The sequence below is a fragment of the Pan paniscus genome, chromosome 5 (assembly GCF_029289425.2).
Source record: "Pan paniscus chromosome 5, NHGRI_mPanPan1-v2.0_pri, whole genome shotgun sequence".
Taxonomy (NCBI): Eukaryota; Metazoa; Chordata; class Mammalia; order Primates; family Hominidae; genus Pan; species Pan paniscus.
This window is the reverse complement of record NC_073254.2, coordinates 124010018-124154196: the sequence shown is the minus strand read 5'-3', so window position 1 is coordinate 124154196 and position 144179 is coordinate 124010018. Positions and strand designations below refer to the sequence as shown.

The 144179-nt window shown below is 35.4% G+C and overlaps 1 pseudogene; it reads left to right on the top strand.

Moving 5' to 3' along the window:
- The first annotated feature begins 48079 nt into the window (after window positions 1-48079).
- Window positions 48080-104188, top strand: LOC100968748 (R3H domain-containing protein 2-like; annotated as a pseudogene).
- The last annotated feature ends 39991 nt before the right edge of the window (window positions 104189-144179 follow it).

The following is a 144179-nucleotide window of genomic DNA, read 5'->3' as shown; positions in this document are numbered from 1 at the left end:
TAGTCCATTCTCACATTGCTATAAAGAACTAACTGAGACTGGGTAATTTATGAAGAAAAGAGGTTCAGTTGACTCAGTTTTGCAGGCTTAACAGGAAACATGAGTGGGAGGCCTCAGGAAACTTACAACTATGGTGGAAGGCAAGGGAGAAGCAAGCGTATCTTACTATGGCAGAGGAGTGGGGAGAGAGAGAGAGAGATAGAAGAGGGAAGTGCCACACACATTTAAGCCATCAGATCTCATGAGAACTCTCTCACTATCACAAGAACAGCAAGAGGGAACTTCGCCCCCATGATTCAGTCACCTCCCACTAGGCTCCCCTTTCAACATGTGGGGATTACAGTTTAAGATGAGATTTGGGTGGGGACACAGAGCCAAACCACGTCACTAGCAAATCAAATTCAATGACACATTGAAAAAATCATAATCACCAAGTGGGATTTATCCAGGCATGCAAGTATGGTTCAACATATGCAAATCAATAAATTTGATATATCAACCGAATGAAAGACAAAAACTGTAAAATCATTTCAATTGGTGCTGAAAAAGCGTTTGATAAAATTAAGATCCCTTCATGTTAAAAATCCTCAAAGAACTAGGTATAGAAAGAACATACATCAGCACAATATAAGCCATATATGACAGACCCAGAGTTAGTATCATTCTGAATAGGGAAAATCTAAAATCCTTCCCCCTAAGATCTGGAATGAGACAAGGATACCCACGTTCACCACTGTTATTTAACATAGTACTGGAAATTCTAGCTAGAGAAACAAGATGAAGAAATCAAGGACATCCAAATTGGAAAAGAAGAAGTTAAATTATCCTTATTTGCAGATGATATAATCTTATATTTGGAAAAAGCTAAAGACTCCACCAAAAAGCTATTAGTAGTGGTAGACAAATTCAGTATGGCTGCAGGATACAAAATCAACATACAAAAATCAGTAGCATTTCTATATGCTAATAGTGAAGAATCTAAAAAGTTGAGAAAGTAATTCCATTTATGATAGCCACAAATAAGAACTAAACCAAAGATGTGAAAGATCTCTGTACTGAAAACTATAAAACACTGATGCAATAAATTGAAGAGGGCACAAAAAATGAAAAGATACTTTATTGTTCATGGGTTGGAAGAATCAATATTGTTAAAGTGTCCATACTACCCAAAGCAATCTGCAGATTGAATGCAATCCCTATGAAAGTACCAGTGACATTCTCCACAGAGATAGAAAAAATAATCCTAAAATGTATATGAAACTACAAAAGACCTAGAATTGTGAAAGCTATCCTGAATAAAAAGAACCAAACTAGAGGTATCACGTTACCTGACTTCAAATTATACTACAGAGCAATAGTAACCAAAGCAGTACTGTATTGGCATAAACATAGACACATAGATCAATGGAATAGAACGGAGAACCCAAAAACAAATCCATACATCTATAGTGAACTATTTTTTGAGAAAGGTGCCAAGAACATCCATGGGAGAAAGGATTGTCTCTCAATAAATGGTTCTGGGAAAACTGGATATCCATATGCAAAAGAATGAAAGTAAACCCCTATCTCTCACCATATGCAAAAATAAAATCAAAATGAATTAAAGAATTAAATCTAGGACCTCAAACTATGAAACTATTAAACAAATACTTTGGGGAAACTCTCCATAACTTTGGATTGGGCAAAGATTTCTTGAGTAATACCCCACAAGCCCTGGCAACCAAACAAAAGTGGATAAATTATATCACATCAAGTTAAAAAGCTTTTGCACAGCAATCAACAATGTGAAGAGACAACCCATGGAATGGGAGGAGCTATTTCCAAATTATCCATCTGACAAGGGATTAATAACCAGAATATATAAAGAGCTCAAACATCTGTATAGGAAAAAAATCTGGTAATTCCATTTAAAATGGGCAAAAAATCGGAGTAGGCATTTCTTAAAAGAGGACATACAAATGGAAAATGAGTATATTAAAAGGTGCTCAACATCACTGATCATCAGAGAAATGGAAATTTAAACTACAATGAGATGTCATCTCCTGTTAAAATGGTGTTTATCCAAAAGTCAGGCGATAACAAATGCTGGCAAGGATGTGGAGAAAAGGGAAACCTACTTGTTTGCTGCTGGTGGGAATGTAAGTTTAACCACTATGGAGAATAGTTTAACGTTTTCTGAAAAAACTAAAAATAGAACTACCATATGTTTTGCAATCCCACTGCTAGGTAAATACCTAAAAGAAAGGAAATTGGTGTATCAAAGAAATATCTGCACACCCATGTTTGTTTCAGCACTGTTCACAATAGCCAAGATTTGAAAGCAACTCAAATGTCCACCAACAGACAAATTAAGAAAATGTGGCACATATACACAATGGAATACTATTCAGCCATAAAAAAAATTAGATCTTGTCACTTGTAACAACAAGGATGGGACTGGAGGTCATTATGTTAAATGAAATAAGCCAGTCACAGAAAGACAAAATTTGCGTGTTCTCATTTATTTGGGGAACTAAATTTTAAAAAATTGAACTCATTGAGATAGTAGAATGATGGTTACCAGAGGCTGGAAGGGTATTGGGGATGTGTGTGTGTGGAGGGGGAATGTGTGTATGGTTAATGAATGTGAAATTATAATTAGAATGAACAAGTAATTCTATTTCATAGTAGAACAGGATGACTACAGTTGACAATGATTTATTGTACATTTCAAAATAACTAAGTATATTTGGATTGTTTGTAATACAAAGAAAGGATAAATACTTGAGATGATAGATACTCCATTTATCCTGATGTGATTATTATGCATTGTATGCCTGTATCAAAATATCTCATGTACTTCATCAATATGTATACTTACTATGTACCACCAAAAATTAAAAACTAAAATGACTGCTTCTGGAAATTGTACATACCATTTATAGTTATAACTCATTGGTCAAAAATTTAGTCACATGGTCACACCCAACTACAAGAGGCAGGGATACACATTTTTATGCTTGATAAGAATATACTGAACTAAAATCTGAAGATTCTGTTTTTTTATTAAGGAAAGAAAATGTACAGATATTGGAAACAATCTACAGTTATTGCCACAAAGAAACATACCTGCAATATATGTACACAGAAATGTTGATAGTACAAGAATGAATGTGACTAAAAAATTGAAGTAACTAGAAGTAGCTATAGTAATACAAAACAAAAAGAAATAAAACTTTTGAGAATTAAGGTGACACTATAGAATTATATATGGTTTATCATATCAGGAAATATAAATTTTTTTCAACTCATTTGTATTTAGCAATATAGCCTAAAATATATATATATAAAAACCTATCAAAAATATAAAATTAGTCTAATCATTAGGAACAATTATATAAATCAAAATTAAGGATTGTCTTGCAAACATATAGCAATGGCTCTTCAAAATATCAGTGTCATGAAAGACAAAATTTTCTGGGAACTCTTCCAGATTAAAGAAGACTAAAGAGACAGTGGCAACTAAGTGTCATTCATGACCCTTTATTGTTTTCTGAATGAAAAAAAAAACTATAAAATTTTAAAAACTATAAAGCCCATTACCAGTTTAATTGTGGAAATTCTAATGTGGACTGTATACTAAATAAATGATTTGTATTTAAATGTTAAATTTCCTAATAACTGTATTATGGTTATGTGGGCTAATTTGCTTGTTTTTAGAACTCAAGCACAGTAGTATTTAGTGATAAAGCCTCATGACATCTGCCTATCTCTATCACTATCTCTTTCTACACACATACATGCACACACACACATACACACACAATCTATGACATATTAAGCAAAGCAGTACATATGATCACTTTACTCATGTAACTAATGGGCAATTAGCATTCTTTAGTTTTTAACCTCTTTTCCACTGCCAGATTATGGGTGATTTTGCTGAAGCAATTAACTTTCCTGTGTTCTCTTCTTTCTTAAGTATGCTAGTGATTTCTTAAAGGTTTTCCAACAAATATGTCAATGAAAAAGATCATCCTAGAAAGAGAAAGTCAGGTTTTCTGCCTTAGAAATTGCTATAATCTTCTGGCATTTCTTTTGATTCTGTCTTCTGTAATATATAATGGTAAGCTCCTAATTTGGTCGTTTTTAAATGAGAATTTTCAGTGCTTACTAATTTACTTAGCAAGTGTACCAAATTATAGGAAAACACAGAGGTTAAATTCAGACACTATGTTCTTCTTATAGACATAGTTGTCAAAATACTCAAATACTTTTGCTGTGATTCGTAATAGCTGCTGACTCAAGTTCCTGCAGTCCCAGGCCTCCTCTCATGCCACTAAAACGCTTCCTGTGTGATCCATCAACTAAAGGATTGGGTGTAGGTATAACAGGGTCCTGCTCAGCCTAAAGTCAGCATCCATGCTGATTGGCCAGTGCTCATGCAGTACCGAGTTTTAGATACTTTGAAGAATGCCTGAAGAAACAATCTGATGAGGGGTTGCATTGAATGATGAGGGGTTGAGAGGGGTGTGGATGATGATAAATTACTTAATGGGAACAATGTATGTTATTGAAATGATGAATACTCTAAAAGCCCTGACTTCACCACTCTGCAATGTGATCATATGATGATTTTCTTATTTACATTACATAATTAGTTACATAATTAGTAACAGTAATTTAGTGAATCACAGGTTTCTAACATTTTCCAGATTTAATTACCTAAATTAATGATATGCTAAGTTCCCATTTTTTAATGCATACACTTATTTCTCAGTATCCACTTTTTGTTTACTTGATAGTAGTTTCTATATATGTGCTAAGTCTGTTTTGAATATGTGCCATGTAACAAAATTACACCTGCACCCCATACATTTATTTTTTTAAAGACCTGTATAGTTTCCTGGAGTAAGCATTTTTAGCAAGCTCCACAGGTGACACTTATATAAGTTGTTCATGTTACAGATCTTGAGGAACACTAGCAAATAACAGCCACTTAGGTGTGTGTAGCCTATGTGCTGTTAAATATGTGATGATTAAAGAGATGTCACAATAGGGGACAGGAAGCATTATTGCACTCTTACTTCTTCCAGATGGGACATCAGTTTTCAGTTCAAGGCCATCAGAAAATTATTCACCTCAAGAAAAGAAAATGAGTATAATCCACCCAACGTTTGCTGAAAAAATAAAATGGGGAACAACAATAGTTAATCATAAAAAGTGGAGACCAAAAGTAGGATAAACAGACATCTAACACTTTAAAATTATTTTTAAATTTTTATTTTAATGTTATTTAATTGATGTACATAATAATTACATATATTTATGGGGTTCATTGTGATATTTTCTTACGTATACACATAGTGGAATAATCAAATCAGGCTCGTTACTATGTTCATTATCTCAAATATTTATCATTTCTTTGTGGTGAGAACATTTAAAATGCTTTTTTAGCTTTTGGAAATATACAATACATTGATGTTGACTGTAGTCATCAGGCTGTGCAACAGAACTTATTCTTTCTAACTGAAACTTTGTACCCTTTGACAAAAGCCACCCCTTTTCCCATCTACTACTCCCTCCCCCAGCCTCTGGTGACCACCATTCTACTCGCTGCTTCTGTAATTTCAACTTTTTTAGGTTCCACGTATAAGCTCATACAGTATCTATTTCTTTGTACCTTGAATATTTCATACAACGTAAAGTCCTGTAGGTTCATATATGTTGTCACAAATGACAAAATTTATTTTTTTAAAGCTGAGGAGTATTCTGTTGTGGATATGTACCACATTTTAAACATCTATTTGTTGATGGGCACTTCGAATGTTTCCATATCTTGGGCATTGTTGGACATTGTGAATAATGCTGCAATGAACATGAGAATGCAAACATCTTTAATTCATCTCAAGTTAATTTTTCTATATGGTGAAAGGATAGGATCCACTTTCATTCTCTGCATATGGCTAGCCAGCTATCCCAGTACCACTTATTAAATAGGGAATCCTTTTCCCATAGCTCATTTTTGTCAACTTTGTCAATAACCAGATGGCTGTAGATGTGTGGCTTTATTTCTGGGTTCCCTAACCTGTTCCATTGGTCTATGTGTCTATTTTTTTTTACTAGTACCATACTCTTCTGGTTACTGTAGCTTTATAGTGTGGTTTGAAATTGGGTAATGTGATGCCTTCAGCTTTGTTCTTTTTGCTTAAGATGGCTTTGCTTTGCAAAGTTTTAATAGGGTTATTTTATTTTTTGTTACTGAGAAGTTTGAGTTCCTTGTACATTTTGAATATTCACCATTTTTCCTTTGCAAATATTCTCTCCCAATCTGTGAATTGTCTCTTCACACTGTTACATGTTCCCTTTGCTGTGCAGACACTTTTTAGTTTGATGCAATCCCATTCGTCTATTTTTTGCTTTAATTCCCTGTGGTTTTTGGGGTCTTATGCAAGAAGTTACTGCCCAAACCAAAGTCTTGGGGCTTTTCCCTTATGTTTTCTTCTCATAGTTTTACAGCTTCAGGTCTTACACTTAAGCCTTTAATCTATTTTGAGTTGATTGTCATTTAAGGGATAAGATAAGGGTCCATTTTCCTTCTTTGGCATGTGGATATTCAGTTTTCCTCAACACCATTTATTGGAGAACCTGTCCTTTCACATTGTGTGTTCTTGTCACCTTTGTTAAAACCAATTGACTGTGAATATGTCAGTATTTCTAGGCTGTCTTATCTCTATCCCATTCCATTGGTCAGACATCCAGCATATCTGTAAATGTTCAGGGGAAAACTAACCTCCATGAAAATCATTTGATCCAAACCATACTTAAAGGCTGAGTAAAGTCAGAGGCGAATACTGACAATAATTAAACCATAATTTGGTTAAAACTGTCTGGGACGAGAACAGCTGTGCACCAAGATCATCAATATCCCAGAACAGAAAAGCAAAATGAAACAAAAGGAACAAAAAGAACAGCTTGGCCAAATAAGAGATATCTTATCTTGGCTAATGATTTGAGCATTTTTATAAGGAGTATGTGAAAATGTATATAAATGTGCCAGCCTATTATTTCTTATTTTATGTAAATATACCTAAATTGGTCATATGAGAAAAGAGACATGATTCTCTATGCTGAGGGTTCAGTCATTATCTCTTAAATCTCTTGTTATATATACTTCATCTGTTGAGTCTTAAACTTGGGACATCTCATCTTGCCCTAAATAGAGAGTATTTAAAATTTCCTGGTTGAGACCAGGGATTTGCTCAGTACCAAATCTCTTTAACATTGATATTGATGCTATGTCCTTGTCTTCAACTTTTAAAATCTCCTTGATCCTGACCACTTAACTTAAAGATCACTACCTTGGTGATCCTGAGAACAGGATTGTGCCAGATTTTTTTCTCTATTGCTAACTTTGAGCCTGCTTTTTACAGCATAGATATGTTCTACTAGTTTTACAGCTATGTTTCCAAAAGCCTCAGCTTCTCATTTACCAGTAGCCAATTGAATAAAGCTCTGATATTATATTCCTCTTAAATAATTTACAGTGTTGAAAGATGTGTGAACAGATGACAAATATCGCATCATGAACAATTTGATGCAGACTCATTAGAACCCAGAAATGACTTCCAGGAATAATGATTAACCCAGCTATATCTTTTAAAACTATTTTGTTCTCAAGGCATAAAAATCATGTTCTTGTCCTAAACACTAGAAGTATCTTCAATCACTGTGCATTTTGGTCAAGATGAGTGATCAGAAAGAAAGACATAATTTCTTTTAGCCTAGCTCACCTTTTTCTCTATTTCATAACTTGGTATCTGAATCCACCAAGAGAATCTTTTGAAACCACAAAATATCTAGCTTCCACTATATGTTTTTGCAGCAAATATGTAAAACTAGGCAGTCTCCTCAATGGGAAAATCAGTCATGTAGAAGGGATTTATATTTTAATGTACACTATATCTCAAAAATACTTTAACTCTTGGGAAGTTGGTTACCTTATTTATTAGTTTAATGATACCAAGGTATCTCATAGGATTATTCTGAGTATAAAATAAGATATAGTATATTTGCCAGACTCTCATATGCCAAAGGCTGTGTGTGCCTTTATATTGCCCACAGTTCAATGCTCCTTCATATGTTTATGTTTATAAACTGTATTTTGATGTAGTCTTCAAATTGGGCAGCAAGTGACACTTCCCAATAATGAAAACTGATATGCATATTGCATTCACTCACACATCACAGGCATTGGATCCTGAAATAGCAGCTCTGCCCACTTTTACAGAGCATACTGTACAGGTGGGTCCCCATTGTTCCCTACAGAAAATCCTCACGGTTGTAGCTGACTACACACATAATTTTTGACCCAATAATTGCTTAGCAGTTTTTACAGAATATAGTGCATTTTGAACAGAAAAGAATAGCATGCCTTGACAGAAAAAGGAAGAGTAATCTTAATTAAAATGCTATTTCTGCATTAAAAAAAGTCTTATTCTGGTGAAGTGATTTCCAATTCTATTCTTTAGGGCATTCAGTTAAAACAGTTGGAAATTGTTTATGTGTTATAAACATTTCTGAAACAACTAACAGTTTTGAATATACTGTGCTCAAAGCCAGTATAAAAATATAGGATATTGAACAAAATTCCATGCTTATGATTTAATTATATACGTGGGACTAGAAAGTGAGTATATAAATGATTGGCATTTGCCAATGATATCTGAGTTCATCATGGCTGAGTCATGTAGTGATGAAGTCTATTACTTAGCTATTCTTTACTTTCTGTAGAGACTCTATAACATGTTCGGTTTGAAATAAGAACTCTGAATCCATACAGTATGCTATATAGTGATAATTTCGTAAATGTGAGAATATGTATATCAAGTGACCAAATGAGTATGTCTCTGTGTAAGACATGCTACACTGATAGAAACATACCAAAAATGAAAAAAATCAATTAATGTTCCTTTGCTATCATATAATAAAAATGGAAACGTTGTATCATGAGTTCTATCTACCTCAGAAAGGCAATTTTAAATGAAATAAAGGAAAGGGAGCCTATCTTCCCCAATTATTCTAGCTGCTTTGACTCTTTAAAAATCACTAGATAACAATTACTTTTAACATCATTTAGGGAAAGGTTTAGTGTTGAATCAGTTAAATAAAGAAAATTCTTGAACAGATCAGCAAGAAAATAGAAAATACATTGGCTTAGTTCACTGGTAGTTACCTTTTATTTAATTCCCTTTATTGAACATTATCATTTAAGCATAATTTGTTTTTATAGATTTTAGTTGACAACAGACTTAAGTAAAATGAATGTAACAGTTACTTATCAAATAAATTTCTCAATCAAAAATTTGGTCTTCTGGTAAATGAGGAGTTTATCTTCTATGAATGGAGAATATTATCAGAATAAACTTTGGGAAGTAGTCCAAAAATTTACAAGTATAGTATTTTTGGTTAAAATACTGAAACATATAGGTAAACTCATTAAGTAATTTGTTTATTTAATCAACTATCCTTTGAAGATCTAAAAATGTAAAATGACGTCCAATAACAATAAAGTCAAGCTACAAAACACATTTTCTACACACAGGCTTGTGGGGTCAAGCAAGGTTTATTTTGTTGTCTGAGTTCTCCTCAGCTCATAACAGACTAGTACGATATATGAGCACATAGACTATAAATTTGACTTGTTAGTGTATCCTTTGAGTCTTTCAACCTTGGTTTAAAAAATCTTCAAATATTGAATAAGACATACACCTTGTCACTCCTAAAATATTTTTAGTATGTTTTACATTACCCATTTTATGACAATTGTCACAAAGCCAGAATTCATATTTAAAAATTACTAACATCCATTTATGTAAGCAGAGCTCATTTCATATAGGATACCATGATAGCAGTTGCAAATAAAAAAGAATGGAATGCCCCAGGAGTGAGTTGCTTGTTTGACATCAGTATACATTTTGTTAGTAACTGTATTTGGAATGTGATCATAACAGATAGAGTGGAGGCTAAAGCTCCTATCTCCTTTAAATTGATTTTGGCAATTACATCCCTGGTATATACTGTTTATCTCTCCTCTATCCAACATAAAAATCACATCTGTCAGGAAATATGGACTTTTTATGCAATCATTTATTGATTCATGACCGTAGGAAAGCCATAGAAATAAAAAATCAGAGAATAAAACATGGTTACATAGTAAAGTGTGAGCACCATGCAGAGATAAAGAGAAAATTTATATTAGCATTGAAATACAGAGGAAATATCTTTGTACTTCACATTAAAGTTATTAAGGATTTGACTAAGGATGGAATATGGTAATAATTAAAAATTTAAATATATTACAAATTTAAAAGTCTGTATGTGTATAATATGCATGTTCAGTTGAAAATACATTAGTAAAAATTAATGATTTCAGGTTTTTAAAAAAATTTAATCATATTTGAAAAGTTATCTCCTGTTTATCTAATTATGTGTTTTTCCAGAGTTGTTATTTATGTCCCTGGAGGTATTTTAGTTGAAGTTTATGAGGTGGGAATATATGGACTGTGTGTTTCCTATTTATCTTTATAGACCTATTTATCGTCTAATTTTATCCTGGCACATGGCAAGGATTTCATTTTAAATTTTCAGAAAAATTCAATTATTTTGTATTAGTAAATGAATGAGAGAAAATACTCAATTTTGAGAAAAGATTTTTAAAATGTCAGTTGTCATAAATAAGCTGAATATGCCATTTGCAGTTGCTCTTAGTAAGTAGACTAAATTACTAGCTTAAACTTCAGGCTCCCTCTGTTTGGCCCTTTGACTAATTTCATGAACAAATTCAGTTTTTTTTTTAGTTTAATTTTATTTATTTAAAAAATCTTAAAACACGTCTTAAATGTTCAGTCTTAATGTCAGGGGAACCTTCAGACAGATCTAAAAGAAAGAAGAGGCTTTTCCAAACAACGCTCAAACACCCGCCTGAAGAGAAATATTAACCAGCTTTCACCAAAATTCTATCTGAAGCCATGAACTTTTATCAAAGCATCTTTTTGCTTAAGAGGTAGTATATAGTCAAACGTAGTATATACTTCCTCACACTGTATCATAAAATTCCTTTCCATTCTATCACTTAAACTCCCAATCCTATTTTCATCTGGCATAGAAAATGTGTAACCTCTCCACAATTGACAAAACATAATATATCATTGTATCTGATATCAGTTACACAAATCCTAAAACATAGGTTGAAGACATTTTTGTATTTCAATTTATAGAAACTAAAAACTAAGGTATTTATTTTCCATGAATTAATCATGATCATTTCAAATAATGCCTTTCAATCTTGATTTCTTTGCTGTGATTTTTGGGTGAGGGTAATATTAAGATATAACTCCTTATTTATGCCTCCTTTTCACTCATCTTCCCCAAAGGTTTCATTTGAAGTCTCAAGGACAGTTAATTTCAAGTTTACCATTCAACGCTGGTCTTCATCCCAAATGATGGTCTTTTGTTACCCAGCCTTTCTCAGATTCTTATTCCTTGACCATCCTATTTATGCATTTATGCTCTCAAGGCTCATTCTTTCTTAGATCTACTCCCTCCATAATGTTTTCATGGTGCTCCAGGAATCTTTCTATTGCAACAAGCTCCCAAGCATCATTACCTAAACTTCCATACCCTACGGAAGAACAGTACATCCTAGTTTCATTCCTTTCCCTGTAGATTGCTCAGGTGGAGGCTGATCAAAGATCTGGGAGATGACACTGACATTCCCTTGGGTCTCCAAGGCTACTTTCAAGTGATTACTCTTCTTCTCTAGCACAAAGTCCCTTATTTCTGTGAGGTTTATGCCATATGGATACTTTTTCATCCTTTTTGTCTTTCTTTACCAAGCTCTAGGCAAATTCTTCATTTTGCTGAGGACTATGACAACTAGTTCAAATTTTAATTATGACTCAGACTCAAATCATTCAAAATTTTAACCCTCTAGTTTTTAAATTTTATTTTTATTACTTTTACATACAACCTCAATTTGCAAGCTATAATCAGATATTTTCATGATTGCTTTCAATTTTGCTACTTTTTGTTACACTCCTATATTCAATGCTTTGATATTTTTACTGTCCTTCCTATTATTCTTTCATGACTTTGTTCTCATGGTAATCTTTTAAAATTTATCATAGAGATGTTTGATAGTAGACTTGCCCTTATCAATGTATAAATTCATCCTCATTTTAAAAAATGGCAGATAAAATGGATGTATTTACCTTTTGACATATGCATACATTGTAGAATGACTAACTCTAGCTAATTAACATATGCATTACCTCAGATAGCTATCATTTTTGTGGTGTGAACACTATATATCTACTCTCTTGGTACTTTCAAGAATACAATAGAATTATTAACTGTAGTCACCATGTTGTATAATAGACCTCTTGAACTTATTCCTAAAAAGAATCTGCACAGCAAAGGAGACAATCAACAGTGAAGAGACAACCTACCTACAAAATGAAAAAAATACCCCTGAAAACTATACATTTGATAACGGGTTAATATCCAAAATATATAAGGAACTCAAACAACTCAATAGCAACAAAACAACTCAATTTTAAAAATGGGCAAAAGACCTTAATAGACGTTTATTAAAAGGAGACATACAAATGCCCAACATCCTCATTATTTAGAGGGAATCCTTAGAAAAAAGTAATAATTTTATAAAGGGCATAATTAAGCAAACAACCACTTAAATTTGTCTTTGATTTAATAAAAAAAAAAAGCACACGCATTCTAGCAGACACCATCAGTGCTGTGTCCAAATGCCCTCGGATTTTTTGTTTTCTTTTGAAGGAATCAATATTTATTAGGTTTATACTGTAAAGGAGACACTTGGCATAATGGTCTCCTTATTCTTCACAATAATCCTTTAAGTACTCTATCTCTATTTTTAAATTATTATACCTTAAGTTATGGGATATGTATGCAGAACGTGCAGTTTTGTTACATAGGTATACACGTTCTATGGTGGTTTGCTGCACCCATCAACCTGTCATCTACATTAGGTATTTCTCCTAATGCTATCCCTCCCCTAGCCCCCACCCCCAGTAGGCCTTGGTGTGGGATGTTTCTCTCCCTGTGTCAATATGTTCTCATTGTTCAACTCCCACTTATGAGTGAGAACATGCAGTGTTTTGTTTTCCGTTCCTCTGTTAGTTTGCTGAGAATGATGGTTTCCAGCTTCATCCATGTCCCTGCAAAGGACATGAACTCATCCTTTTTATAGCTGTATCATATTCCATGGTATATATGTGCCACATTTTCTTTATCCAGTCTATCATTGATGGGCATTTGGATTGGTTCCAAGTCTTTGCTATTGTTAACAGTGCTGCAGTAAACATACCTGTGCATGTGTCTTTATAGTAGAACGATGTATAATCCTTGGGTATATACCCAGTAATGGGATCGCTGGGTCAAATGATATTTCTGGTTCCAGATCCTTGAGGAATTGCCACACTGTCTTCCACAATGGTTGAACTAATTTACACTCCCACCAACAGTGTAAAAGCATTCGTATTTCTCCACATCCTCTCCAGCATCTGTTGTTTCCTGACTTTAATGATTGCCTTTCTAACTGATGTGAGATGGTATCTCATTGTGGTTTTGGTTTGCATTTCTTTAATGACCAGTGATGATGAACTTTTTTTCATATGTTTGTTGACTGCAGAAATGTCTTCTTTTGAGAAGTGTCTGTTCATATCCTTCACCCACTTTTTGATGGAGTTGTTTTTTTCTTGTAAATTTGCTTAAGTTCCTTGTAGATTCTGGATATTATCCTTTTGTCAGATGGATAGATTGCAAAAATTTCCTCCTGTTCTGTAGGTTGCCTGTTCACTCTGATGATAGTTTCTTTTGCTGTGCAGAAGCTCTTTGGTTTAATTAGATCTCATTGCCCAAAATCTCTTTAAGCTGATAAGCAACTTCAGCAAACTCTCAGGATACAAAATCAGTGTGCAAAAATCACAAGCATTCCTATAACCAATAACAGACAGACAGCCAAATCATGATTGAACTCCTATTCACAATTGCTACAAAGAGAATAAAATACCTACGAATACAGCTTACAAAGGATTCTATTCTTATATGTGTCAAAATATTTGGTAGAGAAAAACATATTCAGAGAAAGATCTTGTGCCCACAACCTTTGGTATGCCAGCAAATAGAACGTCTCCACATTATGACAATTACTAGCATCTTATAATTTTAGATAAATACACAACTTCAGAATTAAGTTGTACTCTAAATGTTATATGTTATGTAGCAAACATTAGTTCATAGTATTTAATACTGCAACCTATAGAAAAACAAGAATGATTTTTGCAAAAGAACCATCATTTTCAGTTTGAAAGGAACTTCAGGCCAGCTTCTATGCGCCTGTCTCTCCTGTTCAACGAGTGCACAGCAGCCTAAACTTTCCATGCTTATGAAGTTGTTGAATTATCATGAAGTGAAGAAACACAAGGAGGTGATGCTAGATTAAAATCCTTTTGTTACTTATTTAAATATGTATTTCAATAAAATATTTAAACAATTCTATCTTTACATATACATTAACAAAAGCCTTTACATTTAGTGTATATTTTTCTCTATTGAAATACAGTATACATGAGGTAAATTAAGTGTTTCATTAATACTCGGTTCAATAGATTTTTATTTACCATACACAATCAAATAACAGCACTTAGATCAAGAAACAGAACACTGGCAGCAGCCTAAGCTCTCTTCAGCCTCCTCTCACTCACTACTCTACTGGGATTGGTTTGTTTTTGTGCATAATAAATATGGAATAATAAAGTCTGAGCTCTTTTCGTGTCTGGCCTGTTTTGCTTAAAGTTATATATGTGAGACTCCTTCACACTCTTGCACACAGTTGAAGTCTATCCTCATTGCTATGGAGTATTCTATTATGTGAACATATCACTAGTGATTTATGCTACTATTGGACACTTGGGTTGTTTCCATATTTTGACTATTAAAATGATGCTATTATGGCCATGATAGTTCATGTTTTTTGGGGTCAAAGGGCAGGTGTAATTTGGCTTTAGGAGACCTGCCAAATGGTTTTCCAAAGTGGTTGAATGATACAACGTTCTTTTGCAAGTAACATTCTTGCAAAAGTTTGTTACTATTTTTCTTCTTAGTCTTTTGATATATTTCATTACAAATTAACTTTATTTTCAAGATGACTCATGAATTTGAATATTTTTACGTATTTATTGCTTATTTAAATTAAAATTTCATACATTTGAAGCAAAAATAATTTGGTATAAATACACACAATACACAGAGTTAAGATTCCTACTTTAAGACAGTAATATTTTTCTGACTATCTTATTTTTTTCTTTTAAATGCACTTTATTTTTTTTAGAGCAGTTTTAGGTTCACAGAAAGACTGAGCAGAAAGTACAGAGTTTCCACATATCGCCTACCCCCACACTCTCGCAGCCTCCTTCACTATCAACATCCTGCCCCAGAGTGGTGCATTTGTTACAGCTGATGAACCTACAATGCCACATCTTCACCCAAACTCCATAGTTTACATTAGGATTTACTTCCTGTGATTACATTAGGGTTTACTTCCTGTGATGCACATTCCATTAGTTTTGACAATTGTGTAATGACTTATACATACGATTACAGTATCATACAGAATAGTTTCGCTGCCCTAAATGCCTCTATATTTTACCTATTCATCCCTCCCTCTCCTGGCAACCACTGATATCTCCCTCTCTCTCTCTCTCTATGTATATATATCTATATCTATATCGATATAGATATATAGATATAGATTTTTAATGTATTTACCCATATTTATGTATTTATGAAATTTATATATTTACCCATTATATATATAGAGAGAGAATTTCAAATTTTTATGTTTACCCATATTTAAATTTTTATGTATTTACCCATATTTATATATTTACCAAATTTATATATTTACCCATATATATAGAGAGAAAGAGAAATATGTATTTACCCATATTTAAATTTTTATGTATTTACCCATATTTATATATTTACCAAATTTATATATTTACCCATATATATAGAGAGAGAGGGAGAGAGAGAGAATTTTGAATTTTAGCTCCATTGTTGTTGTCCACACTTTATTCATGTTTTTTTAAATTTCAGGGTACATGTGCAGGATGTGCAGGTTTGTTACATAGGTAAATATGTGCCATGGTGGTTTGCTGCACTTATCAATCCATCACCTAGATATTAAGCCTGGCATGCATTAGCTATTTTTCCTGATGCTCTACCCCACCCTCTGCCCTCCCCTGAGAGGTCCCAATGTGTGTTGTTCCCCTCCCTGTGTCCATGTGTCCTCATTGTTCAGCTCTCACTTATAAATTAGAACATGCAGTGTTTGGTTTTCCGTTCCTGTGTTAGTTTGCCAAGGATAATGACTTCTGGCTTCATCCATATTCCTGCAAAGTACATTATCTCCTTCCTTTTTACAGCTGCATAGTATCCCATGGTGCATATGTACCACATTTTCTTTATCCAGTCTATCATTGTTGGGCATTTGGGTTGATTTCATGTCTTTGCTATTTTGAATAGTGCTGCAACAAACATACATGTGCATGTACCTTTTTAATGGAATGATTTATATTCCTTTGGGTATATACACAGTAATATGATTGCTGAGTCAAATGATATTTCTGGTTCTAAATCTTTGAGGAATTGCCAAACTGTCTTCCACAATGATTGAGCTAATTTACATTCTCGTCAATAGTGTAAAAGTGTTCCTGTTTCTCCACAACCTCACCAGCATCTGTTATTTCTTGACTTTAATAATCACCATTTTGTCTGGCATGAGATGGTATCTCGCCGAGGTACCATATTTTGCATTTCTCTAATGATCAGTGATGTTGAGCTTTTTTTCATATGTTGCTTGGCTGCATGTATCTCTTCTTTTGAGAAGTGTCTGTTTATGTCCTTTGCCCACTTTTTAATGGGTTTAGTTTTCTTGTAAATTTGCTTAAGTTCCTTGTAGATTCTGGATGTTAGATCTTTGTCAGGTGGATTGATTGCAAAAATATTCTCCCATTCTGTAGGTTGTCTGTTTGCTCTGATGATAGTTTCTTTTGCTGTGCGGAAGCTTTTTAGTTTAATTAGATCCCATTTGTCAATTTTTGCTTTTGTTGCAATTGCTTTTGGCGATTTCAACATAAAATCTTTGCCCATGCCTTTGTCCTGAAGGGTATTGCCTTGATATTCTTCTAGGATTTTCCTTTTCCAGAATGTCATACAGGTGAAATCGTATACTACGTAGTCTTCAGATTGGCTTCTTTCACTTAGTAATATGCATTGAAGATTTCCCCATTTTTTATGACTTGATAGATAATTTCTTTTTAGCACTGAATAATATCCTGTTCTCTGGATATATCATACTTTATTTAACCATTCCCCTACTGACTGAAGGATGTCTTGTTTGCTTCCAAGTTTTGGTGCCTATGAATAAGGATGCTACAAACATTCATGCACAGGTTTTTGTGTGAATGTAAGTTTTCAACTCATTTGGGTAAATAGTAAGGAATGTGATTGCTGGATCATATATAAAGAATATGTTTAGTTTTCTAAGAAATTGTCAAACTGTGTTCCAAAGTTTCTGTACTATTTTACATTCCCACCAGCAATGAATAAGAATTTCTGTTGCTGTACACCCTTTCCAGCATTTGGTATTGTCGGTGTTCTGGATTTTGGTAATTCTAACAGGCATGTAGTAGATATCATTGTTTTAATTTGCATTTCACTACTGTCATAGATGTTTAGCAACTTTTCATATGCTTATTGATTATTCATTTATCTTCTTTGGTGAGGTATCTATTCAAGCCTTTTGGGCTAATTTTTAATTGGACTATTTATTTACTTATTGTTGAGCTTTAATTGTTCTTTGTATATTTTGAATAAAAGTCCTTAACCTGATGTGTCTTTTATAAATATTTTCTTCCCATCTGTGGCTTTTCTTCTTATTCCTTTGCCAATGTCTTTTACAGAATACAAGTTTTTAATTTTAATGAAGTCCAGAGTATCAATTATTTATTTCATAGATCATGCCTTTGGTCCTAAAAGTCATTGCCATGTCCCAAATTATCTCTGTTTTCTCCTGTGTTACTTTCTAGGAATTATAGTTTTGCATTTTTTTTTTTCCGAGACGGCGTCTCACTCTGTTGCCCAGGCTGGAGTGCAGTGGCGCGATCTTAGCTCACTGCAAGTTCTGCCTCCTGGGTTCAAGTGATTCTTCTGCCTCAGCATCGAGTAGCTGGGATTACAGGTGTGTGCCACCAGGCCAAACTTTTTTTTTTTTTTTTGTATTTTAGTATTTTTGTATTTTCAGCATGTTGGTCAAGCTGGTCTCAAACTCCTGACCTCAGGTGATCCACCTGCCTTGGCCTCCCAAAGTTCTGGGATTACAGGCATGAGCCACCATGTCCAGCCTAGTTTTACATTTTAAATTTAGGTCTGGATCCATTGTGAGTTAATTTTTATGAAAGGTATAAGGTCTATGTCTAGATTTATTGTTTTGCATGTGGATATCCAGTTCCAACTCTATTATTGAAAAGACTATATTTTCTCCATTAGATTGCTTTTGCTTCTTTTTCAAAGATCAGTTAACTATATTTATGTGGATCTATTTCTGGGCTTTCTGTTTTCCACTGACCAATTCCTTCTTTCACCAATACCACGCTGTAGCTTTATAGTCTTGAAGTCTGTTAGTGTCAGTCCTCTGACTTTGTTCTTTTTCAATATTGTGTTGGCTATTCTGGGTCTTTTGCTTCTTCTGTGAATTTTAAAATCAGATTATTAATATCCACAAAATAACTTGCTAGGATTTTGACTGAGATCACATTGAATTGATAGATAAAGTTAGGAAGAACTAACATCTCGAGAATATTCAGTATTTTTATTCATGAACATTTATTTATTTAGTTCTTTTATTACTTTCATTTATTTTTAACAAGACATTTGATTAAAACTACTTCAATAATTAATATTATAAAGATGAAGTGAAATAAGCATTCCTCTGAGAAATGTTAAGTATAAACATAATGAATGTGCAAATATACATTTTTATTACATCAACTGTGACAGAATTGGTTAAAGTTGTATTTGACTATGTATAACAGAGTTTGTGATACTCAGGACTTGGTTTTCTCATAACCTTAATATTTCAGAGCCACATGGAATTGTGACAAATCACAATCACTGCATTTGCCACAAGACAATTTTAGCTCCATTGTTGTTTTCCATTGTTGACCATTCCACGAAGAATGGTCAAGCCATTGGGGTACTCTGGATCAAAAAAAAAAAATCAGATTTTCTGGACGTTTCTATTGTGTTTTAAATAGTATCTTCCTAATTAATAGTGATTTAAAAAAAATTTTTCTTGCAAGCTTACAGCATACAATGATAAATCATGAATATCACATTAGAAAACACTTTCATTGTTTTGCCCAGTGTTCCTTTGTTTTATTCTTTTTAATCACATTAGAAATTATTGTATACAATAAAAAGAGATGAAACTATATAGAGATCTCTTCCATATGAGTTTAAACTTTTGTGACTCTGTTTAGAGATACAAAATTGAATTTATTCTTGACCAGAAGTAACATCTATCTATTTCTTCTTGTTTTTACATATATTTTATACATCTGATTATTATTCTCTCTTATAGATGAATAAATTGAAACTGAGAGAAGTTAAAAGCAATCTGTCTTAACACAACTGGTAAACCTTAGAGCTAGGTTTGGAGTCCAAGCCTGCTAACTCCCAAGCCTAAGCCTTTAATTCTGCACTGCTTCCTGGACCAGAAACTTGAATTCTTTTAATGAAATGGTAATGTGAGTGAATATCAGCCAGTGATGAAAGGCTACTTGCTTTGTTTATTCAATGAATATATTTAACATTAGGAAAAAACAAACAAACAAACAAAAAACAACAACCCAGATAGCAAAATTATTCCTGAAGTGATCAAAGTTTTTCTGTAACCCAGATTAAGAGCCATTTTTACATCTTTACAATATGATACGATATCGCTCATAGCCTTTATTCTCCACTAGCAACACAGGTGTGGGAGTCAACATGGGTTCAAATCAGAGCTGTGGAATATTGGATAAATTATCTAACATCTCTGAAGTGCCTTATCTAAGAAAATGTATGGAATAATAATATTTAATAGGATTGTGAAAATATAAATAAGATAAATATACAGTTTTTGGCACCCAAAAAACATTTGAATAATTTCAGTCTCCTATTCCCTGCAAAAGTAGTATGTATTATATTTTAAATACAATAAAATCAATTATTTGAGAAATTTAGATGGGCATCTGTAAACATTACATTACGATTGGGAATCATTGGCCTGCAAAAACAATATATTTGATAGATTCAGTTAAAAAAGTGTTTTGGGCCAGGCACGGTGGCTTACGCCTGTAATCCCAGCACTTTGCGAAGCCGAGGTGGGCGGATCACAAGGTGAGGAGTTCAAGACCAGCCTGGCCAATATGGTGAAACCCCATCTCTACTAAAAATGTGAAAATTAGCTGGACCTAGTGGCGTGGGCCTGTAGTCCCAGCTACTCGGCAGGCTGAGGCAGAAAAATCGCTTGAACCTGGGAGGCGGAGGTTGCAGTGAGCCGAGATCGTGCCACTGCACTCTATACTGGGTGCCAGAGTGGGACTCCATCTCAAAAAAAAAAAAAAGGTATTTTGATGTCAGTTGAATCAGGAAATTAACTAAATGGTTAGAATTTTACTTTCCATTTTTATCGTTTAGAAACAACACTTAACCAAATACATTTTAGAAAATTTCATTTTGTCACACAGGACAAAATCTTAATAGTATGCACAGGCAGATACTCTACCCAGTTATGTCACAAAACATTCTTGATACAATTTGAAAATTCTTTCTGAGTCAGCATGCTCATCAAGGTATTATATAACTTAAAAGCTCACTAGGATTATGTGATAAAAGCCTTAGACATTGACTGTTTTTGTTACTTACTTCACTTTGGTTGAGCTACACAGATAATTTATTTTCTTCTCACTCAAAACTTGACCTAAATGTCTTTACACATGTTCATTGCAATGAAGAGATGTGAAGAACTTACTATATTTAATTAAGTCTACTGCTATACTGAAATAACAATGTAAATTAAATAATATTATAGGTATTTATTGAAGTTGGACGTATTAGTTTTTCTAAGAATAATTTTTAATGCTTCCTTTGATGTGAAGTAACATATTTTTACATTTTGGTAGGAAACAGAACAGATGGTTATTCTTTCTCTGGTTGATTTTCCCTTTGGTACCTTGACTCTGTCCTTGAAAAGAGCTTGCATTTTTCCCCCTTGCCACCTCATAATAACAATTGCAAGTCCACAAAATCTGGAGAGAATATATTGATAGAAAACACGAGAAAAGGGATAAGCTGAGTAAAATACATAAGACTTTAAAAATGACATTCAGATTATTTTCTGGTCAACATGACACCTGTATTTCCCAAGGTATCTCTGATTATTTCTTTGAAATTCATATTATTAAACAAAAATTCAAAATCATATATAAAAGTTGTTCTGTTCAAAGTTAAATCAGAAATTGGATTTGCCATTTATTCCCTTTTATTAGATACCATTTTCTCCTAATAATTGAAAAATAGGCTTCTGATATACACTTATCCCTTTGCAATGTTTTCTAAATACTGAGAGAAAAATAATTTTATATATATCACTTAATATTTTCAAATGTCAGTATAAATAATTATTATATTTTCATGGGAAAAATGGGTTGACCATTTTCACCTTAATTAGCCAGCCAGGACAATTTTACTTGATTTTTAATTTTAGCTGACTTAATAAGTCAAGATAGTAAAAAAAAAAATTGATATATGTATTTATAATAAAAGTAGTATGATAACACTAACTTTTAAAACTTCGTATCAAAAAATTTAAAGGTCTTTAAAATTGCAGATTTGGGTTCTTGATTAGATTAAATTTCAAAGAGCTCTAGAACCTAACTACATTAATTTCATTGCAGCTACCACCTCACCTTTTCAATGTACGTATGTCTCTGATGAAAGACCATTGTTCCGTCAGGTACAGATCAGTGCTTCTTCTATCTCAAACTTATTTAATCTTAAAATAAAACTCAGAAATGCAGATAGTGTGGCCAAAATGCCCTTAGCTTATTGACATTCCCAGTGGAAGTCTACTGTTGAAATGATTTCTTAGCTAATTCTTGATATATTCTGCAAACCATGAAAATATGTTGAGAAGTGGTCTGTGCACAGCAGAGAAAGGGGAGATACAGCTTACTGGAATTACTTTAATGACAGGTGACTGCAGGGGCTTGGCACAGTGGAATTTTGATGTGCACAAAAATAGATCTGATGTGCACATTATTATTCCTAAATACTGCTTCTTTATGAAAAATGATATCAGATCATGTTTCTAGGAATGTATATATATAAGTGAACAGAATAATGATTCCACACAGCTACAGGGAATTCTTGCAATATATGTCAGGAAATAACTGTTACAGAGCTTTAAGCAATTAAGATATTTATTTTCTAAGGTAAGTGTTTTTCTTTTCTAGTCAGATCAGACATATTAAAAATGAGGTTGGCAGCATGTTCATTCATATGTACTTTATGTGTACTTGTTATTCATGGTCCCATAAAAATATGCATTGGGGAAAGACATTACAACCTCAATTCCTTGTAAAGACAGCAGGACTTAATGGGCCAGAAAGCAGGTGTGCAATCCAAGGAGAAATTGCTCTGTAACAGTGCAGTACCGCGGTTGGGCAGAATCGCGGTTTTGTTTTCCTTTCTGATATCATTGCAAGCCTATTTCGATGCTTTCTATAAAATTATGCCTAATGATTCACATTTTGAGCTGTGTCAGAATATGTTATTAACAATATATCAAGCCACTGCCCTAGCCAGTGAAGCTTTTTTGTAGTACTCAATGTAGGAAGGCAGGCACAATGTGTGTTTTATGGAGTAATTATAGCAGAACTAACTCTGTAGTGCTGTATGTGGTATGTTTTAAAAGGTATTATATTACTCCCAGTATATACCAATATTTAGAAATGTATTATGCGCTTGTAGAGTTTTTTTTTTTGGAAGTGCAGAAATCACCCGTCTTCTGCGTCACTCACGCTGGGAGCTGTAGACTGGAGCTGTTCCTATTCGGCCATCTTGGCTCCACCCCCGCTTGTAGAGTTTCAAGTACAATTTAAGATATGTCCATTGAAAATAATTTTTTATTACTTGGGAAAACTGTATTTTCAGAAATGCAATGCCTTTCATATTTCTAGTGGTTGAAAAATTTAATTAAGATTGTTTTAAATAAAAAATATTTTATTATCATTCTGTATCCAATGTGTGAACATAAAAACATTATAATTAAGACAAGGTTTTAATAGTTACACGATGTTTATGAAAATAGTATGGCTATAATGTTATGGGAAAAATTTCCAGAAGTAACAGGTTAAACTCAGTAGCATTACTTTATTACTATACATTTTAATTTTGCTGGCCAAACTCCAGAAAACTCTAATAATCAGAACAATGCAAGTTTAAACAATAGAATGTCCTTTTAAACAAAAATTCTGGCAGTTAAAACAATTTGTAATAAACAACGTCAATGAAGGTGTGCTGCTGAAATAAAAAATGTTAATTTTTGACATAGCTACTGGGAGAAAGATACCTCAGTATGGTTTTCTCTGGAGGGAAATTTGACAAGCAAAATTTCTATAATATTATTACTTTTTACTAAATCAATAAACTTTAAGAATTACCCTGAAAAAAATAAAAAATGCATGTGAAGATTTAATTTCAAAAATGCAAATCACCATGCTATTTATACATTTACAAATGGAAAGAACTTAAGTGCCCAATAACTGGGGCCTGGTGAAACAAATTGTGGTATATTCATCTACTGGATATTCTACAATCATCAAACTTGCATTTTACAGCACATTAATATGATACTGGAAAATAGTTATTATTGTACATGCAATAGATATATAAGCAAGTAAGAATCACTATATCACCACATTAATCTATATATGTATTAATGGATAAAAAGCGTATAGTAAATATTCAGATTAGTTACATTTAAGGATTAAAGTTAAGAATGTCATTTTATTGTGTTTATTATTTTTGAGTGTTCAAAATTCTACGGTGAATTTATATTGCTTTTACAATAAGAAAAATCTTATTTAAAAATGTAAAGACATGAAAGTAATCAATAGTAATAATAGTAGTAATTATTTTTCTAAAACTTAAACCCACATTAACTTATCAAAATTTCATGATGAAGCTCAATGACCTTTATGAACACTCAAATAAGTTTACACAAATAGCATAAGTAAATAGTAGTCTTCTATTAATACCTCCCACTCTTTTCATGAAGCCATCTTCGACCCCTTAACGCTTAATTAGTTGTCTCTTCTATGTCTTCTAACACTCTTTTATGTACTCCTACCTTGGTGTTTGACACAGTCTACTGAAATTGAACCATTTCTAGTAAGCCTTTCCAACTAAACCATTAGCTTCTAAAGGGCAGGGATCATGTAATGTATGCTGTTGGTTTTTCAAAAAAATCTCAGTGCGTAGAGCGTAGCATCTACTTAAAACCACATGCTGAGTAAATAATTATTGCAATGGCACTAAATAATTTTTGAATTAGTTTTGCTAATAGGGATTTTGAATATCTCATTTCATTGCCATTGTCTTGAAGAACACATTTGGAAGTCCTGAGAAAGAGAGAAGAAAAAAGGGCAGCAATCAAAGAGAACTACCAATGATCAAGGTTTATTTTCTTTTTTTTTGCATTTTTTATTTATTATTATTATACTTTAAGTTTTAGGGTACATGTGCACAATGTGCAGGTTAGTTACATATGTATACATGTGCCATGCTGGTGTGCTGCACCCTTTAACTCGTCATTTAGCATTAGGTATATCTCCTAATGGTGTCCCTCCCCCCTCCCCCCACCCCACAACAGTCCCCAGAGTGTGATATTCCCCTTCCTGTGTCCATGTGTTCTCATTGTTCAATTCCCATCTATGAGTGAGAACATGCAGTGTTTGGTTTTTTGTCCTTGCGATAGTTTACTAAGAATGATGATTTCCAATTTCATCCATGTCCCTACAAAGGACATGAACTCATCCTTTTTTATGGCTGCATAGTATTCCATGGTGTATATGTGCCACATTTTCTTAATCCAGTCTATCCTTGTTGGACATTTGTGTTGGTTCCAAGTCTTTGCTATTGTGAATAGTGCCACAATAAACATACGTGTGCATGTGTCTTTATAGCAGCATGATTTATAATCCTTTGGATATATACCCAGTAATGGGATGGCTGGGTCAAATGGTATTTCTAGTTCTAGATCCCTGAGGAATCGCCACACTGACTTCCACAATGGTTGAACTAGTTTACAGTCCCACCAACAGTGTAAAAGTGTTCCTATTTCTCCACATCCTCTCCAGCACCTGTTGTTTCCTGACTTTTTAATGATTGCCATTCTAACTGGTGTGAGATTGTATCTCATTGTGGTTTTGATTTGCATTTCTCTGATGGCCAGTGATGATGAGCATTTTTTCATGTGTCTTTTGGCTGCATAAATTCTTCTTTTGAGAAGTGTCTGTTCATATCCTTTGCCCAGTTTTTGATGGGGTTGTTTGTTTTTTTCTTGTAAATGTGTTTGAGTTCATTGTAGATTCTGGATATTAGCCCTTTGTCAAATGAGTAGGTTGCAAAAATTTTCTCCCATTTTGTAGGTTGCCTGTTCACTCTGATGGTAGTTTGTTTTGCTGTGCAGAAGCTCTTTAGTTTAATTAGATCCCATTTGTCAATTTTGGCTTTTGTTGCCATTGCTTTTGGTGTTTTAGACATAAAGTCCTTGCCCATACCTATGTCCTGACTGGTAATGCCTAGGTTTTCTTCTAGGGTTTTTATGGTTTTAGGTCTAACGTTTAAGTCTTTAATCCATCTTGAATTAATTTTTGTATAAGGTGCAATGAAGGGATCCAGTTTCAGCTTTCTACATATGGCTAGCCAGTTTTCCCAGCACCATTTATTAAATAGGGAATCCTTTCCCCATTTCTTGTTTTTCTCAGGTTTGTCAAAGATCAGATAGTTGTAGATATGTGGCGTTATTTCTGAGGGCTCTGTTCTGTTCCATTGATCTATATCTGTGTTTTGGTACCAGTACCATGCTGTTTTGGTTACTGTAGCCTTGTAGTATAGTTTGAAGTCAGGTAGTGTGATGCCTCCAGCTTTGTTCTTTTGCCTTAGGATTGAGTTGCCTGATCAAGATTTATTTTCTAAATCTGTACATTATGTTTCAGCCACACTGACTCTATTTTAATCCTTAATATATTATCACTTATAATCTAAATAGAAGCAGAGAAAGCATGTGAAAACAATAAACATTAATTTATCATAAAAACCTTCATCAAATTAGGAAGAGAAGAGAAATTCCCCGATTTGACATAGTATATTTACAAAAAGCCTATAATTAACCTCATACTTAACAGTGGAAGACTGAACAACATTGTCTTAAGATTAGAGACAAGGCAGGGATATCTACTATTACCAAGCCTATTTATTGTACTGAATATGTTATGTAATAAGACAAGGCAAAAAATCTAAGTATATAGAGATTGAAAAGAAAGAAATAAAACAAATTCTATTCGTAGGCATCATAATTGATCACAAAGCAAGTCCTTAAGTATTTACAAAAAAGTTCCTTAGAATAATACGTTTACAACATCTTAGAACACAAAATTAATATATAAAAATCAATTGTAAAACAGTACCATTTAGGAGTGTGACATCAGCAGATGGTAGAACAGGAAGTTATAGCCTTATTCCCCTAGAGAAAACAAATTTGACAACCATCGATGAATCACAGTATCTTCATGAGTGCTCCAGAATCCAGGTGACAGATTATAAAATACAGGTGGAGCATAGAGATAAAAGACACATTAAAGAGGCTAGGAAAGACAGTTTCACTTTACTCAATCCCTCCTTCCCAAAACCCTTGCTATGGTTTGAATATTTGTCCCTTCTTTTTTTTTTAATTTTATTATTATACTTTAAGTTTTAGGGTACATGTGCACAGCATGCGGGTTTGTTACATATGTATACATGTGCCATGTTGGTGTGCTGCACCTATTAACTTGTCATTTAGCATTAGGTATATCTCCTAATGCTATACCTCCCCCCTGCCCCCACCCCACAACAGTCCCCGGTGTGTGATGTTCCCCTTCCTGTGTCCATGTGTTCTCATTGTTCAATTCCCACCTATGAGTGAGAACATGCGGTATTTGGTTTTTTGTCCTTGCAATAGTTTGCTGAGAATGATGGTTTCCACTTTCATCCATGTCCCTACAAAGGACATGAACTCATCATTTCTTATGACTGCATAGTATTCTATGGTGTATATGTGCCACGTTTTCTTAATCCAGTCTATTGTTGTTGGACAGTTGTGTTGGTTCCAAGTCTTTGCTATTGTGAATAGTGCCACAATAAACATACGTGTGCATGTGTCTTTATAGCAGCATGACTTATAATCCTTTGGGTATATACCCAGTAATGGGATGGCTGGGTCAAATGGTATTTCTAGTTCTAGATCCCTGAGGAATCGCCACACTGTCTTCCACATGGTTGAACTAGTTTACAGTCCCACCAACAGTGTAAAAGTGTTCCTATTTCTCCACATCCTCTCCAGCACCTGTTGTTTCCTGACTTTTTAATGATTGCCATTCTAACTGGTGTGAGATTGTATCTCATTGTGGTTTTGATTTGAATTTCTCTGATGGCCAGTGATGATGAGCATTTTTTCATGTGTCTTTTGGCTGCATAAATTCTTCTTTTGAGAAGTGTCTGTTCATGTCCTTTGCCCAGTTTTTGATGGGGTTGTTTGTTTTTTTCTTGTAAATGTGTTTGAGTTCAGTGTAGATTCTGGATATTAGCCCTTTGTCAGATGAGTAGGTTGCAAAAATTTTCTCCTGTTCTGTAGGTTGCCTGTTCACTCTGATGGTAGTTTCTTTCGCTGTGCAGAAGCTCTTTAGTTTAATTAGATCTCATTTGTCAATTTTGGCTTTTGTTGCCATTGCTTTTTGGTGTTTTAGACACGAAGTCCTTGCCCATGCCTATGCCCTGATTGGTAATGCCTAGGTTTTCTTCTAGGGTTTTTATGGTTTTAGGTCTAACGTTTAAGTCTTTAATCCATCTTGAATTAATTTTTGTATAAGGTGTAAGGAAGGGATCCAGTTTCAGCTTTCTACATACAGCTAGCCAGTTTTCCCAGCACCATTTATTAAATAGGGAATCCTTTCCCCATTTCTTGTTTTTGTCAGGTTTGTCAAAGATCAGATAGTTGTAGATATGTGGCATTATTTCTGAGGGCTCTTTTCTGTTCCATTGGTCTATATCTGTGTTTTGGTACCAGTACCATGCTGTTTTGGTTACAGTAGCCTTGTAGTATAGTTTGAAGTCAGGTAGCATGATGCCTCCAGCTTTGTTCTTTTGGCTTACAATTGACTTGGTGATGTGGGCTCTTTTTTGGTTCCATGTGAACTTTAGTTTTTTCCAATTCTGTGAAGAAAGTCATTGGTAGCTTGATGGGGATGGCATTGAATCTGTAAATTACCTTGGGCAGTGTGGCCATTTTCACGATATTGATTCTTCCTACCCATGAGCATGGAATGTTCTTCCATTTGTTTGTGTCCTCTTTTATTTCATTGAGCAGTGGTTTGTATTTCTCCTTGAAGAGGTCCTTCACATCCCTTGTAAGTTGGATTCCTAGGTATTTTATTCTCTTTGAAGCAGTTGTGAATGGGAGTTCACTCATGATTTGGCTCTCTGTTTGTCTATTATTGGTGTATAAGAATGCTTGTGATTTTTGTACATTGATTTTGTATCCTGAGACATTGCTGAAGTTGCTTATCAGCTTAAGGAGATTTTGGGCTGAGACGATGGGGTTTTCTAGATATACAATCATGTCATCTGCAAACAGGGACAATTTGACTTCCTCTTTTCCTAATTGAATACCCTTTATTTCCTTCTCCTGCCTGATTTCCCTGGCCAGAACTTCCAACACTATGTTGAATAGGAGTGGTGACAGAGGGCATCCCTGTCTTGTGCCAGTTTTCAAAGGGAATGCTTCCAGTTTTCGTCCATTCAGTATGATATTGGCTGTGGGTTTGTCATAGATAGCTCTTATTATTTTGAGATACATCCCATCAATACCTAATTTATTGAGAGTTGTTAGCATGAAGGATTGTTGAATTTTGTCAAAGTCCTTTTCTGCATCTATTGAGATAATTATGTAGTTTTTGTCTTTGGTTCTGTTTATATGCTGGACTACATTTATTGATTTTTGTATGTTGAACCAGCCTTGCATCCCAGGGATGAAGCCCACTTGATCATGGTGGATAAGCTTTTTGATGTGCCGCTGGATTCGGTTTGCCAGTATTTTATTGAGGATTTTTGCATCAATGTTCATCAAGGATATTGGTCTAAAATTCTGTTTTTTTGTTGTGTCTCTGCCTGGCTTTGGTATCAGGATGATGCTGGCCTCATAAAATGAGTTAGGGAGGATTCCCTCTTTTTCTATTGATTGGAATAATTTCAGAAGGAATGGTACCAGCTCCTCCTTGTACCTCTGGTAGAATTCGGCTGTGAATCCATCTGGTCCTGGCCTTTTTTTCATTGGTAAGCTATTGGTTATTGCCTCAATTTCAGAACCTGTTATTGGTCTATTCAGAGATTCAACTTCTTCCTGGTTTAGTCTTGGGAGGATGTATGTGTTGAGGAATTTATCCATATCTTCTATGTTTTCTAGTTTATTTGCATAGAGGTGTTTCTAGTATTCTCTGATGGTAGTTTGTATTTCTGTGGTATTGGTGGTGATATCCCCTTTATCATTTTTTATTGCGTCTATTTGATTCTTCTCTCTTTTCTTCTTTATTAGTCTTGCTAGCGGTCTATCAATTTTGTTGATCTTTCAAAAAACCATCTCCCGGATTCATTAATTTTTTGAAGAGTTTTTTGTGTCTCTATTTCCTTCAGTTCTGCTCTGATCTTAGTTATTTCTTGCCTTCTGCTAGCTGTTGAATGTGTTTGCTCTTGCTTTTCTAGTTCTTTTAATTGTGATGTTAGGGTGTCAATTTTAGATCTTTCCTGCTCTCTCTTGTGGGCAGTTAGTGCTATAAATTTCCCTCTACACACTGCTTTAAATGTATCCCAGAGATTCTGGTATTTTGTGTCTTTGTTCTCATTGGTTTCAAGGAAGATCTTTATTTCTGCCTTCATTTCATTATGTACCCAGTAGTCATTCAGGAGCACGTTGTTCAGTTTCCATGTAGTTGAGCGGTTTTGAGTGAGTTTCTTAATCGTGAATTCTAGTTTGATTGCACTGTGGTCTGAGAGAGAGTTTGTTATAATTTCTGTTCTTTTACATTTGCTGAGGAGAGCTTTACTTCCAACTATGTGGTCAATTTTGGAATAGGTGTGGTGTGGTGCCCCTTCTAAAGCTCATGTTGAAATTTAATTCCCAATGTGGCAGTATTAAGTGGTGGAGCCTTAAAGATGTTATTGGGTCAGAGGACTCTGTCCCCATGAATGGATTCATTCATAGATTAATGAATTAATGGGTTGCTATGGGGATAGAACTGATGACATTAGAAGAAGAGGAAGTGAAACCTGAGATAGCATACTCAGCTCCCTAGCCATATGATTCCCTGTATCACCTTGGGACTCTGCAAAGAGTACCTGCCAGCAGGAAGGCCGTCAATAGATATGGTCCCTTGACCTTGGATTTTCCAGTCTTCATAATTTTAAGAAGTAAATGTTATTCATTTATAAATCACCCAGTTTCAGATATTCTGTCATGAGCAACAGAAAATGAACTCAGATAACTGTGCAGTATCAACAAAGATCCCTTCATCCTAGGAATTCTCCCATGGGGGAAAGAGAGTGAAGTGAGCATTTTATCTTGTCATGGACACTGGTCCCAGGCCCAGCCTAGTGAATTGAAGTGCCAGGCCCATTCCCATGTGCCAGACTTACCCCAGGGGATCCTGGCACCAGGCCCACCCCTGCAGATCCAAGCTCCAGGACCGCCTCCATGGACTCATGTTTCAGGGAACCCAAAAGGAACCAATGCCAGGCATTCACATTCATGGACCCCAGCAGCAGGCCTGCCCTTGTACCCTGCCACTCAGCCTACCCAGAATCTGTGGCTGTGCTGACTGCTGAGGGGCTTTGGCTGACAAAGCCAGTCAGTAAAGAATGGAAAAGGTGACTACTTTTTCAAATATACACACATCAAAGCTACAAAAATAATGAAGAATCAGAAACATGACACCACTCAAGGGATAAAAGAAACTTCTAGTAATGAACCCTAAAAATTAGAAATCTATGAACTTCTTGACAAAAAACTCAAAATGATAGAAGTATACAGTTTTTGTATGCCATTGAAGTTGTTACCAGCTCAAACTATGCTTTTATAACAAGAAGAAGTTTTGTGCATGTCTATAGGCAGTCACAAAAAAACTGAAAATGGCAATGAGAATATAAAAATAATCAAAATATATTACTACAAAAATCATCAAATCATAAGACAGTAAGAAAGGCAGAAATGAAAAAGGAACTACAAAACACACAGAAAGCAACAAAATGAAGCAGTAAGAACTTACCTGACAATAATTACTTTAAAAATAAATGTATTAAATGGCCGAATCAAAACATGGAGTGACTGAATGGATGAAAAATAGGGATCCAACTACATGCTGTCTACAAGAGACCCACATTAGCTTTAAGTACACACATGGCTAAAGTAAAGGGATGAAAAAGATATTCCATGCAAATGCTAAAGAGTAGAGGTGTCTATATCCATATCAGACAAAATAGACTTGAAGTCAAACACTACCATAAGAGACATAAGGTGAATACCTAATGATAAAGAATAAATTTCACACAAAGATGTAACAATAAAAGTATATATTCATCTAACATCAGAGAACCAAATATACTAAGAAAACACTGACAGATCTGAAGGGAGAAATGGACAGCAATTCAATAATAGTTAAAGACTTCAATACCCCATTTACAATAATTGACAGTCATCCAGTCAGAAAATCAATAAGAAAACAGTAAACTTGACATTGTAGACTAAACGATGGACCTAACAAACACATACAAACCATTCAATTTAATAGAAGACAAATACATATTCTTTACAAGTGCACATAGAACATTCTTTAAGATAGAACACATGGTAGGTCTGCTAGGTGTGACAAAAGTTGAATAAAATCATCCCAAGTATCTTTTCTGACAACAAAGGAATAAAACTAGAAATCAGTAACAAGAGGAAAATAGAAAAATTCTCAAATACATGGAAATTAAATTACACATTCTTGAACATCTGTTGAGTCAAAGAAGAAATCAAAAGGGAAATTATAAAAAATCTCAAGATAAATTATAAAAGCACAACATACCTAAAGTTATAGAATGCAGCAAAATAGTACTAAGAGAGTTCATAGCAATAAATGCCTGTATTTAAAAATGGACTTCAAATAAACAAGCTAATTTCACACCTCAATGAACTAGAAAAAGAAATACAACAAGTTTAGCAAGAAATAAAAGAAATAGAGAATAGAAAACTAGTGGAAGAAATGGACAAAACTAAGAGTTGGTTCTTTAAAAAGGTAAGTTGACAAACCCTTAGCTGGACTAGGAAAAAAGAGAGAAGACAAAAACATATATAATCTGAAATGAAAGACAAAACATTAAAACAGATGCTATAGAAATAAAACGGATCATAAGGGACTATTATAAAGAATTGAAGCCCAAAAACTGGACAATCTATAAGAAAGAGATACATTTCTAGAAACATACAACCTATCAAGATTAAATCAGGAAGACATAAGAAGCCTAAACAGACCAGTAAAAATACAGAGATGGAATCAATAATCAGAAATCTCTCAACAAAGAAAAGCCCAGGACCAGATGGCTATACAGGTGAGTTCTACCAATCATTTAAAGAGGAATGAATAAAAATCCTCCTCAAATTTTTCCAAAAAACGGAAGAATGACTATTTCTTAACTCCTTGTGAGGGCAGCATCACCCTGACACTAACACCAGAAAAAGACACTCTATTAGTCAGGGTTCTCTTAGAAGGACAGAACTAATAGGAGATACACACACACACACACACACACACACACACACACACACAAAGAACTTGGAGTCTGATGTTCGAGGGCAAGAAGCAACCAGCACAGGAGAAAGATGTAGACTGGAGGCTAGGCCTGTCTCTCCTTTTCCTGTTTTTCTGCCTGCTTTCTATTTGCTGGTAGCTGATTAGATTGTGTCCATGAGATTAAGGGTAGATCTGCCTTCACCAACCCACTTTCTTAAATGTTAATCTCTTTTGGCAACACCCTCACAGACACATCCAGGATCAATACTTTGTGTCCTTCAATCCAATCAAGTTGACACCGAGTATTCACCATCACAAGTCCACCCCTTGTCATCTTGAACCAATACACATATCCTGAGATCATACCATAATCTTCAAATAAAGACATCATAATTATGCCTAACATAATACAACTATCCTTTATACAACCAGAAATGCACCAATCCCCAACCCAAATACTCTTACATAAAGTTAACAATACTTAAATGCTGATATGATCTCAATAAATCTTTTATCACGTGATAAAGAAGAAAGGAAATAAAATGAAGACATTTTCTTAGTGCAAGTGTATACATTCCCAGACATGTTTTTAACAGAAGAAGGAAGAAATACTCATGACAATTACAGTCCTTGTTTCTGCAGCTGGTCATGTGGTCATAGCTGGTATTGATGACTACCTTCTACTACCCATTCTGTATTTCCTTTGGCTTCAGCAAGCACCTCAGCAGGTCATGTTTTTTTTTTTTTTCCTGGTGGACTGACCAAAACCTTCATTCCTGAAGGGTCTGGGTCATTTGTAGTCCTGCCTGGATTGGGCTGTTGTAGTTTCCCATTGACCTCAATCACAGGACATGGTAATACTAAGGGACACCCTAATGGATCTCCTGTATTCCATGCATACTCTTCCTTACCTCCGTTGTGTAATAGTAAACTGATTTTATCTTGACTGTCTGGGTCAGTCACCCCAGTCAACACTGTAACTCCCTTCTTAGCCTGTTGATTTAAGGTAGGGGAAGCCCAAAGTGTTCAGGTGGCAATCTTAACACCCAGTTTAATGGAATCGTTGTTGTGTCTCCTGGTGGCAGCATTCCTCCCCCTGGAAGTAAGACCTCTAGGCAAGCAGCACATAATGTCTTGGGAACAGGAAATAAACATTTTGCTAGTGGATCACTAGGGGTGATGGTGAGTGGTGCCACTTCCACTTCTACCCCTTGATTCCTGGACCCATGAATCCTGGCTATGGGAGAAACAGTACCATATATTGGATACTGGTTCAGAGCATGCACGGCCTTCTGGAGAACTTTGCCCCAGCCCTGCAAAGTATTGTCACATAGAAGGCATTGTACTTGTGATTTCAAAAGGCCATTCCACCATTCTATCAATCTAGCTATTTCAGGATGATGGGGAACATGGTAAGACCAGTGAATTCCATTACCATGAGCCCATTGCCACACTTCTTTAGCTGTAAAGTGAGTGTCTTGTTCAGAGGCAATGCTGTGTGGAATAACATGAGGGTAGATAAGGCATTCTGTGCATCCATCGATGGTAGTCTTGGCAGAAGGATTGTGTGCAGGATAGGTAAACCCATGAGTAAGTGTCTCTTTCAGTGAGGACAAATCTCTGCCCTTTCCCTGATGGAAAAAGTCCAATGTAATCAACCTGCCACCAGGTAGCTGGCTGATCACCCCAAGGAATGATGCCGTATTGAGGGCTCAGTGTTGGTCTCTGCTGTTGGCAAATTGGGCACTCAGCAGTGGCTATAGCCAGGTCAGCCTTCTTGAGTGGAAGTCCATGTTGCTGAGCCTGTGTGTAACCTCCATCCCTGCCACCATGGCCACATTTTCATGGGCTCATTGGGTGATGACAGGGGAGGCTGGAGAAAGAGGCTAAGTGGTGTCCAGAGAACAGGTCATTTTATCTACTTGATTATTAAAATCAAGCTAAACCACTGGCTATAGGCCATAAATCAGTATATAATCGCACATCTGGCCATTTCTTTTTCCACGCAAAGTGCACAACAAAATGCTCTGCTCAAAGTTCTTCCTACTGGGAAGATCCCCCTTTACCGCTGTTCTTTAGGGATGTCCTTGAAAGGGGCTGTAGTGCAGCTGTCCACTTTCAGTGGTGCCTGCATATCGTGAAGAACCATCTATAAATCAGGACCTAGTCTTCTCTTCCTCTGTCAACTGATCATAGGGAACTCCCAATACGGCCATTGTGCAGGCTAGGAGAGAGAAGGCAGGGTTGCAGAAGTGGAGACCATGGGCATTTGAGCCACTTTTTCATGTAACTTACTTGTGCCTTCAGGACCTGCTCAAGCCTGATCACATATATGTCACTTCCATTTGATGATAAAATACTGCTGTGCATGACCCATTTTATGGCTAGATGGGTCAAAAAGCACCCAGTTCATGACAGGCAGTTCAGGTCACATGGTGACTTGATGACCCACAGTTGAAGGTTCAGTTTCTACCAAAGCCCAGTAACAGGCCAAGAACTGTTTCTGAAAGGGAGAGTAGTTATCTGCAGAAGATGGCCAGGCCTTGCTCCAAAATCCTAGAGACCTCTGCTGCGATTCACCTTTGGGAGCCTGCCAAAGGCTCCAAATAGCATCCCTATTTGCCACTGACACCTCAAGCACCATTGGATCTGCTGGGTCATATGGCCCAAGTGACAGAGCAGCTTGCACAGTAGCCTGGACCTGTTGCAGAGCCTTCTCCTGTTCTGGACCCCACTCAAAACTGGCAGGGTCCAGGGTCAGTTGATAAATGAGCTGGAGTAACACACCCAAATGAGGAATGTGTTGCTTCCAAAATCCAAATAGGCCCACTAGTTGTTGTGCCTCCTTATTGATTGTAGGAGGGGCCAAATGCAGCAACTTATCCTTTACCTTAGAAGGAATATCTTAACAGGTCCCACACCACTGGACCCCTAGAAATTTTACTGAGGTAGAAGTTCCCTGAATTTTAGACAGATTTATTTCCCATCATCTGGCATGCAGATGTCTCACCAGTAAGTCCAGTGTGTTTGCTACTTCTTGCTCACTGGATCCAGTCAGCATAATGTCATCAATGTAATGGACCAGCATGATATCTTGTGGAAGTGAAAAACAATCAAGTTATCTCTGAATAAGATTATGACACAAAGGCAGAGAGTTGATACATCCCTGAGGTAGGACAGTAAAGGTATATTGCTGGCCTTGCCAGCTAAAGGCAAATTGCTACTGGTGGGCCTTATAGACAAAGGAGAAAAAGGCATTTCCATGTCAATGGCTGCATGCCAGGTCCCAGGAGGTGTATTAATTTTCTCAAGCAATGAAATCACATCTGTACAGCAGCTACAGTTGGAGTCTCCACTTGGTTAAGCTTATGATAATCCGTCATCATTCCCCAAGATCCATCTGTTTTTTGCACAGGTCAAGTGGAAGAATTGAACAGAGATGTGGTGGGAATCACCACCCCTGAGTCTTTCAAGTCCTTGATGGTGGCACTAATCTCTGCAATCCCTCCAGGGATGCAATATAGGTTTTGATTTACTATTTTTCTAGGTAGAGGCAACGCTAGTGGCTTCCATTTGGCCTTTCCCACCATAATAGCCTTCCCCCTACCAGTCAGGGAGCTAATATGGGGGTTATGCCAGCTGCTAAGTATGTCTATGCCAATTATGCATTCTGGCACTCAGAAATGACCACAGGATGAGTTTGAGGACCCACTGGACCCACTGTAAGTTGGACCTGATCCAAAACTCCATTAATTACCTGATCTCCATAAGCCCTTACTTTAACTGGAGGACCACAATGACGTTTTGGGTCCCCTGGAATCAATGTCAGCTCAGAGCCAGTGTCCAGTAGTCTCCAAATGTCTGATCATTTCCCTTTCCTTGTTGCACAGTTACCCTGATAAAAGTCCAGGGGTCTCCCTGGGGAAGGATTCACTGCATAAATTGTTGGTAATGTAGTGAGGTCCTTCCTCAAGGAGACCCAGCCTCCCCTTCATTCAAGGGGTTCTGAGTCTGTAAACTGGCCCAAGTCTGAAAATTGATTGAGGGGCCATGATTCTCAGTTTTTATAATTCTAATTAGTCTTTTGTCCATTTGACCTGGAAGATTTCTGTTTGTATAAATTAAGTAGGAATGCAGCAGGATTCCTATCAGTTTCACTTCTAGGAACGCCGTGATTAGTTAGCCACTGCCAAAGCTCTACATGAGTCAGACTATTCTGATTGCTGCTTTGCCTCTGCTGTCCATTACGGTAGCTATGCCCACCTTGCCTTTGATGGTCGAGTGCCAACACTTGGTCCTGTCCTGTTGGGATCCAATTATTCCAGTTGTATTTAAGTTTTGTAGTTGAGTGACTGTGGTTCCCATAATTAGATCTGACATACAGAGAAGAGCAATTACAGGACTCTTCAAAGATTCAGGTGCTGCCCTCAAAAATCTATTTCACAAGACATCGATCAATAGTATATCTTCTGGACCCTCCCAGCTGGGATGAGTAGGTCTAAAGTGACTAATCCACTCCACCATCCCAATCTCCGTAAGCCTTTTGATCCCTTCCTCTACATTAAACCAAGGGAGATCAGGCATTTCCAGCTCACTCACAGTGAGCCATCTTTTAATCCATATTTCATCTAACCAAGCAAATAAACTATTAGAACCATTTTAACTCCCTAAGCTGCAACATTAAATGCAGAGTCTCTACTTAGTGTGCCCAAATCAATAAATTCAGCCTCATCCAACTCTGTGTTTCTTCCACCATTATCCCATGCCCTTAACATTTATTCCCATGGCTGTTCTCCAGGTTGCTATTTATATAAATTAGAGAACTCAAACAATTATTTGAGTGTAGCACACTCCTCATGGGCCACACTCTCAATCTTACCTCTAGGGGCCCACCAGGACTTTAGTTACAGGTCTAGAAGCAAACAGAGGTATTGGGGGTGGCTTCTGAGGAGAATCAACATTATCTTGCCTGGCAACTGCCTCAGGGGAGGCCATCACTGTTGCCTTAGGCAGTGCAGGGTTTATCTCCTCAGAGAAAGATGGAAAGGCCGATGGCAGCATGGGTTTGGCAGGGATGGGGAAGCTGTACCTTCTGGCAAAAAAGGTTCATCAGAGTTTACAAACTCAGCGTCCCCAGCTTCATCAGGGTCCTTCCCACATGTTCCCATTCCAAGTTGCGGGGTCCCATTCTTTTCCAATCAATGCTCTCATTTTAACAGTAGACACCTGGCAAGGCTGTGCATGCACCTTTCATTGCAGGTCAGCCACTCACATGATAAGAGCTTGTGTCTGTTTTTCCACAATTTCAGCTCTTTCTCTACAGGAGATAAGACTCTCACTCAGGGCAATCTTAGCATATTTGAGGCTCAGTATCTGCTTCTGAAGCTGGGAGACAGAATCCCTGAGTTCATCATTTTCTTTCATCACTTTGTCCACTGAACTAAGGAGCAGCCAACCAGCTTCATTATGTTCCTTGGTTCTCCACATATGGTCAAAGACATTGTGTATAGAGTCACTGAACTCCTTACCTCTCACAAGCAGTGAATCGGGAGTGTCAAATGCATTTATTTTCCATGACTCTCTAAACAGTTTATGCCAAGGACTATCAGTGTTCTCCATACTATTAGAAATAGAGTCCTTAGCATTTTTGGGTCTAATCATATTAAGCAGCCACCTCCAGAAACCCCCAAACCAACAAAAGAACTCCATCCTTAATATTCTGTTCCTCTAGAACCACTCCTGGTAAGAAAATCTGTATTAGTCAGGGTTCTCTTAGAGGGACAGAACTAATAGGAGATATACTTATATATGTATATATGTATATGGGAGTTTATTAAGTATTAACTTACACAATCACAAGGTCCTACAATAGGCCATCTGCAAGCTGAGGATCAGGGAGAGCCAGTCTGAGTCCCAAAACTGAAGAATTTGGAGTCTGATGTTTGAGGGCAGGAAGCATCCAGCATGGGAGAAAGATGTAGACTGGGAGGCTAGGCCTGTCTCTCTTTTTCACGTGTTTCTGCCTGCTTTATATATGCTGGAAGCTAATTAGACTGTGCCCACAATCTAATCCGATGGATCTGGGGATCTGTCTTCCCCAGCTCACTGACTCAAATGTTAATCTCTTCTGGCAACACCCTCGCAGACACACCCAGGATCAATACTTCGTATCCTTCAATCCATTCAAGTTGACACTCAGTATTAACCATCACAGAAATTAAAAAAAAAAAGAAATAAAAAAATGTAAAAGAAAAACCTATAGACCAATACCACTGATGAACATGGATGCAAAATTTCTCAACAAAAATACTAACAAACCAAATTCAAAAGCACATTAGAAGAATCATACAACAAGAAAAGTGTTATTTATTCCTGAGACGGATGGTTCAGTATATTCAAATCAATCCACATGTTACAACAGATTAACAGAAGACTATAAATCATGTAATTATTTGAATAAAGGCAAAAGTAGCACTTGAAAAAATTCAACATTCTTTCATGATAAACACCCTTGATGAATTAGATATGAAAAGGAGTTATCTAAACACAATAAAGGCCATATGTGAAAATTCCATATGTAACATTATATGCAAAGGTTAAAAACTGAAAGCTTTCCCCCTAAAACCTAGAACAAGGCCAAAGATGCCCACTCTAGCCATTTCAATTCAACATAGTACTGGAAGTACTACCACAATTAGGCAAGATAAAGAAATAAAAGGTATCCAAATCAGAAAGCAGGAAGAAAAATGTTCTCTGCTTGCAGATAACATGATTTTATACATAGAAAACTCTAACGACTCTGCCAAAAAAAAGAACTATAAAAGAAATTCACTAAAATTACAAGATACAAAATTAACATTCCAAAATTAGTTACAAAGGCTGATGGCAATAACAAATTATCAGAACAGAAAATTAATAAAGTAATCCCATATATAATAGCACCCCCCAAAAATGAAATGCTTTCTGGGTATGGTGGCTCATGCCTGTACTCCCAGCACATAGGGAGGGTTAGGGTGGGTGAATTGCTTGAGCCCAAGAGTTTGAGACCAGTCTGGAAATATGATGAAACCCTGTCTCTAGAAAAACTACAAAAACTGGCTGGGTGTGGTGGTACACACCTGTAGTCCCAGCTACTTGAGAGGACAAGGAGGGAGGATCACCTGAGCCTGGAGATGTCGAGGCTGCAGTAAGCTGTGATTAATTGCATCACTGCACTATAGCCTGGGTGACAGAGTGAGACCCTGTGTCAAAAAAAAAAAAAAAAAAAAAAAGAAGAATGAAATAGTTAGGGATACACTAAAAACTATAAAACAGTGGTAAACAAAATTAAAGCAGACACAAATAAATAAATGAAAGATATATTTATGGATTGGAAGAATTAATATTGTAAAAATATCCATGTCATCTAAAGCAGGCTACAGGTTCAATGAAATCCAATTCAAATCATAGTGAAATAGTGTCTAAACATTGGAATGGCAATGATTCTTGGTTATGATACTAAGAGCACAGGCAACAGAAGCAAAAATAAACAATTCGCATTTTGACAAACTAAAATACTTCTGCATAGTGAAGGATACAGTCAACAAAATGAAAAGGCAACCTGCAGAATGGGAGAAAATGTTTGCAAACTATGTATCTAATTATGAGTTAATATCTAAAATACATAAGAAACTTCTATCACTAAACAGCAAGGAAAAATAGCATGACTTTAACAATGGGCAAATAATCTAAATAGACATTGCTTAAAAGAAGGCATGGCCAACAGGTATATGAAAAAGGTGCTCAACATCACTAATCATTATGGAAATGCAAATAAAAATCTTTATGATGTATCACTTCACATCTGTTGGCTATAATAACAAAAGATAAAAACTGGTTAGAATGTAAAGAAAAGGGAATCTTTGTACATGGTTAGTAGTTACGTAAATTGATGTAGTCTCTTCAGAAAATACAATAGTATGGAGGTTCCTCAAAAAACTAAAAATAAAACTATTGTTTGATACAGCAATCCTACCTCTGGGTTTATATATCCAAAGAAATTGAAAGCATAAGCTCAAAGAAATATCTGCATTCCCATGTTCATTGTAGGCTTATTCACAATAGACAAAACATGGATGCAACTTAAATGATCGTTGACAGATAAATAGATAAGAAAATGTAGTATATATGTGCAATGAGATATTATTCAGCCTTAAAAAAAGGGTATCTTGCCTTTGTAAAAACATGGATGAACCTGGAGGACACTATGCTAAATAAAATAAGCTATACACAGAAAGACAAATACTACATGATACCACTCAGATCATGGTCTAAAATAGTCAAACTTATTGAAAAAGAAAATAGAATCATGATTGCCAGGATCTAAAAGGAGGCAGAAATGGGGAGGTATTAGTCAAAGGGTATAAAGTTTCAGTTATACAAAATGGATAAGTCCTAGAGATCTACTATAAGGCATAGTGCCTGTAGATAACAGTAGTGTGTTGTATATTTTAAGATTTTTTTTTTTTTTGAGACGGAGTCTCGCTCTGTTGCCCAGGCTGGAGTGCAATGGCGTGATCTTGGCTCACTGCAAGCTCCGCCTCCTGGGTTCACACAATTCTCCTGCCTCAGCCTCCCGAGTAGCTGAGGGTAGATCTTATTGTTAAGTAGTTATAAAGAGAAAAGGTTTAACTGACTCACAATTCTGCAGGTCTGGGGAGGCCTCAGAAAACTTAACAATCATGGTAGAAGGGGAGGCAAACATGTCCTTCTTCACATGGCACTGGGAAGGAGAAGAATGAGAGCCTAGTGAAGGTGGAAGCCCCTTATAAAACCATCAGACCTTGTGAGAACGTACTCACAATCACAAAAATAGCATGGGGAAAACTACCCCCATGATTCAATTACCGGGTTCCTCCCATGACACATGGGAATTATGGGAACTACAATTCAAGGTAAGATTTGGGTGAGGACAAAGCCAAACCATATCACCCCTCCTCCCCAGCTACCCTGACAGCGTATTTCCAGCCTTGTTCTACTTTCTTTCTCCATGAGTTCAATTTAATTGTTTTAATTTTTACCTGCCAGAAATAAGTGAGAACATGTGAAGTTTGTCTTTCTGTCCCTGGCTCATTTTACTCAACATAATGACCTCCAGTTCCATTCATGTTGTTGCAAATGAGAGAATTTCATTCTTTTTTATGGCTGAATGCTAATATTCATGTAGAAAGGCAAATAATTTAGCCAATTCAGTTTAAGAAAAACAACAAAGTCAGATGACTTACAGTACCCAGTTTCAAAACTAAATATGCAGCTACATTATTGAAGACCAGGTGAGCTTGTGAAAGGTTAGGCATGGACATCAATGGAATAGAATAGAGATTGCAGAAATTGACTCACTTGCGTGCATTTGACTGATATTTTTAAAAAGCACACAAGCTATTCACAGGAAAGGGATAATGTTTTAAACAAATGGTCCTTAAAAATAAACTTCAATCTATGCCTGGCATCATATACAAAAATTAACTCAAAATGGATCAAAACCTAAATGTAATGCCTAAACTCTCATAACAGTGGCAAAAAAGTTTGCTGGACAGGATATATATATATATATATACACACACACACATATATATATACACACATATATACACACACACACATATATATACACACACATATATATATACACACACATATATATATATATATATATTCGTTTTAAATGTAGAACCAGAAATTTTGGCATTGTGCTATCTTAGTGACAAAGGTAGCTTTATGTTGTTGCATAACTAGAATTTTATTCACATTATTTGAATTTAGTTGTTTATATGTTTTAGGTTTTAACTCAGGTATGAGATAATGTGACAGTGTGCTTCCCAGAAATCGAAATTCTATAAAGAGTTTCTCTTAAATAGAAACTCTTCTTAATTCTTTTTATGTCTAGAAGGGCAATATTAAAACAACCTTCTAGGTGCAAATTTGGAAACTCTCATTTTCTACTCCCTGCTAGAGTTTCCCCTTTGGCTCAGCTTAAATATATCTCTGTAGCCCACAGCCTAAAGTATTTACAGATGCTAATATTTGGTCATCTATTTTTACATTTTTTCAGAAAATTCATCAGAGACTACCAAGGGAAATTATTGTTGGTTTTTTTCCGTGGTCACCAGCTTTCTGTTAACAATTTTCTTCACTCGTACAAACAAATCTGTCAAAGCAGTATTCCTAGTCTCAGGGCTTCTTACAGTTTCTTCATGTCATGTAATCTGAAGTACATACCAGTACCAGGTCAAAAGCAGAGACACATAAATTATCAATCAAAGGAAAGTTATTACTTTATTTATCTACCTTATATATTTATTTTCAGTCAACCCATTATATAATCTACATGAAGATGTGATTAATGTAATTCTAGAACAAAGAGTATAACAAGGTAGAGATCATGGGGGTGAACATGAAAAAACCTACAAATGTGAACCCAGGAATCAAGGTAAATGAAATGTTACAGCAAATGCAAGTAAATTAGACAAGAAATTAACAAAAGAGTCAGAGGTGTTGTAGTAAAGGGCAGATAGTGAATAAGCGGTATTCAATTGCCTAATGATAGAGAAACATAGGAGCCAAAAGTCTAAATAGTCTAAGACAAAAAATTAAGAGTCAGTAGATATCTATATTTATAGTCTGGAAAACGTTCTTAAGTGTTCAGAAAATTGTGAGAAACTGTGGTCAGAGGAAAATCCAGTGATCAAGGATTCTATAAGCAGTTGATAAAGGAATAAGAAAGTTCATAGGAATCTACTCCTGGGGAAAGACAGAAAACAAATTTACCTTCTAAGGAGCTGTAGAAAGGTGATGTAATTTGTCTGGAATTCTGAACATTGTCTAATTTTAAGACAGTGGACATTTGCTTTGGGAGAATTTTCTAGCTAGGTCCTGCTTCTAGGCATACATGCTTAGCATGGCAGGAGCTACACGAGAGGTGACATATAGCCAAGTTACAAAGATATTTTTACACCATGGCTTAGGAAATATATTCATAGGTTAGAATGGAAGCTCAGAATCATAATGCCTTATAGGTTTGGAAAATGTATTTTTTATTTACATACTCTATTTTAGTAAATATGTTGGGGAAAAATCCAAAACTACAGTCTCTGACTGAAAGAATCATACTTGGGTAATTGTGAAGGATACCATCGAGAGGCTGCCCCTAGGGAGTCTATTTCGCAGTCTCATAGACTTAGCTCATTTAGATTTTCCTTGCATGCAATCAACACTTTCTTCTGTTTAATTTAACTTTAATGAAGACATTTCAACAAATGTTTACTTTGTATCCTATAGCTTTTCATCCCTGGGATTTCAGAAATTAAAGAACTTTTTAGAAGCATAGGTGCAGCAAAATTAACAAGTAGTATCTTTGATTGAAACTTGAACATAAGGAGACAATATGAAGAATGTGTTATAACAATTGCATTGTGATTACATTTTTTAACATCAATGAAGACAGTTGACTATCTCAATAAACTCAAACCTATATAGTTTTCTTTAATTTTATTTTATGTTAATCAGACTTGATAAAATATAAAAAGTAATAAATGATTATCAATATTTAGACTTGATCCATTTCTCTTTCTCCTAGACTATGGGACTTTGATTTGTCACTTATAGTTTCTAATGCCATATTATCACTTCCAAATAGCCTCTAGAAAGGACATCGGGTTCAAACTATGAGTAAATGAATTAGCAATTTCAGAGGATGCTCTGGGTAGCTGCATTAAAGGTCAGATAAAGACAAATGCTGTGGAGAAATTACTCATGAGCAAGAACCTGCAAGCAAGAATGCATTGCACATTTATGTCACTCTATTCCTAGAGCCTCCTCGTTCCTTCCATCTCTCTCTCTCTCTTTCTGTATCTCTGTCTCTCTCTGGACTACTCCTGCATCCAGTCAAACCACTTCTGGACATATTTGATTGGTTCTGGGGCAGACACTTGACCTATACAAAGCCACACAAAGGCCTTTATAGGATATTTCATACTAAAATTGAGAAGTAGAGAAATAGTACTTCTGTGGTGGACAGAAAAATGGGATATTTTTTCATGCTACATGAAAAAACAGGCTGCAGGGAAATACATTTGTCTTTTGGTATCCTTGGGGAATTGGTTCTAGGAAGCTCCCACAAATACCAAAATCCACTGATGCTCAAGTCCCTTACATAAATGGTGTAGTGTTTGCATATAACCTATCCATATCCTCCCATATACTTTAAATCATCTCTAGATTACTTATAATACCTATGGCAATGTAAACACTAGGTATTATAAGTAATCTAGAGATGATTTAAAGTCTATAGGAGGATGCACAGAGCATTTACATTGTACTAGGTATTATAAATAATCTAGAGATGATTTAAAGTATATGGGAGGATGTGCATAGATTATATGCAAATGCTACACCATTTTATATAAAGGACTTGAGCATCAGTGGATTTAGGTGTCTATGGGAGGTTCCTTAAAGAACCAAAAGTAGAACTACCATTTGATCCAGCAATCCCACTACTGCGTATCTACCCAGAGGCAAATAAATCATTATATGAAAAAGACATATGCACATGCATGTGTATAAGCAGCACAATTCGTAACTGCAAAAATATGGAATCAGCTTAAATGCCCATCAACCAACAAGTGGATTAAAAAAATGCGGTATATATATACCGTGAAATATTACTCAGCCATAAAAAGGAATGAAATAATGGCATTCACAGCAGCCTCGATGGAGTCGTAGACCATTATTTTAGGTGAAGTAACTCAGAAATGGAAAACCAAACATTGTATGTTCTCACTTAAAAGCGGGAGATAAGCTATGAGCACACAAAAGCTTGTGATACAATGGACTCTGGGGATGCAGGGGGAAGGATGAGAAAGTGGTGAGGGATAAAAGACTACGTATTGGGTACCGTGTACACTCCTTGGGAGATAGGTACACCACTAAAGAACTTATCCATGCAACCAAACACCACCTGTTCCCCCAAAACTATTGAAATAAAAATAAAAATACTAGTGCTTACATTGTTATATTGTATTGTTTAGGAAGTAATGACAAGAAAAAAAATGTCTGTACATGTGTAGTACAGGAATGCTGTACTCTTGATGAGTCTACTCCCTTTCTTTCTACTCCTCCTGTGTTTTTATACAAGCTGGGGGAGGGATGGAGATAACTGGGATGATGGTTTATATGCAACCTGCTTGTGCGTGTGTGTGTGTGTGTGTAACATATATAATAAATACATAAATAAAATGGAAATATTGCACTGAAAATGTTAATAGTAGTTATCTGTAGTTTGAAATTATAGAGGTTGTTAATTTCTGTCTTGTGTTTTTCTGATCTTTGCCAAATTTTATGTTGAAGTTGGTCATTTTTTTCTTAACACAAAATTAAAATTATAACTTTTAAAAAGTGTGACAATTTAGTCAGTTGTATCCATTAAAAGCCATGGCATTATATTATCTATAGACTATTAAATTGAACAATAAAGTAACTTACAGGATTAGGAAATTGCATCTTTAATGTCACAAACATACATTTCTGTCTTTATTAATCACCCAGATTTTGAATAGAGAACATATTTCACTATCTTGCTCTTTTGTTTTACTAGATACTTGGGGAGACTTCTGGGATTTACTATACTCTCTTATAGTTAATGAGTTTTTTCTGTATATAACAAATAAGCTGGAAATTCATTATGTGATCAGCGTCTCAGATACTTTACAAAGACTGTAACTTGCCCTGTGTAACTGTTAGCCTAACAGATAAGAGAATATGGAGTGTTGCTTATCATTAATAACATCAGATATACACAATCAGGAAGGTGGGAAAGATTATGCTTCTGCTAAAGATAAATGGAATTTTGGCTTATTTTGATTGACACTTAGACTAAGTGGATATAAGGAAAGTACAATCCAGAATACTAAGGTATTTTCTTCAAAATATTATTTGTGTGAACTTCATTTTAAACATTGATATGGTATTACATTGCCTGAACATTAGCTCAGTTTCTTTATGGCCAGATATTCTATGTCTCAGTTTTTTAATTGCTAGAGTAAAGTAAAATATCTATTTCACAGAATTTTCAAGACACTTATGTGTAATTATGAATATATTTAAAAATAAAGAGCACTATACAAATCCAAGTATATTAGTCGGCTTGGGCTGTCAAAACAAAATACCATAGACAGGTTTGTTTAAACAACAGAAGTGCCTTTCTCACAGTCTAGAAGCTAGAATTCTGAAATCAGAATGTCAGCATCATCAGTTCCTAACCAGGGCTCTCCCCTTTGTTGTAAATGGCTGTCTTCTTGCTGTGTGCTCACATGAATTTTTGTGTGCCTGGGCAGTGTGGCGGGGGAGAGAGAGTAAAAGAGAGGGAACCTGTGTGTGCACATGCTCTGATGTGTCTTCTTATAAGGGTACTAATCTCAGCATGAGGGTCCCAGCTTTATGACATCATCTAATCCTAATTACTTCCCCCAAACCATATATCCAAATACCTTCATATTGGAGGTTAGGGCTTCAACATATATGTTTTGGAGAGAACACTAACATTTTATCCATAACACCAAGTTGTTATTATTGGCAACATAATCATGGTAATTATATTAGTCAGGGTTATCCAGAGAAACAAAATCAATATGATTTGTCTCTCTCTCTCTCTCTATATATATATATATTTATGATATAGATATAATATATAGAAATAATTATATAATATATTATACATAATATATTAAATTATATATTATATATATAATTTAAAAAATGGCTCATGTGATATTATGGAGGTTGGCAAAGCTAAAGATCTACAGAGTGAATCTGTAAACTGGATACCAGAGAGAGTGGATGGTTTAGTTCTAGTCAGAAGACCTAAGAAACAGGAGAGCCAACAACGTGGTTCCAGTATGAAGCCTAGTAAGCTTCAGACCCAGGAAGAGCCTATGATTCCATTTGAATGTGAAGGAAAAAAAAAAGTGAAGGCAGTTAGGCAGGAAAAGCTCCCCCTTACTAGGGAGAAGGGCAGTCTTCTTGTTTTACTCAGGCTTTTACTGAATGGATGAGGCCCATTCATACTGGGGAGGGCAGTCTGCTTTACTGGGTCTATCCATTTAAATGTTAATCTCATTCAAAAAACACACCCAGAATAATGTTTGACCAAATATGTTGGCATCCAGTTTGGCCCAGTCAACACAAATTTAACCAATGCAGTAATAACTGAACTGGTAGAAAAAGAACTGGCACCCAGACTTTTCCTGACTGTAATAATTTCATAGGTAGCACTATGTCTCCATGCTGAAATGAGCTAACAGGTGTGAAGAACCCAGCACAGTGCTCAGGAGGTAATATATAAGCAATAAATGTTCATATTCTTCCCTCTGCTTTACCCTTCCAGTAGCAACCAATTGCTCCATCAGCATCTTGAAAAGGAAACCTGGAGATTTTCTTGTTTGTTTTTGTAGGTGAACAGAGGGAACACATGGCTGTCCAAGGGAGAAAATACAGTCATGGTTCTTAGTTTCTGTTTCTGATTGGGCCAGTAAAGCCCTGCCTTCATTCCTCTTTTCCACTTATCACTAGAGACAGAAACTAGAAACCATGGCTTTAGGCTGCTAAAAGCCTAAAACACAACACAACACAACACAACACAACACAACACAACAGCAACAATAACGAAATAAGCCAGGACTTTAAGTCTGAAAGGCCCACTGTAAATATTTATTCTTGTAAGTTATGTTTTTTCTTACCTGTCTCATTTCATTTTTTCTCTTTTTAGTTTTAGTAACTTTGTTATGATTTTCTTTTCTCTATCATTTACCTTTCATATTTAATTCCTAGAGAAGAATTGAAGTTTTGGAGCAGGCCAAACTCTTTAGAAATTACAGAAGATCAAGCAACTTGCTCAAAGTCACACTCTATTAGGAATGGCAGGACTAGACATAAGATAATTTTTTCTCCCTTCACATTCAATCATACTACCACTAAAATAGTCTGCATTACAACGTTGGTATATATTTTAAATTATTATCACTGAAAGAGGAATATATCAAAGTGCCTATTCCCCTTAAAATGATCAGGCTAAAAAGAATATATTACTATTGCCCTAGAATTTGAATGCTTTGTAAAGAAAACAAAAACTAAAATATATGAGACATTAAAATTTACCATGAACTTGCTATTTATATAATTACATAAGATAAAACTAATCCTTATATAATTAACTGTATTTTATATTTGTATATAAAATCTGCTCATTACCAATTATAAATTACAAGTCTAAGATAATCATGTAATTTCTTATTAAACACCTAAACTAAAATAAAATAAGCAATTGAATTTTTAAGTTTATTTTTGTATTTAATGTTTTAACTAATCTGTATCACAGTACATGATAGACTTTTCTATATAATTCTTAATTTTTCTATTGTTAGAAAAATGAAATATCAGTAAACGTGTTTTTCATTAAAGAATATCTTAAACAGCTTTCATGCTATAGAATAAATTGCTCTTAATAATCTCTAAGAAGAAATTTAAGAAAAAGTTGGTATATCATAATCCATTTGAAAGGAGAATAGGGGAAGAAAGCAATTGGTGAGCATAATCAATTATCCTAAGGAAAATATAAACAAATGTTAGCTCTGCTTAAAATCTGTTTGGAGTTTTATTGTCTTGTTTACTTTTGATTTCAAAGGGTAACAATCAGATTCACTTTCCGTAGTTACTTGTACAAGCATAAAGTAACACAGAAAGTTTATATATACACAAAAGTAAGAACAGTGATTCCCTATTCTAAGGCTCTGGTTGGGGAATGGCAGAACTGGGCAGATGGGTAACCAGATTGGAAGGAAACTTCTCATGTACACTTTTTTTTTTAATAGTTTCTTGTTTCAGAACTATGTAAATGCATACTTTATCAAACAATGACATTTAAAATTAATTTTTTAAAAAAACAAATGATTATTTCCATGTTTCATCTTGTCTGAGTAGATCTGCTGACCCAGTTTGCTGAGCTCAATATTTGTGTTTTGCTTAATGGCAGAATATTTTTCTTGGGGTCCTATTATTTGTCTGACTGCCAGAGATCTTGGTGAATATTACCTGTCATCTCTTGTAGTCTAATTAGTATATAATCTTACAAGCATAACACACCCAAATTTGATACAATAGTAATACCCAAAGGCTCAAAAGCAGTACTTAGGAACTTAGTTTTCTATAGTGATGGCAGAAATAAATCTGTTATGAAATATTGCTGCCATGGATAATTCATTCCATGGAGGTCCTAAAAAGTGACATCCTAACTACTTTGATTCTGTTATTTCTTCTAAAAAACAGCTCTAGACAAGAAGTAATCTCATGGAGATTAGGCAAATCTGTATGGCTCTAATTTCCATATGAATTGCAAGATTAAGGTTGAGGCTTTGTGCCTGGAGTCTCATAAAGTGGATAAAAAAAGAGCATCACATATGTCAGGAGAAGGCACCTTAATAAAACTGAGGCTTTAGGGAGAACTGAGGCAGATGTGGAGTATAAAAGTATTTTAATTTTTCTCCCCTGTCAAATGTGGAGCAGCAACTTTAAAAAGTGAATGATTTCTTTTATGGATGGACTTCAGTAGTAAAGGAAGTGCATTAGTTCAATGCCAAAGAAAGTGAAGAATTCTGTGTGTTCTGTTATGTCATAGTCCTGTGGTGAGCCCTGAAGCGTAAATTGTAGACAAATCCCACAGCAATAGTAAGGCAGACAAATTGCCTTTATATATTTTAAGGCATAAAAGTTGAGAGCAGATATAAGTAATAGCAAAAATTCATTTGAGCTGAGGGGCTGAGTTGTAGTTGTTATGGCAACTATTGCTTTGAATTTTCTGACCTTTGTGTAAAATAAAATCCCAGCTATATTCTTTCCATTAATGGAAACACATAATAAGATGCTTGGTAACGTATGAGACCTGCGTAGAGGCCAGCTCCTGAGTCCAAGGGAATGAAATACTGGAAATGCAACGTGAAGCATATATATATATATTTATTAAAGATTGTGTCCCTTGTGATAGCAAATATCAAATATAAACGAATGCATTTTCAGATTTATTACATTTTCCTTTTAATTAAAATTTTCCTTAGCTATAACCATATATTCATTCAATTATTCATTTATATAACAAATATTTGTTAAGCAGCTATTATATACCTGGCACCATTTAAAGAACTTTGCATAAAACAGTGACCAAAAGGGAAAAATATGTTAAAAATATGTTAGTTCTCATGGAGCTTTCACTCTATTGGGGTAGATGTGTTGAAAGCTAAATGAGTAAGTAAAACATAAACTACATTAGATTGTTAGAAATGAAATGGGGAACAATAAAGCAGTTAGAGGAATATGAAACATTGAGGGAGACAAATTTTAGATACGTGGTCAAGGAAGGCCTTTGAAGAAGTTGATTACCAAGCAAAGACCCAAAGGTTAATGAGGAACAGGCCATGGGCATATCTAGGGAGAGCACATGTCAGGAAACCTTGAATGAAAAGGCTGCCTGGTGGGTTTAAGTAGCCCTCAGGATCAGCCTAGTGAATACCATAAAGTAGTAGAAGATGAAGTTATAAAAGAAATGAGGACAGAGGGGAAAGAAGACTTTCCTTAGGTTTTGTAGGTGTAGCAAGGAGTTTGGGCTTTACTCAGAGTGAGCTGGGAACTCATAAGAGGTTCTGAGTAGAGGAGTTATAATAAGCGCTAGCCCACGTGTCAATAGAGGCATTCTGGTTGTTGTGTTAAGAAAAAACTACAGTAGGGGCAGAGAGGGATGCATTAAGAACAGGTAGGGCTATAGCAGTGATCTGCACAGTTATGGCCAAAGGGTAGCAGTAGAGCTGGTGAGAAGGTGAAGATGTCAGATCCTGGTTTATATTTTTATAGTTAAATGGAAATACTGATTAATGGGTTGGATATAGGATGTTAGAGAAAGTAAGAAGTCAAAATGAGGTCCAGTTGGTTTTTGCCTGAGTTACCAAAATCACGGAGTTTACATTTACTTAGAAGGAAGACCAACAAGAACAGATTTAGGGAAACAGAATAATATCAGCATCTCAATTTTGGTTGTAATAAATTTGAGATGTCTATGAGTACGCTGAGTGGAGAGGTGTAGTTGAAGATAAAATGTGTAATCATCATTGTGTCGATGGTGTTTAAAGCCAGAAAACTGGATCTGCCTGGGTGGTAACTGTTTAAGAGATCAAGATTTGAATGACTGAGAAGGTACAAGAAGTTATTGGATCACTGTACTAATTCATGCTTCCTGGTACTGATGCAGTTAGGAACATCCTATTGTCACACCGTGGGCTTGTATTTATAGACCAGTGAATCTTCAAATGAATCAGAACAAAATTATTTGGCCCAAACACATCTAGCTGTCCTGGAAACAGGGACAATGCCTTGTGTGTCTCAAGTTCTTGGCTTCATCGCTGTTCAGCTACCCCCGGCATTGATTCTTACAGTGCCTATTGACCAAACACTTGAAAACATTCACCCTGGTTACACTCTGTCCTTCTATGCTTTTTTTTTTTTTAAATTAAACTTGTCATGTTCTGAAATTATTTATTTTCTGAAGCCCTCATTAGAGCTTAAGTTCCGTGGTACAGACTACATCTATCTTACTTGCTGCTGCAAACTCTGTGTTCAGAAAAATCCCTGTCATACAAGAATTGTCCAATATTTGCATCCAGATGACAGCATGGTCTAATGGAGTCCCTGCATCCTCATAAACAGGGGGAGCCAAAACCTCTGTGCGTCTTCTCGCTGCCCAGAATGCCTATTGCTCTCCATACACTCTTAAAGCTGTAAAAAATTAATTCACCTTTTTCCCACATGCAGGCAAATGGAAATTATTCTTGAACTACGTTTAATTTTAATTCCAATCATAAAAAATGGAAAGTAGGTAGGAACTTAAAAAAAAAAAACCTGATACATATCTTTAAAACAGATGGAACAAAGGCTATAGTTAGACCCTTTACTTCATAAGACAGATGTGTTATTCTTTATTTTATGTGTATGTGATAGAGGAATGATTTGTGAACTCTAAATCAGAACAACTAGCTTCAAATCCTGATTTTGGGACATATCGAATGTCACCATGGACATTGCCATTTTGGAGTTTGTTTTTTCATTGCCGATATGAGAAAAAGAACACTCATATCGGCACTGAGTCATTGCAGTTGACTCAGGCAAGAAGCTCACCCACTCGCTCTTCTCCATCAACACATCACTGTGTGCAGCGATTAAGGAGTAAATGCCCCCAGCCAAGCCAGAGAGGAGGAGTGCAGTGTGCCTTTTTCTGCTTATCCCAGAGGCCAGCTCTTCCTTGCGACCAGCAATCGTAAGGCATCAAGTCTTCCTCTGAGGGGACTGTAGGCTTTGCTGTCTGTTTTCTGCATCAAAGTATCTCTAAATATTTGAGAGTGTGGAGAGCACCAACCAATAAATGGCTTCTATTAGAGTGATATCAGTAGTGCCACCACTGGACCTACCTCAAGCAATAGGAGGTAAGATGGAATTCCTCACAAGTTGTGAGCCTGGTAAAAGGCAAGTGCCTAAGGTGTCCTTGATAATAAAGTCTCAACTTCTTTCTTCACTCTGTCCTGTCTGCTGTCAGCCTAAGATTTATACTCCCAATGCATAGTTTGAATTATGATAGTCCCTGCCCTAAACTCTTCACCACCTCTCTCAAACCTAACAAGATGGATGCCTCTGCTGTTCACAATATTGCTTCATGTTTTAGTAGTTGAGGATTTGTGGAAAAGACCTCTTTGAGTCGGTTTCCTTATCTATACAATGTGAATAACTTTGGCATTTATCAGAGGGTTGTTGTGGGGATTAGATGAGTTAACACATTTAAGCATTGGAAAAATGACACACAATGCTTGTTATTGAGAATAGCAATGTTATTATTAATTGTTATTATATGATAGTGACTTTCCTGAAGGAATAAAATAATAAATAATAAAAACAGCACAAGCCTTCGAAATCATTCAAGTGTGTGTTTATATTCTAGATCCAATATGTACCAAATTTGTTATGTTAGGCAATTTGCTCAGCTTTTTCACTAGAAAAGTGGAGTTAACAATTTCACTTCATCAAGTGATTTTAAAGGTCAGATTCAATTACAGTAAATATATAATTAATGTCTGCCCCATTAATAGATGTGCATAAAGTGTAGTTATTATTTGATAGTTTAACATTTCATCACTCAAAACTCTCTTTTATTCCCAACGCAAATTGATATACTGTGACTATACAAATAGTATGTGCTTACTGTGAAAATGATTTATACATAAAATATATGAGGAAAATGGTATTCAGAACTCCACCTAAGACAATCACTAACTTCATAGACCTAGCTTTCATGATTTTTAAATGTTTCTATACTCACATGCACATATATATAATATTTTACACAAACCATACTATACTTCTTTTATCATATATACTTTTACTCATTTTATTCATATATAATTGGCATAAAATAAACTGCACATATTTAAAGTGAATGGTTTGAAAATTTTTGACATGTATATACACCCATGAAACCATCACCACAATCAAGATAATGACTACCTCCATTGCTCTGAAAAGTTTCCTTATATCCTTTTATAATCTCTCTCTCTTGCCCACCTTGTTTTCTGTCACTCAGGATTAGTTTGCATATCTTATAATTTTATATAAATGGAATCATACGGTGTATACTCTTTTCCTGTCTGACTTGTTTTACCCCACATAATTATTTTAAGATTCATTCATGTGTCACTTATCAATAATGTATTCCATTTATTGTCAAATAGTCTACAGTAGTAAAGCTATATTACAATATGTTTATCTAGTAACTTGTTGATGGACATTTGGGCTCTATTCCATTTTTGACTATTACAGATAAGTTGCGGTGAACATTTGAATACAAGTTTTTCTATGGATATACATTATCTTCCCCTTAAATACACAGGAGTGGAATGGCTTGGTCATATGGTTGATGTATGTTTAATTTTTAAAGAAGATTTCCAAATGTTTTTTCCAAAATTGTTGTGCTATTTTACATTTTTTTCTTTTTTTTAATTATTATTATACTTTAAGTTTTAGGGTACATGTGCACAATGTGCAGGTTAGTTACATATGTATACATGTGCCATGCTGGTGTGCTGCACCCATTAACTCATCATTTAGCATTAGGTATATCTCCTAATGCTATCCCTCCCCGCTCCCCCCACCCCACAATAGTCGCCAGAGTGTGATGTTCCCCTTCCTGTGTCCATGTGTTCTCATTGTTCAATTCCCATCTATGAGTGAGAACATGCGGTGTTTGGTTTTTTGTCCTTGTGATAGTTTACTGAGAAAGATGATTTCCAATTTTTATGGCTGCATAGTATTCCATGGTGTATATGTGCCACATTTTCTTAATCCAGTCTCTCATTGTTGGACATTTGGGTTGGTTCCAAGTCTTTTCTATTGTGAATAGTGCCACAACAAACATACGTGTGCATGTGTCTTTATAGCAGCATGATTTATAATCCTTTGGGTATATATCCAGTAATGGGATGGCTGGGTCAAATGGTATTTCTAGTTCTAGATCCCTGAGGAATCGCCACACTGACTTCCACAATGGTTGAACTAGTTTACAGTCCCACCAACAGTGTAAAAGTGTTCCTATTTCTCCACATCCTCTCCAGCACCTGTTGTTTCCTGACTTTTTAATGATTGCCATTCTAACTGGTGTGAGATGGCATCTCACTGTGGTTTTGATTTGCATTTCTCTGATGGCCAGTGATGATGAACATTTTTTCATGTGTCTTTTGGCTGCATAAATGTCTTCTTTTGAGAAGTGTCTGTTCATATCCTTTGCCCACTTTTGGATGGGGTTGTTTGTTTTTTTCTTGTAAATTTGTTTGAATTCATTGTAGATTCTAGATATTAGCCCTTTGTCAGATGAGTAGGTTGCGAAAATTTTCTCCCATTTTGTAGGTTGCCTGTTCACTCTGATGGTAGTTTGTTTTGCTGTGCAGAAGCTCTTTAGTTTAATTAGATCTCATTTGTCAATTTTGTCTTTTGTTGCCATTGCTTTTGGTGTTTTAGACAGGAAGTCCTTGCCCATGCCTATGTCCTGAATAACAGGATCTGAAATTGTGGCAATAATCAATAGCTTACCAACCAAAAAGAGTCCAGGACCAGGTGGATTCACAGCCAAATTCTACCAGAGGTACAAGGAGGAACTGGTACCATTCCTTCTGAAACTATTCCAATCAATAGAAAAAGAGGGAATCCTCCCTAACTCATTTTATGAGGCCAGCATCATCCTGATACCAAAGCCAGGCAGATACACAACAAAAAAAGAGAATTTTAGACCAATATCCTTGATGGACATTAACGCAAAAATCCTCAATAAAATACTGGCAAACCGAATCCAGCAGCACATCAAAAAGCTTATCCACAATGATCAAGTGGGCTTCATCCCTGGGATGCAAGGCTGGTTCAATATATACAAATCAATAAATGTAATCCAGCATATAAACAGAACCAAAGAAAAAAACCACATGATTATCTCAATAGATGCAGAAAAGGCCTTTGGCTATTTTACATTTTTATCAGCAGTTGTATGAGAGTTCCAATCCAGTTCCTCCATAGCCTCATAAACACTCTTTGATGGTCAGTCTTTTTATTAAAGACATTCTAATGGGTACATGCTATTTCATGATGGTTTTAATTTGTATTTTAGTAACTAGTGTTGGAGCCCAGAAAACACTGCAAAATATGGTGTCTTAGCATGCTGAGTGCTTTGAATTAAAGAAAATTAAAAGGCCTCATAAATAAGCCTCAGGACCAACATCTTTCTCTGACCTTTCCCCAACCCCTTCTCTCTCTGATTCTCTTTCTTTTCTGAAGCACCTGGAGAAACTTATTCTGAAATTTTCTTATCTGACTAAGGAAATTTCTCTCCAGAAGACATGCAATTATCCTAAAACCCTCTCCTGTGAAATATCATCAAATAACTCAAAAAGATAAACCACTGGAGAAGAGACGAAAAGTTACCATGGCCAGAAGAGATTTTCATCTATTCTTCTGAGGTCAGCTCCAAGAGATTGCCTGGGAGACTTAGCTACCTAAGACAACCTTTGTTCACAGTGAAGGTCTGTTCCCTGCCTTCCTGCCATCTCCTCTCCACCATCTCTTCTGGAGCTGCAAGAAACTTTGTCCCAGGTCTTTGTTATTTAGGCCCATTTATTTCTCCTAAAAATCATGTACTACCTCTCTAAAATTACCTACGGCCCCGAGTTCCCTCCCGCTTATGAAGAGGGTATTTCAGCCTTAACTATCTGATTTTTCTTTGAGTCTCATTTTTACAGAACTTCTGTGTCCACATGCATGTTAATAAATTTGTAAACATTTTTCTACTAATTTGTCGATTGTCAATCATTTCAGCTAACCTTCAGAAGGGACAGAAGGGAAGCTTTCTCTCTGCTCCTACACCAGTGATTTTGAACATCTTTTTAAGTGCTTACTTCCCATCCATATATCTTCAGTGATATGTCTACTTAAATTTTTTGTCCATTTTTTATTGTTTTCTTATTTTTCAGCTTTGAGATTTATATATTCTGGATATAAGTTGTTTACCGGTTATATGAGTTGCAACTATTTTCTTCCAATTTTTACTTGTATTTTCATTGTCTTAAGAGTTTTCTTCCCCCAAATAAAGAGGTTTTAATTTTGATGAGGTCAAATTAATTAATTTTTTATTTTATAGGTCATTGTTTTGGTGGTATAGTTAATAATTATTTGCCTCACTCAAGGCCACAATGATTTTCTACTATGTTTTTTTCTACAAGTTTTGTAGTTTTAGGTCATATTTAGGTCTATGATCTATTTTAAGTTTTATTTTCCATTGTGGTAGAATCTATGACTTAAGTGCATATTTTCTTTGTATATGGATATGCAATTTTTCCAGCACCACTTGAAAAGACAACATGTATACATACTTTTTCCACTGAATTACCTTTGCATTTTTGTTGAATGTTAGTTGGCTATGATGTAGGTCTACTGCTGAACTTTCCTTTCTGTTCCATTGATCACTTTCTCTATTTTGATGCCAAACCACATTGTCTGAACTATTATATCTTTGCAATAGACTTTGAAGTTAGGTAGTTCTCTGACTCTGTTCTCATTCAAAATTGCACCGTATATTCTAAGTCTTTTGCATTTTCATGTGAATTTTGGAATTAGCATATTAATTTCCATGAAAAAACTATGCTGTAGTTTGATATGGATCGTTTTGAATTTAGAGATCAGTTGGGAGCAATTGACATCTTAACATAGTGTTAAACCTGTTGTTAAATATACTCACATTTTAAAATATCAGGTTATTTAAAATAATAGAATATTTTATACAAATTGATATTTTTATCTTTTGTGCTTTAATAAAATCATAGTTTTGTATGGTTTTTTTTTTTTGCCTTTTTTCTCTCTTCTCTCTTTCCCTACCCGCTTTCAAAAAAAAATAATGCAACCAATGATACAATCCTTATGTATTCAGTCATTATTATTTCCATGCTGAAAGAAATCATCTTAAAATGAAAATATGCCTGTTGGACCTCCAATAACAGGGAGCCTAATTGACCTGTGGCCCTTGCTGCTGAACTCTGAAATCCATCCTCCTGTTGGCATGAAGGCCACACTTCCCATGAACCTAGCCAGTGATTGAAAGTGGAAAGACAACAATGGCAGAGTCATTTCTGCAAAATTGGAACTCTAGCAGGCAATTTTGGCTGGATGACTCCCTCTCAGCCTTGCCAAACTTTATTAGACCTGCAATGTAGTAAATGTCTCTTTCATCAAATCTTCCTTTTTCCTTCTCTCCTTCATAGAAGACTTTCCCAGACTCCCCCAGCACCCACCTCATTTGCCTTTCCAGAATTTTTTTTATTATAAATTTACTTTCACGTCTAGTTTCTGCTTTTTGGAGAACTTGTGCTCATAAAACATTTCTCAGCATTTCTTCCTTTTTTCTCTCTTAACAATGTGTCATGGCAATTCCTTCAAATCAACTGGTACAGGTCTAAACTGTTTTTTGCTTTTGTTTTTGTTTTTGAGACGGAGTCTCACCCTGTCGCCCAGGCTGCAGTGCAGTGGCGAGATCTTGGCTCACTGCAACCTCTGCCTCCTGGGTTCAAGCGATTCTCCTGCCTCAACCTCTTGAGTAGCTGGGATTATAGGTGCCCACCACCACGCCCAGCTAATTTTTGTGTTTTTAGTAGAGACGGGGTTTCGCCATGTTGGCCGGGCTGGTCATTGATGTATAGTATTCCATAGATATTACGTTGCTGAATTTTTTTCAATTTTTCTCCAAATATAACATATTTTTTTTTTGCCACTTGAAACAAAGCTTTAATAAATGTTCTCTATGTGTGTGTTGAGTGTGTTTCCTTAGAATTGCAAGCTTGTTTCTATGGAATGGATGCTTCCACGTGGCATTACTGTATTTTGACAGTGAATAAATATTGCCAGTCTACTGTCTAAAATGACAATATACTATATTATTATCACCTGAAATCCCAGCAACAATTTGAATTAATACTTGTTAAGTATTGACAACTATCGTTTTGTCTTTCTAGTAGGTATGAAGTGATATTGTTATCTTAATTCACATTCCTATAAATACTAAGGCAATATAAAACCTACAGAAAATAATTTCTTAGAAAATATTAATTACCAATTTGAATTAATTAGAAAATAAAAACTTAAGTGAACATTAACATATTTATTTATTTATTTATTTGAGACAGGGTCTCATTCTGTCACCCAGGCTGGAGTGCAGTGGTATGATCATGGCTCACTGCAGTCTTGACCTTCTGGACTGAAGCCATCCTTCCACCTCAGCCTCCTGAGTAGCTCGGACCTTAGGGCACACGCCACCATGCCCAGCTAGGTTGTGTGTGTGTGTGTGTGTGTGTGTGTGTGTGTGTGTGTGTGTGTATGTGTATGTGTGTAGACGGGGTTTTGCTACGTTGTCGAGGCTAGTATTGAACCCCTGGACTCAAGTGATACTCCCACCTCAGCTTCCTGAAGTGCTGCGATTACAGGTGTTAGCTACCATGCCCAGCCAACATCAAAATTTTTAGAATATTGTTTATAATTTCTAATTTACAAAAGCAACAAATAGTTTTAAAGCTAATCTTGAAAGAACAAGTATTATTATCAGTTAATATTAATTTAAGGAGAAAATTACCAAAGAAGACAAAGATGAGTGCTATGTAACATTAGAAAGAAAACAATTTTTTTTATTATTGTACTTCAAGTTCTGGGGTACATGTGCAGAACGTGCAGGTTTGTTACATAGGTATACATGTGTGATGGTGGTTTTATTGCACCCATCAACCTGTCATCTATGTTAGGTATTTCTCCTAATGCTATCCGTCCCCTAGCCCCCAACTGGGGCCTCCCCAGGCCCCAGCGTGTGATGTTCCCCTTTCTGTGTCCATGTGTTCTCATTATTCAACTCCCACTTATGAGTGAGAACACGTGTGTTTGGTTTCCTGTTCTTGTTAGTTTGCTGAGAATGATGGTTTCCAGCTTCATCCATGTTCCTGCAAAGGACATAAACTAATCCTTTGCTATGGCTGCATTGTATTCCATGGTGTATATGTGCCACATTTTCTTTATCCAGTCTATCATTGATGGGCATTTGGGTTGGTTCCAAGTCTTTGCTATTGTGAACAGTGCAGCAATAAACATACGTATGCATGTGTCTTTATAGTAGAATGATTTATAATCCTTTAGGTATATACCTAGTAATGGAATTGCTGAGTCAAATGGTATTTCTGGTTCTAGATCCTTGAGGAATCTACACACTGTCTTCGACAATGGTTGAACTAATTTACACTCCCAACAACAGTGTAAAAGTGTTCCTATTTCTCCACATCCTCTCCAGCATCTGTTGTTTCCTGACTTTTTAATGATTGCCATTCAAAGTGGCATGAGATGGTATCTCATTGTGGTTTTTATTTGCATTTCTCTAATGACCAGTGATGATGAGCTGTTTTTCTTATGTTTGTTGGCTGCATAACTGTCTTCCTTTGAGAAGTATCTGTTCATATTCTTTGCCCACTTTTTGATGGGTTTTTTTTTTCTTATACATTTGTTTAAATTCTTTGTAGATTCTGGATATTAGCCCGTTGTCAGATGGATAGATTGCAAAAATTTTCTCCCATTCTGTAGTTTGCCTGTTCACTCTGATGATAGTTTCTTTTGCTGTGCAGAAACTCTTTAGTTTAATTAGATCCCATTTGTTAATTTTGGCTTTTGTTGCCATTGCTTTTGGTGTTTTAGTCATGAAGTCTTTGCCTATGTCCTGAATGGTATTGCCTAGATTTTCTTCTAGGGTTTTTATGGTTTTATGTCTTAGGTTTAAGTCTTTAATCCATCTTGGGTTAATTTTTGTATAAGGTGTAAGGAAGGTGTCCAGTTTCACTTTTCTGCATATGGCTAGCCAGTTTTCCCAACACCATTTATTAAATAGGGAATCCTTTCCCCATTGATTGTTTTTGTTAGGTTTGTAGACATCAGATAGTTGTAGATCTGTGGTATTATTTCTGAGGCCTCTGTTCTGTTCCATTGGTCTATATATCTGTTTTGGTACCAGTACCATGCTGTTTTGGTTACTGTAGCCTTGTAATATAGTTTGAAGTTAGGTAGCGTGATGCCTCCAGCTTCGTTCTTTTTGCTTAGGATTGTCTTGGCTATGTGGGCTCTTTTTTGGTTCCATATGAACTTTAAAGTAGTTTTTTCTAATTCTGTGAAGAAGGTTAATGGTAGCTTGATGGGAATAGCATTGAATCTATAAATTACTTCAGGGAGTATGGCCATTTTCATGATATTGATTCTATCCATGACCAGGGAATATTTTTCTATTTGTTTGTGTCCTCTCTTATTTCCTTGAGCAGTGGTTTGTAGTTCTCCTTGAAGAGGTCCTTCACGTCCCTTGTAAGTTGTATTCCTAGGCATTTAATTCTCTTTGTAGCAATTGTGAATGGGAGTTCATTCATGATTTGGCTCTCTATTTGTGTATTATTGATGTATAGGAATGCTTGTGACTTTTGCACATTGATTTTGTATCTTGAGACTTTGCTGAAGTTCCTTATCAGCTTAAGGAGATTTTGAGCTGAGATGATGAGGTTTTCTAAATATACAGTCATGTCATCTGCAAACAGAGATAATTTGACTTCTTCTCTTCCTATCTGAATTCCCTTTATTCCTTTCTCTTGCCTGATTGCCCTGGCCAGAACTTGAATCTCTGTGCACCAACAACATGGTAGCTAAATATGAGAAGCAAAGATTATCATAGGCAAAATGATCTTAAAATAAAGTATAATTAAAGAGTTTAAAACCACTTTCAGAAATAGATAACCATAGTAGAAAAGAAAATGTGTACAAAGAAGAATAATATAATTAAAGTCAATTATACATAGTAATATAATTTGTCGGTTATACATTGGGAGATTCCTGAATTATTTAAATTATAGAAATAGATGATAAAAAGTTTCTTCAGAAATTTTAACATGATTTCTCTGAGCATTTTGTTTCAAGCTATGGACCCAAATATTTTTTCAACCAATAAGATTTTTCACAATTTGTTACTCAATTCCTGCCCTTAATTTCTGTTCTTTACTTTACCTCCATTTTGAATTTTTAATATCTGCCTGTGTCTCTCCCAGTTTGTTCCTCCAGCTCTCTTACCTTCTGTCTTATAATTTCTACCTTTTTTTTTCTTTGTGTTGCAAGATTTTTATTTTTGGGGTCTTACAGGCAAATTGTTAGTTTCTCAAGAATATAATCATGTGTTATCAATTGGTAGATTTTTAAATTTGACAATAATTTCTCAGTCCCCCAAAAAATGTGTTCATAAATGTTTTTGTGGTTATTGTTTATAATAATCAAAGCTTTGTAAATTAACATTAGTGTTTTGTCCAAGTTACAAATTTCCTCCTTAGCAATTGTTTTCCACTAGTTGCAGCATGATCTGGTCTGCTTCTCTTTCTTCTCTGGCTGATGCATTTCCTGAGGTGTTATTTTTCTTTGCCCATTCTTGGCTACCTTGCAGCTCAAGATCAGTTTTTTTTTTTTTTTTTTTTTCCCAGCAGTGACAATCCTACCCTGGAAAGGGTAAAGGGTCAGTGGTGTCCACTTCTGAGAGCTGGCTGTGTGTAACTCCCTGAAGGAAGGAACTCTGCATTCTGGGCTTCTTAGCTGCAATGGCCAGCAGCTTTAGAGGTGAAGATTACTGAGCCTACTGTTCTTCTTCCTCCGTGGCTGTCTATGAAACCCCCGAGATCTCTAGGTGCTACCAGTTAGATTTCCAAAGCCTATTTGGCCCTTCCCCTTGAGAGTTTCTAGGGACTACTCTTGTTTCTAATTTTTGCCCCCAGACAGTTGGTGGCTAAGTTCTAGGTACTCTTCAAGATCAGAGAAAGAAAGTCTTGAGCCTGACCACTTTTCACCAGGATTCCAATAGACTTCACAGCCTTGTTTCATCATCTGGATCATGTCTTCTGGCTTCAGCAATGTATCTGGCAAAGAATGAGGGTTGATGATAACATTGTATTGCAGCTGTGAGTAGAGAGCCAGGTAGGTATGTGAAAGTCATTCCCCAGATTTCTGCTATTCCCCAATGTACCCCATGTATAAACAGGAAAACTTATGTTTCTTAAAATTGAACAAATATTCTTGCTTTGTTTCTTTGCTTACACCTGGAATACTTTACTCTTCATCACTCCCCCGGTTTATAAATATTACCTATTCTTCTAAGTTCACTTTAAATAATATCTACTCTTTGGAACCTTTCAACTTTTTTGGTTTTCTACTATTATTTACATATAGGTTTCATATACAGTATTTAACACAAAATGTCCCCAGTTTATACAATTTGGCATAGAGCAAAAAGAAGCGTTAAATATTCTAAAATAATAATACCATGTGTACTGAAAACCTTAATTTTAAATATGTACAAGATTCAGACAGGTTGCCTCGATGCATGAAGTTGGCATGGGGATCCGGGCCCAGGTAATCTACAGAGCACAATACGCTAGCTCTCCCCAGCCTCCCATGAACTCCTGCTCTTGGCCATGAGGACCACTCTATACAGATCTTCCCATTTATAAAGAAAATATATAAACAGAAATGTTTATATAAATATTGTTTTAAAAATATTGCAATATAATTTTTAAAATTTAAGAACACTGTGTTAGCCAAATAAGTCTTTCTGAAGGTGGTCAGCTGTGAATTCCTATGTAAAGCCCAAACCATGAATCATTTTTCTCTGGTGTCTCACCTCCTATTGGGAGGTCAAACATTTATTGATCCTACCTTGTATGTGATCACTCCCCTCCACTGGCCACCAAAAGCACTGAGTCTTTGTCCCGTAACACATGATGTGGTTTGGCTGTGTCCCCACCCAAATCTCATCTTGAATTGTAATTCCCAGAACCCCTACATGTCATGAGAGGGACCCATGGGAGATAATTGAATCATGGGGGCGGTTACGGTTATGCTTTTCTCATGATAGTGAGTGAGTTCTCATGAGATCTCATGGTTTTATAATGGGCTTTTCCTCCTTTTTGCTGGGCACTTCTTGTTGTCACCATGTAAGACATGCCTTTGTTCCTTCTTTGTCTTCTGCCAAGATTGTGAGGCCTCCTTAGCCATATGGAACTGTGAGTTCATTAAACCTCTTTTGCTTTATAAATTACCCAGTCTTGGGTATTTCTTCACAACAGTATGAAAATGAACTAATATACACATTATATTTTCTTTGCATTCTATATATTTTATACATGCTAAATTTCTCTATCTTTATTAAAGCACGTATTGCTTTATGGCAGTTGTATACTCATTCTATTATCCCTTGCACTGGCTAGCTAATGCATCCACTAGACAATTAGCGCAATAAAATTGTATGGCGTAACCCCTCTTCCTCCCTCATATTAAAATTAACATACATACAGATTCAGCTAAATGCCAACTAAAGAAAGCATGAGAAGAAAGTCAGTCAAAATGATGCAGGAAGGAATGATAAGCTTTACCCTTAGGAGAATTTGCATATGAAGAACCATCTTCTTAACTCCTAAACCTGTATATATGGTCAACATTGAATTAATGTGGGTCTATGTTACTTCTATCATGGTTACCAATATTCCCTTTGAGAGATACAATGTTCATAATGGGCCTGCATGAGCTTCTCACTCTAGATTTCAAGCTTCTGAAGTCAGAAACCACTTGGTATTTTCTCTAGGATTTGGGAAGAAAGCACAGGTACCAAATAGAAGGAATTTGTCCTTGTTCCTTCCTTCCTCCCCCTACTCATCACTCTCCTCTTGAGAAGAGATTTTGGTGCCTACTCTCAAATTTGGGACGAAATATTTCATATGATTGCTTTTTAAATTGAACTTTTCATCTGTTTATTTGTTTAAACATACTTTAGAGGAAATTATGTTAATGAATCTTTTTGGATTTGATAGTCATATTCTCTTTCATTACGTGATTTCAAGTTTCTCAGTACTTTCAGTACTTTTTTGCATGTAACTCAGCTTTTAATCATACTTGAAGTGATTACCAGATTAGGGGAAAGTAAGAGGAAGGGTCACAGTTTGGAATAAGACTCATATATATGTAAAGGAAAAAAAGTCACAAATGTAAACAATTATGATGATAATAATCATAATTATAATTTATTGAATATTTACCATGTCCATAATTAAGTGATTATTTATTAATTCATCTAATCTTTCTAGCAACCCTTTGAAAAAGTGTTATCTCTATTTTACATATGAGAAAAGTAATGCTTAACTAGTCTAAGGATACAGAGTTAATAAATGCATAGTACAAGATTCAAACTCAAGCAGTCTAACTCCAGAGGCTTCCAGGACCCTTAACCATGCAATACACTGCCTTTCACCAAGGAGAACAAAGTGTTTTCAATATTAGAATGAATATACTACATCAACTACATAACACTGTTATTAAGTCCAGCAAGTAATGAGGCTCTTGGGCAATTATTTAAGTACAACTATTAATAAGCTCATACTGAGAATGTCTAGCTCGTCCTCCACAAGTCTAAAGGAGCTTCTGATCAAACAGTAAAACATAACATAAATCCCACAGCCTGCAATGTGACTAAGATATACTACTCCAACAATACATTTTGTTCCAGGGAACTTAAAAAAAATCACATTTCTTTAGCAAATCCTTTTAGTTAGGTAAAATGGTATCTAACTAAGCATTATAGATCTCTATGGGACCCAAGGGTCACATTAGTAATCCAATTAAAACCATTTCCCTCTGTCCACTGGAGAAATCAGCATTGTTCTTCACAACAGAATCCTGTCTTAACTTAACAAAGGGCTCTGGTGTTCTCTTATTTTATTTAAATAGCCTCATGGGGCCCTATACTATAGTGATATTTATAGTGCTTAGAGGTTTCAGTTTGTAAAATATTGCACTTATCTGGAAATAGAGGAGAGTGGGGACAGGTAGGGGAGGATGACAGGTATAGATGAGGGCAATAGTAAACATTTAGTCAGAAAATAAGTTCCAGAATATGGTATTGCTATTTTCTCTTATTCTTTCTTTTTTTTTTTTAACTAGAAGATTGGGATCTACAAATAAAACTATGAAAAATGTGAAATATGAGTTTTGCTCTTATTAAATTTTGAGTCTAGTTTTCTATAACTCATAAAGAGACTGAAGTGGGTGCAATGGAGATCAACAATTATAATTTCAAGTAACACCCTTGAAGAAGTGCTCAGGGAGTGAGAAATTATTTAGTGTGAAACAGAGAAGATTGGGGCATAATTTAAACATTGTTCAAAGATATGAAGAAAAATTATTCATCTCCTTTCCATTGAGAACCTAACAGCAGGAAATGGGCTTTTGCTGCTATCTGAGGAATTCATGTTATTATAGAAAATAGTTTCCTCTGGCAAAAGTTTTTAGGTATTTTTTCAGGGTTACATTGTTGAAAGTGGTTTGCAGATCTCTTTGTCTGAAGGTCTTTAAACACAGAATGTTTCCTCATCAGTTTGTTGTTGTTTATATGTAATTCTACAAAACATGTAGGGATAAAAATGATGGCATTTCCTGAATTCTTATTGCCTTAGAAATAGTCAGGATCATTTTTTTCTATAAACTATTATAATATGAGAATAAATATAGTAAAATATATCATATTTTTAATACTTCATCTTTTGATGCAAATATTTTTTGCAGACATTTGTGTATACAAAAATGTATATTTTATATATGCACATATAAAACTAAAATGATAAAATCATATAAATAAATACTACTTTAGGAAAACCTTGTAAAATGTTGTGCACTATAACTTGACCTTGCAAACAGAGGAACTCACCCACAAATATAATGAAGGCACTTCCTTGTCAAAATAAACTAAGTAAACATTGATTTATGCTGTTCTGAAATGTTACGCTCAGGGATGCTGCCTGCTTACCCCCTCTCCTCTCTCTGCACATGCACTCTGATTTGGGAATCACTGCTCAGGGGCATCCTTAGCAAAAGGCTCTGAGTGTTCTCTGAGCTAGTCTAGGTGTATTCTGTGACTAGAGTTTTCTGCATTCAGGCTGCTGGACTAAAAACATGACTCACAAATTAGGTGTCTCTGACAGCTTTTAAAAGCTATCATTTGGTTGTGTTGAGAATTTTTTCTTTTATTCCATAGATGAGGATAATACGTTTTAAAATTTGTATACTTCCTTTTTGGTACCATACACCACCCAGGATCAACCACTTTATTTTCCAGTTTTAAGGACACTGAGATCTCATTAATTAGAACAGCTAATATAAATTTAAAGTTTATAATAATTTGGAAAAGGGGCTGATTGGAAATTATTTGTACTTAGCAAATCTTTCCCGCAAATTGTTCTAAATTGCAGCTTGAGCTAAATTGCAGGAGGAATGCTTAAAATACTTAAGTGAATGGGTGATTTTGAAGCACTTTTAGAAACGCCCACATACTTACAATATACATGCTAACTAGAAAGCATTTCTATTTTTTTAGACTGAGTTCCTTAGCACCTCTACTAAGAGTTTCTTAGGCTAGTTTGGAATATCTTAGTAAAAACTAATATATTTATATTCATTTTTAAAATTATGCCATTATTTTACTTTCACTCAGCTCTGACTGATTTTTTTCCCTGTTTGGTCAACATTTGTAAAGTTTTTTATCTTTAGTTTTTGTATTTCAATAGGTTTTTGGGGAACAGGTTGTGTTTGGCTACATGAATACATTCTTTAGTGGTGATTTCTGAGATTTTGGTGCACCCATCACCTGAGCAGTGTTCACCGTACCCAATGTGTAGTCTCTTATTCCTCCCCACCCCCTACCCTTTCCCGAGTCCCCAGAGTCCAATATATCATGGCAAGGTTTTATCATATTTTTGTGTTGCCATAAAATGATTGTCAAGTAGATTGTTAAATTTGACCAGTCTTCAAAGTGTTACAGAGAGAACGCTTTCATATACATTATTTCTTGAAAAATCAACCCCACTTAAATTCTACTCAAGAGACTTTTATTTATAAATCTTTCTCTGATCACATGTATTGAGGACCTACTGTATGTCAGACATTGTGCTTAGTTATAAGAAGTAAGGGATTTAAGACAGACGTACTTTCTGACCCCATTGAGCTTAACAGAGGATATAGCTAAGAGAAATGAGATATAAAGTTAATCAAAAGTGTCATAGAAGTAATAGGTGTGCAGATTCAAAGAAAGACTACTAAGAGGAAGGGATGTCCGCAGAAAAACATTAGTGTAATTTAAATAATTTGTGACAAATGAAATGAAGAGTCTACTAGGCAGGAGGTAATAGTCTATGTAGAAGTCCAGGGCCTTTGGACAATTGAAGGTAGATGTGTTTGTCTAGATTGTTGCATGGGAGGGGAAAGTGAATCATGTCAGCCTTTTTAAGAATATCATATTCGTCCTGTGGGTAATTGGGGGTCCTTCAAGCATTTTAGAAAGGATAAGCATGTTCAGATTTATTTTTTTCTTAAGATTGTTGTATTTGGTATGTTGGTATGTGGGAAATGATTGGAGGGAATAAAACTAGATTCAAAACATGAAAATGGAGACTTGTTGAAATCATACAGGCAGTATTTGTATATCTAAATAATGACCTAGAGTAGTATCAGTATGTTGGCAAGAAGTAGAAAGGGAAGGAATGAGATGTATTAATTTACAGAGTGTTGGATGGTAAGAGAGAACAGTAAGATAATTTCAGTTTTGAACATATTCAATTGCATGTATGAAAGGGATATTCAGTACACAGTTGAAAAAGTGTATATGAATCTCTAGAGAAAAAAATGTACTGGTAACCCAAAACATGGAGTTATCAGCCTGGCAATGATCACTAAAGCTGGAGAGTAGAATATATTCACAGAGAAAGAAGAGCAATAGCCTAGTATAGACCCATAAGAGATGTTTAAGTATGAGGGAGAAGGGACTGCTATGTTTTACACTTTAACATCCCTTGTATTAGTTGTTCCTTAATCCATGGTATCACACCTGTGGCTTGAGAAGTAAATCATTTATAAGAAAGTCGAAACTCTGAATGTGAACAGGTTTTTTTCTTTTTTTCAAGAAATTTGATTATGAAGGAGTTGGAGGGGTTATGAAGTTAAAGAGTATTTTTTTTAATGGGAGAGACTAGAACCACTTTTAATATTGATAAGAAAGTGGGATTATCCTCTCAGTAGTAAGGAGGAAAGATGGCTTTCATCTCAGTAGGAGGGATATAGGAAAGAATAGGACAGATGCTAGTAATGTCTCCTTCCTTAAATTCCCTCTCCTGTGGCATATTTAGCATAACATAATTTAGCTTTTCTAAGGCATTCTCTTGTATTACTTTATTATACGTGTTAGTCTTGTCTATTAATTGCTTCTAAGTGCCTTGAAAGCAGGAGATCACAGTTTGCACCATTTCCTGCAGTGAGGCTAGAGATGTTGCTCAGCATCATCCCCAAATGAGTCCTACAAAGCAGAAGACAAGATGTTTGTTTTTCTTTCTTATAGAAACTGTTCTAACAGATCATGAAAATGCAATGTGAACCAAAGTCCCTGTCTTTTATTTTTTTAAATACAGGTTTCATGGCTACTCTGAGGAAAAATCAGAAATGCTCTCTAATCTGTGATTGAAATAATCCTGCTCCTTTGTCTTTATATCTGTATCTTTACTTATATGTCTATCAGTATCTCTATATACCTATGTGTCTATAAAGCTCCAGAGAAAAAAATAAACTGATGATCCAAATCATGGAGTTATCAGCCTGGCAGTGGTCACTCAAGCTGGGAAGTAGAATATATTCACTGAGGATACATAGATACATAGAATCAATAGATACATAGATACAAAGAAATATGTAGATATATAGATTAGAAAGAGATTGGTCCACCTTTCCTAAATAAATAAAAGCAAAATTTATTTCATCAGAATTTTATAATTTCTGACTAGCATGAGGGGGAAAAAAAAGGTCCCTATGTTCCTCTTCTTCATTGGTGCTTTCCAGTCTAGCCCACAAATACCCAATTGAACAGTTGTGGGACCCCTCCAATGCAAGCAAGGCCAGCCTGGGACTCAGGACATTTCTTATTAAGGGCAATTCTCACCTTAAGGGAGATGAATAAAGCAGGCTGGATATTATCTGGACAATACACTGAATAGCGAACAAAGGATTTGTGAAGCCCCTTGACCCTTGTCTGGCAGTGGTATCCTGATATTCTAATTTTGATACAGTTAAAAGAATCTGAGAACAGTCATGACCAAAGCAAGGAGACAGCCATAAGTTTGGCAGATACTGTTTTAGTGATGCTAATGCAGTGATGAACTTACAAATACTATATCATTTGTGGATTGGTTTCTAAAGTGTTTTAAGATGTGAGACATGTTTTCTGCTAATAGTTAAAAAATGTAGAATTTAGAATTGTACATCCAGAGCTAGAAAACACACCAGGTCCCACTGTTGAGATATGCCAGGGTTTTTTATTTGTTTTTGACTTAAGGAACCAATGCAGACAAACGATAAACAGTAACAACGTTCAAAACCTTTTACAACAGAGCGTTTCAATTATTTTTGCTCCCTGCTGTCTTTCTATGTAAGCGTCGTGGGCAACAGTATTCTGCATTTCACTTACGTCTCTGTGCTTTTGTTTTCTGCCTACTTTTCCAAAAATTTTGTCTTTAAGTAAATGCTCCTGAAACGGAGTCCACAGTATTCACTTGCCATTGTCTTCCTTACTGAGCTTCTGCTCCCTCTCTTTCTCCTGACCACCAAAGGAACAAGTAGTTAACATTCACTGTTTCTCTGCTTCAGGTTCCCTCTTCCATAAATAATTGATTGATACCTGAGTTTTCTTTATGACATTTATGAAAGAGAAGAGAGAGGAAGAGAAAGGTAGCTTGAAAAAAAAATGTATTTTATTTAGGTGAAACAGATTTGGTTTCCCAAATCCCTTTTTCTACATCGAATTTTAGCTATTGGAAAATATTGTGCTGTGCACATGAATCAGCCTGCACACAGATACATGCTGCTATGTATGTGGAATCTGGTTCCAAGGTGCTATTTGACAGCTTGTATTTGCTTACTAACCATCCCGCAGCAGGGAGATGTTTGGGCTTGGAATAAAAGTTGTTTATAGACGTGAAAGTTTTCCATTGGCACTGACTGTGTAAACATTTAGAATTGTGCAAGGTCTGGTTACAGGAGACATTATTCAGAAAATTTTTCACCAGAGCATAACTATTTATCTCATTCATCAACAAAGCTATTTTTCTTCTTCCTATTTTCTTCCACACCTAAATGTAGCGAAATTTGGAGTGAGCCCGAATCATAGAAGTATCCTCGTCTATTTGTAGGACTGTATTTCACTCTTCCCATATAATATGTTTTCTTTTTCCTTAAAATCTTCAAAGAAATTGATTGTATAACAAGTCTTATTATCCCATTCTTATGACTAGCACTTGATTATTGAGTGACAAATGCAGTGCTTAATTTAACAGAGAAATCTAACTATATATTTTCTTATAAAACTATCCCCTTTTGTCTGGTTCTTAGTGGAAATTGAACAATTGCTCGAGCCAGCCCTAAAATATGATTTTAAAAACTAATATGTTTGGGGAGAATTGAGTAATGAAGTGTCATATTTTGCTCTTGGTGTTTAAAACTGCTCCATACATTGTGATGGTCTGTCCTGGTAAACGAGGCTCCTAGCATTCTTTCAGAACATACCTTCTTACTAAAGCCCTTGCAATAAATTCACTCTGTATTAATTACCTCCTCTCCTAGTGGCAGACATACTATTTCCTGAATGCTTTCATCAGCGTCTCTGGGTAATTCATTGCCCAGAAAATGCCTCTTACCTGTCTATTATAGACCTCATCACGTGTATTAAGAAGATTACAAATATTATATTTTCTATTATTACTAAAATCTTATTTAAAAAAAATTCTGTGAGGACCCATAAGATAATTTATATTTATCATGGTGACTCAATCTTCTAGTGACTCCTTTAAATACTACAACACATAGTATTTTTTAAAGTATCTTATTTCACTTTTAGACTTTTACCTATTTATTTTCAATATCACTTTCTCTTTTTCCCTTGCAAAACTGAGTTTCATTCTTGTTAAAATAAAAGTCTTTGGGAATTGTGTCCTCGTGCCCTGATAAGGTACATAGAATTTCAATTTCAGTCCTTTTGTTTAGGTGTTGAAAAGCTACTCAGAGAATGCATAAAACCCGAAATATTCCCATCATCTTTAAGGCACCAGGAAAAAGTGGAAGTGAGCATTGTTGTTTGATTTCTAATTGGATAAATTCAGCTGTTCTATGTTTCAAATTCATCTTTTTGTTGAGTTGCCAGGTATATATCCAGGTAAGCGACAGGAGATCCCTGGAGCTGCTGTTCTCTCCAACTTCTATTGTGTCCCGCACATTTTCCTGCACACTTCAGTTTGGCTCCAACTACTACTCTTTCACTAAACAGCTCTCCATTCTCTCCATTTGGCTAAACACATTTGTCAAATTTCAGATCTCATCTTGCTTGATCCTTAGCAGCTGTCTCCATTGCCTATGACTACTTTGAAATACACATGTTCCTTGAGTTCTCCTCATCCCTCTCTGATGAGTCCTTCTAAGGGTCCTTAACAGCTTCTTACTGAATTTTAAATCTTGGCTTTTTTTCAAGGTCCTGTCCTAAGTTTTTGCTCTCCTTTTCTATACTTTATCCTTTGGAAATCTGAGCTAGGGCTAATAGCTTTATTTATCATTTATGGTTGATAATTCTCAAATTGAAACCCCTATCCCAGAGCTTCTTAAAATCATCTGCAGCACATACATCCAACTGAATGTATTATACGCACTGAAGGTTCAACATGTCCGGAACTGAGCACATGATTCTCTCTGCCCATCCAGCCCCTACCAAAAAGATTATTCTTCTCCATCATAGTGAATGAACCCCAATTCAACCAGAAACCCAAGTCATTCTTAACTCTTTTCTCTTTATCTCCATTCTTAGCTAATCATCCATCACTATCTCCATTCTACCTCCAAAATAAATCAAATTCAATCTACCTCTCCTTATTTCCAGAGTCATTACTTTTTCCTGAGCCACCATTATTTCTCACTTGAAATAGTGCCATAGCTTTATAAATGATCTCTAATTTTATTCTTGATCCTCTTTAATTTGTTCTTTATACTGCTGTTAGAGAATTTCCTTTATAAAAGACACATCTATGTAATCATGTTGCTCCTAGGCCTTAAAAGTTGCTCAGTGTCTACGCGGTTGTGAACTTGGCCTACAAGGGCCTGTAAATTCTGACTCTTACCTATGTTTCCAGCTTTGCCTGCCGCTACTCTTTATCACATCATTCCTCCAACAATACTGCTCATGCTTTAATTCCTCCAATAGGGTATGCTTCTCACTCCAAGGCCTTCTTATATGCTGTTTTCTCTGTCTATATGATTTTTCCGTTCTTGTTTTTTTAATTAATTATTCTTTCAGAGCTCAATTATTTCCTGCTCATAGATGCTATGAGCAGATTAAATCAGGTGCCTTGTTAAATACTCTGATTAGATCTTGTCATGCAGTGAATGTCTGTATTCTGCTAAATTTATATGTTGAAGCTTAAACCCCTAGAGTAGCTATATTTGGAGATGGAACCTCTAAGGAAGTACTTAAGGTTAAATGAGGTCATAAGGTTGGAGCCCTAATTAAAAAAGATTAATATCCTATTAAGAAGAGATACCAGAGAACTTGTTCTCCTTCTTTTTCCTTGTACATTCACCAAGGAAAGGTCATATGAAGTAACGGCGAGAAGGCAGATATCTGCAAGCTAGGAAGAGAGCTCCCACCAGAAGTCTACCCTGCCAGACCTCGATGTTAGACATCTAGCCTCCAGACCTTGACGTTAGACATCTAGCCTCCAGAACTATAAGAAAAAAGTACCTAGTATATGGTGTTTTGTTATGGCAGCCCAAGATGACTAATACAGGACTTGTACTTTCTCTGTGTAGCACTCATCACGACTAAATAACTAACTTTTTTTCTTATTTTTATAATTTCAACTTTTATTTTAGATACAGGTGGCACATGTGCAGGTTCATTACCCGGGTATATTGCATGATGCCGAGATTTGGTGTATGATTGATCCCATCACCCAGGTAGTGAGCATAGTATCCAGTAGTTTGTTTTTTAACCATTGCTCCCCTCTCTCCTTCCCTCCTCTAACAGTCCCCAGTATCTAATGTTGCCAACTTGTCACTGAGTATCCAAAGTTTAGCCCCCACTTATAAGTGAGAACTTGTTGTATTTGTTTTTCTCTTTTTGCATTAATTCACTTAAGATAATGGCCTCCAACTGCATCCATGTTGCTACAGTGGACATGAGTTCATTCTTTTTTATGGCTGCATAGTATTCCATGGTGTATGTGTACCACAGTTTCTTTATCCAGTGTACCATTGATGGGTGCCTAGGTTGATTCCATGTCTTTCTTTGGTGAATACTGCTGCAGTGAATATACAAGGGTATGCGTCTTTTTTGGTAGAATAATTTATTTTATTTTGGAAGTGTGCCAAGTAATGGGATTGCTGGGTCAAATGGTAGTTCTGTTTTAAGTTCTTTGAGACATTCCAAATTGCTTTACACAGTGGCTGAATAAATTTACATTCCCACCAACCCTTCCCTTTTCTCTGCAGCCTCACCAGCATCTATTATTGTTTTGCTTTTTAATAGCCATACTGACTTGTGTGAGATGGTATCTCACTGTGGTTATGATTTGTATTTTTCTGATATTTAGTGATGTTTGGCATTTTTTCATATGTTTGTTGGTCTCATGATGTCTTTGAGAAATGTCGTATATGTCCTTTGCCCCTTTTTAAAGAGGTTGTTTTTTGCTTGTTGGATTAAGTTCCTTATATACTCTGGATATGAGGCCTTTGTTGAATGCACGGTTTGTTAATATTTTCTCCCATCCTACAGGTTATCTGTCTACTCTGTTTCTATTGTTGTGCACAAGCTCTTTTGTTGAATTAGGTCTGACTTGTCAAATTTTGTTGTTGTTGCAATTGCTTTTGAGCACTTAATGATAAATTCTTTCTCAAGGCCAGTGTCCAGAATGGTGTTTCTTATGTTTTCTTCTAGGAGTTTTGCAGTTTGAGGTCTTACATTTAAATTTTTAATCTATCTTGAGTTAATCTTTGTATATGTTGAAAGAAAGAGGTCCAGTTTTATTATTCTGCATAGGACTAGCTAGCTGTCCCAGCACTATTTATTGAATATGAAGTCCTTTTCTCATTGCTCATTTTTAATGAGTTTCTCAAAGACCAGATGGCTGTAGCTGTGCAGCTTTATTTCTGGGTCCTCTATTCTGTTCCATTGGTTTATGTATTTATTTTTGTACTAGTACCATGATGTTTTTGTTACTGTAGCCTTATAGTGTAGTTTGGAGGTGGGTAAAATGATGCCTTCATTTTGTTCCTTTTGGGTGGGATTGCTTTGGCCATTTGGGCCTTTTTTGGTTCCATATGAATTTGAGAATAGTTTTTTTCTAATTCTGTGAAAAAAGACGTTGGCAGTTTGACAGAAATAGCATTGAATCTGTAGATTTCTTTGGGCAGTATGGCCATTTGAACTATATTGATTCTTCCAATACATAAGCATGGAATGTTTTTCCATTTGTTTGTATCATCTATGATTTCTTTCAGCAGTGTTTTGTAGTGCTCTGTATAGGGATCTTTTGCCTTCTGGGTTAGATGTATTCCTAGGTATTTTATTGTTTCTGTGGCTATTGTAGATGGGATCAAGTTCTTGATTTGGCTCTCAGCTTGAATGTTATTGGTGTATAGAAATGCTACTGATTTTTGCACATTGATTTTTGTATCCCAAAATTTTACTGAAGTTGTTTATCAGTTCCAGGAGCCCTTTGGGAGAATCTTTAGGTTTCTCTAGATATAGAATTCTGTTTTCCACCAAAATAGATAATTTGACTTCTTCTTTTTCTATTTGGGTGCCTTTTATTTATTTCATCTGCCTGATTGCTCTGGCTAGAATTTCTAGTACCATGTTGAACAGTTGTGGTGAGAGTGAGGATTCTTACCTTATTCCAGTTCTCAGAGAGAATGCTTCCAGCTTTTGACCACTCAGTATGATGTTGGCTGGGGGTTTGTCATAGATAGCTCTTATTTTGAGATATATTCTTGATATGGTTTGGCTCTGTGTTCCCACTCAAATCTCATCTTAAATTGTAATCCCCGTGTGTTGAGGGAGAGACCTGGTGGGAGGTGATTGGAATATGGGGGTGGTTTTTAATGGTTTAGCACCATCCTCCTACTGCTATCTCATGACAGAGTTCTCATGAGATCTAATGGTTTAAAGGTGTAGCACTTTTTGCCTTGCTCTCTCTCTCCTGCTACCATGTAAGACATGCCTTTGTTCCCCTTTGCCTTTTGCCATGATTGTAAGTTTTCTGAGGCCTCCTCAGCAATGTAGAACTATGAGTCACTTAGACCTCTTTTGTTTATAAATTACCCAGTCTCAGGTAGTTCTTTGTGGTAGTGTGAGAATGAACTAATACAGTTCCTTCAATGCCTAGTTTGTTGAGAGTTTTTATTATGAAGGGATATTGGACTTTATTAAACACCTTTTCTGCATCTATTGATATAATCATACAGTTTTCATTTTTGATTCTGTTTATGTGGTGAATCTTATTTATTGATTTGCATTTGTTGCACCAACCTTTTATCTCAGGAATGAGGCCTAATTGACAGTGTTGTACTAACTTTTTGATGTGCTGCTGGATTTGGTTTGCTTTTTTTTTTTTTTTGAAGATTTTTGTGTCTATGTTCATCAGGAACAATGACCTGTGGTTTTCTTTTCTTTTCTTTTTTTTTTTTTTTTTTTTTGCTCTTTTGCCAGGTTTGAGTATCAGGGTGATGCTGGCTTCACAGATTAGTTAGGCAGGAGTCTCTCCTCCTTGATTTTTTAGAATACTTTAAGTATAATTGGTACTAGCTCTATTTTGTATAACTGGTAGAATTTGGCTGTGAATCCATCTGGTCTGGGGCTTTTTTTTTTGTGGTTGGTAGATTTCTTTTTTTAATTGCTGATTCAGTTTTGGAACTCAATATTAGTCTGTTCAGGATTTCAATATCTTCCTGATTCAATCTTGGGGGATTGTGTGTTTCTAGGAATTGGGATTGGTTGTAATGTCACCTTTATTGTTTTTGACTGTGCTTATTTGGATCTTCTCTCTCTTTGTTTCTTTCTCTCATTGTATCAACAGAGTCTTGCATTGTCACTCAGGCTGGAGTAAAACTGTGAGATTTTGGCTCACTGCAACCTCCACCTCCTGGGTTCAAGTGATTCTCCTGCCTCAGCCTCCTGAGTAGCTGGGATTATCGGTGCTTGCCACCACGCCTGGCTAATTTTTTTGTATTTTTAGCAGAGATGAGGTTACTGTTGGCCAGGCTGGTCTCGAACTCCTGACCTTGTGATCCACTCACCTCAGCCTCCTAGGTGCTAGGATAACAGGCGTGAGCCACCATGCCTGTCCTCTCTTTCTTTCTGTGTTAAAGTAGCTGGTGGTCTATTGAGCTTATTTGTCTTTTCAAGAAACCAGCTTTTGGTTTCATTGATCGTTTGTATGAATTTTGGGTCTCAATTTTGTCATGACACTAATTATTTAATCAGTCCTTTAATGGCTGCATCTTCTTGATGGAAGATAGCCTGCATGAGGGCTAGAATTGGGTTCATCTTGTTCAGCACTTGGCCTCCAGTGGCTGTGTCATGGGTCTTCAATAAGAAAGTATAGTTTTTGAGTGAATGTTCAGGAAGAAAGGGCATTCCGATGATTAACTCCTGGGAAATGATTAGTTAGAAAAACAGAACTTCCAAATCATAAGCAGAAATAAGGCACAGAAAGGATTGTAAAATAGCAGACAGTAGGGCAATAAAATAAGTCCGTTGCAGGAGGACAGCCTGGAAATTCAAAAGCATTTCTATCCATTGTTAAAATAAATACATAAATACAGTTCAAAATTCAGCATAATTTCATCGTATTTCAACACCTTTTATCCATGCATTTATCCCCATAATTCTCCTACAAAACCTGTTATTTGGAAATAAATAGAAAATTATTGGCAGTGCCCAAATACAGCAACTTAAAATTAAAGCAACTTGAACATATTGCTTATTTACTTTATCCACCTGAAATAATCTCCTCCCTCCTCCCTTTTATCTAGTAGACAAACTCAACTTTTAAGTCAGAGGCTCCCAACTTTGAGACTTCTGGATTAGTTCCAGAGAGTATGTGTGAACCCTCTAAAATTTTATACTCCTTTTGTATGAATGCATGGATATGTGTTTTTGTAAGAAAGGGGTACAGGAAGCTTGGAAGATGGCTTCAGTGATTTGGGAATCCAAAAAATAAACTGGGAAGAGGTAATTTGACTACTGGTAAATGACGATTGCAACCACCAAGGGGAAAGAATGGGGAAGCCCCTTGTTCCCTAATGTGTCATGCTCAGAGAACAGTGCCTAGGAATGTTGTCTGGAATGGAAATTGTCACCTTCTGCCTTCTGCTCCCGTTTTCTATTCTATATTTATTGCCTCACCTCTTTTTCCCTTTACTTCCCTTTAGGTTTAAATTAGCCATTCGCTGCCTTGCAGTCTTCAGGGTAGTAAAAGTTCAGTATTAATCAACTAATTAAAATTTGAACTCTGAAACTAAAAGCTGAATGACAGTTATACTGCTAACCAGAAATTTCTAGTCAGTGGTAAAATATTGAATGATTCAAGTGGAAAGATATATAACAAAACTATTATTAGAGCTATTAGGCTTAAAATATAGTTATTTGACATGAAAGATTATTCAAATGCATGCATAGCTGAAAATTTTACAATGATTTGACTTCTCTGGCTAAAATAGTTGCTCAAATTTATAAGATTTTTTTAATTTCCCATATTTTGCTGACTTAATAATTTTAGGTTATATAAAGTTGAACTAACATATATTAGTGTAAAATATGGTTAATGCATGTACAGATTTAAAATGAGTTAGCTGAACCAAATATATCTTGTCTAATATCCATTTGAAATACATAATCACTTAGGGTAATGTATGCCTAGAAACAGAAATATATTAGGCCTAGAGTAAAACCAAGCCACTCATATTATCTAAACAAAGACTTTTATTTCCTGTAGTACCTACCAGGTATCATTTACCTGTTTCCTTATTAAGAGGATGATAACATTAATGGTGTTAGGAGAGCACTTAACTAAAATAATACATTTTTCCTTTTTCCTGTAGGCAGTGGTGGCTAATTAGACATAAGTAGGAGTTATTGGGCAGACTTTTGAGAGTACTCTAAAAGGTGGCTAAGCCATCTGAGAGAATGCCCCCATTTTACTTTCATTTTTCTCTTCCTATTCAAAACATTAAAGTAATGACTGAACCATCAGACTCTTGTAACATGGAGGCAGTGTTGAGGATGGAACTACACAGTAGTGATAGATATGCAGATAAAAGTGACAAATCTTGGGCGCAATCGTGACAACAAGTAGTAGTCTTCAGTAGCCTTGTTGTCACCATTTTACTGCCTACCTTCAGGTTTTTCCAAGGGCAAAAAATAAACTCCTATCTAATTTAAGCTATTAGTCTGGCTGGCAGCCAAATCAACTTCTAAGTAATACCTTCTCCAGTTAAGAATGTGGCTGAATTATTAAAAAAAAATTAACATTGGTAGCTAAAGTAATGGTGACTGCACAAATTTGAAAGTCTCCACTCATCTTACTGAAAACCCTACAAATCAACAGGAAAAAAAGTTCATACAATTCCATGCCTCCATCATTACTAGAAAACAGAATTTTTTTAACCATAAATGTAAACATCAATTTCCAAACAAGCTCTCTCTTGAGATCTTGCTGGAAGCCTTTGCATAGAAAAAAAAAAAAGAAAAAGTAAAGAAAGACAGAGCTAAAATCATCTCCATTAAGAAAAGTCCACCCCCAAAGTGAAAATTTGAAGCATTAAATCCCATAGCTTAAAATAATATTAGAAAGGGACTTAAAACATGGAACTTGAGGAGGTGTTAAGAGACTGGATGAAGGCAGAGGTGGCATTAAGAGACTGAATGAGAAAAAGGAAAAGAAAAAGGGGAGAAAATCTAGGATTCTGAAAAACAAAAGAATCCAAAGTTTTCCCCTAGCAATCTCCCCCAAAAGCTATTTATTGAGGAAACTGCATTTAACTGTACTCATGTAAGAGGGGACCCAAAACTAGAATTCCTTCCATCAACCCCCAAATTTTAACCCCATTCATGTAATGCATAGACACAAGCAACATTTATCTATTCAAAGCCACTATCAAAAGGAAACAGAAAATTAAAACTTTTTACCTGATGAAAAAATCATCTCTAAAATCAAATATGAAAAAAAGGAGAAATCTCTACCCTAACACTCTGAACTAAATCAAATATATCAAAACCACATTTGGGGATATGTTAAAAAACAAAAACAAAACAAAAACAAACATGGAAAAATCATTAGTCTGAAATAAAAAGCCTAAGAATAGAAGTGGACAAAAAAAAAAAAAAAAAGAAAGAAAAGAAATGAAAGAAAATGAGAGTTGTTTGAATTCGAGAAAGACATAGATAACAAGGCAAGAAGCTTTTGAGAAATGACAAACTTACAAAATGCTCAAAGTGAATACAGATTGAAATAAATATTTAGTAAGATGCATTGAAAAAAAGCCAGAGAATAACCAACAGAATGGAAATGGGAGTTAGCCACAAAATGTAAAAGGAACCAGAGAGAAAGTAACTGAAATAGAAGACTAGCAAAAAATAGAGTCTTTGAAAAGGATAAACAAAGCAATGTATCCTAATTAACATTTAACACTATAAGAATACTTTACAGGAAAAAACACTTGTATCTTTATATTGAAAGGGTCTTATGGCTATCTGGAAAAATTAGAAATTGATCTTGGACTATAAACTCTATTAGTTCCATCAGTCTATTTATCCATCCCTGTATACATACCACAAACTCATATTTACTATTTTGATATAATATACATGGAAATCTGATATTATGAGTACTTCAACTGTGTAGTTTTTCATTGTCTTTATTCCATTTGTATTTCCATAGAAGTTTTTAAATCAGCCTTTCATTTTCCCTAGTAAATTGTCCTCATTTCATTAGAATCTCATTGAATCTATATATTAATTTGGTGAGAACAAATACATTTACAATAATTGTGTCTTCCATGAATATGGTATGTCCTTACAATTTCTGTTAATAGTGCTTTATAGTTTTCAATTACTAGTATTTATTTTAGTTTGTATGATTTAAAAATAAATATATAAAATAATTTAAATACATTTCTTTTTAAAATTACTTGGTTGATAGACTCTGAGTACATATTGATAAATATGGTAGTGCACTCATTTAAAAAATTGTTTTTTTACTTTATCCCTTTCATCTCTTTATTGTAGTACACTCATAATCTATTTCTCCCTTGAGTAAAAAATCCAAGAATTCTAAACATTAGCATCAAGAATGTAACTTTTTTTTGCCATTTTTGATGCCAAAACACAAAACTATTTCAACCTAAATTTTAATATACAATTAATATGTATTTTGATATCTAATACAAAACATGATAAAATATCCAATGTAAAAATGTATTTATCAGCAAATACATACTTTGTTATATAACTAGTGTTTATTTGAATCATTTGTACCAAAAAATTGCCAAATTTTGTCTTCTTATATGCTCATATTATAAATATTTTAAGAAGCATAACAGTTTAAAAAATTTGGTAGTGTAATGGAAATTTATTGTCTCTCAGTCCTGGAGCCTGAAAGTATGAAATCAAGGTATCAACAGGGTTGGTTTATTCTGAGGGCTGTAAAGGACAATCTGTTCCATGCTTATCTCCTAGCTTCTGAAGGTTTCCTGGTAATCTCTGTCATTACTTGGCTTATAGACACATCACTCCAGTCTCTGCCTTCATGTTCATGTGTCATGCTCTCTGTGTGTCTATTTCCAAGTTCTCCCTTTTTATAAGAACACCATTCATATTTACTCCAGTATAATCTAATTTGTTTTGTTTTTCCTTTTTACAGTTTTATTGAGGTATAATTGACTACTAAAAATTGTATATATTTGAGGTTTGCAATGTGATATTTTGATATATGTCTACATTGTGAAATGATTACTATAGTCAAGATAATTAATATAAACATCACCTCACACAGTTACCTCCTTCTTTTGATGGTAAGAATATTTAAGATTTACGCTCTTCGAAAATTTCAAGTATATAATACATTACTATTAAGTATAGTTACCATGCTATATATTAAGTCTCCAGAGCTTATTCATCTTATAACTGCAAGTGTATACATTTGACCAAACCCCATTTTATCTCCCCACTTCCCCTTCCTTCTCCTCTCCTGGTAACCACCCTTCTACTATGTTTCTATGAGTTCAACTTCTTTAGATTTTAGATATATAAGTGAGATCACGAAGTATTCACTTTTCTCTGTCTGGCTTATTTCACTTAGCATCATATCCTCCAGGACCATCCATGTCTTCACAAATGGTAGGATTTCTTTCTTGTTTATGCTGAGTAATATTCCATTGCATATTCATATCACATTTTCTTTATTTATCTGTTGATAGACACTTAGGTTCATTTCATATCTTGGCTATTGTGAATAACGCTGCTAGTTACATCTTAAATGACTAAGGTCACATCCGGAGACACTGGGGACTAAGGATTCAATATGTGAATTTTGAAGCGGACACCATTAAACACATAAAAACAATTACTTCAGTATTGTAAATACTTGAAACATGCAAGTTTTAAATATTAACTCAAATCCCTACTTTATCATAAGATATACAAAAATTAAGAATAAAACTAAAAAATTTCCAGGGAGAAACCAGGAAATTTACACAACTCAATTAATGTTAAGAAATACTGCCTTGTTTGAAAGTGAAGTATCTTTTTTGCATTTGACTGAAAAGCTTATGGTCCCTCAAGGTAGAATATAAACTTACTTACTTTACTACATATCCTATTTTGTTTTACAATGATCCTGAGTAGGTCTATTTTCCTTATTATACTACAAATTTTGTAAGTTAATTATGTAAAATTTTGTTTTCAATTTAATACCAATGTGCTGTAGATAGTAGGAGTTTAATAATTATTTTTTCAAAGAATGAATGAAAAATGGTGATGATACTGAAAAAGAACTGATTATATAGAAATAATTATATAGAAATATACGAGGGAATGCTATCATTGTGTTTTTTAATACAGCATATATTTCATTTGAGTAAACATTCTTTGCATGGTGTCTTTGATTTCAAATGGTTGCACAAAGTTTGTTAAGTAGATATGTCGGAACTGCTGCACCTTCCACTATATTATACTCCAGGGCGAAACGTGGCATCTGCTACAGAATGCACAACACAACACCAGAATGATTCTATTACCCAGGAGCAACATCAAGTCTGACTGAAAGCATAGTGGCTCAGATTTAGGACAGTCAAAAACTATAATTACCCAAAGATAAATTTGACCAGAAAAGTAGAATTTCGCTATTATTTTGCTAAGAAATCCGTTGACTCTTTTGGGACAACAGTAAAATAACCCTTAGGCATTTAAGTAGATTATGATCAAAGTTACATGCCACTTAATTACACAGAAAAATATTTTTGTAGCTGTAGATTTTATGAAAATATTGAAGTTTTGGATTTAATTTTTCAAATATACTGGAATTTTCTCCAGTCTTTTAAATTGCAATGAAAGAGAATTGGTAATAAATGCAATATAAATGCAATAAATGCAATAATAATAAATGCAATAATACAAATGCTGTAGATCCCACAGCCACAATAGGAATCAGCCAAGCATGATCATACTTTTGGTTTTTCAAATTTGAAGGTCACGGCTTTTAGTTTTCTAAGTTTAGGATAATTTTGCACTATATACCATAATAGAGAAAGGTTTCAATATCAAAATACAATATATTTTTCCCAATTTTTATTACAATTGTTGAACAGGAAGATGTACCTACTTATTTTGTAGTTTCCAGTACTTTAGTGTGTTTTCCATATTTCAGTTTAAGGTAGCAGAATGAGCACAGTTTTAGTCACCTTGACTTTCCTATAAATGTCATATCAGACATATTCCAGAGCTTACAGGCAGAAGCTCTTTGCTCATTGAGGGAGTTCACAGGTAGATTCTCACCCAGAGATTTAATTATATTTCCATTCAAAACTTTTAGCAAGCACTTAGGATTTATCATCAATAAGCAAAACTGCATAGAAGCCAATTTGTCTTTTACAGATATCTTTCCTAGCTTGTTTTTTCCTTTCCATGTTGTTTATACAAGTATAGATGTTTTAAATTATTTTATGATTAAATCGTTAATTTTTTTTCTTAAACAAAAGCCCTTCCTTGTTCAAGGATTAAACAAATACATATTTTCATAAGTTAAATGGTATTTTACATATAGTGAAGACTTTAAAGTATTTAACTATACCATACATACAATTCTTTTGTTTCCCAAAGATTGTAATCTTCACTTATTAATTTTATAAAAGTGAGCTAGTATCACTACGAAGAATAGTGTAAATCTGGGGATTGGGGTAATATAACAAATTCCTGGGCTGCTGGATTGCAATTCCTTGGTAAGAGAGCAATTGAAAAGACATAGTGCTGAGCTTCATCATTGATTATTCCAGGGTTTCAGTTAATATGTCAGCATGTTTCCCAAGATTCCACATAATGAGTGTTAAAAAGAATATTTGCGAGAGTGTTGACTTCTTGGATAATTGACACAAAATCTCAATGGAACTGGATTTCAAAGCTTTTGTGCCTACTGTATTAAGGCCAATTCTTTCACCTCTCTTAAAAGGCCCTCTGAGCACCAGCCCTTATACACCTGCATAATTTCCCTTATACTCTCAGAAACTTCTATTCAAAACAGATCAGTAAGTGCCCCCCACAAAAACTTTACATTTTTTCTCTTTCATTCCATTGGTCATATTGTTCCTTTGCCTGGTATTATTTCTAACCAGCATGCTAGCTCCTTTGCTAGCCTATCCACCTCTTTCCAACTTCACCTATCAAGAATGAAATCTTGTTCAAGGTGGAGTTCAGAATGTTACCGCCTTCACAAACCTTTTCTTGATTCTAGCAACAAAATATGGTCTTTGCCTCCCCTACACAAGTGTTTATAGCTGTCTTACGCAGCTACATTTTCACCTTAATTATAATTCTGTTTGTGTGTGTGCGTGTTTTCCTTTTCAGCATCTTAAGGATAGAGAAAATATTTGTTTTACACACATTTGGAATTCCAGTTTAAAGTGTTTGGATTAGATTCCATTTACATTGAATTCTAGAAAGCATGAATTAATCTACAGTGATGAAAAATAGATGAGTAGTTTCCTGGGGATGGGGATGGTGGAAAGAGAGGAGGTGTGGGCAGAGAGATTGTTACAAAGGATATGAGGGAAATTTTAGAAAGATGAATATGTTCACTCTCTTATGTTTGGTGATGGCCTCATGGAAGTATACATAGGTCAAAACTTACTATTTAAATATCTGTTATTGTTTGCCAGTTATACTTCAATAAAACTGTTTACAAACCGGTGTTGGTGCGTTAAAGAAAATAGAGTGCTTTGCGAAAGAATATCAGGGCAGTGGGTGGAGACTCTTTTTGGAAATAGCAATGAAGTTTACACCTAACGAATGAGAAGGAACTAAGTTCATGGAATGCCAGAAACAGATTTATCCAGACAGAGGGAACAGCTACAAAATAGTAAAGAACTTGGAGTAGTCCTGAAACTAAGAGGAACAAAGAAAGTCAGAAGTGAGACAAGGGATGGGATTAGAATGGTGTCAGGGGCACCTCAAGATCAAGAGTTTGGATTTTATTTGAAATAAAAAAGGAAATTATTAAAGGCTCTAAAGCAGCACTGTGTGTTTACCTAATCAGATTCATGTATTCGAAAGATTACTCTCTCTGTTATTTGAATAATGAATCCATGCGTCTGTGTGTTGGGTGAGGATAAGGGTGTGAAACTAGAGATGGGGATTAAAGTAGAAGCTGGAAGATTAAGTATCCTGGCAAAATGAGAGTGATGAAAGTGGATTGGGTGTGATAGAAGTGCAGATGGAAAAGTGTGAACAGATTCTGGATGTATTTTAAAGATACCAGTCATGACACTTGTAAATGGTTTTAGTAAGTTTGATATCAAACAAAAAAGAATTAAGCATTATGATTAAGTTTGTGGCTCTGAGGAACTAGTGAAAGGTTGCTGAGATGGAAAAGACTACAGGAAGAAGTGGTTTCAAGTGGGAAAATCAGAATTCTGATTTGAATGTTATGTTTCAAATGGCTGTGAAATGCTCAGGTGGAGATATTGAAACGTCTGGGAATTTGAAAGAAGGCCTAGGTTAAAAATAAATCATAGTTAGATTACAACACACACACACACACACACACACACACACACACACACACACACGCACACAACACTGGTTTAAATAGTTTGAAGAATTCTCCCCCTTTATCTTACTGAGAATATATGCCAGATAGGTGCAGGCCCATTGAGCTGGTTCCAATGGTTCTTCAATAGCCTCAGTCTCTACTGTCCTCTCATAGTGGCAAGTTTCTCATCTTGCTAGACTTTACCGTAACGAGTCAGCTTGTCTTTGTTATAACATAGATCTGAAATACAAGCCAGATATTTTACTTGGTTATCAAAGAAACAGCAACCTCTGTCAGTGCTGGAGTAATAAAAGGTGGTAGGTTGTTCTCTAAGAAGGTGACTTTTCAAAAGATTCTCAAAGTAATTCTGATCAGCAATAATTTGAGTCTTACTCTTTGACTTTCAAAAAAAAGCTGAAAAGCATGTACATGGATTGTTACTATATCGATGGTATTTAAGGCCAGGATAATGAATGGGATCACCTGGGAGAGAGAGAAGAGAATCCTTCAACTGAGGAAGTCATAGGAAATTCCAGCATTCAGAAATCTGGCACAGGGAGAGGGCTTAGCAACAATGACTGATTAGAAGTATAAGAAGGGGTAGGAGAAAAATTAAAAATGCATAGTGTCAAAAAACCCAGGAGGAAGGATTTCTGAGAGTCGATCAACTACATTAAATGTTGTTGAAGTTTGATTAAGATGCAATATAGGCTATATATCCAGTGCCCAGTACACAGCCTGGAACTCAGGAGGCATTCAATGTTTTGTTGCTTGATTGCTATAACATCTCATCATATACTCTCTTAGAAAATATGATGAACCTTGTTTTATTATTGTAGGAATTCTTATGTTGTCTGCCCAGCAAAAAGAAACAAAATCATATAGATATCTACAAAAGACTCTATCTGAAACTACTGTGCAGAAAATCACACAGACTTGGGAAATTTGATTGCAGCATGAATACCAGTCCAAAATAATGCAATCGTTATAATGATCTGCTGAATTTTTATTAGGTTTTGACTAGTCCCTTTACTCTGAGATTTAGAAAGAGCTTTGAAGATACGCATTAAAAAAAGCAGGGCTGGAATTGAGGCAGAAGGGAACTTTTCAGTTCTCCAATCCGTTAGATGAGTGGTGAGGACTGACCTATTTGTTACCTAATTTCAGGGCGGCTGCAAGGACAGGCAGGTATTCCTCTATGCTCTAGAAATGTTATTTCAAAAAAATTGAAATTCCTGTCACTAAGATCTATTTGTAGAAATATTTCATTTTAAATAATCTTGTAGGATTTTAATGTATTTTAGTTATATTGGAAAAGGAAAAGCAACAGAAATATAGCTTTAGTTATTAAAAACAAAACCAAACAACAAAAAAAATACACACACAGTAACAGAAAACAAAGCCCAAACTTCCCTTTCGTGGCTAGGATAATTTATCTTTCTATAAGGTAATTCCTTAAGGGTATCTTCCTTGAGTTTTTTTTCTCTTGATTTATGACTTCTTTTCTATTAAACCTTTTTCAAGCAGGGCCAATCTGACTGTTGAATGATTGACAGAGTTTAAACCTTTGCTAAGACATCAAGCTCAAAAGGTTCTAAAATTGTGATAGATCACAGAAAGAAGTTGTTACGAAGGAATTTAAAAATATAAGCCAATAAGCCATAGCTAAGTAAAATGTAGGTTCTATCCAGTTATAATTTTCTGGGTTCAAGGCAACATTTCTTCATTCTAACTTCAGAAAACTGGGCTTTAGTCTTCTAATATAAACGACTGTATTCCTAATTTGTGTGAAAATGGAAGACATTGAATATTTAATGATATGCTTCATATAGATTGAAAACTAGATTTTAGTTTTGTATATTCTTAATTATATTTTAGCTTTACGAAGTTATTCACTATTTTGATTAAGCATTTCCTACATTATGTATAGAGAAAGTTGGTTGGCATAGAAGTGAGGGGATTAATTTTGGAAACGGCAATGTTAGATTAGTGAGGCAACTATTTAGTCATTAAACTACATTTAGTCAAACTGCATTAAACTATTTAGTCAGAACTACATTTCCAATGATTTCAATCTGATTATTAAACTATTAATAAGTATTACAAAAGAAAATATGATAACAATACTGGTATCGAAGAATACATTAATATATGTTATACATGTCATATGTACACATAAATATTTACTAAAGATAAATACATTGGCCAATGTGGAAAATTTGTTGTTTTTAAAGTAACAATATATAGATAATGCAATTCTATGAAATATTTTTTTATATCATTTTTATGGAATGTGTGTTATGAATCATTCAAACATAGTTCAGTTTTCATTATTCTTTAGAGATGTTGAATTACCAAGAAAATTTGAAAATTCAAAAATAGCTTTTGGAATTCTAAATGTAAGTGTTCCTGACAAGTACACACAAGCCTCGTTATCTATACCATATCAACGTTAAATCATTTAAATAGGAGTTTAAGTAAAGAGAAGGAATATCTAAAATTATTTAGAACATTGAAAGGTTTCAGAATAAATTAGTTTTTGTTCACTATTTTATCTGGGCATACCATAAAGACATTAAAAAATGTACATGGAGAAAAAGCTTTTCCAAGTATAAGGTCAACATCTAGTTTTAGGATAAGGTGGCAGGAATTCAGTAAGTAGGAAAGAGGGTATCAATGCAGATATAATTGTCATAATTCACAAGGATTTAGGTGTAAAACATCTTGGATCTTCACCCATAAACCCAGGGGATGGTAGAAATGTTTTAAGCTCAGTTTAGACCACTAAGTTTAGTGGTGGTCCCCAAGGACAGTGACTAGAAAGCCCAATTAAAATGTTTAAGGAGACCTAGTGCACTTAGCCCCATTTAGGCTGTTGGCTTAAGCAAGGGGGAATAGTGTGTTGGCAGCAGAATGCCCTGGGCAATTGTTTTATTCTGATACTAAGTTTGGTTTATGCAGAGGTTGATATCCGGATTGAAGTGAAACACCAAGCAGTGGTTAGAGATGCCACTATAAGGTTAACTCCTTAGGATATGGGATTGAAAAGGTTTGGGGTGATTTTCCTGGTCCCAATGAAAGTAGGTGGGGTTAGGGAAATGGGACAAGAGTATAATTTTATTAAGTTAGTACAGGTAAAACGAGGGGAGTAGATGAGATATCACTCATTTTACAGGTGTGTTCAGCTTGACTAGACCCACTCAGGACTGGAAGTAGCAAAGGAATTCCAGATTCTGGCTGCTGATGATTTGGGGCCTCAAATATGCTAGACTGGATTAAAATAGCTTACACTTTGAACATCTGTTTTAGCAGCCAGCTAAGAGTGGGAAATGCAAGGACCATTTAACTATTAAGTACATCATATGTATGGATTGCAAAGGGATCTAAACCCACAGGAAGGAATGAAATGGCTCTACTTTCAAAGGATACAAATGTGAAATTTTAGTGAACAATGATTCATGTTCCAATTAGCAGACCCAAATCTTCTTTGAAAGAGATAGCGTGGTGTTTCCCAGTTTAGAATAGGCAAGGCTGAGGAAAGTTATATTCACTATCTCCTTGCTCTGTGGATTTACAACTAGTTACCACACAAAGTAGAGAAATGGCAGTCCAGTGACTCAGGGTCAGGTTCTCTGACGCAATGGTCAGAAATATTCTCCACTGGGTTTCCACTTAGGTCCTTCATTTTGCAAGGGAGGAAACTGAGGCTGCTTCTGACTCATGCAGTAAATCAGAAATGCCATCAAGGCATTCCTGTCCAGTAGACTTTCTGCTGCATGATATTTTTAGAATTAATTACTATATACATGTCTTTTCTATATCACATGCATACCATCATCAAGATTACTTCTTCTGTTTCAGGGATATTCAGATAATGGCTCACTCTTTATTTTTAAAAAGGTTCCCTGCTTGAAGCTTTTACTGTGGATTGGACAATTTATAATATATGAGAAAGTAATGTGAAGTTAGGAAAGTAAATTTCAGGCATTGACAGACAATCCCTGTTAAAAGTATTTTTTTCCTATATTTTGAGGTGTCTAATAGCACACCCTAATCACACCTAACCGTCTGCTTTAAAAGTTTCACTAAAGTCTACTTTGTAGCAAGTTGCACTAATGGCAAATCTCATTGTTAGAACAAGTAATATGAAGGCATCGTAGGAGGTGATAATCCTTCCTTTTTATAGTTGATAAAGTTCCTGGGCACACACCCTTGCTTTCATATACTTACAACTTCCTAAGAAATTAGTCTTTGAATGAATATACTTTGTTTTTCCTTAACCAGAGGATTGTTTCTTCTGAAAGTTAAAAGAAACAATTTAAAGTATCTAAACCTGGTGTGATTCCATCCTATGTGGCTATTCTCTGGGGCAGTGGTCATTTACCTTCCCCTGCCTTATCTCCCACCTAAATGCATGCTACCAGTTCATGGAAGATTCAATGGACATGTACATGATCCCCTGAGCACCCAGAACTGTCTTTTTGGTTGTGAACTAAAGACTGACAGACTATCACTTTAACATGAATAATGATTAAAATGAACACCAGTTATCTCTAAGAATGGTCAGTTTACATCTTGGCTAACACAGTGAAACCCCGTCTCTACTTAAAATACAAAAAATTAGCCGGGCGTGGTGGCAGCTGCCTGTAGTCCCAGCACTTGGGCAGGCCGAAGCGGGCGGATCATGAGGTCAGGAGATTGAGACCATCCTGGCTAACATGGTGAACTCCGTCTCCACTAAAAATACAAAAAAATAGCCAGGCGTGGTGGCGGGCGCCTGCAGTCCCAGCTACTCGGGAGGCTGAGGCAAGAGAATGGCGTGAACCTGGGAGGCGGAGCTTGCAGTGAGCCCAGATCATGCCACTGCCCTCCAGCCTGGGTGACAGAGCGAGGGAGACTCCGTCTCAAAAAACAACAACAACAACAACAACAACAACAACAAAAGAATGGTCAGTTTAGAGACCGGTACAAGGAATGAATTTAATGTTATTGAAACAGGGATAATGAATTATGAAGGCAGCTCAATTAAAGCAACACTGGCAATGTTAAAAAAAATGTCTGTACAGCCAACTGTTTCCCTGAGAGATTTTAAATAGTACTATCCATGGTCTTAGAATTGCAGTGTAGTTCAGACCTTGTGCATATTAGTAGACAGCACTTTTAGGCTGTGGAGGAAGATGTGGAGTCAGAAGATGAAGAGGAGGAGGATGTGAAACTATAAAGTGTATCTGAAAAGTGGTCTGCCCCTGGGAGTGGTAGCAAGTTTCCACAGAGAAAAGTACAACATACTGCTGATGAAGAAGAAGATGATGACAATAATTTTGATGATGAGGAAACTGAAGAAAACTCCAGTGAAGAAATCTATATAAGGTACTCCAGCCAAAAATGCACAAAAATCAAACCAGAATGAAAAAGACATAAAATCATTAAAACCAAGATCAAAAGGTAAAGAATCCTTCCAAAAAAAAAAAGAGGAAAATATTCTTACAATACCAAAAAGACCTAGTCCTATAGAAGACCTTAAAGCAAAAATGTTAGCAATAATAGAAAAAGGTAGTTCTCTTCCCAAAATGAAAACCACATTCATAAATTATATAAAGAATTGCTTCTGTATGACTGATCAGGAGGCTATTCAAGATCTCTGAATAAGGAAATCTCTTTAAGAAAATAGTTTAGGCTGGGCGCGGTGGCTCACGCCTGTAATACCAGCACTTTGAGAGGCTGAGGCAGGCGGATCACGAAGTCAGGAGATCGAGACCATCGTGGCTAACATGGTGAAACCCCATCTCTACTAAAAATACAAAAAAATTAGCCGGGTGTGGTGGCGGGCACCTGTAGTCCCAGCTACTCGGGAGGCTGAGGCAGGAGAATGACATGAACCCGGGAGGTGGAGCTTGCAGTGAGCCAAGATTACGCCACTGCACTCCAGCCTGGGCGACAGAGTGAGACTCCGTCTCAAAAAAAAAAAAAAAAAAAAAAAAAAAGAAAGAAAAGAAAGAAAATAGTTTAAAGTTTGTTAAAAATTTCCATCTTATTTTATTTTTGTAAAAGTTGATATTTGGCTTTCCTTTTTATAATACAGAGTGGGAACTTTCCCTGCCGTGTTAGATAAATATTGCCCATGTTGCATTGCCAAAAATATATTGTCCAAAGTGCCTGTTTAGTTGTTAAGGATGGAACTCTACCCTTTTCTTGGTTTTAAGTATGAATGAAATTAGGGAGGACATAGTCGAAGCAGTGGTCACACTTGGAAATGATGGGAAAACAAAAATATACATATGAAACTCAGTGTATGATTTTTAAAAATAAAATATTTGAATGGCAAGGAAAATTATTTATGAGCATAAAATATATATAGATATGTTTTAATATCCAAACTTGAGATGTTTATGAAAATCTGTATTTCAGTTTGGGAAACAAAAAGGATAAGAATGAAATTTTAAAACGAATTCAGGATGAATAAAAAACAAAACAAAACAGACACACACATGGAAACCAAAGGTTAGTGGCCATTACTAGAGATAGTTAGCATAAAACATCTTTTTTATCAAAATTGCTGGATTTTCCTTTTCCTTACTCTTTACCTACAGTCACCATTTTCAATGTTTTTGAAAGTCCTTTAAAGGACCCCTTTAAGGACTCAGAAAGTAAAAGTGCCATTTTTATTTGGTATTTTAATTTTAGAACAATTATTTCAAATTAAAAACAATATGTACACATAAGAAATTCAAATGGAAGAAAATGGGCATACAATGCTAAGTTTTTCTAAACTATTCTGCAGAGGCAAAAGTCATTAAGAGTTTTTTGTTTAATCTTCCAGGAATTATGGCAACATAAGGCTTTATATATAAAAATTTCTTTGAATAAAACAAGTGTAGATCATAATTCTGATGCAAATAGATATATAATTTATATATATACATATGCATGGCTATTGTATATTCATCTACATATATATGTACATATCAACACTTTAAAAAATGTTTTATTGTTTTATTTGAAACCACTTGTAAAAGTTATCATCTCCTAAGGAAATTAACCCCAACTATAATTTTGAATTATATTGATTTATTCAAAATTTTACTAGGATGACGTGGCAAAGATCTGCTATTTTTTCCTAATATCTATTTTCTCTCCTCTAAACTAATTGCATCCTGATAACTTAGGTGGATTAAAAGACAACCAGAGTAAAGACTTCATTTCCCAACTTATGAGATGTTTATGTATGGCCTTGTCACTAAGCCCAACCCCTGGCATGTTAAAAGAATTGATGCTTAATGACGCCTGGGTCATTTCCTTAATGATTAGCAGCACAGATAGGGTAGAGAGCAATTTTTGAGGCCATGTTGGGGGTGCAGCGTGGTAGGCAGAAGTCTGGGGATGATGGAGTAGTAAGATAGAAGGATCTCGACACTGTGAAGCCACCAGACCAAGGCTACTCTGCTATGCCTGGACTGTTACCTGGTCTGCCCCTCATTAGGAAGAAACAAACCTGCATATAGTTTACAATATTCTGTTATTATTGATCATAATTTACCAGTTAAGATATTTTTTAAAAAGGAAGCCAGATATAAAAACTTATTTTAACTCTTTAAGGGCTTTAAAAAACAAGGTGAATGGAAAATTGTGCATTTCTTCCTGTTTCCATTTAAAATCTGTGATCCCCTTAGAGAGGCTGTATAAAAGATGCTGGGAGCTTTTACAAAATATTATAGCTGAACAGTGTTATTAAAAGTCCTCTCAGGATAGTTTGTTTTCCCTGGGTGATCCTTTTACAGTAGATATTAAAACTCAAAGCCAAACCTTCACAATGACCCTCCTCAGTGTGGGGCTTGGGATCAAGGCCTATGTACAACCGTGAAAAAGCTTTATACTTTAATTTCAGCTTTTTAAAAAATTTCCCAAAGTATTGGATTTCACTGAATGATATATTTCTTTTCTTTTTTCTCTACTTATTGTAAATATCCACATTATGTTTAAGTTAGTCTGTAGATCTACATTAGAAGAGATACTATTAATCAAAAAAATGCCTAAGAAGTAATAAGCATGTGAAGTTATTCCCAGTCTTACAGGCTAGTGAAGGATTTTGAATTATATTAGATGACACAAATAATGTTTTAGGATGAGAAATTGCAAAACTAACTCATCTCAAAGTACATGTCAGTTTGGATGAATGTTTTTTCATTATAACAGTCTAACTATTTTTTGTGTATATTATTATTTGTTGCCAGTGTCCAAAAATTAGCATTTCATAAAATGTGAATATTTCTATTTGCATTATTGCTAAGAAGAGATTTGTCCACAAGCTTTTATGATGCAAGTAGATTTAACCTAAATCCAAAATTTAATTACAAATAAGGTTGTGTTGACTCATCCTTATGCATTTCAATTAGATGGGAAACACACCAGCTGGGAGCTCTCCACTTATAGATTAAGCAACATTAATTTCAAGATATCCCAGCATACATAAAAAGGATCCAAATCATCATAGCCTCTCAGTACTTTTATTTTTATATACCTATTTGGCATAATACATATTTTTCCATATTGTCTAATTGTAAAGATTTTGTGGCAGAAATAAAAGTACCACAATGTATTGGCTTAGAGCATCCCCAAGCAAGTTCATGTTATAAACTTATCATTTCAAAAGCCTTGTAATTCATAATTCTTGAATTTTACTAAACTCATAGAAAGATTTTTTTATTATCTTGTGCTTTGTTTGTGTGTGTTAGTTATCGATACAAAAAAAAAGTTTATTTAAAAGACCTCAGATGATTATTTTGATCCTTGGAACTTTCAAGACATTATCCTTCTGCACTATTGGAACAAATTAGACATTCTGTGAGAGATGCAAATACAACTTCCAAAGCTACATTTAATTGCATAATTTGTAATAGAAGCTGGGTATAGGCACTGCCTGCAGGGTGATAAACAATCCAGAATAATCTAATCAGCATGATCATTGAATTTTTATTAGTCTTTGGTTAGTTATCCATTAATATGTGAAGGAACCCATCTTTGTGCCTTTATCTTTCACTACTGTACCTTTTTAAAGTTACTACAGAGAAATTTAGAGAAAACCAGAAAATGAATATCTCTAATTTACTTTAAAATCTAGCTCTACATACATCTTCTCTTGAAAATTTAACTCTGCATTGAGCAGTCCCCAGATTTTACTAATATGTTGCATTTGCTGTGCATACAGTGTGGGTTAACCTTAGCATGTACCTGATATTACTCAATTTTTATATTTGCCAATCACAAAAATTTAGGGAAAATGAAGGTGAGCAACACTTTCTCTTCCTTTTTCCATCTTTCATATCATCTGGAGATGTCAGAACATCTTAGTCCTAATTCTTTCATTAATAGCTGACTGCCAAATCACCTCACTTCTTTAGCTCTCAATTTTCTCATCTGTAATATATAAAGTAGTATGACAACAAATTTTTCTAAGGCCCATTAGTACCTAAAGTATAGGGACAAAATCAGGATCCCTACAAACTTAGTGGCTTAAAACAGCACAGTTCTTTGTCTTATGGTTTTTCATGTCAGAAATATAAAATGTCTCACAGGGCTAAAATCAAGGTGTTGGTGGGGTTGTGTGTTGTCTTGGCCCGTGGCTCCTTCCTCCATTTGCAAAGCCAGGATTATAACATCTTTAAATCTTCTTTCTCTCTCTGGTTCTCTCTGATGCATTAAAAAGACCCTTGTGATTACATTACTCTCACCCGTGTAATCCAGGATGATTTTTTACATCTGCAAAATTCCCATTCCTTTATAAAGTAATATATTTTCAGTTTCAAGGGATTATGATGGAGGCCTCTTTGGGGAACTATCATTCTGCCTCCACACCAATGAACCCTGAATATCTTGCTTGCGTTTGCTTTATAAAACTACCATAACTAATTTAATATCTTGGCAAATTTTTCTCCTTTAATATTGACTGGTTTCCCCAATTTCCTGGTTTATTTCTCTTCCTAAGAATAAGCACAAGTGAACAGGTAAGACAAAATAAAAATGACAACCTTAAGAAAGTTCCTAAAATTTAGGAAATGTACAGTTTTCATTCATGGACTCTGGTCTAGATTTCGTGACTATCTAAGTTAGATGCTAGGTGATATTAGATGCCACTCCTCAGAGGTGGTCCTAAAATTACCTCTTAGAGCTCAGAGCTCCATGGAGACTTGGGGAGAGCAGCTCTGCATTTCAGTCCTTCAATGGCATTCTTACCCACATTTGTGGAATGAGGGGAGAGTAGGCAATAGCTTCTTAGTTCTCCTTTAATGAAGACCACGACCACATTCTTTTTTCTGGCACAAGAATCCTTTCATTGGTTCAAATGTCAGAGATAAAATCATTTTTCTTCTTCTATGGTTGCCTTCACTTGCTGGTGCTAAAAGTGGTCACTACAAGACTTGTTTACTTCTTCAGTATAATTTGTCTATTTTCTTTTTCTCTTTTAAAAATTATAAACATATAAGTTGTACTTAAATTCAATGTCATAGTTTTAACTCAAATAGAACCAATGATTTGATTATCTTGAGTACTAAGTGTCTGATGCTCTAATCTGAGTTTCTTTCTCAAACATAGCAACTATCATCAATTGATGAATACCTTCCAGACTATTTTTCTATGTATTTGCAGATGTATTTAATTATATATATATATATATATACACACACACACACATATATATATATATGCATGTATGTATGTATCAATGTATACTTCTCTTTTGTGGAGTTTTAAAATGAGTGATGTCATATCATATACTATATATATTATCTCAAAACATTTTTGTACTTAGTAAAATATCTTGGTAGTCTTTCAATGTCCTCATCTATTGATTTGCTGTATTATTTTTTATTGATGTGTAGCATTCTTTAGTATAGATGTGCTATTATCATTTCCCTGTAGGATCAACAAATGATTACCAGTATTAATCCTGTTGTAATCACTGGAGAAATTAGCATATTTTTATGTCTCTAGGGTGGAAGATCCTGATCAAAGAAATGACATATAAAAAAATCAAGGTATATCCCATACTGTGGCTTTAAAAGATTGAATTAATTTTTAACTACTCAGCTGTCCATGTGAATATGTTCCTTAAATTTCAACAATACTTGCCCATTTCATAGATGAAACTGTCAACATTAATGACTGTCTCCCCCACAAGACCACAGAGCTCTGTAAGACCAGGGCCATGTGTACTGTGCCTATCACTGTATTGTCTATATCTAGCTCAGCACCTGGCATATAACAGTCCTTTAATATGTTTCTTTGAATGAATGAAGAAAACCCTAAATGGAATGACATTGTACGAAGTTTTCATTTCATTAATCCTTACTCTAAAATTTATACAGTTTTAATATGGGAACTTAGAATGTTTCTACATTTTTTAAAATCTGAAATTAATTACAAATAAAAGTGGTGCTTTAGGAAGGAGAAGCAAGTCAATAGAAGAGAAAGGGGACAAATATCCAAGGGTCTGAGAGAATATTTGCCCCCCAAGAGACTGGCCAGAAAGGATATATAAATGACATCAGGAGGAATTGCAGAAGGTTCAGCTGCACCTCAAGCAGCTGCCAGAACAGAACAGTGAACTCAAATCCCTTGGAGCCATGGCCTTGGAGCAGCACGAACACTGGTGGCTCTGTCCAGAACATGCGACCCTCTGTAACCAAAGCCAGCAGGTTCAGCAGAATCTCTATCTTCACCCAAGGTGACTGCATTGGCAGCAGTAAATGTGGCAATGCAGGAAGGATCTCCAGGCCAGGTATGGCACTATATGCCCCAGAAGTGTGCAACCAGGTCACCTCATCCCAGTCTATCCCGAACCTTCTCCCTTGTTCAGCAGCAGCAGCAGCAGCAGCAGCAGCAGCAACTTTGTGCTCTCCCACCCACGCCTCAGCAACAGCCACCCTTGAATAATCACATGATCTCACAGACAGATGACCTCAGCAAGTCCTTTAGACAAATGAGCCCTAGCTGCCAAGGTTCTACTAAAGCAACTGACTGATCGGCAGCTCTGTTCCAGCCCCTACTCATCTCCCAGCACCGTCAGTGGACTAACTTCGTCATGGCTTCCATGGGTCAGTCCCTCCCCACCTCTAACTGTTCCACCTCTAGCCATGCACCACCTACTCAGCAAGTGCTGCTACCCCGGGGCTACATGCAGCCTTCTCAACAGTTCCAGGTTTCTTTCTAATCCCCCTGGACAATATCCTAATTCCAACCAGCAATATTGACCTTTCTCTCACCTGGTGGCCTACAGATCCTGATGTGGTCAATAGCTGGCTCAGCCATCCCAGCAGCCCAGTTTATAGCCCATGATGCCTAACCAGCAGCAGGTGGCTTACCAAGGAATGACTGGGGTCCAGCAGCCACAGAACCAGGGCCTGCTCAGCAGTCAGAGAAGCAGCATGGAGGCCCAGATGCAAGGCCTGGTGGTTCAGTACACTTCACTGCCTTCTTACCAAGTCTCAATGGGTAATTACTCACAAAATGTGGTCCAGCACCCTTTCTAGCAACTCATGCTGGCCCCTGTGAGCCAGTTTGGGTAAGGAGTCCCCCCAACAGGGGGCATACCAGTGTACTACAGCATGATCCCACTGGCTCAGCAGAACCGTACAAGCCCTACTGTTGGGGTTTTGCAACCTCCTGGGTCTCAGCAGTACCAGATGCTTCAGTTTCCCTCTCCCTGCCGTCTACCACAGATGCTGCAGTAGCAGTCAGGAGTGTCACCTTCTGGACCAGGTGTGGTGGTCATGAGCTGAATTTCGCTAATGGAGCCTGACCCCACTCAGAACCCATCAAGGGTCCAGTGGAGTCACTGTAAATACTACAACATGGACCACGAGGGGCAGAAGCCTGGAGACCTGTACAGTCCTGACATCAGCCCCCAGGCCAACATACAAATGAGCAGCAGCCCTGACACATCTCCTACCCAGGCTTTGCCACCTTCTCTTGTCACCAGCCTCAGTGGTGGCTGTCTGCACAGGACTCAGTCCCTTGCTTGTCCTCAGATGGTTCCCCTGGCCTGGGGGTCCAGCACAGGGTGATGGGTGCTACTCCCTCTTAGGCCAGCCTTTAGAGTATAATCTGTCCATCTGCCCTCCCTTGCTGCATGACCAGTCAACTTACACAGTACACCAGGGACAGAGTGGACTGAAGCATGAAAACCAGGGCAAGAGACAAGCACTCAAATCTGCCTTCTCTGACATGGGGACAGCAGATGTTGTTTTGGGGCAGGGGCCGGAGGTAACATATCTCCCTAAGGGCATCACCTGTACCGAGGCAGACAAACTCTTTAAGCAGCTTGCCATGTCCAGTGCCAAGACCCAGCTCAGGGGCTGCCTGGTGGGGGTGGAGGGGACAATGGTGGGACTGCTGAGAATGGCAACTGCTTGGACCTTGCTGCCTTTTACACCATCATGGCTGTGTTCCCTAACCTGCTGGCTGCTCAAAATGCCTCCCTTCATCTCAACAACTCCCTGAATAGCTTCACACTTTGAATGGCCAAAAAGAACTATGACCTGAGGATCCTGGAGTGAGCCAGCACCCACTAAATGGAGAAGAGGAAGGGAGCAGCCCAGAAGGGGCGGGGACAGGATAGAGGGTGTTGAAGGATCCTGATAGACTGTGGATGGAGACAGAAAGTAAGGAGACTGACGCTAAACTGGAGCCTAAGACAGTAGTGTTGAAGACCGAAACAGAGGGACATCCACACTGGCATTGGATTCCTTCAGGCTCTCCTTCTTTGGGTCCCCTTTTTTCCCCTGGTTGGTCCCTCTGCTTCCTTCTTCTTCCCATCCACTTGTATCATTTTAATCTATTTTCTCTTCTATTTTTTGTTCAGGAATAAGTATTCTCCAATTTTTATTTTAAACATCTCAAGTTCCCTTTCCTTTTTTTTTTTTTTTTTTTGTGATGGAGTCTCATTGTCACACATCCTGGAGTGCAGTTGCCTGATATCGGCTCACTGTGACCTTTGCCTCCCGGGCTCAGGTGATCCTCCTGCCTCAGCCTCCTGAGTAGCTGGGACCACAGGTGCATGCCACCAACCCTGACTAATTTTTTGTATTTTTTGGTAGAGATGGAGTTTCATCATATTGCTCAGGGTGGACTCAAACTCCTGACCTCAGGTGATCCACCCGCCCCAGCCTCCCAAAGTGCTGGGATTACAGGCATGAGCCACCACTCCTGGCCCTTTTTTGTCTTTATGAATGTATTTATATGGACAGAAATATGGACAGAATTATGATAAACAAAATTGATTTCCACATTCTCTCACTTCCTCATCTTGCCTTCCCAAACCCCACAGAGTTAACACTTGGAACTCCCCTCACCTCCAAGAACACTTGTATATTGTTTGTTTAATATCTGTGCCACAGTAACAGACAGTGTTTAATTGCACAAATAGATGTTTGCTGGGTATATTCACTGTAAATTTTATTTAATCTGTTTTTTTTATTTGAGGGCTATTTGGGGTCAAAGTTGATTTTGTTTTTAAATATAAAAAAAATTGTCACTGGAAAAAAATACAACTCAGCATTCCATTGGAAGAATACTCAGTAATCTTTTGCCCATTACAAATTCTTTTCACAATTTTTCCTTAAGCAACACTTTTATTTGCAATTAATTTCAGATTTTAAAAAATGTAGAAATGTTCTAAGTTCCCAAATTAAAATTGTATAAATTTTAGAGTGAACATTGATGAAATGAAAGCTTTTGCACAAATGTCATTTTATTTAGGATTTTCTTCATTTATTCAACCAAACAAATTGAAGTACTGTTAAATGCCAGGTGTTGAGCTAGATATAGACAATACAGTGACAGGCATGGTGCACGTGCCCTGGCCTCACCGAGCTCTATAGTCTTGTGGAGGAGACTGTCATTAATGAAACTGTCATAGGTGCTAGCAAAGCACAGTATGCAACAGGGTAAGGTTGATGGAACATGAGGTGGCAGGGAAAACTCTGAGGCAATATACTGTGAGCTTGGCCCTAAAGGAACAGTGAAATAGATGAAGAGTGTAGTGAGAGAGGGAGAAGAGAGAAAGCAGTTCATGAAGAAGGGCTATCTCATGCAAAGGCTCTGTGGATGAAGGGAATATGGTTGTATTGGAGAGCTAGGCAGAGTGCCTTGAGGTGGAATCAGAAAAAGACAGGGCTAAAGCCTACAGCGCTGTGGTTATGGCCATAGCAGACATTTGAGGAGGGGAATAACATGGTTAGAGTTGCATTTTGAGAAGATCACCCTGCCTATCTTATGGAGACATGGCCCAGAAATGATGCTGAGAGACCAGCTGAGACCATTATATAGTTGTTAAGGACATCAGTATGACCAACATCAGGGTTACATATAAGCGATCATAAAAACATGGCTCAACGAGGGAGTCAAGGTGTTTTGAAGGTATCTTTAAGAACCAAGTGGTTAGTTTTGCTCAGTTTTGTTTGATACAAAGTTGTAATTTAATTCATGAATAGTAACAGCTCTGACATTTTACCAAAAGGGAACTTTACAAAACTGTGCACCACACTGAATAAACGGAAACCTTTGGATCTGGCTGAATCTACTAGTTAGTAATGCTGTTCAGAAATTAATATATGATCTGTGGCACTTTTTTTGGAATGGCCATTTACTCAGAATTTTTAAACAGTATTTTATTATGGAATGTATTATATTTGTACTCTGAGGAAGCTTAAGATAGTTTGGTGATACATATAATTCTTTTGAATTTCAAATAACACATTTGGTTTATTTTTTCCTTCTTAAACTAGAACACATCTTCCTGGAAGAATTGGGTGGGCTTCTGTTGTAAAATTGCTTCTGTTTCAACTAGTTCTGTCCCAATTAGGAGCCAATAGTTTACATAAGGATGAAAATATTTGAAAATAATAGCTTATACTTTTATCAAAAAATTGTATATATTTCTTATTTTTAAACCTAAATTTTCTACTGTTACTGTCATTAGATTATGTATTTTAGTCACCATACATAAGTCATAGCCATTAAGTGATTTTTCATCTTAAAGCTATAGCTCCAAATATTGTCTATCCTGTGTGTATTTTTTATACTTTGTACAATAGTTGTATTTTGAGAGTAAAAGTTTTAGGCATAAGCAAATCCTAAAACCATCTGCAGTAAACCAATCAAAATGTGATTTCCAAAAAAAATGCTAAGGGGCAAGACACCTCAGATCATTCTCATGTCATAGATTGGCAATGTGCAAGAAAATTCTGTTCCTCACTTCTTTTATTTTATCCCTTATTGTCAGTAGATTCAGAGGCATGAGTTTGTATTTCCTTAGCTTCCTTCTGCTGCTTTCTACCCCTTTATTCTTCCAGTCTTATGTAAGAATACTTTTTCTTCTGTGATTCTTCTCATGTAGCTGAGTTCTGACCTTCTATTAGGCCAGAGGAATCAATATTGTGATAAGATTCTTGCCAAACTTTTGCCCATGAGAAAAATCTTGGGGAGAATGAGGAAGTTAGCTAAGAATTATGATTTTCAGATTGTGAATAATCACGCACACCAAAAAAAAAAAAAAACCAAACTAAAATATCCCAGATGACTAACAGCTATATTGGGTTGAATGATGATGTAACCTACTTAATTTGCATGTAATTTTCATCTAATCAAATGTAGAAATGTGTCTATTTTTTCTTCACTTCTTTGATTTTATCCCTATTGTCAATAGATTCAGAGGGATGGGTTTGCATTCGCTTAGTTTCCTTCTGCTGCTTTCTACCCCTTTATTCAGCCAGTCTTATGTAAGAATACTTTTTCATCCCTGTGGTTCTTCTCATGTAGCTGCACTAATGTGTGACTTTTTAAATCAGCCATCCTGTCAGCTATTCAGACTTTCTCATGTATAGACATTTGCTTCTTTTCCTTCATTCAAAGTCCTGCCATAATCTTAAAGGATTTGAATCCATTTAATAATTTAGTCTTTACATTTTTGGCTCTACTTAATCCAAGGACCTCTGTCTTTCCTGTTCTCTGTGTCCCATTTTGGATTGAATCTTCATTAGCAGCTTCTGTAATGTTAATTCCAGATCATAGTTCACTTTTTTGTAACCACCTATGTTTTCAGATTTCACAGATTCTCATTCCACTATACATATCATTCAAGCTGAAAGATGATGATCATGTTAAATCACCTCAAGCTCCCTCAATTTTCTTCCAGATAACCAGCAGCAGCTACTGTTCTAAATCCTTCCCCATCACACCCTCTTTTCCTCATTTTTCTTCTCTTTCACCCTGAATCCCCTTCTACTTCAATTCATTGGTTTTATCTGGCACCTTGTTTTGAACACAACAATCTAGTCACAAATTCCAACTTCTAGTTAAAAAATCTGCATTTTTCTGCTCCTGTATCTGGGCAGCCGAAAAGTTACACATATTCATGGTCTCAATGTCAACACCACTGTTAGCACATTTGATTAATTCTTTTGTCTTTATTCATTTGTCTCTTTCCTCCTTAAAAGTCAGTCTAACTTTCTCTATTGTAGTTTTCAAACCTACATTTTACCCATGCACCTTTATTCTCAATTGTAGATCTTCCTGCCTGCTTTAAGGAGAAAACTAAGGTCAGCAGGTTATTTTCCTTAGCTTCCCTACTCATAACACCTTAAAATATATCCAGTCTATGAGACACAGTGCCCTCTGCCTGTTCAGTACTAATCTCTTCCATACACACATTTTATGCCCTCTTAACCTGCCTCTTTCCTGTCTTGTTCTCATCATCAATCCTCTTTCTCTTGTAGCCTCAATATATGTTTTTCTATTGGTTTCTCCTAGATTATAAACATGCTTATGCCTCTCACATCTAATGAAACAATTCAAACTCAAAAGTCTCCCTCTAACACAACTTATTTTTGTCATATTCTTCTCATACCTTCTTTAGAAAGAGAAACCCACATTCACAGTCTCCACTACCAGACTTCTCATACTCTTCATGATTGACTGCAGTCAGGTTTCAGCTCCTTCTGATTTCCAAATCTAATGGAGATGTATCAGTTCTTAATTTATTTTATCTCCAAATGAAGCTAGCTATTCTCTTATTTCTAAAATATCAGTAAGGATTTTTGTTTGTTTGTTTGCAAGAAACATGTACAAATTCGTAAGGGAAAGATATCACAAGAATTGGAAGACATGGGAAGTAAACTCAGAAATTTGGGGCAGTCCAACATTTTTTTCAGGCTACTGCTTATAGAATGAATAAGTATTGAATTAAAATTTTCTATTTTTGAATCATAGTGCTAAAATTCAAAGACTTGAGAGAGAAAATCCAACTGATCAATCCTTTGTCACAGGTTGTGTCCTTCCCTGGTCAATGATGGATGCCAAGAAACATTGATGGCCCTACAATTTCCATAACATTACATTCCCATGATTTTCTTATCTCTCTCTCTGTCCTTTTATACACTTATTAGTTTCTTGTTTGTCCACTATTTAAATATAAATGTTACCTCATGGCTTTGTTCTTTTCATCTTTTGATATCATCGTATGTAGTATCATTCCGCATCATGACTTCATCTAAATTGGCTACTTTTTATCAAGTTTTCTGTGTGGATGGGTATTGTACTAAGTGCTTTATATAGATAAAAACTTATACAATATTTTATGAGATATTAGATTATAATATTCATTTTACAAATGAAAAAAAAAAAAACTTGGGCTCAGGGAGATTAAGTAATGTTTCCGGTTCCTACAGGTCTTTGGTGAAACTGGAGAATCAAGTCTCCAACAACCAAATGCTCTTACCATCTATGTACTGACAATTTTCCAAATATATTTTCAACCAAGCTTTGTCAATGGCTCATTTGACATCTCCTCTTATTCTCAGCATTCAGAGGGCTTTATATATTTAAAATGAAATTTATCATCTTTTATGGCTCCTGTTTGGTGACTCTCATGACTACTAAATATTAAAACTTAGTGTTGGTGATTGTAGTGGTGAAGAGAGGGAGTCTTCATCAAGTTCACTTTCATATTCTATTAATAAATGTCGCTGTCCTCCATGTCCTTCACAATCGACCCTCATTATTTCATATTCTATTAATAAATGTCACTGTCCTCCATGTCTTTGACAATTGACCCTCATTATTTCAACAAGAATGTGTTAACAGCTTCTAAGCTGAATTCCTAACCAAATAACCATCTCATTCAAATCTATCACCCATATAGATTCCTAAGTGTTTAAAAGCAGCTATGTTATTTCTCCATTTAAAGTTCTCAATTGGCTTCCTGTGTCCTGTAAGATAAAGTCCAAATTCCTTAGCATTGACATACAAGAGTATTTCTGATTTGGTCCTCTTTACTTCTCCAATTTCATCTCTTAGGTCCATCTGATCTAAATCCTGTGCTTCTGGAATACTTGGCTGCATAAATACCTTGAAAGTACCATGATGCTGAAAACACACTTTGGATTATTTATTCATGTATACTTCCTGTTTTTAAAATTTTTATTTTTCTCCCTTCCTATTTCCTGATCTGGACAACTCTTTTCCTCTTTGACTCATTACATCTTCAAAGAAAGCTATTGAGTTGTTTCCCTTCATGGATGTCACCATAATTATCAGTGAAGAACTCTGTTATTTACACATTGTCTACTTTCCATTCACCGTTTTTAAGAAATCTAGAAATAGAGTGTTTCCATGGGGGAATAGGAGTGTGTTTCATAGAGCATAATTTAATAATGGGTGGCGGGTGGGTTGGGGGGATTGCTGCTCTCAAGTTCTGCATAAGTAAACAGGGCAGAAAGAATTCTAAAAAATAGATAGCTCCAACTGTAGAAACACCCAGATAACAATAACTGGTAATTCAGAGAAACTTAGAAGTACATTAGACAGTCAGATTTAAGATGTTATATTCTCTTAATCATAGTCATACAGAGTACACTTCAGGTAAAGAGATATAAATTGATATGTTTGGGTGATTTCTAATTTGTTTTTGCAATATAATCATGTAATCTCAGGATTGCAAACAACTTTAAACATTATCTAGAAATCTCTTACAAGCTAGCTCATTGTGATTACCTGAGGACATCAATTATGAAGCAATAGATTAACCAGAATGTAAATGCAATGCAGTTTGCATTGTGATACAAAGCAGTTGTATTTAAATTTGTTTTACCTCAGTAACTAGCTTGGTGATTAGATCATTGTGGGAAATTTCAAAATATACACAGCTTGATAAGGTCTTTCAGGAACTAGTAGTTAGGTCAAAATTCAATTTACAAATGAGTCCAACTACTAAGAAGAGCAAGTAGCTTTGGATTAGTTTTCTATTGTTGTTATAATAACACAAATTTGGTAACTTAAAAAGCAATACAAATTTATTACCTTAAAGTCTGGAGGTCAGAAGTTTGAAATGAGTGTTACTGGGATAAAACCCAGAGTTCCCTCTAGAGATGCTATGATGAATCAATTACCCTGCTGTTTCCAGCTTCTACAGGCTGCCTTTATATCTTGGCTTATGGCCCCTTGCACTGCCTGCGTTTCTTGGCTTGTGATTCCTTGCACCACAAAGCCAGCTGTGTAGCATCTTTAAAGCTCTCTCTCTCTGGTCTCTGATTAGGGCTTCACATCTTTTCTGACTTTGACTTTCTTGCCTTCCTTTTTTCCTCATAAGGACTATTATGATGACATTGGGTCCCCCCCGGATAATGTGGCTAATCAGCCTATTTCAATATTCTTAGTTTAATTACATGCAGTATAGCTCGTTTTGCCATGTAGGGTCACATATGCACGGTTCTGGGGAATAGAATATGGCCATTTTTGAGGGCCATTTCTACTAATTACAGACCCAGCAAAAATGTTCTGATATTGTTTTCTTTTGTTGCTGCAAAAATGTGGAGTGCTGGAAGTGTTGTGATATTTCATATGTAAAACAAGGATAGTGTTGAAACTCTAAGGCCAAAAATGCAAAAGGTCAGTGTGAAACTTCCCTTAAAGGAAGAAGGAAGACCAAGGGAAAGGGTGTATCACAGGCAGTTGTGTGAGGCAAACCTGTGACAGAGGATTAGCAAAAACAAAAAAAGTAGCAAGAGGAGGAATAAAGAAAGATAATAAACTGAGATAAACTTCACTGTCAGTTAAATGGAAAATTCCATTATTCAGAACATTCCATTTTTAGGACCCACAATTCAACTGAGGTGGTACTGTATTTAGCAATTTCACAAAAGCTTTCCACTTAGAAAGCAGAAATATAGCAACAGAGAATGTCAGAACTGAAAAAGACCTTCAATATTTTCTAGTCTAACCTCACTTTACACGAAGTAAATTGAGGTCCACATTTTTTAAGAATTTAAGAAAAGTTGCAGTTACTTGGTGCCAAAGGCAAGACTTCAACCCAAATGTCCTGATTTAAAGTTCATTACTCTTGCCACATTCTCCTCTAAGAATTCTTTCTCTCCCAGTAGGAAATAATATTTTCTTTCTTCAGGAAATATAAAAATTTTTTTCCTTTCATAAAAAAATTTTCTGTCACTTTTCTCTCCAGGAGTGGTATGGAATAGTCATCTTTTTTCTTTTACATAGAAGCTAGAGCTAGATTTAGCCTCAACTGCATAACATGATTTTCATGTTACATAATATCATTTTTTATTTGTCTAGTATTGTGTGGGTTTGAAGGTACTTTCCTATTTTACGTATTGTGAAGCCTTTAGATAGAGAAGGTAACTTTATCCCTGTTGTACAAAGATAAGCTCATTAGAGATGAAACCAGGACCAGAGCCTGGGGCTCCTGTTTCTCTGCCACCCTATACTTGGGCTGCACTGGGTTTTATGATTTTAGTCAAGTTTCTCATCCTCTTCGTGAATTTGTGTTCTTATTTTTAAAATAATGGAAATAATTTGTTTTACCACATAGGGAAATTGTAAGAATAAGATGAGATATTAAATAGGAAAGCCATTTGAGAAAAGATTATATCCTTTATAGCAAATATAATAAACTCATAATTCAAGCACTTATAACATGAGGAGGGTTGGACAATCATTGCTAGGTTATTCTAGATGAGTGAATTAGGCTAATTTACAACTGGGTTAAGTTGTTTTCCACATAAAATTTTTTGCCTTAAGATAAAATGCATAAATTCTTAAGTTGTTTATTCTTCAAGTAAATGTAATGATAATAATAATAAACTCCAGGCCCTGTGCTATAAAGCTATGATTGCTCTTGGTCACCAAGTACTAAGTGATGCATTCTAGCCTCTGAGGAAACGGGTCTGTGTGATGAAAAACCAATGTGTTAAATCCCTAACTCCCCTAAATCACTCAAAATGTTGTGCAAAGATGAAAATGGCAGAGAAAGTGATTGGATGCATGGTATACTTTTTCTACCTTCACAGCCTGCAGCTGATTTTCTTTGCTTGCTCTCTGCTAAAGCTGTTAGGAAGATAAACCAACTACTATTGGCTACATAAATATAGAGTTGTCTAAAGCACTGGCTTCTATTCCAAAATTTAGGTTTATTTTCCCAGACCGGCCTCTGAAAGACCTAACTTTTTTAGATCCTGAGAAGATGAAGGTCTGTTTGAGCACTGCTCTGTGCTAGACCCTGTGCTGTGGGTTTCAAAACATTACCTCCTAAAAACTTTACAACAACTCTTTGACCTAGGTACTATTATTATCCACATTTACTAGAAATAGATAATGAAGCCTAGAAGGATTTAGGAACATACTGAGGGTCACACAGTCAGTAGGGGTTGAACCAAGACAGCCTGACTTTGCAGTCTTCTACATTTTTAGTCACTGAATACCTATCCTGGTGACACTTGCCCCTGAAATATATTAAGGGAAACAAATACCACTGAAATCACAATTAACTTATTGCCAACTGGGACAGCTATGTTTCAAGATTTGTTCTGGTTTTTAGATTTTGTAAGCCATTTCTTCGAATGTTATACTCAATGGGTTTCAACTTTATTTAAGGTCTATACAGTACAATAATAATATTTGTATAAACACCATTAGAGGTTTCAAATGAACAAAGCTAAGTTTTATACTTGACTCATGGAGCAGAACAAAATGCTACAATTGCAGCTACATTGAAGTAGAAAAAAATGATAGAAATATTGCTTTTCAAACTATTTTAATCCCTAGCCAACCTGTTTTTCATCAATATTACCTATTAATGTCATCACTTTCAGCATTTGATTTTTAATTAGAGTTTTAATATGACACATTGATTGTTCAGCTCCTTCTTTACCACCTTTAACTACATCTTAGTTCTTCCACATTGAGTTAAAACTTTCAAAAACTGATAAATATGGGAAATTAAGACAAATATTCTATAAGATGTAAATGAGGTATGATAATTTGAAAATTATAAAGTTGTTAGATAGCAATGCATGCATCCTATCAGAAAGCATGTCAGTTATCTTCATACACAGCTTGAAATGTAAACGCAGATGATTAAACATCTTTCTCCTGTTAGAAAAATAATTTCCTTCTACTTTGGGGTTTTGAAACTTTGGTTTTTCAGGAATAACAACGAGATGAGAAATAAGAATGCAAAACTTATGGAAAATTTCAACTTAAAGAACCTAGTATGGAAATGGGAAATTTTGCCCTTGAAATTTTAAATCTGAAAGCGTGTTATGATAGACTACTAACACCCTAATATGTTGCCGGACGTTAATAAACTGAGATTAGCTCAAGATTCAGGGCCTTAGGATGAAATCTCTGGGAAAACTAACTTTAAGCCAAGGTTCAATCATTCCTAATGGTAAAATTCTAAGGAAGTTTAATTCATCAAACATTACTTATTGCATGAAGAAAAAGATGACAGGAGTAAGATTCAGGAAATAAAGTCTAGAAGCATCTCAGCAACAACTGCAGATTCTGAAATTTTAGTCATTAGATAGAAAATAAATATGTTCAAAATATTTAAAGAAATGAAACAGTATATTAATAAGTAAAGGCTAAAAGACTATTTAAAAAGGTAGGCTTAAAGAAGTCCAATGTGAATTTTGAAAATTTATTAGAAATTCAATATACTGGATTAACAGTAATGAAATATGTGTATGAAGAGAATTTGTAAACTGGCAGGCACAATTATTAGAATTTAAATCATAGAGTTTTAAAAAAGTGGAAATTATGAAAGATGAGATGAAATGAGAATATTGAGTACATATCTAAGTTTAGAAGGAAGAGTTTTAGAAGGAATCATGTAAGAGGCCAGAATACATATATATATATATATATATATATATATATATATATATATATATATATATATGGATCGATAGATATGAACATACACATACCTATGTATGTAGATACATATGTACATACACAAGTTAGATTTATCACAGAAATGCAAAGATATTTTCTCAATAGAAAACCTTCAAGGTAATTCACCATAGTAACAGATTAAAATAGAAAAAATAAAAAACCCATATGATTATCACAACAGATGCAGATAAATTGCTCTAATAATATTAAAAGAGTATATCACATCATTTGAAGTATACTTGGTTGCAAGTAACAACCAACAATGTCATTTAATGGCAGCTCAAACAAATAGGAATAACTGTGGTCATATAAAGTCTAAAAGTTGAAGTTACTGGCTGTGGTTGGATTGTTCAAATATGTTGGGGTGAGCAGCTTTGCAAACTCTTGGACTTTCCCTTGTGTTTGAAAGATACAGAGTAGAGAGAGGGACAATCAAAAGCTTAAAAAGTACCAGATCCTTTTTTCTAGGTGGCTGCAAGCTTCTTTTTTATATGAAGGCAAGCTGAAAGAGAGAAGAAATCTAGATTTTAAATCAAATTTGGACATTTGTAATCATACATGAGTATATCTTTTAAACTGAAGTAAGACTGTTTCTGTGTCTTAAAGTTCTCAGAGTACCCATTTAATCATAAGATCTTTAAGAATTTTTCTCTTTCTGGTCTTGGAAGTAATAAACCGCACAGAGGATTTCAAGTGACATTAAAAGACAAAGTGAAATGGCTTCATGTTTACTATCACTAGTCATGCATTTTCAACATAATGGTTAAGCAGTGGAAGTCAGTAACTTACAATTACATGTGTCAACATAAACGAATCCTGTAAACATGGAAATGTCAGGTGAAGAAATAGGAAGAATAAAGAATTTGTATAGTATACAGTAATAATATTTCTAAAATATTTTAAAATATTCCAAACTGTAATATATTTTGCTTTAGTGTTTTCTATACGTGGAACAAGTGAGAAACAATAGATAGGAATAATGACCACTAAATTTTGGATAAAGGTTATATGGGTGGATGTGGGTATATTAGAGAAAGGAACATGAGGACTTTCACGTTTCATGTAATACTTTATTTCTTAAACTGAAGAGTGGGTGGGTACATGGGTATTCACAAAGTTATTCCTCTTATCTTTTGTATATTTTATAAGTTTTTAGTAGAGCAAGGAACAAGTTTCCATACTGAAAAAAGCTGAGAGATTACTCGTTTTTTAATGAGTTGAAAAAAGATTTGCATTTAAGGAGGAAAATGAATGATAGATGAAAAAACTAGGCAATGGGGAAACTGAAGTAATTAAGAACCCCAGGAAGAACAAAACATCAGACAAGACAGGACATGTAATTCTAATACTTATCATGGCTCATCTCTGAGTTATATTAAAATAGTAATAATAATTTAAACACTGAATGCTGATTTAATCAAAATTATACTTTGAAAGATGGATGGAGGAGAAGTGAGTGAGAACAGAAACATAGGAGAAGTACATCTCCATCTTCCACAATAGAAAGTCAATAGAAAATATAGGAAATGGAAACAAATCTTGTTGTAGCAGAATAAACATGTTGCTTTAGAGTTATGGGGTAAATACTTGAATCCTGTACCTAGCTCACTAGCTAAGAGATGAAAACCTTTGCTGTTATGCAGTAGGGTGAGGAGCAAGGAAGAGGAGGCTGCTAGTTTTTATTAAAGCTTTATAGAATCATTAGATAGTTTAAATAACATATACATATAGCTGAAAAAAGCCCTAAAATTTTAATAGAATTAACCTTGCATATTTTGCTTAAATGAAACAGAAAATATCTCATTTCTCAACTCTTTACTATTGTATAAATATTCTAGGGTCCATTTAAATAATACTTCAGATATACTGTATATGCCTTCTGGATATCTACCTTGTGAATAATTTACAATGCTGTTCCCTGGATCAAGAAACAGAATAATTTTATAGAATAAATGTAGGCTGAGAACCAGTGGAATGTTTGATTCTATCCTCTCTGATTCTGCATTATATCATGCTGCCTCAATTCAAGCAGAACACTAAAGCTACAGTGGCAATTTTCAGGAAAATGTATCCACTTAGTACATTTACTGCCAGCTTTGCCAAAGACTGATTAAAATGACTGTAGAGTCTTTCTGCTAGTGATGGCTTCTGATTGCAGGAACTTGCCACCAGCTGTACCCAAGAGCATGAGACCCAGTGGCCATCTCAGCAGGAGCCCTGACCCCACTGATGAGTGCTCCACTACAATCTCAGCACCTCTTCTTTTCCTACCTCAGCATCTAGAAGTTGGCAGAATGGGATGCAATATCCAACTGTTAATATACACTACAGTGAAGCATTTACTGAAAATGATTTGGTATCCTAGGGTCTAGGACTCCACTTTCACATCGCATTTGAAGAAAAGAAAGAAAGAAAATTATTTTGTATTTTAACAATTGTGTGCCACATTTTACAATTTTTAATTTTAGTTGAGAAACACCAGATGCCTAAAAACTACAAAGGAAATGTGGGAAATTAAGCAAACAGGTCAACAAATCACTCACCTTTAAGAATTGACCAATTTCTACAAGGTAAGCAGGTAGAGTCCCAATAGGCAGGTAACCATTCAGGGTTTCTGAGAGTAACATAGCACCCAACCTCAGAATCCTTCTCCCCTCTTCCCAAAGAAGAAAAGAAACATAGAAATATAGGCCACCTGGTGGTGGCGTGATAGAGAGAGAGAGAGAGAGAGAGAGAGAGAGAGAGAGAGAGAGAGAGAGAGAGAGAGAAAGACTCTAGAATAGTAGCTGCCAGAAGGAACCAGGTAATGGCTTAATTTCAGAAATTGAATGATGATTTTTCAAAAGAAGTAATGAATCATTACATTATTTATGTCAATATCATGTCTTTGTACCACATATGCATATTCATGAAGGGGACCATACCAACCTATAGTTTGTTAAAATATAAACTAAGCCATACAAATAGGCAGCAGACTACTTTCCCTCCACCTTTTTGAAGGAATAGTTATTAAAGGATTAATGCAATATAATTTAGCATATCAGCATTATTTTAAATACATAGAAGGTCTAAACTTCATGATATTCTCCTAGGGAACTGAATAGTTGAATATTGAAGTATGATAAGACAAGACTATATTCAATCAAGTTTCTAAGAATGATCATCTGAACTCCACATGATTTTGTTTACTGTAATGTATATGCCCCTTTGGTAAGCAGTAGCCTAGAGGAACTATCACTTATTTGGTTAAGTACCAGAAGTACCTGTCAAAATTTCCATTACAATAAATTGTACTAAAAGCTAATATTTAACATATGATTTTCCAACTTAAGAATACTACTTTTGCTTAAAACAGTGTGTATAAATTTAAACACACTGCTTAAAAATACAGCCATGCATCACATAACAATTTATATATATATATATATTTATTATACTTTAAGTTCTAGGGTACATGTGCACAATGTGCAGGTTTGTTACATATGTATACATGTGCCATGTTGGTGTGCTGCACCCATTAACTCATCATTTACATTAGGTGTATCTCCCAATGCTATCCCTCCCCCCTCCCCCCACCCCACAATAGGCCCAGGTGTGTGATGTTCCCCTTCCTGTGTCCCAGTGTACTCATTGTTCAATTCCCACCTATGAGTGAGAACATGCGGTGTTTGGTTTTTTGTCCTTGTGATAGTTTGCTGAGAATGATGGTTTCCAGCTTCATCCATGTCCCTACAAAGGACATGAACTCATCCTTTTTTATGGCTGCATAGTATTCCATGGTGTATATGTGCCACATTTTCTTAATCCAGTCTATCATTGTTGGACATTTGGATTGGTTCCAAGTCTTTGCTATTGTGAGTAGTGCTGCAATAGACGTACGTGTGCATGTCTTTATAGCAGCATGATTTATAATCCTTTGGGTATATACCCAGTAATGGGATGGCTGGGTCAAATGGTATTTCTAGTTCTAGATCCCTGAGGAATCGCCACACTGTCTTCCACATGGTTGAACTAGTCTACAGTCCCACCAACAGTGTAAAAGTGTTCCTATTTCTCTACATCCTGTCCAGCACCTGTTGTTTCCTGACTTTTTAATGATCGCCATTCTAACTGGTGTGAGATGATATCTCATAGTGGTTTTGATTTGCATTTCTCTGATGGCCAGTGATGATGAGCGTTTTTTCATGTGTCTGTTGGCTGCATGAATGTCTTCTTTTGAGAAGTATCTGTTCATATCCTTCACCCACTTGTTGATGGGGTTGTTTGCTTTTTTCTTGTAAATTTGTTTGAGTTCTTTGTACATTCTGGATGTACAGAATCCTTGTACATCCTCCCTTTGTCAGATGAGTAGATTGCAAAAATTTTCTCCCATTTCTGTAGGTTGCCTGTTCACTCTGATGGTAGTTTCTTTTGCTGTGCAGAAGCTCTTTAGTTTAATTAGATCCCATTTGTCAATTTTGTCTTTTGTTGCCATTGCTTGTGGTGTTTTAGACATGAAGTCCCTGCCCATGCCTATGTCCTGAATGGTATTGCCTAGGTTTTCTTCTAGGGTTTTTATGGTTTTAGGTCTAAAATTTAAGTCTTTAATCCATCTCAAATTAATTTTTGTATGAGGTGTCAGGAAGGGATCCAGTTTCAGCTTTCTCCATATGGCTAGCCAGTTTTCCCAGCACCATTTGTTAAATAGGGAATCCTTTCCCCATTTCTTGTTTTTGTCAGGTTTGTCAAAGATCAGATGGTTGTAGATGTGTGGTATTATTTCTGAGGGCTCTGTTCTGTTCCATAGGTCTATATCTCTGTTTTGGTACCAGTACCATGCTGTTTTGGTTACTGTAGCCTGGCAGTGTAGTTTGAAGTCAGGTAGCGTGATGCCTCCAGCTTTGTTCTTTTGGCTTAGGATTGACTTGGCAATGTGGGCTCTTTTTTGGTTCCATATGAACTTTAAAGTAGTTTTTTCCAATTCTGTGAAGAAAGTCATCGGTAGCTTGATGGGGATGGCATTGAATCTATAAATTACCTTGGGCACTATGGCCATTTTCATGATATTGATTCTTCCTATCCATGAGCTTGGAATGTTCTTCCACTAACAAGACTAATAAAGAAGAAAAGAGAGAAGAATCAAATAGACGCAATAAAAAATGATAAAGGGGATATCACCACCGATCCCACAGAAATACAAGCTACCATCAGAGAATACTGTAAACAGTTGTACGCAAAGAAACTAGAAAATCTAGAAGAAATGGATAAATTCCTTGACACATACACCCTCCCAAGACTAAACCAGGAAGAAGTTGAATCTCTGAATAGACCAATAACAGGCTCTGAAATTGAGGCAATAATTAATAGCTTACCAACCAAAAAAATTCCGGGACCAGACAGATTCACAGCTGAATTCTACCAGAGGTACAAAGAGGAGCTGATACCATTCCTTCTGAAACTATTCCAATCAATAGAAAAAGAGGGAATCCTCCCTAACTCATTTTATGAGGCCAGCATCATCCTGACACAAAAGCCTGACAGAGACACAACAAAAAAAGAGAATTTTAGAACAATATCCCTGATGAACATTGATGCAAAAATCCTCAATAAAATACTGGCAAACTGAATCCAGCAGCACATCAAAAAGCTTATCCACCATGATCAAGTGGGTTTCATCTCTGGGATGCAAGGCTGGTTCAACATATGCAAATCAATAAACGTAATCCAGCATATAAACAGAACCAAAGACAAAAACCACATGATTATCTCAATAGATGCAGAAAAGGCCTTTGACAAAATTCAACAACTCTTCATGCTAAAAACTCTCAATAAATTAGGTATTGATAGGACATATCTGAAAATAATAAGAGCTGTTTATGACAAACCCACAGCCAATATCATACTGAATGGGCAAAAACTGGAAGCATTCCCTTTGAAAACTGGCACAAGACAGGGATGCCCTCTCTCACCACTCCTATTCAACATAGTGTTGGAAGTTCTGGCCAGGGAAATCAGGCAGGAGAAGGAAATAAAGGGTATTCAATTAGGAAAAGAGGAAGTCAAATTGTCCCTGTTTGCAGATGACATGATTGTATATCTAGAAAACCCCATCGTCTCAGCCCAAAATCTCCTTAAGCTGATAAGCAACTTCAGCAAAGTCTCAGGATACAAAATCAATGTGCAAAAACCACAAGCATTCTTATACATCAATAACAGACAAACAGAGAGCCAAATCATGAGTGAAGTCCCATTCACAATTACTTCAAAGAGAATAAAATACCTAGGAATCCAACTTACAAGGGATGTGAAGGACCTCTTCAAGGAGAACTGCAAACCACTGCTCAACGAAGTAAAAGAGGACACAAACAAATGGAAGAACATTCCATGCTCATGGATAGGAAGAATAACAATGTTAAATGGTTACATGAGATAATTATAACATTATTTTTACTATACCTTTTGTATGTTTAGATATACAAATACTTACCATTGTGCTACAATTGCCTGTTGCATTTATTACAATGACATGCTGTTCATGTTTGTAGCCTAGGAGCAATAGGCTATACCATCTAGCCTGGGTGTGTAGTAGGCTACACCTTCTAGCTTTGTGTCAGTGCACTCTGATGCTATATTGTCCGCACAGTGACAAAATTACCTAAGGATATTCCTCAGACAGTATTCCTGTTAAGTGACATATGACTGTATATTCAAATTCCCTAACAAAATGTAATTTCTAAATATTTGTTTATTTTCACTAAAATTCAGTGTGCTATATTGGTTTAAAAATTATAACATTATCCAAAGAGAAAGTTACCTAATAGAATACTTATTTCAGTTAGTACACTGTCAATATTTTCCTATTTGAATCTTTATTGTAGCCAATTTTGATATAACCTCATTGTGAGACAGCTGCCTAAATCTCCATTCAGCTTTCATCCTAAGATTGGAACTTTTTTTATATTAAAAAAGTAACAGCCAAGTCAACTTATTTTCGTAGATTTGCTACTGTGTGTAGATGTATGTGGGTGTACATGACATGAGTTGAGTCATAAGACTATCTCCACTGATAACATTCCAATTAAGTAAAAGTAACTATCATTTGATAAACTATTTTACTTATGCACAGGTTTTTACTATAACAGGATAATTTATAGTAAAGCAGACTTGTAAGATCCTGCATGGACTCTTTAATTAAATACAATTCTCATTAACAGTTTAACATAATGAAGTGTCCTCATATGTTTCTAGTTAGCTACACACACACATGCAGGAACACATACACACACAGAGAGAAATTCCTTAATTCCCAATTTAGTTAAACATTTGGCAGTTCACTGCAACCTCATACTATGTGGAAGAAATCCATGCATACATTCATTCATTCATTCATTCATCTATTCAGAGACTGTTTACTGAACACTAACACTGTCAGTGCTTTTGCTAGGTGACATAGTATATAAAGATAAATAAATCATAGATTGTGCTTTTATGAGGTACAAGGTCTAGTAGGAATAGGCATTTTAACATATTTAGTCTAACAGGGATCCCCAGATTTCTCATGAGAAGGACCCACTCACAAGTATGCCTCACTGTTGATATGATATTTATTTGAATGGCTGAAGGCTGTTGCTAGGAAATTCCATGTCATGGTGTAAGGAAGGGGTCCGGTTTTAATTTTCTACATATGGCTACCCAGTTATCCCTGCACCATTTGTTGAATAGGGAATCCTTTCCCCATTGCTTGTTTTTGTCAGGTTTGTCAAAGATTACATAGTTGTAGGTGTGCGGTCTTATTTCTGGGTTCTCTATTCTGTTCTATTGGTTTATGTACCACATGTTCTCACTTATAAGTGGGAGCTAAATAATGAGAACACATGGACACATAGAGGGGAACAACACACACTAGGGCCTATCAGAGGGTGGAGGGCAGAAGGAGGGAGAGGATCTGAAAAATAACTAATGGGTACTAGGCTTAATACCTGGGTGATGAAATAATCTGTGCAACAGACCCCCATCGCATAAGTTTACCTATGTAACAAACCTCACACTTAACCCTGAACTTAAAATAAAAATTAAAAAAAAAAGGAAAGCCCATGTCCTGGAGATGTTCGATGATGGCTTTGAACTAAAGTCTCGTTTACGGAGAAAGTCAGATTATTGCTGCTATTCAGCAACCAAATAATTCAAATTCTATTGCAATACAATAGAACAATTTTATACTATTTAAAAGTCATTTTCATTTGTACTTTTTGTAGTTGTTTTTTAAGTTCTTCACACAGAGTACTTAAAATTATAGTAGTCTTCCTACAGTGTTATTTTTGTGTCTTTTCTCTCCCGCTAAATGATGTCCTTCTAACACACAGAAGCCACGCTTTGTTCATATGTGTAGCTCAGACATATTGCATGGTACTCAGCACAGGTTATGTGTTACCTTGTTATTTTCACATGCACCGGATCTGATTTGGTCACAGGATCTTGATGCATGAACTGGTGTACGTTTTCATATCTATAGGATTATTCAAAGCCTTTTTAAAATGCATCCACGTCAGAGCTTGATACTGACTTTTAACAGAGACCTAAGTCCTATACCAAAAACTTTTTTTCCCCCGTCACAACCTGGACAGTGAAAGCAGTATCCTCTTGCTAGGCAACTGCCTCCATCCTTCCCTAAGAGCACTCTGGACTTGACAATGCTATAGCAGCACTTTGTTCCATTGACTGTAGGCCTTAATGTCTACTTCTCCTGAAATAGAGCTAAACTGGCCAAGCTGGCCTTCTAAAGTCAGGTAAGGTCCTCACTTGGCAGTGTGCCTGGAGTTCAGGCTGACAGCCCCCAGTAATGTCGAGATAGGTCATCAGCAAAGCTGTTTCATCAAAATGAATTCTGGAAAGACTTATGCATTCTGTAAGACTCTTTTTATTAGAATAAAGATTTTACTTAAAACAGCTTAATTATACCTGAGCTATAGAAAATGTTTATTTAGAGTTAGCCAACTTTTGGAAATTGCACCAAAATATAGACATGAAATACACATGATAAAGATTATTTGCAATAGGAAAATAACAAATGCTACTAAATGAAAATAAAGATGATAGGTACATAATGAGAAAACAACACTATACAATAGTATGTTGTAATTCATATTATGAACACAATGTAAAAACATGAGAAATCCTTAGTATAGCACTAAATGAATAAAGCCACCAGGATGTCATCTAATAGAATTATACCTCACATTGTTTCTTAATGCCTCTTCACTTAGGGACTTTCTAAATATCTGATTATGGCCTAGACACTCTGTCCTGAATACAACATTTGGTATTTTTCAAGGGTATGTTTTTAGGGGCTTCCGGGAGAGAGGGGCTGTAAATTTGAGTTTAAGAACCCATTCTTTAAGATGTGTGTGGAGCTTAATTTTATCAACTTATGGATATTTGCATTTTAGAAGTAGATGGCTAGAGTGTAATTACTGTAAATGTTTGGATCATGAGCATAGGCTTCAGATATTAAAATATGAACAGAATAGAGAATATGACATATCAAATTCTTTTTCAGACAATAAAGATGGTAGCAAATCCCTGGAGAATCACAGAGGGGATTTTTTTGCGATAACTAACACAGAAAATAGTAGAATTGCTTCTACTTAATCCTGAGAATTCTGATCACACCTTTAGATTGTTCATATATCCCTGAAAAGTGAATTGAGCTCAATTTTGGATGAAATTATTATTTTAAAATTTTACATAATATTTATTTAACTCATGGCAGCATCTCTCAGAAGGGTCTCACTAAACATAAGTGATTAATAAACCTCGATCCTAACAGGAATCACATGTGGGTAAGCTTTCACTCTGGCAACACTAATTAGTATCAAAACAATCTTTACCTCTGTTGGTATTTGAGCTCTATTTCTTACCAACATATCACATTTGATTTGCAATATATAGATGCCAAAATGCAAATAATAATCTTTTTCTCAACTGTCAATCTTAATAAATTAAATTTTGAAGATATAATGATTCCTCAAGTTGAGTGTGACAAAACATAGTATCCTAAATTCTACTGATAAATGCTAACTGCGGTTGAAAAGGGGCATTCACTCCCAGATCTTTCTAGAATCACAGAACCTCTGGGATAAGATGGGACTATCTAATTAGTTTCCTGCCGCCAGAAAGTTAATTTATTACATTTCAGATAAAGAATATTTGTCTGACTGTAAGGATTAACAGGTAGGAGATTCTCAACTGTGGCTCAACATTAATCCATTTGAGGACTTCAGGTCATTCTTTTTCATTTGTTCCCTGTTTTAAGGCAATTCATGCTCTTATAAGTCATTTTTACCACTTGAAAAGTTTTATAATAGATAGTATCATATATCATCATGCATAGTTGCCCTTTTAAAGTAAAAATAAAGACCATATAATGCAATTCATGGAGAAAGGTTAGTATTTTCTACTCATGTGCTGAAACAACTAAATATTCCCATGTAAAACAATGAACTTGCATCAGTATCTTGTGCTGCATCCAGTAATTTACCAAAAACTGGATCATAGACCTAAATGTGTCACCTAAAACAAACATTTCTAGACTAAAACCTAGGAGAGAATCTGTGTCCTTTGGTTAAGCAAAGATTTCTTAGAAACAACATTGAAAGCATGATGCATAAAATAAAATATTGAAATTGGTTTCAGAAAAAGTAAGAACCTCTGTACTTCAAGACACTACTAAGAGGATGAAAAGTCAGGCCACATTTGCAAGTCACATATTTGATGAAAAGACTTGCATATAGAATATATGAAGAACAGACAGCCAAATTAAATATAGGCAAAAATATTTTACAGACACTTCAGAAAGAAGATATGCAGACGGCAAATAAACACATGATAAAACTACTGAACATCATTATTTATTGGGAAACTACAAATTAAATCCACAGTGAAATATCAGTTAGAGTGTTAAAAATTTTAAAAGACTGACCATACTAACTATTGGCAAGGATGTAAACCAACTAGAATTCTCATATACTTATGTTCATAATACAAATGGTATACCTTTATGAAAAGAGTTCAACAGTATTTTTTTAAGGGATAAACATACCTCTACAAAATGAATCAGCCATTTCACTCCTCTAAGTATTTACCCAGGAGAAAGGAAAGCATATGTTTATATAAAGACTTCTTAAGGAATGTTCATAACAGCTTTGTTTGTAATTAACAACAATTGGAAATAACCGAAATAAATTCAGGTGAAGGGATAGACAAATTGTGGTATATCAATACAATGAAATACTACTCAGCAGTAAAAAATTATTGAAGCACCTAACAATATGGATGAAACTCAATATAAGTTTTGCTTAAAGGCAAACAGAAATGAGCATATATTGCATGATTCCATTTTTATAAATTTCTGGCAAGTAAAAACAACTTTATAATGGCAGGAAGTATATCACATATTGCTTAGGGACAGAGGGGAGAGGGCATGTGTGTAGGGAAGATCAGAAATAGGAATTTCAAAGAGCATGAAGAAATTTTGAGGGCAATATATATGTTCCTTATCTTAATTGTGGTAATAATTTCATGGTGTATACGTTTGTCAAAACTCATCAAGTTGTCCATTTGGGAATATGTGATGTTTATTCTATATCAGGTGCACCTCAATAAAGCTGTTTAGAAAATCATGTCAGCTTACATATCTGGTATATTTAGTAACTAAGCCCTTTGTGTGGCCTTCTTCCCTGCTAACCATCCCTTGGCTTATTTCTAATGTAATTTGGAAGTGTTAATGATTTAATGAAAATTCAGTATCTTGGGATGCACAGACCCTGAAGCTGGCATAACTGCTGATAATGTCAACGATTTCAACAATAACTAACATCAAAGCTGAAACTGGTGACAGTAGAAGAGGAAAGTGTTCACATATTTTAAGTATAAATTTTTATACCAAAAATGTCATTTAATTCTATTATTTCAACCATGAAATAAGCACAGATTTATGCACAAATATATACATATATTGTGACACTCACAGTCAGTTATCTGCCAAACTTTTTCACCTAAATGCTATGGGTAAACTCAGCATTCACAACCACTTTCCTTCCCCTAAAAATTTTTCCTTCCTCTTGTTTTACTTAGCTGAGTAAATGGTAGCACAATTTACCTCGTTGTCCATCTCTATAACTTGACCACCTTTCTTAATTTTTTCGTAAACTTATTGTTTCCATAGATAGAATCAGCCACCATGACACATTGATTCCATCTCCTGCTTATTTCTAGAATCCCTCTGCAAATGACCATTCCCATGTTATTGGTGTTATGCAGAAGCTCAGTTTTCTATTCTGGATTACAGAAATGGCTTTTCATTGTTGAACAAACTAACACATCATTGTTGCAGGAAAAGAAGTATGAATGGAAATTATGGTGCATAATTTTTCTTTTATAATTCTACCACCCAATTCCTTTCCTTTACTCCATATGTTTTGTTGAAGTAACATGGAAGTGAACAATGTAATACTATATAAACTAGTAGGTAGAAAATTCCTCTTAAACCACTACCAAGTCCACACTGCTGATGTAGGTACTGTATAGTGAACACTCAGACCTTTTCCTTTCCTTTCCTTTCTTTGCCTTTGCCCTTGCCCTTCTTTTCCCTCCTTTTCTCTTGGGTGATATTAATTTCCTTTCAAGCAGACTGCTATGAATAGCTTTGCACATTTATCTCATAAGTGCTTTCCAGTGTAGTTCAATAGAATTATCAAAAGTACAATTCCAATGTGCTGCAAACTGTCTTAAACAGAAGTAGCTGTTTACAGATATTGAAACTTTTTGTTAGGAATAATTGGCCACATTTTTCACATGCATTCATGGAACATTTACAAAAGCTGACCATGTGCTAGGCCATAAATAGGGTCACAAAAATTTCAAAGATTTGGTTTAATATAATTTAGGGTTATACTACAGTGCAATAAAATTAGGAATCTATTTTAGAAGAAAGTGTAAAATAAATACCTTCTAAATAATATCAAATAAAATGTAACAGAAAAAGGAACATATTTGGGACTCTGTGACAGCCAATAACTGTCACTGATAACAAAACTTTAGAAAAGTATCTAATGTAATAACTAGATAAAAATATATTGCTTTAAACGTTTCCATAAGGAAAGAAGAAAAACTGAAAATTAATGAGTTAAGTTTTCCCCAAAGTTAGAAAAAAGACACAGTAAGCCAAATAAAGTGAAAAGAGAAAATATAACTGTGTGTATGTATATTTATGTAAAATAAATGAATTCAAGAAAATGACAAATATTACATTAATGATAGTGGTTACCTGTGTGTAGAAGAGGATAAAATACATTTGGCAACATATACGGGGGTTTAAACTGAATTGGTCATGTTTTATTCTTAACATGGGTAGTGCATATGTGTAACCTTGCATTATTTTTTGCTTTGTATGTATCTGAATATTTTATAATAAAATTTAAAAAGTTTACCTACCAATTTTCCTAATTAGTAATTTTCTCAATACTTATTTATCTTTAGTGAAAATTTCTTTGGATTTCAAAATATCGTTTGTTCAAATTAGTATTCTGGATATTTTCTCCTTAGTCATTATTGTTTTTCAAGAGACATCAATTTCATTATTTAGCATCATATCTAGAATATCTAAGAGGAATTGCTATAGTTTTAAGAAATAAATATCCAGTATATCCAGTTAAAGCTTTTTTATTATTAGTTGTATAAATTTAAGGGGTGCAAGTGCAGTTTTTATATATGTGTATATCATGTAAAGGTGAAGTTTGGGCTTTTAGCCTAACCATCACCCAAATAATGTACATTGTACCATTAAGTAATTCAAGTTCTTAAAGTTAGCTTTACTTATCCTTTTAACCTTTTAACCTTTTTTATCATTATTACATCTGCTCTAGATCACATTTTCTGTTATGAAAAAATAATAAAATGTTACTGTTAAACGGACTGATTTGTAATAACCGTAAAGACAAATCAAGCATAATTAAGTGCATATAATTGACACTGATTGTAATAAATGGTTATATAAAATTATTTTAGCATACATATTATATAATGGGACATAAGCTATTCTTTTTTTTCTTTCTCTCTTTTGGACGTTAATTTTCAGTTAGTCATTGGCTTACATCTTATCTCCCACTGTAATGGTAGAAATTAATAGGATAAAAGTACTCTATTCAAAGACAAATTATCTTTTCACTGATATACTTCAGTAAGTGCAAATTCCCTCTGCACTTACTAAAAGGCTTAGAATAGTAGGAAAGTGCTAGTTAACTGAAATTGTGTTTCCTTTCTTAGAACATAAAACTTTCGTTTATTTCATCTGTTAAACCTTTTTGTAAATACAGAAATTTTGAAGCTATTTGGTATTACGTGATACATATTGTGGCATTGTTGCTATTCTGGATTTCTTCCTTGGTACTTTAATTTTGTGGTTCAGTGAGCAAAACTAAGAGTTCTGCAGGAGGACTCGTACTTAAAACAGTCAGGGGCTTACTGCCTGATGAGACATTCAATCTTTTCCCTTGATGAGGGTGTCCAGTCAGAAAAGCCCTTTTGTTTTTAAACCCAGGAGAGGTTTTAGAGAAAATTACCATCCAAACAGTAAAAAGCAACTCAGGATTTTGCAATTCCATATAGTGTCACAATCAAATACGTGTTAGGTAAATGTGTTGGGAAACTTGATTGTAATGATAAAATAGGCATTTTTGTTTTCATCATTTAACTTTGCCAATTCAAACAGAATAATGTTATGGAATTCCATGTCAGAGAGTAAGTTAACAATGACATATTTTATGCTATTAAGTCCTCAAAACAACTAAATAAAGTAGGTCTTAGTAATTTTCATGTTTAGATGAGAAACTTGAGCATTAGGAAAGTTGGCTAATATCTCCAGTGACATATAGATGTTAAGAGGTGCATTTGGGATTCATACTCATGTCTGTCTGATCCACAAGTCCTATAATAAAACAAATATTCTAATACAGTAAGACAGAATTTATAATTCAATTAATCAAAAATATTTATTAAGTGAGTAGTATTTGGGAGGTAGCATTCCTGGTAGAGAAGTAGTTATAAATAATAAACTCCTAAATAATAAACTACTATTCTTACTACAATTCTTTAGTTTTTGTTACCATAAATTAGTTGTCCCAGATATTTTCTTAGCTATCCCCAGGCCAGCTTTTCATACAGGATTTTTTCTGGACCACATTAGAGAAATATTTTCTTTACAAATACAAACTGAAATTACATTAACCAATAAAGTTATATTATTAAAACATATAATCAAGACTAAATATAGAGCATAACAGAATATACAGTGATATTACAAGTAATATCTTACAAATTGAAAATATATTAACCAATACATTATAAATATATGAATTATGTATCACATAATTATGAGCTAATAAATTATACTAACCAATCTACAAATAAAAATTATATTATCCAATAAAATTATCTTATTAAAACATATAATCAAGACTAAATACAGAATATAACAGAGTACACAGTAATATTACAAGTAATATTTTATAATAACTTATTTTTACATTTTGATTTTGACTTTTAGAATTTCAAATGTCTAAACATAGATTCTCACATATTGAATTGGTTGTTTTAATGATATATTTTAAGAGCTTGTCTGGCAATATCTTATTTATTAATTATTTTCAAGTTATTATCTGTGATTTGTTACTTAAAAATGGAGTTTACAGTTACTTACTAATGGAGTTTAGAGAGTGCGTGTGATTTCTGTTGGACTCTTCCTATTCCAGCCCAAACTCAGATGTCCACTTTTTTGGATTAGTTTCTGGATAGCTAGATAAAGAGAAACATTTTGTGTCCCAAACCCACTGACAAATAGACCTAGAAAAATGTGGCTGATTCCATTCCTAATGTCCTAGTTTCTATTATCATCTATTCCGCAGATTCTGGTCAACTGACTTTATAGCTGCTATTTATTTTCTTTCTTTCAGGTTCTTATAACACAGATCTTGTTTTTTCTTGACTAGCTGAAGCCGGATTTCTGTGGAGCACCACCCTCCCCACTGTGCTCCGCTGCACTTGAGTCCTGACTTTCTCCTAGTTCCTTCCAGTTCCTTTCAGTGAGGGGGCTTCTCTTAGTCTATTTTGTACTTCTATAACAGAATACCACAGACTGAGTAATTTATACTAAGCAGAAAGTTATTGGCTCATAGTTTTAGGGGCTAGGAAGTCCACTATCAAGGTGCTGGCCTCTGGCAAGGGCCTTCTTGTCTTGTCATCACATGTGGAAGGCTGAAGAGCAAAAAGGGAGAGGGCAAGAGGGGGCAGAACTTGCCTTTTCATAACAGCTTTAATTCCACCCATGAAGGTGGAGCCCTCATGACTTAATCACCTTTTAAAAGTCCACTCTTTTAATATTGTTACAATGGCAATTAAATTTCAACATGACCTTTGGTAGTGGATACATATTCAAACCGTAGCGGGAATTCTCCTCAAAGACTTTAGCTCATCTTGAAAATCTTTCCCTCCTAAAAATTTAGGCAATGCTTACGTCGGGACTGCCACCACCTAGAAGACAGGACTCTGCGCCACATGGATACATTTCCTTCTAGATCTACCCTACAAAAATCCTAGCTTGGTTCCATATTATTCCTTTCAATTAGAGGAATAGCCTCTTATAAGGAATCGTATCATTTGTTATAATAGCCACTTATAAGGAATCGTATCATTTGTTATCAGTTAAAAATTAATGTGTAGATTGGAATTATTTCAAGAAAAATAGCTTAAACATTCCCAAACTAACTTACTGATAGCTGAAGGGAAGGGAGAACTTTGTGACTTATTCTCTTTACCTAGTTACACCAAAAGTTTCCTGATTGGCCATGAAAAAAGCAGAGAGAAAATCAGAAAAATAGTTTGTTTAGTGGTAGCTGAAAAGTAAAGAGGAAACAATTTTCTGTCCCTCTGCCAGATTAGAGAACATTCTAATTTGAGAAAGAAGTTATAAATACCTAATTACCAGGTCATATCCTAAAAATTGTGCCTATCCTAGGCACAATACAAATGGAAATGCTTAACTGAGCAGAAGCATAGAGAAGCAGACAAAATGTCCCTCAATACTTCTGGGCATCTGTTTTTTAATCTGTAAAATAAATGGATTGAATAAAATATCTGTAAAATAACTTTCCACTTAAATAACTTATAATGAATACCCTGTCCAGGAGACCATCTGAAATCTGGGCTCTCAGAGGCAGATCACTATAAGGCCTTATATTTATTTAAAAGAATGTGTTTATAGGCCAGGCACAGTGGCTCATGCCTGTAATCCCAGCAGTTTGGGAGGCTGAGGCAGGCAGATCGTGAGGTCAGCAGTTCAAGACCAGCCTGGCCAACATGGTGAAACTCCATCTCTACTAAAAATACAAAAATTTGCCAGGCGTGGTGGCGGGTGCCTGTAATCCCAGCTACTTAGGAGGCTGAGGCAGGAGAATTGCTTGAACCTGGGAGGCGGAGGTTGCAGTGAGCCGAGACCATGCCATTGCACTCCAGCCTGGGCAACAGAACGAGACTCCATCTCAAAAAAAAAAAAAAAAAAAAACAATGTGTTTATAGAGCTTAATATTAGTTAACTGGCAAATTTATATCTATCTCTACCTCTAATGCCTATATCTCTATGCCTATCTCTAATCTATATCTCTACTTCCATTAAGCAGTAGGTGTTATGCTTATTTTTGAAATTTACCTATTGGAAAACACTGACTGTCTACTCTGAAAGATACTAAGTACATAGAACCATTAATAATCTTTCTTCTAATACATTTATGTGTATGTGGAGTGGTTATTGGGAATATGGAATATTTAATGTTTAATTCGGTGGTACTGTCTGAGGACGTCAGCTATGAAAGGAATAGAACACAGTATAATTGTGTACAGAAAAGAATAAGGTAATTTCTGACAAAAGAGAATGTTACAATCAGAATGCAGCTGAATTTCCACAGGTAAGATGAATGAGATGAGATTACAGAGAAAAATAAGGGTAAGAGCAAAGGCCCAGAGGCTAAAAGGCAAGGGATATATTCAAAGGAGGGTAAATAGTTCCATTTGACTCAAGTAAAGTATTAATAGCAAAATATGAACCTGAATATCAGAACAAATTGAAAGAATGATAAATATTAGTTTTATTTGGTTGGCACTGGGAAGCAATTGAAGGATTTTAATGGAGAAAATTTATGTTGTTTATAAAACATGACTAACAACAATAGATTGGAAAAGGTGCTGAATACAGGAGTGAAAAAAATGTTTAGAAACTATTATTTAGTCAAAAGTCAAATAGTATCAGAAAAGAGAAAGGGAGAATCACTTAGACCTAGTGACTCGTTGCATAATAGAAGGTAGGGAAGAAACATGATTCTAAAATGGCTGTAAGAATAGTGCACCTTTGAATAAAATAGCGGGGAAAAAGCGATCCTGCAGCAAAGACAAGCACAGTGTTGAACTTGCAAGACTTGACTTCAAGAGATTTTGCTCAGAAATATTCTAGATTCATTTGCAAAGAGATAAATATTGAATAGGACATTCCTTGTTTGTTGTTGCTGCTTGTTATTTTAGTTTACAACATTTTGGGTGATAAGACTAATTTTATGTTAAATAAGCAAACTGAAGCTCAGGTGGGTCACATGACCTGTTACACAGCCAGTCAGTGACAACACAAGACACACACCTTGTTTCAAGCATAAGGTGTAATATAGGCTTTCTGAAGCTTTTGTTAGAGAAACAGAAATTGAGAGAATAATACTCTAAGGATTTTGTTGGTTTGCATGTTTGTGTTAACATTAAAAAGGAAGAACATGACACCAAGTGAAAGTAAGTTTTGTCTGCTGATGAGCCAGGGTTTGTGAAAAGACCCAGGGTTTGTGAAGAGACCCAGGGTTTGTGAAGAGACCCAGGGTTTGTGAGGAGACTAATAAGAAATGCAACCAAAGAACAAATTTGCTTAGCTTAGGAAAAGAAAAGAACTATTCTTCCTTTGAGACTGAAAGGAAATCATAGCGATGAAGTCATTGGGGTATAACACAAGAAACTGGGGCGCTTTGGTTATGAGTGGAAGATGTAGAAATTTTATGGAGTAACGGGTTGAACATATAAATTTTTGAGAAAAAGCAGAAGACCAGGTGAGGATAAATAGCATAACTATATAGTGATATCAACCACTGAGTTTCATGACTTTCTAAAGCAGTGATTAAAATCCAAGAGGCCATATTTACTTAATGAATATCTCATAAGTAAAGTAGTATTAAGTTACCTATAAATTAAAACTGGTATATTCTGGTCAAAATTAGTTTTACATTGTACAATGTAATGTGTTATATGCAGATGGCCAATTAAGACTGTCATTTTTCTCTATACTTTTCCTTAGAAGTTTTTCTTCTTACAGTCTGACTGCAGCTCTGATACTTACTCACTGGAAGGTTGTTCCAAAATGACCTCCCTCAATAATCCATGCACACCTTTACTTCTCTTAGTTAGCAATGTAAAACAATAGAATAAACAGAAACGTAATGATGAATATAAACACTATTAATAAACTACATTTTTAATGAAATTCAGACGTTATTTATTCATCATGAAATGGTACTTAGATGTACAAAACAGCACTAGAACAAAGTATGAGGTGTAAGACATCAAATTATAAGTTACAGAAGGGATAAATCACATTATATGACAGTGGTCAAGAAAAGTTTAAAGGAGAATACCTTTTGGCTTTAGAAATACATAGAATAAGAAATTATTAGCAAATTAGAGGTGGGAGAGATATATCTCTAGAACAATGCATAAACTAATTTGAAAAATGTTTATATAAGTAAAATGAATATTGCTGGAAAAATTGGTTGGCATTAGATTGTAGAGACTAATATTATTCATAAAATGAAGACAATAAATGTTAAGCAATGTTTGATGTATTCCAATTGGGGTGTTTGGATGATTGCTTTGGAATGGGAAGAGAATAGAGAAGAAGAGAACAGATGGAAGATACATGATTCAGGTGCACATGAAATACCAACTGATCTGATCAGGCCAATGGCCTGACCAGGGAATTGAAAGAAAATGGGGAAAAATCATGTAAAAGAGATTTAAAAGAGAAAAAGAATTTTCTATTCACGAAGAAAATCATAAATAATGGCGTGGGGGAATTAAAGTGATTGGTATATTTGAACAAGCATTCTGATATAAGTAGAGTGTAGGTGAAGTGGCTGGAAATGAAGTTGGAAGAGGTAGTCAAAGCTAGCATGCAAAAAGGTTATGTTAACCAAATTGAAATTTATCTTGCAGAAAATGGAGATTCAGTAAAGTTGTCTTAAGCAGAAGAATAGACAGAAGTAAGATTAAAGGAAAGTTTTGCAGCAGCACCAGCAGAGTACATAAACTAAAGCATAAAGTTTGATCCGTATTTGGGAGATCATTCTGGAGGATGAAATCAAGAGCGCAAAAGAATAGAGGTTGTAGGGTAAAGGACTGTGATAAGAAGAGTGAAATATAACTGGTAAATTTTCTAGCGGTAGAAATTAAGATGCAGAATGTGGCCACCTGAGAAGTTAGATAAGTGAAAAGAATTGCTAAAGAAGTTAAGAATTTATGATATACAGCTGGTGAATAGTTAATAAGTATAGCCATTTTTGTTACCTCCCTTTATGGGAAAAATGACTGGGTGTCAGTGGATGGTGAACAAAATGGTTGAAAAATGTGGGATAGATGACTAGATTTCACAGACCAGAGGAGGATGAGTTATTAAAGGAAGCTTTCAGAAGAATGGGCTGGAAATTGGCAACAGGGATCCAGGAGAATGCTGGATCTGATAAATGGGGTGTGGAGAAAATGAGAATCCCTTTAGAAGGATGTAAGGAAGGCGATATTATCAGAAATATGTCGAGAAGTGGACAGAGAATTTTAGCAGATGGTTACACCTGTAGAGGGATTTCTTGGCAATGCAAAATGAGAAAATCCTGAAGGCAATGAATCCTTTACCCATTTTTAAAAGGCATATTCCAAAACACATTTTGGTTCCAGTTTCAGAGCCTAACAGATCCTCCGCCTAATACTTCAGATAACACCAGACACTCTAGAAAGAATTGTTGGAAGATCAGCAGGTGAAGAGTTGGGCTGATTTGGAGGTAATCTGAGGAAAGTTAAGCAGGAAGGTGGAAGGACACCTGGAGGGTGGAGGGACAAATACAAATTTACAAATAATAGGCTTAATAAGTTTTCCACCCCCTCCTTTTTCTCAGAGCATTTACTTTAGAAACCTTGTAAGTACTTTCCTCTCTCTTTGAAAATGTATGTAAAACATTTTGAAGATGGCTTTTGTCAGCTTTATGACCCAGTAATGTCTTTTATCAAGACCTGGGAACCAGCTCTTTGAAATGTAAACTCCTGTCTCAGTTTCTGGGGGAGGATAGGATCCCAACTTCTGTGAGTGCATTGCTCTAAGTTGCAAAACTACCCATGTCATAAAGATATGAGAAGTTTGTTTTTCCTCTGGATAAAGTCAATTAGCTAACATAGATGGTCACCCCAACTACCAGGTAAAATTAGCATAAACTATGTGTCACAAATGGCGCTGTCAGGCCTTCTTACTTGAGCGCCAGTTATTATTTATCTTGAACACTTGTATGTAATGGGTTGTATGTACTTGACTATATAAAAAGGTGAATTTCTTTCTTCTTTGTAATCATGTAGTGGATTGCCTGTGATGCATATATCGCATTCTGGCTTAATGCTCATTCAATAACAAAAGTGTTTTTTCTCTCTGCTGCCTTTGTGGAGAGGATTTCTGGGTTGGGAGATTTTGTTTGTAATTATATTTCTCCAATAAGGATTGGATAGGGATTGTTCATCAAAAGGACCTTAATGTAACTAACATACATCAAATCTCTAATTATTATTTTGGGCAATATTGTTACAGGAATTCTCTGTAACTTTCTTATCTAGGTGTCTTGTCAGCAATTGGTAATTGTGACCCATGGAACTTGATTCAAGCATATACATAGGTGGTAGCTGGACAAGGTCACTTCGAAGTTTCTTTGAGCACAAAGAGTCTATGATTTTCTCACGGAATAAGAAAGCCTGATTCAATCAACTTCTCCTATGCATTCATTAACACATTATGTACAAAATCTATTTATTAATGATTACTTTTGCATCAATAAATATTACTGTTGCTTATAGTAGTTCACTCTTATCTGAGGTTTCTTTTTCCACAGTTTCAGTTACCCATGCTCATTCCTGGTCTAAAATGTTAAAAAGAAAATTCCAGAAATAATTTATAAGCTTGTTTGTTTGTTTTAGACAACATTTTAGAAGGTTTATTTCCTATCTCCCTAGAACTATATCCTTTAATCCACACTTGGGGATAATTGATGGCATTTTTCAGGAAGGTAGCTCAAATGGGTTGAAGCTGTCATTGTTTATCCAGGAAGATAGACACGACACCAATTTTTTGTTGTTGTTGTTTTTTAAATGCTGGGTTCCAGGGAACCAGCTCCTGCTGAATGGGGCCTGATAGAAATTCCAGATAGAACTCTCATGGATTCTGCTGAACCATAAAGTGCCACTTAACAGACAATTTGCACAGTCTGTGAACTGCTCTCATTCACTAAACTCCTTTTTTAGCTGTTGCAACTTTATCTCATCAAACTCTTATCTTCTTACTACACAGAGCAGCATTTTAAATGATACATTTTAGGAAAGAAGGAGGAGAGAAGGCATTTCATGAATAACTGAAACCGGACAACAGCTAGGAAGATGCCTATCTGTTTTATGGCAATGGAGATCCAAACCCTGAATCTTGACTTACTCTAGGCCTGTCTGATCCTTTTCACCTATTTAGGACCTCTTACCACTATCATATATTTGCAAAGTGACCCATGGTTCTTTTTCCAGGTGTCACTGTGAATGTCAAAACTTTTAAATTGCATGCCCTTCTGAGTAGCGAGATGAAATCTCATGCAATCTTGCGCGGGAAGTGAATCATTCCTTTGTCCAGCCTGCTCACACTGTATGTATGACCTGCCCGCATTAGTCACTTAGTTGTCATCTCCATCATCAGATAGAAAAAACATAGCATATATAGCGTTTGGTGCTATCTGAGGTTTCAGGGATCCGCTGGGGATCTTGGATCCCTGTAGATAAGAGGGGATTATTGCACTAATACTTTAGGCCCAGTTTACATTTAGGATAACACAGGTAACATTTTTCTGTGTGTGCACCAGGTATCAAAAAAGAGATGGGGCAAGTTTTAAATTTCGACTTTTGGTTACTGATTAAATCCCCTCCCAAATATTTTCATTGCCTATTTTGTCTCTCCTTGTAGTGTTTCTCTTCTTCCCCCTACCCTCCCCCTTTTTTTTTCTTTTGGAGTCTTTTCATTTCCCAATAATTTGTTACCTATCAAAAGAATGCTGGCATATTTCTTATATATATAGTTCCTTGGAAATTCATGCTAGTGTCTTTGCTTCCTTCTGGTTAGGGCTCCAGTTTCATTCTAATCACTATAACCTCTTTGGCATCATTCATTTTCTTAGAAGTCTCTCTATATGCATGCCAAACTAACGAGAAATACTTTCTCGATCTCTGTTAGCATGCATAAAATTCCTTAGTTCTTCTCCTCTTGTCCTCAAACATAGTTTCTGTTTATCTGGGCCTCCTGAGTTCTGGTAGACTCAGCAGCAATCCCTGACAAGGTAGGTACTGTGGAAAGCCTACTTGTTAAATAAAGAATTCCAAGCCTCACGCCATCCTGCCCAGATGAACCACTATTTAATCTTCATTTGTTATTGGGTTGACAGCACTAAACAAAGAGTTCCTGCTTCACGAGATAGCTCTTAAAAATCACCTTAATTGACTGCTTTTGATACTGCACAGTAACTACATCCCCCAGACAAACTACTGGAGATGGAAGGATTACAATGAGAGTAGAACAGGAAATGTTTGCCGCCAGAACAATGAACATAATGAATGAAATATGGGACGGGTGCTGAAAGGCTTTTAGGTTATATCTTTTTGCGCTCAGAAAGATCTCTTGTTCATTTTCCACCTCTGGTTTAAGAAGGCAAAAAACAATGGCCTCTTAACACTGTTTTTGAGATGACCTTTCTGTCTTCAGTGTCTGGATAGAAAAATATAGCTCCCTGGAGCTAGAATCAAAAAAAAAAAAAAAAAAAAAAAAAAAAGGCAGTAAAGCCCCCAGGCAGATAAGGCCTTGGACCATTATTTCCAGAAAGAATATAAACAGAAGTTCCAGAAATAACATAAAGTCAGACATCATGAACTATTCATCACATCTGATTTAATGGGATCATTATAACTGGCATTCAGCATGCGTTAATAGCATCTAAGACACAGACGCTTTTTTTTTTTTTTGACTGTTGAATGAATAATGGTCCGTGATTTAGGTTTTCTTAATGACTCCTTAATATCAACTCTTTTGGCAAGAAAAGCTGGTCAGATGTATGACATTTATTTTATATTAGCAGCATGGAAAATGTGCATGTTTGTAATCAAGGTAGATTTTTACATTACATCTCTAATGATTTCTTGTGAAAAGTAGATGGTTACAAGGAGTGCATCTCCAGCTTAAGTATCAAATGGCAGCGTATTAGCCAGCGATGGGAGAAAAAAATACAGATACTAAGATGGTATTGCAGATTTATAAAGCAAGCAAAAATCTTATACTTTTCAGAGTTCATCACTTTATAGAAACTTTTACAAGCTACAAATTCATGGGCCAGTATTTTTCTTCTGTTTGCAAGAAATCATGTTGTACAAAAAGAGCAGAGAGAAGCCATTCTTTTGTTCCGCTCTCACCTATGACTTTCCCTAAAGGTACATTCTCTGTACTTTCTGGTGTGACATAAGAAGAAGACACACCATTTCCTTTGATATCTAGCCTTAAGGAAATTTCTAGATGAGCAATAATGTTGTGTCCCATCCCCTAAAGTTTTCCTGAGCCTCCTGATCTGGGATCCTATTAATTATAAGCCTCAATTTGTTGCTGACGTTAAAGGGACCTTCATGTACAGAAAGGCTCAGAGTGACATGACAAATAATCGACCAGAACAACAGAAGGGCTGGCTGGCACTTTTGCTGACAAGGTGTATTAGTTCGTTTTTATGCTGCTGATAAAGACATACCCAAGACCAGGCAATTTACAAAAGAAAGATTTAATTGGACTTACAGTTCCACATGGCTGAGGAGGCCTCACAGTCATGGTGGAAGGCAAAGAGGAGTAAGTCACATCTTACGTGGATGGCAGAAGGCAAAAAAAAAAAAACAACAAAAACTTGTTCAGGTAAACTCTGTCTTATAAAGCCATCAGATCTCATGAGAGTTATTCACTATCACAAGAACAGTGCAGGAAAGACCCACCCCCATAATTTGATCACCTCCCACCGGGTCCCTCCCACAACATGTGGGAATTCAAGATGAGATTTGGGTGGGGACACATCCAAACCATATCACATAGTGTGTATTGTTGATGTAGGCGAGAGTTACTATGACAATATAGAATAATGAAATCTATGTAATTGGAAAAGGAACTAATTTAAACATTGTGTTCCACTCCCCAGCTCAGATTGTAAAACACAGACACATCTACTTTTGAATGTTTCAATTAAATGTTTTGGACTGCCATATAGCTTCTGTTGAAAATACTCCCTTTTCTTCCCTCTCGTCATTCCTCTTATGATAATCTTGAGTCCTCCAGGGTTTTTACAACTATCTTTTGGATATATTATACAAATTTGCACTCTTGCTCCCCAGTATTTCCAACTCTGTATTTCAGTGGCTTCTACCAGAGAAAAAGGAACATTACCTTAGTATTTCCGTGTTGGAAGGGATCAGCTCATTTTCCCCGTGTCTCTTTTCTCTCAAAACTTTCTGCGTGTTTCTTGCTGGCTCCTTTTTCCAGCCCACATTTTCACTAGCTGTAACCAAGGTACATATATGCTTTCCAAAAGGAGACCCCTTTCCCATCCTCACAGTCAAAGTAATCCCATGATTAGCATAGCTTTTACATCCTGTCCCCCTGCAATGACCCTGCTATGGATGTATGGATCTAGGCTGTTGTTCAGTATTGCAGTTATGATCATCAATTTTGTATGTAATCTCACTTGATTTCTTTCTATTGACTCTAAAATATTTATTAGTAATTATTCCCTTGAGTACTTTACAGATGAGCGAATGGAGGGAAGAAATATTGGAATGTGCTCAATAGTGCTAAAAACTAGGTGAAGATAATAATTATCTGTGGAGCTTTTTGAACAGTACTTTGGGTTCTTTTTTAATAAATAGAACTCAGGAATTGGTGCTTTTAACAAGTGCTTCAGGTGGTTCCGGTGCAGCTGGTTACAAAACCTACATTCGGGAACCTCAATCAGACAACACAATTGGTTGTAACCATGGAAACGATGTTATCCATATTTCTTTTTCTAGTTCACTTTAGTAATTGCCATTACAATTCAAAATTAGCTTCCAATCGAGAACAACGGTGTTATTTTCAGAAGTGTTAAAATGAGAACATATATTTTTTCTCAAGGCAGTTTTCCTTCATGTAGAAAAATGAATAAATCAGGACCCTTGTAGTTATGCTCTACTTGAAAAATTTGAGCAGGTTTGCTATTTCATGCCTGGGTTTCTTTTCATTTTTAAGTTTTTGATATTATAGGTCAAGTGTCATAGTAATCCATGTTTCTGTCCATGACTAAATTAAATTAACTTCAGAAGAACAGTCAGTGTTATTCTCAAACCTCAGCATTAACACCATTTCTCATCCAAATGGACATGCATGTCAATACTAGGGTAAGGAGGCTTAATTATATTTTGTACACTTTTATATTAATGTTTATTAATACTAATAGAGCTAATTTTAATCTAATGGAAATCTAATTTTACTCTAATCTAATATTTTCTCTTTAAAGACCTGTGTGTTACCTTGTTTGTAAGAATGTCAATTCATTTCAACAGTAACCTCATCCCTCATACTTCTTTGAATTAGGAGTATGCATATATAGTGTATAAGGAAACAAAAAAGCATTATATTTGTCAATGTGCTTAATTATTTCTGTGACCTTGATGATAGGTAAATTATTAGAATGAGATTATTTAATTTTCTTCCTGTTTCCTCCAGTATCAAGTTGTTTCCCAGGAAGTAACACAAAACACATCCTGGTGTTTACATGAATAGTTTTATTACCTGAAGAAGCCATTATTGAAAATTTGACAAGTTATAAGAGCATTTCTTTACACGGTTGAATACAAGTGCTCTGAAGAGATTAAATGTCCAACAATATGGAGATCAGCATAAATAGAATTGAAGACAAAACTTAACATTTCAAAAATTTGCATAGAGCAACTATATTTCATAAGAGAGAACACTGAATTATATACTTTAGAGTGAATATTAAGTTCAAGCAGTGCTTTAAAAGGGTGTTTATTTTGTTGATGTTAAGCTGGATTATTTTATCCCAAGGCAAATCAGCGGGTCTGTGCAATGCCATTAGTATGTTCTAGCCACGATTTGAATAAAAGCCTAGTCCATTAGCAGGGCATAAATAGTTCTCTCTGAGCAGTGCTGGTCTTGATGAATGCCTTGGAAGTATTAGCCAAAGAGATAAGGTGATAGATTGGATTTTGAAGAGTTTAATTTTTTTCCTCTTTGCTTTCTAAAGGTAGTGAAAGGAGAAGCTTAGTCTTTGTGATAAAATTCTAACCTGTCACCTCATTAATTTAAAATCAATGTGAATTTGGTTGGGAGTCTGCACTACAATTTAAGATTGCTTAATATTAAGTGTTATTAATAGGATGCGAGAATCAAGGAGACAGGTGTGTGCGTGTGTGTGAGTGCACATGAACATGTGCACATGCTTAAGTAAAGGTGTTTGTAATGTACTTAATAAAGGTGCTGGTGAAAAGTTAAACTAGCAGGCATTGGTGAAAAGTTAAACTAGCAGGAATTAGTGAGAACAGCCAGAATTACCGATTTGACTGGTGCTACCCAAGAAGAAAATACGCCTAACATTTTGGAGAAGGGAAATTAATGAAGAAGAAGAGAAAATGCTACACTAAGAAAGCAGCAAGATAGAGGAGAGAGAGCCAGTATTTCCAGAACCCAACTGGTTACCCAGAAAACACCTCCCTCTACAGGGTGCTAGACACTCTGTGGATTTACTGTATTTCTGTCTGTTCTCTGTCTTTGCATAATAAAAAGCTTATTTATTTGTTGTTTAGTTCACCAAAAACTGACAAAGCTATAGTGGGTTTGTTCAAACTAAACTCTTAATAGCCTAAATAATGCATGAATTACAATGCTCCTTTAATCATTTATAATTAGAAAATCGAGGGTATTATGCATTTTTGATGGTTAATGTCACTGAGATCTGATAGTCTAGTAGATCCATTCCATTTCAGAGATACCTGCCCAGGAAACCTCCTTGGTTATGTCATCCCCTCTCCTAGACAAGGCTCATGACCAACTGAAAAAGTGTTTCTCTTAAACTTTCCCTTTTTCTTACATATCATCCTGCTTTTATTAAGAAACTTCTAGTTGGGACTAAGTATAATGCAACTGACAAAACTGTCGATTACATATGTCAATATATTCATTTTTATCATGATGAAAATTTTGTTATTTTTGTGTTTATGTTTCTCAGCTCATCTTACTAGAGAAGAGGCAATGTATATTCCACTGCCATATCTCTAGCACTTACTACACTATCTGGCACACCATATTAGCTTAATAAATACTTAATACTTTTAACAATTTCTTTTGGAAATCAAACTTCTATTCACATATTATATGCTAGGTTGATTAGTTAAGTGTGCAAATTGAAATCTGACTGTCAGGATTGGAATCCAGTTACTCCTAGTTGTGTAACCTTGGGCAAATTATTTTTGTAAAATAAGACTGATAACAGTGCCTATTTCATGAATTGTTTATAAAAGGCTTTGCTAAATACCTGGCACAGAGAAAATATTCAATATATCTTAGCTACTAATATCATTTAAGGTGAATTACTTAATAGATGCTGCATTTCATTTATTACATGTTGATTTTCCCTAACTTAACTTAATCTCAGTGGTTAACTTTAACTTCAAATGTTCTGGATATCTTCCTGTCCTTCCACACTCCTACTACTACAAAGAACCAGCTATAAGAAGCAAATTATAATTCAGCTAACTTGTTTGGAAATACTGGTCAAAATGAATTGGTTGTAAACCTTCAACAAAAGCTATCTGAAATCAGGACAGGTAAGTATTAAGTGGCAAGATGCTGAGATGTAATTCATCTTAACAAATACCTATTAAGAACCAACTAGAAGCTCAGCAATGTGCTAGAAAAAACAAGAAAATAATTAAATTTATCGATTGCCTATTCTAAACTTCCTTGTGCTTGATGCAACATACATCATCTTATTTAAGTTCTCAAAATTATGCTGTGGAGTAGGCATTCTAATTTATGTAATGATTCCAAGTCAATGCATGGTTTTCTACTTTTTTTCTACTAAAGCTCATTGCTAGGCACAATGGAGCAGATTTAATGAATAAATGAAGGACTTTAAACAAAACTGTCTAGTAATGCATAGAATGAATGGTAGTGCTAGGCCAGTGGTTTCCTACCACTTAACTCTAGCCATGGGACTCTAGCAAAGTAAAAGTCCACCATATAAAATAGACCAGTAAGTGCTGCTCTGGTGGATGTAGGGGTAGTGACATCAAAACCACTTGATGTCTCCTTTTCCTTTTTTACTTCATTATGCGGCAGCACTTAATTTCCCTCAGCACTAAACTCTGTTAATTCAGAGACTGGTTGCAAAACAATTATCCCCAATTTACAGATTGAGAGTAATCTGAGCCCAAGAGATATTAAGTAAGTGGTTGCCCCATTTCCTTATTAACCGTCGTTTTCCAGACAATTAGATGTGCTCAAGGAATTTTAATTCCATACTGTGTCTAAGGCCAGTTTTATAACAGAAAGAGCCATGTTGGCCAAAGCTTCTTAGATGATGCTTGTATAAAATTTATACATTGAACACTTCTTATTAAAATAAAGGAATGTATTCAAAATTTTTATTTCACAAATTGCATAAAGTATTATATCATTTTAACTATTAATATATCACTTGGAATGGTGACAGGTCTTACATGGCCTGCACAACCTCAATGAGATGACTAGATCAGGCAATGGTTAGTCAGAGAAGATTCATCTGCACAGACAAATTCTGCAGAAAGTGTAGGAGGTGCTGGCCTGCCTGGTAAGGATTTTGGTTACATTTTTAGTACTATGCAAATAAATTGATATATTGAGTGTAATGGGAACTAGATTTCTCACTGTTAGAGAAGGGGCAAACAGATATGGAAAGGGTAAAGAATTTTTAAAAGCCTATGGTATTGGATTAAAATCACAGGTGTAGATGTGAACTGACATTATACACACATACACAGACACATATGCACATATATACTATATGTAAAGACACAACTAATACATGACCTGATCCTGGATTTGATCTGACACTAGAAGGGAGAGTGTTTATAAGGCAAATATAGAACATGTTACAAAATTGTGGAATCTGGATAGAGTCCATGTGAGCCCTTTGTGGTATTCTTGCTAGTTATTTGTGTTGAAATTATTTTAAAATATTAAATCAGAAAGTTAATGTGTGTTTGCTTGATTTATTAAACTTCCACATTAAAATCTAAGTTCTCCCTTAAGCTTCCAAATTTAGGTTAAAAATCTAAATAGTCTGCTTATAGACTTAATACATTTTAACAACCACTTGTAGTAAGCCTGTTGATTAATACAAATCACAATTTCAAATATTTTAAACTGCATTTATGCATTTTATATGTAATTTATTTTAAAATATATAAATTGACTACTGTAAAAAAACACTTCCATAAGTTTAATAACTATAATATACTAATATATTTATTCTCAAATGATCCAATATAATATAACACTTGTTAAAATTTCTTCTTAAAATCACAAATTTGTATTAGTCAGTTATATATTTTAGTTGGAATTGCCAGAATAACTTACATTAATAAGCCCAAATTGGCCTAAACATTTAACACACTTAAAATCTACACATTATTCTTTTGCTCTTGGATTACTCATGGTGGAAGAAGCTGGCTGCTTTGTGATGAGGAAACAGCCCTGTGAAGAAGCCATTATAGTGAGGAACTAAGAGCTTTAGTGAATAGCCAGTGAGGAACTGAGTCCTGCCAACAACCATGTGAATGAGAATAACATTTGATCTAGTGCTGGTTGAGTCTCCAGATGACTGAGTTCCAGCCAATGGCTTCATTGCATCCTCATGAGACTCTGAACCAGAATCATCTAATTAAGCTACTCTGATTCCTGCCCTAAGAAATTGGGTGTAATAATAAAGGTTATTTTAAGCTGCTAAACTTCGAGGTAATTTGTTTATGTAGCAATAGATAATTAATGTACTTTTCATGCAAATTTTCTGAGTTTGCCTTCTCAGTTCCTATGGCTTACTAAATGACGGAAAGTGGCAGCTTATATGTGACTGAATTTTTGCATTCAATGCTGAGAGAATGTACTGAGGCCTATATATAGTTGCCATATTAGTGACTCCATAATTTGAAGTAGACCACCAAAAATGAAGGCAGTCACATAATCCCCCTTAGTTTCAAATCTAGGTTACTTAATCCTTACTTCTAATAACCAAAGACTGCAAACTTTATCCAGTCTACTTCTATTTACTTGATTGAATTTTGTATTTCTTTAGATGTAAAGGTATATACATTCATTCCCAACAAGGTCTAAACATCTTTGGATTTAAAGGAATCTTGCATTTTTTTCATATATTTTCTGCCTAACACACTATTGCTTATTTTAAATTATATTCAGTGACATTCTGAATATCTCTCATGGCTTTCTCCATTTAGACACAACTTCTAATATTATTGTGGATGTATTTCTTTAGTGCAGTCATTTCCTGTCTTATCTCCATGCCTGTATTAACTTCACTTATTCAGCCTATCATGGTTTTCCCTTTTAGCTCTATCACATGATCACTTATCCATTTTTCAAGGCCCAATTCTATAGAACCTTCTTGTTAACTATACTCTCTCAATAGGAGAATTGTTCCTCTGTGTTTCTGAAATGTGTTGCTTGAAAATGAAAAAAAAAGCACAAAGTTCTTCATTTTCCTTCTCTTTGTGGCCTGATTTCCAATAATAATGCATGCTGTTAAGAGCAGTCAACGGATTTCACCTCTGCCTATAGTATAATACCTAACACTGTTTAGGTGGAAAGGATATAACCCCATTGAATCACTTTAATGTTATATAAACAACAAATTTGTTGTTGTTGTTGTGTAAAATTGTGTTAGAATTTGTTGTATAATAGTAGTAATTTGTTTCCTGTGAAACCACTATTATTGTTAAGCTCTAAAGAAAAAATATGTATAAATATATCAGAATACTTAGCGCCTAGGCAATGTGAGAATGAAGCTGTGCCACATGCTAA